We start from the raw sequence: 112,325 nt of genomic DNA, 5'->3' as shown, positions 1-112,325 counted from the left end.
ACTGGAAGAGACAGTGGGAGTCCTAACCTGAAAAGAGGGACCTCCAAATACTGTTTTCTCGCAACTGCGAAGCGCCGAAAAGAGATGAGAAAATGATCTATAGTTTCAACTTGCCCACATGTTGCACAAAGGTTTGTCGCAGCGAACCCACATCTGCATAAGTACAAATTCAAGTGAGGGATTCTGCATCGCAGAAGCGTCATTGACACCTCACAAAGCCTTGATTTACACCACCGGATATTCCATGGGGACTTTAAGTGGCTAAAATCCACGGTATTGAGCAATGGATCACTCAGGTTGGCTGAAATATGTTGGAAGCGCTGGAAACGTGAAGTTTTTAACAGAATGAGGTGAGGGACGGGATAGATTACAGGAGCGCTGAGAGTTGACCTTGTCAATAAATCAGCCACCTCGTTAAAATAGACGCCCGAATGTCCAGGTACCCAGACAAAGCGGATATCACGCACTGTGCGCGGAACAAAAAACCTAAGCGAACGATTCAATAAAGAGTTCCCCGAATTTTGTAGAGAGTCTAGAACTGAAAGGCAGTCTGCAAGAATAAGAACCCGTGCTTCATGCCTAGGAAGTTTGAGAAGAGTCAAACCAAAGGCCAGAAACTCTGCGAAGAATATAGGAGTATAATCTGGGATACGAACGGAATAGCTCCAAGCCAGCTCCTGAGAATATATCCCAACTACCGCCTTCTCATAGCTGCCGGAGGCATCAGTGGAGATAACAGTATGAAGATATAAATTCTGTAGGTGTTCAGAAAGGAGACCATTTAGGATATTTGCGTGCATATGTTTGGCATGGGACGGGACAACATGGTCATAATAGAAGACGGGGTCAGCCTGCGCATCTGCAACTTGTTGCAAGGAGATCAGATTAACCTGAAGTGGGGCTAACATATTCTGCATGAACCTAACTTGCGGAAGCTGATAGCGTGGCCAATGATTAGTGAAAAACAGGTGTGGTTGGGATAGAAAAATGGGACTACGAACGCCGGGGGCCGGGTCAAAGGACCTGAGGAAAGTACGCACTGTTAGAAGTTGGAAGCGAGAAAAGAGATCGGGGATACGGGCTTCCAGATAAAGGACAGCGTTTAATAATTGGTTTTTTGGGGGAAAGGAAATGGCGCAGTATCTGTCTCATATATCGTTAAACACCTGAACCGCGCCGTAAGGGAAGGGATAAAGGAGGGAGTGAAAGAAGAAACGAAGAGATAGATGCCGTAGTGGAGGGCTCCGGAATAATTTCGACCACCTGGGGATCTTTAACGTGCACTGACATCGCACAGCACACGGGCACCTTAGCGTTTTTCCTCCATAAAAACGCAGCCGCCGCGGTCGGGTTCGAACCCGGGAACTCCGGATCAGTAGTCGAGCGCCCTAACCACTCAGTCACCGCGGCGGGTCATAAAGGACCGCGTTTGAAGCTGATTTTGGGAGCCCGAGGCATAGCCGTAGGGTACGCCTTTCCAGTAAAGCTAATGGCTGTAGCTTGTAGTTTGCGCTACCAGAGAACAAGACACAACCAAATTCCAGAATCGGTCTCATATAAGCATTATGCAGCGACAGTAACGTGCCATGACGCATGCCAAACTTTTTATTGCGAACTCAGAATCTCAGCTGCACTTCGTCTACCTCTTCTTTGCGCTGCTTCAACTCCTGCCGGTCGGTCCCATTACAGTTACTTCTCCGCCGAAAAAGGAGCCATCCTGGCGACTTAGGAGAGGAAAGCATAGGCGGATAATAAGGCTTGAGGCGCTCGACGTGCACAGTTTCGCGCCCCCGGCGACGGTGGTCCGAAAGGGGAGCGAGCGGCTCAACGATGTAATTCACGGGATAAGTTTGTTCACAACGCGTTAAGGTCCGTGATATCGAGAAAGCAGTTTCGTGGCGAGGCCGGGATTGGAGGAAGGCATCCAGAGCCAAACGAGGGCGCCAGATGGGTATGACGTGGGAGGGTCCGAGGAATCCAGACGGTGGTTCTGATGCCATTGTAGCTGTGTAGTGAAAGAGCGGGCAAGTTGCCGGCACTCTTCGGCATACAGGTGAGCTTCGGAAAGTGATGTGGTCTCGGAAGGCTCAGGGCGATAGGGAAGGAAAGGAGTAAACCCTGCCGTTGTCTGCTTAGCCGCATCATACGCGTACGTGACGAAAGGGAGCGCTTGGTCCCAGTTGGAGTGGGCGGTGTCAACTTACATGGCTAGCATGTCACTGATGTTGGATTCCAGTGGCAGATCCGGATCAAGTTTTTCTGCTCTGTTGGGAGCAATCGTATTCCAAAGGCAAAATCGGAGCGCGAGTGGTCTGTTCCAATGGCAGATAGGGATCAGACATCGATCCCGGATTGCCCCGTGGAGCAGCGATATTTGCTCCGCCGAAATCAGCGGATTTGACCGGAACCCCGTGTGGCGTTTTACTTTCCCGCATCTGCTTCCGGTCATGGCCGGCTGCATCCTTCCTGTCGTTGCTATGATCCGGGCAACATACAAGCAGTATTTTTGAACTTTTTTTGGATTGAATTCTCCCAAATGCAATTATTTTTCGTTTTGTTCGTGTGCGCAAAAATAAAAAAATTGTCTTAACAGGATGTAAATTCCACCGTGGTCAGTTCTTTATGACCGCTTTTGAGACCAGGGATTTCCAGGCATACCTTCGCATCACCTCACAAACGACAGAGTTCATGTGGCAGCAAGCGTTGCAGTATCTTCGGAACACAGCCCCGGAGAAGCCTCGCACGGTTCGAAGGGACGTCACTACTATTGGAGATGTCCATCTACCTGAGAACGTGAAGAATGTCCTGGCATTGGGCCCCAAGTTCGCCGTAGAACCTCGGAAGACGGCACCGGAGTTGCTTGCCATGGTCCATCAGGTCGCGAGGAAGGCACCAGACAGTGAACGGAGCAGATGCGTTTCGGAAGGAGTGGACGTGCTTCTTCGTCGGGATTCGACAAGAAAACATCTACCTGTGCGGCAGGTGACATCCTTCTTATGTGAGAACCAGCTGCGTGTTCTTCCGGAGGATAAAGAAGGAGGCCTTGTTGTGTGCTCCAGGGAAATGTTCGGACTGAAAGCCCTTGACGCCATCAGAGGAGTGTTCCGTGAAGATTCTAAGGTACGCTTACCAAAATTGAAACAAACAGCCAAAACATTGTGTGAGAGGTTGAACCTGACCCGTTTAGGCCGAAGTATTGACAGCTCCGAAATCAATAGCCTTCATTTCATGTTTTCCGCTAAGACGCACAAGCTCGGTTGCCCTTTCAGAGTAATCGTGTCAGAAACAGGTTCATGGCAGAAAGCAATTTCCCAATTCCTGCAAGACAAGCTGAAGACCATCCCTTTTGATGATCCTTTCCAGATTAAGAGCTCGGTAGATGTCATAGGGTTTCTGGAAGGCCAGAATCACAAGAACTTGCAAGCATGTTCTATAGATATTAAGGACTTGTATTACTCTCTTCCGCAGGAGTTACTTTCATACCTTAAAAATAGCATCGACAAATTTGGCTCTGTAGCTTTCCAGAATGCAGTTGGGATGAGTGTCAAGTCGTTTTTGGAAATGCTTACTTTCTACCTTAGATCCACTTACGTAACTTGGAATAACGAAATATATTTGCAAAAAAAAGGTGTATGCTTAGGTTCTTGCTTGGCACCCATCCTCAGTGACATTTTTTTAGGCCATTTAGACAACATGTTGATGTGTCACCTGGCAGAGTTCAGCGCCGTAAAAGTGTTTAGATATGTAGATGATTATTTAATTCTTTTTGATGATAGCAATGATTCTTTCCAGGCAGATGTAACGCAAGCATTGTTAGTCTTTCAGAGATTGTTCGAACCACTCGTGTTAACGCATGAGCTGCCGACTAACGACACCATCCGGTTCCTAGATTTAAGTATCACGTGTACGAGAGATCATATCTGCTGGACATACGATCCACGAGGCAAAAAAAGTGTCCTACCGTTCAACTCGGCACATTCTAAACTAGTAAAACGTTCCATTATTAACCTGTGTTTGACAAATGCTTTGCAAAAATCCTGTCCACATACCATGGAGCGCAGTTTTTATCAACAGACTGCAAGGTTGAAAGAAAGTGGTTATCCGGAGCAGATCATCATCTCGGTGGCTGAAAGAATCTATAGGGAAGTGAAGAGTAAAAGCAAAGGATAAGTATGAAAGCTTCGGCTGAGAGTCAACAAAAACGAAACCTGGTTGTAGTACCCTATTTGCACAGCATCTCCCACAATTTGAAACGAATAGGCAAAAAAGTGAAGTTGAGAGTATTGTTTTCAGCCCCGGAAAAGCTGTCAAAGCTTTGTAAGCTTACTCAGACGTGTGGTACACCACGTGTGCAGTGCTCCAAAAAACACCGGTCTCCGTTTGTACCTTGTACCAAGGGTGTGGTATATCAGATTCCGTTAAGCTGCGGGAAAGTCTATATAGGACAATCGGGCCGATGCCTTAACGACCGACTCCGAGAACACAACAATAATTATGACAATCTGCGCAAGAGAAACATACGAGAAGGAAATCTCGCTGTACACTGCAGCGAATGCAATAAGTGCATACCACGGTTCCAGGACACTACGATTTTAGGTAGAAGCAGCGATCAGACCACGCATCCCCAGGATTCTGGACCATGCGCCTCGAAAAACCGGTCGCGTCATCTCGCGACAGCCGGCGGCGCGGCGGCGCGTAACTCAATGGCGACGAAAAATAAAAATTGATATTTCGTCGCGCATAACAGTTAGAAATTAGCTCTCTCGCCTAGATGTTAAATGCATCTTAAAGTTTCATTTAGTCGAGTTTCATCGATGTAGCTTACATATTGCGTTTGCCATGAGCAATGATCTATGACAGCATGGAGCCTATGGCGAGGTCCTGAAAAATACCCCACTTGACTTCAATTTATCGCTCACTACAGCCCTATTTTAAAATATATCGACAAGCTCTAGCAGGTTCACGTAGGGTAATGTCCTACCTTTAAGGAAGTATAAGGTATTTTACATTTCAATGGCGTAAAAGTCTTCCTGCGCTATTTCACTATAGATCATGCATCATCAGCTTTTTCATGAAACGTGTGGCGCCCTCTCTCGGTGCGTTGGAAAGGCACACGTCCCTGCTCGCGGCCGGGCTCGAGTAGCGGAGGCGGCTCGATTCCGGCCGTGCCCTGCTACAGTGTCCCTGCTTTGGTAGGTTGCTTTGGGAGGTTGAGCCTGCCGTACGAATGCGCAGTTTTATCAAAAGTGCCCCCATCGGAGGGAGGCTATGGCCATGGGCTGCTACATAAAATGCTACAAGAAAGCGTGTGCCTTCTATGAGGTATATAGAGGAAATTATAAGAAGACTCTTTTGCTTGACAGGTACATTTTTCATTAAGCGCGTACAGTGACCACACCGGCATAGGTGATAGTGGAATTGCGTACGCAATAACAGTGCAAAGCAATGAAGCTTCTAGGTACTTTCGTTCAAGCAGTGAAATTTGTAATTCCCGGACGCTCATACTTAGAGCTCACTCACCGATACTTGTATATGGTTCTTGCACTGTGCTTTCGAAATTGTAAAATCGTGTCTTAATGTCTACATTTCAACACTCATGTTATTAGCCTCAATAGCAGAAAGCTCTTCCAATCTTTTGTCGATGTGGTGCAAGTGCAGCAAGGATGCGTTGAAGTGAATGTTGCATGTGTTGCACATAAGAGGCGGCAAACCTGATGCTGCGTTTTATGCCAGTAGGTTATTTGTCCAATGTAACAATTAGTAGTGTGGTAGTTCGCATTTTTGTCTAGGTTGGTAAAGTGCTTCTCACGATTCGATCGTTCGCCGTCGAGAAGGGGTTTACCATTGCTGTAATCGATGCTAGTTTCGGCAATTCTGTCAAAGATGTACGTGAAGGATGAACCGCTAACGAAGACTTCATAGAGTGGCATGCTGGGAACTATTCTGAAGAGTGTGCCATCAGTTCGGCAAGCCAGTAACTACGCCGTTACCCAGAGCAGCAATCAAGAGTCAAACTCTAGTTAAATGTTCTTGATTATAATTTAAATCTGCTAAGAAATGAACAGAAGTTATTGTCGGATAACACGATGTTTAAAAGATTACTGGTTTTCTCCAGTACGGTGACTCGGCGCTCCACCCAACCCGTTTGTGCAATGCGCCGCCAGCGCGATTCATTAGCGACAGGACGCTACATGCTCGCGGCCCTGAATATGCAGTGAATTTACCGTGTTGCGAATATGTGCAACAATACCCATAAGCACTTTCGCACGAGTGGCGCGAACATATTTTTTTTTGCATAAGTTCCAACCTACCCTCGTTTTTTTTCTGCTGCTCTCCTATCTACTTTTCGCTATCCTCTCTCTTTGATTTTAATTCCACCGGTTGCAGTTCCAGTGCTTGAGGGATTAGATAGCAATCGCTGGGCCGGCAACATTTTTAGCTTCCTTTTTGTATTCTCGTCAGTTGTTGTTGCCTCTGAAGCTGTTGGCAAGCTACTACTTCTTGGATGTGTGACTCCCGGGGAGTTAGCGCGGCTTTTTAAGCGCACAAACCGCGGGAGTCAGAAGAGGGAGCCGTTTCCACGGAACGATCCAGCGACTTTTAAATGTGCCATGCATCTCCATGTTCCTGGTGCTGGCTCCCTTCCCCTGTCGAGCGGACGGAGAGAATTTCAAGCCGTGGAGAGAAGGGGTTGGGGGCGATGAAAGAACAACTTAAACCGCGAAGAAAAGTTCGGGGAACCTGAAATAGCTTCAAGCCATGAAGAAAAGAGCCACCGAGAGCCCGGCGATCCTTCCATTGTTATAAACCGGACCCCCCTTCCAACACGTACACGAGCGCCCGCGCGCTGATGCCGACATCTAGCACGGACGCCTCACCTAGGCTTGCTGGCGTCTCCTGCAGTGCGCATGCGCAGACCGGTTTCGGCTTACGCTAAGAGCGCGGACGCTGAGCGCGTACGCCCAGGAAGGGCCATTCGAGTTGGCGCCTCTAGGCCTTTTTTGGGGTGGGATGACTGTCTTTGAAGTGGCACAGGAGGCCTCCGATAATGATGTCCGGCTTGTGTGTAGTTTGCATCCCTTCCTTCCTGAGAACACTGGCCAAGGTTTCGCAGACACCCTTTACGTACTAACTGCATACGCGTTTTTGCCACCAGCGTGTCCTTAGCATAAGCATATCGAGTTGTTTTCGTTGCATCCTTTTCAGTTTTAGATGATACATCGAGTGAAGGATCTTGGGTATCCATTGCCTAGAAGTGTTTTCTTTTGCTGATGATGAGTTTTAATGGCGCACTGGCAACCTCGCACCAAGCGCAATGGGTTGAAGTGTTTTCTTCAACACAATGTTAGGTGGAAGACCATTTTCCGAGCACTTCAACTCAAAGAAACCAAGCGCCAGGCTTCGAGAAAACTTCTACCCATTGGAAATCAGTGGGTACACGGCGACACTGCGGAACGAATCACACACCGTCCTCGAGCCGCATGCTCCAAGCGATGTGTCATTGCTGTTGTCGCTGATTTTAAAACAAATATGCAAGAATTGGGAATCGTCTTAACCAAAACTTGCTTGAATTCCACCCTACCCTTAGGGCACAGTTTTCAGCACTGTTCCTCCCAAAGAGGCTACGGGAACAAGACGCACAACACGCAGCATCAAACGGATCAAGAACGTGGAGAGGCGGTAACGGAAAGGGCCAAGGATGATTTGAGCAGGTGCATAGGTACGGAGAAATTCTTTTTCAAGAGCTACACGGGCAGCCGGTAGCAGGGTGGTAAGAGGGAGGAAGAAAAAGACAGTGGGGAGGGGTCTCCTGCTGTGCCTTTGCCTGCCTTTCTTGTTTTTTCTCCTTTTACTTTTCCTCGAATCGTGGAGCGCAGTCCATGGTTGCTTTTTGGATGCGCTATGTTTCTGTTCCCTATGGTGCGAAGCACGAGCTGCACGACATAGTCGGCGCCTCTGCGAAAACGGCCCGGAAAGGTCATGGACGCACTCTTGCCTCCAGGCTGTCACAAAAAAAACTTACAACCGCTAATGTGTCAGTCCTGGCAAAGGGTTTCTCCACACGCAGACAAAAATCTCCCAAAAAAGACATCAGAATTTCTGCAGAAGATTCTTTACTGCCTTCCGCCAAACTAAGGAATTCCACTAGCCTTGTTAAAAGCACAGCGCATGGCACAGGTAGACAGTGCCACCAAAATCAATTTCGGACGAGTTAGCGTGGACAATTTTCAATTCTCAGAAAATAAGAATGGTTTAGCCGGGGCGAACACATGTGCATGTGTATGGAAGAAACACACGCCAGAAGTGGAAACGTTTTGCATTCCATACGTGAAAGGCGTGAGCGAGACGCTGGCACGCATTCTCGGTAAAGAAGGGTGCTAACAACGCACAGTCTATTGAGTGGCTTTACGACTACCACCATCGGACGCCTTCTCCCCCCCCCCCCCCAAACGGCCGTCACCCAAAAGAAAGGGCCCAAGAGGTTGTATACCAAATGTCCTGCTCGGTCTTCCCGGAATCGTACATAGGGGAAACGAAGAACTTCGCCGAAGTAATGAGGCAACACAAAGCGGACGTCCGACAAATGAACCGTGACCGCAGCGCTGCGGCCGAACACTGCGAGGCATGCGACCACCGAATGGACGTTGACGGCACTAATGTACTGGAAACCGAAGCTAACCCGCACAGGAGGCTTCTACTTGAGTCGTGGCACATCCAACAGACAGGGAAGAATGTTAATCGCTCCCTGGGGACACTTCCCGCTTCTTACATCCATGGTTTGCAGCCACTGACCCGGATGTCTTCAACACGAGGGCTTAAAAAGCCGAGGTTCGAACCATCCGAGGGTTTGTCGACAGCCCGGCGCCGAGATGCGGCGATTTCCCTGTTAATCCCCGTCAGCAGGAAGCGTGCATGGCGAGGCAAGCGGGCGTAGACCGGCGAAGGCAAAGACCGAGCCAGAGGAAAGGAGCCAAGACGTTTTCCCGAAACCGCCCGCCCCCCTTCGCCCGTCTAAGGAAACCACCGCAGTGATAGCGTAGCATAGCGCATGGTCAGCGCGGACGCGGCAAGCAGACGCCGCGTCTAAGCCGCGACGGCGTCGAAGTCAGAGGATGGGGCATACCAACGGGTCCCGAGAAGCGGGCCTGCTTAACGAAACGCTGAAGCGTGTTCAGAGGCAGCAACGACAGGCTGGCGCCTCTTTCCAGATTTTGCGGGGACGCCTGTCAACAGTCGTCCCGAAGACGAGTAGTCTACTACTCGCAGCGGTAGCGATCGGTTGAATATCGGTAATTGGCGTAAAGCTGGGAGCCGCATGGGAATGTTTTGATGTATTTTCATATGTTTCTCTTTTTACTTGGTTGATGGATTGATTGTCGAAGCAATGGACAAAGACAACCGCGATAAAGTTACGAACTTAAACGCCAAGAGCACTGACGTGGAAACAATTGTGCAGGCAATTAATAGCTGTGGTGTAAAATTTGAACTGTGGCAGGACGAAAGAAAAGGAAAAAATTTCACCTGTATTCAAGGAGACTCCTGCGAGCGCCTGCTCGAAATGCTGCCAGAGAGGCTCACTGGAAAACTCAGCCCGGAAACAGAAAAAAAAATTATCTAACTTTGGAAAAGGCTTAGTCGCATTTTTGATCATTTTGAACATAACACGACCGGCGAAAGCATCGAGAAAGAAATAGCCAAATTCCATAAAACGTACTTAGAACTTGGAGAACGAGGGCATAAGGGTTACGGGGCTGAAAGAATGACGCCATATATGCATATTCTTGTCTGTCATGCCTCAAATAAGCATAAAGAATTCAAGTGTTTGGGGTGGTTTTCGAGCGAAGGCATTGAGAAAAAGAATGATATTCTGAAGCATTTGCATCATGCAAGATCCAATAAATGGAATGCGGCCGCCGATGCGCTGAAGCTGGCAAAACGCCTTGAGAATAGCGCGCACGTAACAACAAGTCGAGCGTACAAAAAACACGATCGTTCATACTGGGTTGGGGGTATGATTGAAGAGAGTCGCACAAATAGGGCTCGAAGCGCTCCTGAAATGGAGCGCGAGGATACACCTCCCGCTTGCATCGAGGATATGGACGCGGTTGAACTGCGGACCGAATTGAAAGCTGCTGGCATTTCAACGAAAGTAAAATCAGTTCCCAAACTGCGTGAAATGCTTCGCGAAGAAAGGGAAAAACGATGTTTTCAGCAGTCGACTTGACTTCTATTAGCAAAAATTGCCTGCAATTAGCAATTGCCTGCTCGCGATGTTCCACAAGTCTGTATGCCTCAGTTTTTATCATTTCTTACTTTTTTAATGAAATATCAAAAATTTTTGTAGTGCAGTATGTGCACACTTGCAGCTTGAACAGTTTACTATGTCTCTTCACTCAATGCTAAAACTCGCATTCTTGCTGGTACGACTAAACGAGAGTGAAATGCTTTGTTTGTGCTTGTGGCGACTTATATGTGCAGTAAATGTTCTTCGTTCTTCGCCATATTTGTGATAATCTTCCTTGATGTGCAATATTTACACGCTGTATCTGTATTCATGTATGATATGTTTATATTTTTGTATCGCGCCACGCTGTGTTATTTTGTGTTTTTTGGGTTTCATCAAGATTAGGTAAATTGTGTTTTATAATTACCGCAGTGCACGCTTGAAATGCCTTCGCAGTGCACCTCTGGCTGCCTATGTTCCCTGCGAAACGGCGCGGTTCATGTGGCTGACCTCATTGTAGCGCGAATGTTGCACCTCTCCTTTCCTCACAACCAGCCTAGTGATGTGTGGCGGTTGCAAGTGGTACACGTCTATATAGAAAGTGTAAAGTTTTGCCATACTTAATATTTACTACCGACACTTTCTCAAGCTGGTTCTGTGCATAAGTGCATTGTGTATTTCTAGCAAACTGTCGAAATGTATCGTTTAGACTTTTTCTGCGCCATGATGTGATGCGATAATAAATGTATTCTGTCCAGTCAAGTAAACTGCAGCTTTGATTTTTTGTACGAGTTTTTGTAGCGATTATTACGGCAGCATTTCGAGCCTTCAACGTGGCGGCGCCGTGGTGGTGGCGGCCCCGCCACCCTGTGGCTGCGTTGACACCCTGTAGAAGCGCCGCCACCCTGTCACGTGGTTGGCACGTGGTGCGGCTGATCACGTTGTTGGTCACGTGTTTGGTCACGTGACCAAGTTCCACTCGGGCAGCTGTAGCTATCACGTCACTCCAGGTTTAACCAAAGCTAAACCACCGTTATTTTTTTTCGCAACTTGCACAAAAGGACAGGAACAAAGAATTGAGCAAAACACTCAACAGGTTAGGAAATTCGGTAGGCTGAAGAAGTTAAACTGAATGTACGCATTGCTACATTTAATTTTCACTATTTTCAACTTCACTCCTGAACCTAATATGGCCTCCTTTTGGAGATTCTCATTTGCGATGGCATGTTCTATCTGCGGCCGCCTCAGCATTCACAGTTGACGGCGAGGGGACCTAATTCCCGGGGGTATTCAGCGTCGGTCGTAATCGAGTCACGTCACCATGCTGGTGAGTAACGTCATGTAGATTCGGGCGCCAGGGTACGTTAGTAAATTTCAGCTTTAACATAAGTGATGTGTCTCCACTTGGATCCCAATTTAGATCAGTTACGAAAAACAACAGAAGGAACGAAGAGGACCGGGTGGGACGCATTGCTGCCGTTATATGATCTCTAATCGTCTTTGAAACATTTGTCAGGCAGTGCTTTCAAATACGTGAAAAGGTATGTTTGGCGCATCACAGCTCCAGCTGCCGCTGAGCGAGTTCTTACAACGTGAAAAAGCAATGCTTGCTTTCCGATCCCTCATAGTTATGTCACACCCAAAAATAATTGTGGAATCTCCTTCATCACGCTTTTCCATAAGCCGTATAATATTTCCATGCGTTTTGGTTTATGGTTTATCGTCCCAAAGCGACTCAGGCTATGAGGAACGCCGTAGTGAAAGACTCCAGAAATTTCGACCAGCTGAGGTTCTTTAACATGCACTGAAATTGAACAGTACACGGACCACTAGCATTTTGCCTACATCAAAATCCAAGCGCTCCATAACGATCGCAAAGTACAACATTGATGACTTGACTACACAACTCCTCATTGCGGCAGCACTATGAGCAGTACTTTTGAACAAAGAAAAGAAATCGCGCTGAAATTAAGAAATTTGGGGAACACTTAGCTCCGCCTTGTTGGTATGATGCTATAGCATTAACAGGTCTTTTCTGCGGCTTGGTGTCCTCTGCATATTTTGTATTCGAAATTTCAGGCTATTTCGCATGGTCTCATGACGTAACATTTAGCCCGGCGAGCAATGAGCACTCGACCGTATAACCAGCCAACAGCCACCCGCTAGTGCACCTCCCATCTCGGACATGTGACGGCGCTTGGTCATGTCACCAGGTATCGTAATCTAGTATCTTAACCCCGCTCAGCCACAGCGTTTAATGCCGGGATGCATGAGGCGTTTTTACGGCGTGAGGCCGGCGATTTTCACCCGATGGTGAGCGCCGCCACCAATGTGGACCTACCAGATAATTTTCGCACGTCGTCCGGCGACGGTTGATGAGGCGGCGGCTGACGCGAGCGAATAGGTGCGCAGAAAGCCCGCTCTTTTCCGATATGACTGCTTGCGCACGTCGCCGTCGACGAGGCCGCCATGGCCGACGAGCACGTGGCGACTTGGGGGGCGGGCATGGAAACGTGACTGTCTTGAAGATAAACGATTCATCAAGCATAGCATGTCTTTTTTTTATGGGGACATGAATTACTGTCGTATGAAAATGGGCGCGCGCGTTTCCTCAAGGTCGGTGGAAGAAAACCACGCGCGCAAAAAGCCTGTGTTGTCTCGAGCGTGTGGTTCTCGATATCTGGACATGTTCATGCGGAGTAATGTGATGAAAAAAAAAATCCGAGGGATCTGGTTGCATGTTACATTCTCGAATTTCCTGTTTACATTATCCCTACGTCATAAGACAGGCCGGTGATCAGCCATGGAACTTAAAAGCTTCACATCCTGAGCCGGCCCTCCCCTCCTAACCAAGCCAAACTTGCGACAAGCCAAGTGGGAGCTCCGCGTTTTTGCGCCACTGCATGCAATGGACTCTACCGTGGCGCGAGCGCGCACACCCACACACTCAGCCCAACACGCACACACACACACATGCAGAAAAAGGCAGTGAACTAGGGCGCCAGAAAGTCACGTGCATGCAGGTACAATTCCTATACAAGCGTATCCCGAAAATGGTTACACGTTTAAATGGTATTATTCAATAATTTGTACGCTGAGCAACCTGTCACCATACTTGTGTATAAATGCAGGAAACACATGTTGTGTGCAAGCAGCCTAGGTAAAATGATCAGCGCCGTTCGTAAGTAGAAGGCAGCATATTTTCATTTTTGCGAAAGCATAGCAGCTCATAAGGAGGAAAATCAGGCGTTGTCCTCCCCAGAGGTTTGGAAAAACCACGTGACCTAATCAGAAAAAGAAAAATTAAGTTTCGTAAATAAAATACTTTCCGAAGTGGATTCCGCACCCACGAAGGGAACCCGCCGCATTGGCTCAGTGGATAGGGCGCGATGTCAGTGCACGCTAAACATCCCCAGGTGGTCTAAATTATTCCAGAACCCTCCACTACGGCACCTTTTCCTTCTTTTTTTTCACTCCCTCCATTTTCCCTTTACGGCGCGGTTCAGGTGTCAGCCGATATGAAAGACAGATACTGCGCCATTTCCTTTCTCAAAAAACCAATTTTCAATTTTTACTTTCAAGGTTAGTTTCTAAAATTGGTTTTGAGGAAAGGAAATGGCGCACTAACTGTCTCACATATATCGGTGGACGCTCGAACCAAGCCGTGAGAGGACTGACCTCTGGCCCACTTGAAGGTCAAAACCGTAAGCACCGCGAAATCGTTACGAGGTAGCATAGTGAAGCTTTCGCATCAAAAGTGAAGGAAAATAATGTTGCCGGCCGTGGCAATTGCTATCTAATATCTTAACCACCCGAGCTGCAGCCGGCGGAGGAGAAAGGGAAATGATATCGAGGAGAAATATAAAGGGGAGCGATAGCAAGGAAGCACAGGATCGAGTATTCGGGTGTGGCTCAATCCCCGCTCCGCTTTCGAAGGGGGATGCCATTCACATACCTGGCTTAATATCTCATGTGGGCCCTTGAGGCTTGGGTGTTACGCATATTTTTGAAAGTATGGCGGAGTGCTTGGCGTAACGCACTCTGGCGCAGGTCAGCCCGGTATTGCACTGCCTCCGGGATTGGCCCGTGGCCTACGGGCTATTGCGCGCGCTTTTCTTCTGTCTCTTTACTCCCATCTTTCACCTCTTACTATCAGCACGCAGGCAGCTGGGCGTGGCTCCGCATTGAGCCAGTAAGCAAGCCCGTGCTTTTCCTTTCGTCCTTCTGTCGACAACTCAACTCAACTCGAAAAAAGGAAGCACAGGGGCTCGAGCTGGGTTTGGGTATCATCGCCTTCATCAACTACCATTCGGGCGGCGTGAACTGATCAGCTTGGCTGGCCATTGCATTAGAGCAGCACGCCATCGCCGCAGCCGAACACCACGCTGCAAGCTTTCTCCTTCACAGCTCGTCAGTAGACTTAATTGTTGTCCGTAATTTTTTTCCCCGTTGCGAAAAAACTTGACAATTATGGTGAGTCAGGTTATAACTGCAACCTCTTTCGAAAAAATAAAAACACTGACGTGTAAACAAATGCGCAACACAAGGTTCTTACTGATGCTTATACGGCCGCTAGTTCTGTTCTGTCACCAGTCATCAGATTTTCTGTACAGCAAAACACCATTTACCATAAAGACACAGACCGTCCCACGGGGAGAAGTTGGGTGCAGCGCTAAAAAAATTCTATTCCACGCATTATGCTCTGGACTCACTGAGTGATAGCTGGGCCTTGGCACAATTCTGGAACGTTTAGCCATACCTTGTGTGATGTGCATATATACTGCCAGTAGTTTTTGACAAATGGCCCCTCAAAGTCGGACAAAGACGGGGCGTGTACGCCGCTTCAACCCCAACCCGACTTCTTTCTTTTCTTGCACCGCAGTAAAGGAACAGACTAGGGGAGCCGCACAGTCAGCCCGTTTCGGACACGCTGGGTGGAAAAAAAAAACAGAAACGCGAAGGGTGCCCCCCTCCCGAGGAGCTTGGCTTGAGGGGAGGACACACAAAGCGGACAATGGGCGAAGCTTACTAGCATCTCTCTCTCAAACCGGGAGGAAGAATGTAAGAGAAGGAGGAGGAGCTCAACTTCATGCGGCCCGTGGTGGCGGCGTTGTGAACTAGGAGCGGATGAACCAGAATCCTGGCCATGAGGGAGATTATCGAGGCAAAAGCCATCCAACAGAAAGGGGACATGTGCGTCAGCGCTGTGTCCTTAGTACTCCTGGATAAAGAACTTGGATTCTTGCAGGCCGCAGGCGCGCACCTGTAAATTTCAACACTCTTTAAATAATGGGTCTTATGCTGTTTTAGTTAATGTGGTTTATACCGTTTCAGCCCTGTTTTTGTCAATGTATTTTCTTTTATCTTTTATTTTTTTGTGACAACGGGAGCCCATATACAGCTTCACCCTGCTTTTGCATTTTGGTATCATAGTTTTTTCGTAGTTTTTCGAATGTTGTTCCTTCACCGTTATTGATCATGACACCCTTTAGGTGGTTTAGGCGGCACGTGTCTTTCAGTGTTTTTCATTCGTGTTTTTTCAGGGTTTTTATCTAGAGTATCAGTGATTTTAGATGGCACATGTAGTAGGACGTTTTGACATCTTCTGAGTCACATGTTAAAAATTTTTGTATAAAAGTCGCTTATTTTTCCAATAAAGCTCAGTTGAAAGTCGGCGCTGTGTTTCGTTCCCTTTTCTGTCCGTCCGTGTTTCGTGTGCGCTGCAAACACCTACAGCATGAAAAACCAACTAGCCCAAGAAAGGACGATTCTGACTCAGGTTGGGCCACCATCCCGTACGTTCCTTGGCCCGCGATGTCTGATCCATCTACCTAGCACAGGCGGCTCCCTGATTTGTTCCTGGGTCAGATGCGTAGACTCATGTAGTGTGGATTCAAAGGTGCAACTCCCAGTATGCAATTCGGGAAGACCTTTTTAATCCCCAAACTCTCCGTCAGACTCAAAAATTACGCCTACGTAGTTCACTCTGGCGTTATACTTTCTCAGTCTACTGGCGTGCACCCACCGCTCAGAATCATCTCTGAACTTGACAACATAGCTATCGGGTCGTCTATGCTCTGTAATCGTTGCTGGGCCCACCCATTTAGGTCGCATCTTGTTTTGCTGGTTCGTATCTAAAACGAGAACTTCCTCACCCTCACAGAACCCTTTGGCCCGTGCCATTAGATTGTATTTCTCCGCATACGCTTTCTTCAGCTGCTTGATTTGGTGATCTACCCTCACTGCTACTTCAGCCATTTGCTGCCGCAGCATGATCAGAAACTCTGACGTAGCCTTATTTAGGCCCATAGGTGGTGTCCATTTCCCTGTCGATGTCTTTTGAAGGATTCTTAATGGGCCTTGAAGGACGCGCCCATACATACCCTAAGCTCGCGTTACGGATTCGACCGCGGCTCTCACTGTCATCTTTGCGTCCTGCTGGTGACGACCTAGCTCATCACCAGACATTACATTGGGCCTCTTCTGTGGGCAGTTCCACTGCACGTGACCGAATTTACCGCAGCCATAGCATTTTGGCGGTTCCCTGTGTTCGTCCTTGGATCGATTTCCTTGGTTCCGTGGCTCGCGCGGCTTTGCCTCATACTTTTTCGGCTCCTCTGCAGCCCCTTGACGGCGCCCACGCCTACTAACTTCATATTGTTCGGCAAGTTGCGCAAGCTCCTTGGGTTTCAACCACTTATCTGTCTCCGGTTGGAGAATATACTCGCGCATTTTGTCCGGCATAGTCTGCTTAGCGCGGTCTGCCACCATTAAGGCCCGAACGTCCTCTAATGTTCTCACTTTCCTACTTTGCAAGTAGTACCCAAGCGTTACGTCCAATTGGGTGACAAACTGACCCTAGCTTTCGGCATCTTTCCAACAAGTGTAGAACCTGCGCTTGTATTCTTCAGCAGTTAATCTGAGCTCCGCGAGTACTAGCTCCCGAACTTCCTCGAAACTCATTACCGTGTCGACCGACCGGTTAGCCACGAGTGCCCGTGTTTTTTCATTCAGGAAGGGCATTATAATTGGCCCCGCGATGTCATTCGGGATCTCGCAGGCCCTTATCATATTTTCGGCGCTTTTGAACCATGCAGGAATGAGGTCTTCCGACTGTGGCATTGGCGCGAGGACTGCCCTTAGATCATCCGCGTGCCGACCCAATTTTTCCCTTCTGCTGCCATTTCCCGAGGTGCTCTGACCTCTCTGAATCAGCGTCTGGAGCTGAATTTTTAGCTCAAGAGCTTCAATCTCGAGCTCCTGCTCCCTCAAGCGCGTGCTACCCTGGCTGTTGTCACACGCCGGGGTGTTAGCACTCTGCCCATCCATAATCGTCACGTTCTCCGTGTCTTCCCCGTCAGAGTCCGTGTCACTAGCGTTTTGACTTCACATGCGCAACCTCTGTGCTCGAGTAGTGACTGACATCGCGTTCCCGGAGAAAACGGGAAAGGGCCCACCTGTGTTCTGCAGACTTCTTGTTCGTGCTGCGCTGGGTCGGTGTCTTTCCGCTGTTCACGTTGAGCTGGTGGCAGAAGGGGTGGGAGTCCCACCGGTGCTCACTGCGGTGCCCGTCACGTCCTCCAGGCCGATGAAGTCGCCAGCCACAGATGCCGCCGAAGTCGCCGCGCTTCGCTTCGTCGGTCCGCTTCTCTCGCTGTCAGCGCGGACGTGGAGCCTTGACTCCGAGGCCTTGCACCAGGGTATCGCCTCACTTGGACCTTGGTCCCCGGGGCTTCTCACCAAGATGTTGCGGCGTCAATCTTCCGGAAGGTACTGCCTCCAACCGCTCTGCAGGAAGCCGCTGAGACGATCCTGGTCACGCACCAGTTAAGCTTCTCTGCCCTCCTAATGATGGGAACGGCGGTTAGCATTACGAAGGGCACTTCAGGTCTTCGTCCGGCGACACGTTGCCGGTTGGGGCAGCAATTCCAACTTCTTACGACAAAACTTATTTATTAAAGACGGGATTGAAATACAAGGTAGTGATGACAAGGCATAAGAGCAAAAGGCAGTTTAAAAAGGGCAGTTTAAAAAAAAGGCTGATAAAAAAAGGCTGTTAAAAACGGCCGACCTTGAGACTCGGCGCGCTCGTCCAAAGTCATTCTTTACAGCGGGTATTAACCCCCTCGATAATTGGGCGGAGCTTTAGTAAACCGGCTTTCGTCCAATTTGAACCAATAGCAAAGCAATAGCATCGTATGTGCAAGTGGGCGGAGCCCAGGGCTCGCCGGTCCGAGCCTAGTGGAATGCGCAGCTCGCTGCATGCGCATTCGATCCACCGATTGCCACGCGTCGGGACAGAAAGGATTAGTGCCGCAGCTCACCCTAAGCGCGGGCGTCACGCCTCGACGTACATTCCTCGATTCCCCCCGGGCATGACCGCTCCTGGTAACAGGTGCGGGGGGGGGGGTCCCATCGGCCCTGTGGGCTTCCACTTAACAGGGTCCCTGAATAAGGGACTCCACCTTGTTCTGTAAGGGGAGCGGACCACTAAGGATTGCTCCCCACGCAACCTCTCTGCAATATTGAAATAAATGCTTTCACCACCACCCACAGTCACCGGAGAAGACATCTAAATTTAGAGCTGAATAAAGTTTTTCTATCTGCCCTCTTCATATCCCTTAATGTTACACCTACCATTTTCCTTTCCATAGCTCGCTGCGTTGACCTCAACATAAGATGAACCCTTTTCGTTAGCCTCCATGTTTGTCCCATAGGTGAGTACCGGTAAGATAAAGCTGTTGTACACTTTCCGGGCGGAGCTAGTAGCCACCAACTTTCGAGAGTATCGTCGCCAATACCGCCATGGCGTTCAAGTTACCTTTTCTCAAGCAGACACATTTTTTCACATAAATCACCACTCATTGCGTGAACAAAAAACATATATAAATTTTTTGTCTTTTGATGCTCAGGTACGCGACGCTAAGGCAATTCTAATTGCAGACGAACTCGGGAACGCGTTGAAGAGTGGGCAACTCCAACTGACTTCAACGCCGTCGCTTCGTTCACCGGTGCCGTGGAGAGACACTCAACTGCTAAGTACCTGCACCAGTCGCTTTACAATCACCGAAGGGAAAATAAAAGGCCATTTCTGACCCAGTTGTGATATTTGATTTTGTTCGATTGTCTGGATTAGGCGTACCTAGTGAGAGAACGATGATAGGGCTCATGATTGGATTTATTGCGCTAAGCTGTCATATGGGTGTCATTGTAGTTAACAGGACGTCTGGCCCTGGCTACAAAAGGAGGACTAAACCTGCACACATTGCGCGTGCCATGCCTGCCTGTTTCGTTTCCTGGTGGTGCCGGGCGTTTCTTTTGGTGAGGCCGTAACAGCGGTCGTGGGGTTTTTTGCCAGGGTTCAGGGCAGCTCTGCTGACGCGCGTGATGTAAGGTTGCCGGCGCGCTGTGTGTAGGCATCTCTTTCACGTCCCCGGGAGGAGGCTGGGCAGTCTGGTTCGCCAGCCTGCCGGCCGAAAGCTTGCCCTTTAATTCATTTCTAAAAAATGGTGTTGATTCAATTGCCGTGGCGCTTGCACCGATTGGAGATGGAATTTTCAAAATGAAGAATCCTCAAACAATAAAGGAACAACTGAAAAGTCTAACCAGTCACTATCTCGATATCTCTGAAGTGCGACCTTTTGGAAGGCGTGGCATTGTAAGTCGGCAAGCAGAGAGTGTGTCGGATCTGCTCCGGTGTAATACCTTAGCTTCTCTTCCGGTTAAAGCCTTCATTCCTGAGCAGCTTGCGTGCACTAAGGGCATTGTCTGTTGAGTGGACCCGTCATCTTCAATTCAAGAAATTTTGGAGGAGTTGCAGAAGCCATGGCGGGAATTATTTCTGTATACCGCTGCTCTCGCGATATGGCTGGAGTACGTGTTGCAACGGAGTCAGTCATAACAACTTTTGCTGGTCGCACATGCACCTCGGAGTTGAAAATTTGGCCAATTGTCTACAGCGTGGAACCGCTGCATCCTCGACCCCTGCAATATGTACCAACTGTTGGAGATTTAGACATAGTGGTAGAGCCTGTAAGTCGGCGACCAGATGCAAGGTGTGTGGCGAAGGTAACGCTTCCGACAGCAGCACCGCTGAACAACCAAGCTGTTGTCTATGCAACAACAGTCACCGCGCCGATCATGCCACTTGTGAAATTCGGTCACAGGAGCAAAGTTTATTGGAATTGAGCAGAATCGCTCCTCACGGGCAGACGCTTATGCGCTCCTTAACCGCAGAAAACATTCATATGCCAGCCTTGTGCGTTCCTCTACTCCTGACCTCGAGGCCACATTGTCTGCCTCCATAGTTTCAACCGTCGAAAAAGCACTCTCAGTTCTGGTCGAGCGCATGCTGAGCGGCTTCACGCAGGCGTTGTCTGATATTGTTGCAAATCAGGCTATTTCTAAACCTCAGCTCGTACTTCCACCAGCATCAACATCACAGCAAACCTGTGCTCAAAGTTTCGTTGCCATGTCATCACCCAAGGTGCAGTCTCACGTGCCGCCTCTGGACAGCGTCCCTGTAAGTGTTTCTCGCAACACTGTTTGCACTAATGATGTAGAAATGGTTTGGCCTATACAGAAGAGTAGTGCTTCAACCTCTCCTTCTAAATACTCCATTCCCCAGCTCAAGACCAAAAAAGGGCCTTCTAGAGTGTCTTCCAAGTCACATATGCTACAAAAGGCTGTTTCAGTCTCAATTCTCGAATAGTCATCATGGCGAGTGTAAAGGTTCTCCAATGGAATTGCCGCTTTTTTGCATCTTCTCTTCCTGATTTATAACTTCTTCTATGAAAACCCAGATATTGTGTTCTTGTGCGAAACTTGGCTCTCCCCTGTTAACTCATTTTCTTTAAACAGTTTTCGTGTTTTCCGTGCGGACCGCAAAAGTGGTCGGGGCGGCGTGTTGGTGACCTTGATTTCATCAAAATTTTGTCGCCGGGTTTTAATGACTAAAAAGTAATGGATTGTGATTGCGAGCTTCTACCTATAGAGCTCACTTTGCCGCACTGCTCTACTGTCACAGTCGCAAACGTTTTTTTTCCAAATGGAGTATGCAGAACAGACCACCTAGACAGCTTACTTGCAAACTCTAGAGGGGTAATTATTGCTGGGGACTTCAACTCGCATCACGTCGTCTGGGGTTTCTAAGATACTGATTCACATGGAAATATGTTATGAGCATGGATGTCTGCAAATGATGTGCGGTGTTGCAATTCTCGGGCCATAACCTTCATCCGCAGACACTCGCGCTCAGTTCTCGATTTGTCCCTGGCAGTAAGAGGAGTAGGTATAGGGGCATGGTGCACAATTGACTGTGGCACATCTAGTGACCACCTGCCAATTACTTTCACCATATTGGTGAGCCCCCTCCGAAATCATGGTTCTGCCCGAAAATTAGTTAATCTTGCAGCCTACAAATCATCTTTGCGCGCCTCCTTTACATCTGATCTTTGTTCATGTAGGACCGGCAGGGTTCAGCGAGCGTTTTCTTCAGTTTTGAAGGCTACGGAGAGCTCCCAGTTCACTGTGCGTTCTGCTATTTGCAATAAACCACTATTCCCACGGTGGAACGACGCGTGTGAGTCAGCTTTCCGTCGTAGGAAAGCAGCATGGAGGACCCGTTCGCATAATCAGAGCCCGGTAAATTGGGTCAACTAGAAATTTTTCTTGCGCTCGTTTAAAATAACCATAGCAAAGGCAAAGGATGACTACAATCAAAATTTGAACACATACTTGTCAAACCCAAAAAAAGGAAGGCTTTGTAACGTTTTATGAAACGGAATGTGAACTCCTCAGCAGAGGTGGGCATTTGACCTCAAGAATCTGGACCTCACCTCAACCTCAAAAAGAATCTGTCGACTCACTCAACCTAAACCTCATCAGTTGAGGTTGAAATCTCCTTAGGCGCCCTCACCTCACTTTTCCTGGGATAACTGCTGCCCTCACTCAACCTCACCTCAAACTCAAATTGTGAGGTTGAGGCCGGCTGCTCGTCCTCAGAAAACAAACGAAAAACAAAACTAAAAGCGAGTAAGAAGTTTTTCAGTTCAAAACAATTCTGAGAATCCTGTGAGACAGCAAATGGTATAATCTAATAATGATGGTATAATTTAATAAGGTGTGTACAGACACTATTGATGTGCACGCAATAGGAGAAGCTTATAATCTGGGTTGATCCCTCAGAGAGTATATGGCCTGCGGGCAGGGGTTTCGCACACACAAGTACCACTAGTACGTCGGTGAGTCCTTTATATGTGCCAATATTTGACAACCTGCTTAGGGTATATCTGTTCATATTGGAAGCCTCTCGCTCATTCATGCACGAACCGGCAATTGACAAACACAGCCCTTCTGCGCCATATACCAGAAATTGGGAGGAGGGGGAGGTATTGACCATACTCTTTTCAGGCTTGAGAATAGTTACCGAAGAAACTGGTCCTCGATGAACTTTCCAATGCGACGGTTATGCAGACGCATATCAGTATATTTTAATTTTCTAGCTCCATCCGGCACAGCGAGAATGCCCTTTTCAGTCCTCTGTATGTTGCCTTCGAAAACACTTAAAAAGCTGCGACTGTAGTACACCAACAGAGGCACGTTGCATTTATGTCTGTGTAGAAGTGAGTGGCTTCTTTTGTTAATGCGAAAGCATTAGATGGCTCACTTTCAAGGTCATATCCGCTAAAAAGTGTCCGCAAGAAACGGCGCCATGCGACGCCACGAGCCGATGAGTCACGCGACGAAGATGATGACGTCACACAACGAAGTAATGCTAATTAATATAATTAGGTAATTCTAAGGCTAATTAGTATTATTAGTGATAACACCATGTGAGTGTGACGTCATACCAGGTCACGTGACAGCGATGTATTGTGCCATCAAACCTAGTCACGTGACGACGCTGTAATATGACATCACACCTACTCACGTGACAACGATGTAATTTCTCGTCATACTAGGCCCCCATCCACCCCCTTCCACCCCCATATCAAGATCCACATGGATCCCACATTAGAACACATGCGTGCATGACGAATTTCAAAGAGTGCCCACAACTCGGTCCACATTAACTACATTCGGATTGTTCAGCAGGTAAACGCGCCAGTTCTCATGTATATCATACTGCAAATATCATGCAAGAACACATGCCTTGACTCTCGAGAAGATGGTGAGGATGATGATGATGATGATGATGCTAACAGTGTATCCTTATGAGCCCGTAAAATTCTGACATACCGCTGCCAAATTAAAAGTTGCCAGAATATTGATTAAATATTGTACATTTCCCAGCAACCGAAGACAATTATTGTGCGGGAAAATAGGAATACCTGAAGCTAATAATTAACGATGATGATGTTGATGTTCCTGGAGGGTCAAGACCCTCCCCCATTTCCGCTACTTCCCTCCAGGTGGCGATGGTAATGGTTTCGAAATCCTGGGAATTCTCCGATCACTCGTTGAGCCCGAGGCAATTTGAAAGGGCTAGATTACGTCTACGAACACTGTGCCAACTATTAAGATCACATGGGTCAAAATAACTGCCATAGAATGGGCAGCGTGAACCGCTCTCTGTCAAGAGCACCATGGCTCTCCGCTCAAATTTCCCCGCAGCGGAATAATTTTCCGAGCCTCCCCCCCCCCCCCCCCTCTTACCAACCCACCCCGGGGAAAAAAACCACTTAAGTACTCATACACCTCAACACAATTCTGGGTACCATTTTGTCAACCAGTATGAGACAAGCTGCTTTAAGTCAATCACTTGTTTTGCTTCAAAACTGAACTAACCAATGGTACAGAAGCATACTCGACGTTTTTTACCCACCCCGTCGCGGTGGCTCAGTGGTTAGGGCGCTCGACTACTGATCCGGAGTTCCCGCGTTCGAACCCGGCCGCGGCGGCTGCGTTTTTATGGAGGAAAAACGCTAAGGCGCCCGTGTGCTGTGCGATGTCAGTGCACGTTAAAGATCCCCAGGTGGTCGAAATTATTCCGGAGCCCTCCACTACGGCACCTCTTCTTCCTTTCTTCTTTCACTCCCTCCTTTATCCCTTCCCTTACGGCGCGGTTCCGGTGTCCAACGATATATGAGACAGATACTGCGCCATTTTCCTTTCCCCCAAAACCAATTATATTATTATTATTTTATCCACGAGCACCGCGCGAGCATTCTGCGAAGCCGTTTAAGGTGAAATATGTGTCTCTGCAATATAGGTAAAATAAAGATATCGTGTAGTGCCTGGCTGTCAGCAAGGCAGGCCGCCAACCTAACTGATCCCTTACGAGAAAAGAAAAAAAAACGAGTGATTAGAAACATACAAACAAATATGGGACACTAATAACAGAAGCGAACAACAGTGTGCCAAATTAAGCGTCATATTAGAAGCTTTCAAACGATGATTCAGCAGCGCATCGAGAGTATGTAATCAGTTCCATTCACACATCTTCTTTAAGAAAAAGGAAAAGGAATCAGCTACCACATCACCATAGACTTTTCCGCCACTGCAACACCGCGATGCTGGTGCGTTCGCCCCGTATCGCGGTGTTTCGGCATAATAAGCGAATTTGCGAGAAGGAGCAAGGAACAGGAGACCGAAGAGAGGTTATTCCGAAAGATACAAAAAAAGCGAGGTTATATTTCCATCTGCTTGCATTACACAACGGGAAAATACAGAATTAGTGTGAGATTCGAAAGGGGAAGTCACCGATCAAAAGCTTCGACGGTGTTATACAGCTTTTTCTTGCTTCGTGCTTTTTTAAATCAAATCAACAGGTGTCCTTGTCAGGAACCACCTGAATCACATTCTCTTGCCTGTGCCGACTACTCCAGTTTCTGTTAAGTCAGCTTGTAGTGTACAGCAGGATCCCCTTTATTCGACTGCAAGGCAGGAGCCATGACGTTAGCGCCGGCAACGAGCATGAAGACGAAGCAGTCTTGCTTTGGGCCATCCGCGCTGCGACGAATTTATTGCATGCTTGTTGGACTGAACTTATTTGTTTGCGGCATCAAACAAAGCTACCGCGGGTCAACGTGAGCTACGTGCTTTGCGCGCTCCCGGGCGGTTGAGCCGACCGGCAGGCAGCCAGGTGCTACGCCAGCGGTGCAAGGAGGAGGGAGAGTGACGTGCTGTGACAGCAACACCCCTTCCGGGAAGACCAGAGAGGTGCGTCTTCCTGTATGCTCGGACTGAACGGACATTACGGTGCAGCACCAGCAGCTAAGAGGGAACTGTGGCATCCGGTTGTCCGAACAGGGGAACCCTAACACCAAGCGTCATTGCATGAACACTGCATTGATGCGCTGAAACTCCGCTTCGGAAGCGGCACTCGTCGGCGTAATGTGTGGCAACTGCAAAAAGTCTCGACCTCAAAATTTCTACCTCACTGAATCACGACATCACTCATCCTCAAACTCACTCGCGAGGTTGAGGTCTGATTTGCTGACCTCACTCACAATATTTCAAGCCGTCTCCGACCTCACCTCAAGACGTGAGGTTGAGGTCATTTTGAGGTTGAGGTCGACCTCATGAGGTCGAAACCTCAGAGGTTGCCCACCTCTGCTCCTCAGCCATGCAGTTAACCAGCCCGGTGGTGCTCTCTCCACATGAGGCGAAAGATGAGTTAGAGCGAGTTGCTCAAGGGCTTGCTTCACGTTTTCAGGAGCAGAGTAGAGTCCCTCTGTTCGCTCCCTACCTCTGCTCAGACTATGTTGTGGTTGACAAATCAGAGTTAACAACTGCAGTTTCTTTTATGCAATCCACAGCTCCTGGTTGGGATGGTGTTACGGTCGATATGTTGAAAATATTAGCGCAAGACTTCACTCAGGACCTCCTCGACATGGTCAATACGTCTTAGGAAACTGCATGGTTGCCGCACTCCTGGAAGGTGGCGAAAATAATATTGCTCTTAAAAGATTCAAAGAAAGGCTTCCATATTGTTAACATTCGGCCGATAGCTCTAACATCCAATTTTGTAAAGCTCATAGAAAGAATTGTGCGCAGCCGCCTATCCGCGCATGTTTCAGTAGTGATCGCATTAAGCTCTGCCCAGATTGGCTTTCGCCGGGGATGCTCCATTTGTTCTGCCCATGTCGATTTAGAGAGCAGAGTCCAACTTGCTATGCGCAAGAAAGAAGTGTCAGCATTAGTGACGCTTGGCATTGCTAAAGCGTAAGACAGTTTTGAGTATTCGATCCTTCTCTCTAAACGGCCATTATTATACCCGCCGTACGTACTACATTTATGCATGGATCCGTGAATTTTTAACAGGACGGCAGTTCTTTTGCTCTGACGGTTCCTTCACCTCAGACACCTATGTCCAAACCAGAGGCGTGCCACAAGGTTCTGCACTTTCGCCACTTCTATTCAATTTGCTGATGTGCGACATTCCTGTGCACCCTGATGTTATAGTATATGTTTATGCAGACGACATCGCCTTCTTTGCTTCTGCAGCAGACATTCATGACCTATATCGTTCTCTCAAAGGTTACCTCAATGCGCTCGAGTTTTGGCTAGATACATTAAATTTGGTATAAAATGCGCACAAAAGCAGCTTGCTGGTTTTTAAAACCAACATGCCTCTGTATATATCGCTACACTATCGCTCGGACAGCATACCTCAGGTATAATCGTGGAGGTATCTAGGCGTCATTTGTGATGCCAATTTGAATTGGCGGCCCCACATCAAGACTAACGTTGAGAGAGGAGAGCACGCACTAGGTAGGCAACTACGGATAAGTAATAGGAAATTCGCCATGCGCCGGGACACGCTTGTGTTTCTCTACAAAGCATATGTCAGACCCATTTTGGAGTTTGGCTGCATACTTTTTTCTCTCTCCCCTAAATATAAGCTTCACCCGTTGCTGCTCTTAGAAAGGCGCGCACTGCGCCTCTGCCTTGGTCTCCCTCAGTCAGTTTCTACCGCAGTTCTGTACCTGGAGGCTCTTATTCCCGACCTTAACTCCCGTTTTCACCTTTTAACTGTCAGGACTTTTTTGCGGCCATTTGAGTCGGCTCCTGGTGTGGCGACACCTATTTTCGTCTCGCACCCAGCACTTTTTCTCACTCCTCATTGGTCAAGGTTCCGCCTCCCTCAAGTTGTATATACTCAGAACCTTTTATCCAACATTGGTGTGGATCTCAATTTTGTATGCAGCGTTGGTTGGGCAGCGTTTCCTGTGGATATTCCTTTTGGTTATATTTTCCCACATAATACGAAGCATCTGCCTGCAAGGACATTAACTGGAATCCTCTTTGATCACCTTGCCCAGTACCCGCAACATACTGTAATTGCTATAGATGCGTCTGGGGCTGACCGGAAGGCAGGGGATGGTATCTTTTCAGTCTCTCTCGTGGCGCTTTTTCGTTAGAGTCCCGGATTACACAACCATATTTCTAGTAGAGTTTATGGATCTGGGGCTGGCCGGTTTGAAAATTCCCACAACTGTTTCTTAGGTGGTATTCCTCTCAGATTGTCTCTCTGTTTTTCTGGCGCTGGAGTCCACACGAGACGCATTTTTGAGGCGCTCATTAAAGTTTTTTTTTATTCCTGGATGGGTGAAAGAGGTAAAATCAGCTCTAAATGCACCAGTTGCCTGTAGCATCTCTAATCTTGTTTCTTTCGGTATGACTTTATTTCAGCGTTTTCAGTTTAAAACCGCCGCGTGAAACGGTCCCTTACTCACTACTGCTGACTACCAACATCTCATGTACCCATGGAAGACTCGTGCGTCTAAAACCCGGCAGTGTGAGGTAGCGATGACACACATGCGGTGCAGGATTCCCCGTTTAAATCTTCGCTTATGTAGATGCGGGTTCAGTCCCACAAACCTTTCTGCGGCTTGTGGTGAAGTAGAGACATTGGAGCATTTCTAACTCTCTTGATGGAGATTTGCACATCAGAGGAGAGCACACCTAGAAATTCCCATTACGAAGTTGGGTCTCACATTGTCGGTTCCCCTCCTCCTCTCTTTCGGCGCGAGCGCCAGGGGTTTTGCACTGCATCAAGTTTACGAATACCTCCATATTTATATAACAGCTACCGACAGATTCCCTTGCTAATTGTTTCCAAATTTCCACATTCGAAAGAGCGTTTGGGTATTTTCGTACATTTAATTATTTAATTCTCAGATATTCTCCCGATATTTTGTTTCTTCTTTTTCTTTTAAATTACTGTGAAATTTCACCCAAGGCGCAATCATTAGCTTGACACCAGTTTACCCTATTCTATGGGGTCTCCCCACTGAACCCTGGCCAATCCCCCGCCGTGGGTATGTGCCATGTGACCAAGGCAACAACAACAACAACAAGGTACGTAGGCTTGTTATGGTTGAAGTCGTTCTGCTTTAAGGGCCGATCGCGAACGGTTGCTTTTCATACATGATATGATATCCTACCAGTGATCGTAGAGGTCGCTATCAACAGTGGCGCTTTCCAGTAGCGGTACATCCCGCTGCCATGGACGCTGATCGAACTGTCGAGGACACTGCGCAGGATGGCCAGCAGAGATTTCTGCTTTGTCCTCATTGTTTCTTAACATTCCCGATCAGCTGTTCCCTGCTCAAGCTGCGCTGGTTGTTATCGACGGGCACACAACCCGACAAGGCTCAGAAGCGTGTCCCTCCATAAGAGATCCTCGCCAGCAGGGCGTAGAGAGCGTGGATCCCGTGGGATACTCGCACACTGCCTCCGCTGTTCCGGAGCCTGACTACGTGTCACATCCTCCCGCGTCCGAAGCCACTGTTCGATCGGCGCGGACCAAGACGGTGAGTCCTACCTGGAGTCCGCACTTAAGCGGGGGGGGGGGGGGGGGGACGATATGGACGATACCACTGTGTCCCAGAAGGAAGGGTGGTAAAATGCGGTGAAGACGCTTTGTAATTAACCCCTGCGATACTTGCTCGAAACGAGGTTCAACAAGCGTGTAATTTCAGTGACGGCGCCAAGGGGACGCACCTGCAGCGGTGGCTCAGTGGCTTAGGGGCTCGGCTTCTGATCCGGAGTTCCTGGGTTCGAACCCGACCGCGGCGGCTGCGTTTCGATGGAGGCGAAATACTAAAGCGTCCGTGTGCTGCGCGATGTCAGTGCACGTTAAAGATCTCCAAGTGGTCGAAATTATTCCGGAGCCCTCCACTACGACACCTGTTTCTCTCTTTCTTCTTTCAATCCCTGCTTTATCATTTCCCTTACGGCGCGGTTCAGATGTCCGCCGGTATGTGAGACAGACACTGTGCATTTCCTTTCCCCAAAAACAAATTTTCAGTTCTTCAAGGGGACGCGACGGGCAACAGCAAAAATAGTCCCTCAGGCATCACGCCTGTACAAAAAATAAAATCTCCGCATATTACTTTTCCCCCTATCCTCTCTTCCTGTCCCCTCACCTCTCTCATTTCATTTCTCCATTCTTCCTGCTATCCTTTATTTCCGCTGCCCCAGTTCAGGTGCTTCAGTATCGATGGCAGTTGCCGGGGCTAGCAAAAATCTTTTCCTTCCATTTTGCTATTATTTTTAATAAAACCACTACCACCACCACCGCCTTGTCAGTAAATATTTCCTGGCGCCGTTCCCACTTAAGGATTATTAAAGAGAACATTTTTTTGCCCATTTGAGCACCATAGAATCATAAAGGGTTTCAATGCTGCTATGAAGGTACTAGTTATAACCATGTGATCACATGATTGGAGACGTAGGACGCCGGCGAGCACGCGCTGTATTTTGTCTGCAGAAAATATTCGGTCGTAGTGCTTTGAATATGTACACCTGTGCGCTATTATTAGCAGAATTACCTGTATTAAGTACGCCCTGTATTTAGTCTGCATTTTAATATTTGGCCGTTGTGCCGCGAATATATAGGCACTATAATTTTGCTACTGATGCTTTGCCATAATGGCTGCCAATACTGTTGCAAGAATGTGGAGCTCTTGCTCTACAGTCAGCATATTTACTCTATGCAGGAGGACTCTGTCGTGAGGAACCTTACGCCGGCAGCTGCCAGGATCGACCGTCCTGAGCCTAATCCGGAGGCAGACATGGTTAACCACGAGGAACTGAATTGGGAGCAAGTGCAAAACCTGCTGGAGCATCAGCGTTGCTGGCTGCCGAGAACCCGCGTGGTTGGACGGTTGCGAGTGCTATTGCCTATATCGCGACAATTCCAAGCTGCACACACAGTGTCGAAGAATGCAGTGCCCAGATAACCGACAGGAGAGCTTTGCGTCTGCTTACTGAGGACTACCTGATAAATACCATGGGCATGACCTTTGGGATAGCTCTCAGGGTATGCGACGTGATCAGGTCCCTGATACCCGTCATGGATCACGCGACAACATGAGCTGTATCAGGACTTGGTCGCCGTCTAGATGGATCAGGACACCAGCATGCCTTCACGTCTAACCATCGGTGAATGGAGGGCTACAAAATCCTGGTGAATTGCACTAGCTGTGTCAACGTTGCGTCTAGAGTGACTATTCCCCTTGCAGTAGTTAAAGAGCATGTTTTGCATTGTAAGCCTTGGTGTCTTTCTGGCACTGCTCGTTGATATTGGTCAGTATACCGCTATTCACAAACCAAGAGCAAATGGGACGAAGTCACCACGTGCAATATCTGGTAAACGAAGCAGTGTTGGCATGAACGCAGGCTCACTGGCAATGGACGCTTGGTACTAGGACGCTGGATGCGGGGAGATAAGTGCAGCTTTAATGGAACATCGATGTCTGTACCCGTTAAAGGGACTGGCGTATTAACGCGACAGCGCTAAGGAACTCGTGTCGCCGAAAAGCCGGTGTCGTCGGCGTCTTTGGCCGTGAGCTAAAAATGGCACATCTCGGTGCACACCTGAACCCGCCGTAAGGGAATAGAATTTTGAGACAGGGCGTCATTTCCTTTAAACCAATTTTCATTTCAATTTTCTTCTCTAAAGGCCCGGTTCGGGTGTCCACCGAGATACGTGAGACAGGCGTCGTTTCCTTAAATTTTCCAACGGGCCACGCGTCGCGCCGAACGGGCGTTGGTATTCCGTGGGTTCCTTGGCAGCGTTGCAACACGCTGTCGCGTCTCACTCTTAAAGACGAAGCTTAAGCGTCATCCAGATTTTAACGCGACCGCGTTAAGCAGCTCGTGTCGCAGAAAAGCCGGTGTCGTCGGCGTCGGCGTCTTTGGCAGTGAGCGAAAAATGGAGCATCTCGGTGGGCCCCTGAACCGCGCCGTAAGAGAAGGGATGTTAACGCGGCAGCGTTAAGGATTGGTTGATTGATCGATTTTTCTTTCCCTTACGGCGCTAGGCGGGTGATAGCAGCGAGAAATGTGAGGCAAGCGTCATTTCATTTCATTAAAAGTGATTCATTTCATTTTCCTTTCCTCACGGCCTGGCTCGGGTGTCCGCCGAGGTATGTGAGACAGGCGTCCAACGGGTCACGCGTCGCGCCCAACGGGCGATGGCGCTCCGTGTACCCCTCGACAACGCTGCGACACGCTCTCGCGTCTCTCTTAAAGACGAAGCTTAAGTGGTTAGAGCGCTCGGCTACTGATCCGGAGTTCCCGGGTTCGGACCCGACCGCGGCGGCTGCGTTCTTATGGAGGCAAAACGCGAAGGCGCCCGTGTGCTGTGCGATGTCAATGCACGTTAAAGATCCCCAGGTGGTCGAAATTATTCCGGATCTCTCCACTACGGCCCCTCTTTCTTCCTTTCTTTTTGAACCCACTCCTTTTTTCCTTCCCCTACGGCGCGGTTCAGGCGTCAAACGATATGTGAGACAGATACTGCGCCATTTCCTTTCCTCAAAAACGAAATATTATCCTCCAATTTTTTAGTGTTGATTAAGGTTTCCGTCATTAGAGGGCACACGTCGAGGACGCTGATTGGCCGAGGCGCTTACTGGCGCCACTGGCGTTTGCTTGCTTTCCGCCGGCTGCCCGTCAGTAGACTCGAAGACTCCGTGCTGTGAGGCCGCATCTGCGCTGAGCCGCTGCAACGCGAACGCCTAGTCTTGTACAGGTATGTGAGGCTTAAATGTTCGATTCCTTTTGGGACGCGTTCATAGCTAATTTTCAGAAATGTTGCCTTAGTATAATTATCATTCCTGCTTTAGTCAACTATTGTTCATTTAGATGGGTTTTTGGCATTTTAGCGGGACTTTTTTTCAGTTGGGTGCTTTCGTCCTCGGGAAGACCGTTGATAGTTTTACGCCTTGGCTTTTTGAAGCTAGACTGCCGTTCCGAAGTATTTTCAGAAAATTCCGCGTAGTGGACTACTGTTCTCGTATCAGTGAGGTATTTTTTTAGTTCTACGACACTTTCCTGACAACTGCGTTCGTGCGGGGCGTTGAATGACGCTCCTCGCCGTGACCGTACCTTGGGTACATGCCGAGTTTTTCCGCGTTCCTGGCGTCCTTCGGGGGTAAGGGCAGCGTTTTCAAGTTCCATACCAACTTTGAGGGCCATTCTAAAATATTTGAGGTGTAGTTGGTCAAGCTCTGTCTAATGGCGGCGAGACGCCGTGCCTCGCCCGTTGCTAGGCCTCGCTGTAGAGCCTTAGTTCTGGGGAGAAGCGTCGGCCATATTCGACCGTATTTGCGCGGGCGGGAGCTTCGCGGTTCCGTTTTAGGGAGTGCCAGCCTATTAAAATTGCATTCCTGATTAATTTCAGTTTTCTGCCATTAATAGCATGTATACGCGTTTTCTGCACATAATTGTTAGCGCTCTTCTGACAGTTCAAAAATTCTGCTTACGGATATTCGTTTTTTTTTTCTTGGAGGCTCGGGTGACCGTTTTGGAATATTCAAAGAAATTTGGCCTAGTCGCGTTCGACTCGTTAATTTGCAGCATTCCATCTTTTTAATCAGTTCGGTGCCCTTCGCCGCGTCTGGCTTGCGGAGTTTCGCGTTTGATAATTGGTTTTTTGTGGAAAGGAAATGGCGCAGTATCTGTCTCATATATCGTTGGACACCTGAACCGCGCCGTATAGTCCTGTTCCAAAATTTTGGGAATATCTAGAATGGTGGGGTTCATTGTTTCAGCTTTTTAGGCGCGACTTTTGCGGCTATAATTACTCTATTTATAGATCTATAATAAGAGCGCAAATTCATCATAACTACACAAAGTGTCACCGTCAAGATTGTTGTTCGCTGACGTCGCGTTTGGTCGCCTTTTTTTAGTGTTTATTGAGGTTTCCGCCATTAGAGGGCTGCACGTCGAGGCGCTTATTGGCCGATGCGCTTACTGGCGCCACTGGTGTTTGCTTACTAGCCGCCGGCGGGCAGCCCTTGCGTCATGAGTAGACCCGAAGGCGCCGTGCTATGAGGCCGCATCTGCGGTGAGCCGCTGCAACGCGAACGCCTAGTCCTGTATAGGTATGTTAGGCTTAAATGTTCAATTCCTCTTGGGAAGTGTTCGTAGCTAACTTCAACGAATTTTACCTTTGTACAATTATCATTCTTGCTTCAGTCAAGTATTTGTCCATTTTTGATGGGTTTTTGTGGCATTTTTGCAGGATTCTTTTTCAGTCGTGCGCTTTGTTCCTCGGGAAGACCGTTGATAGTTCTACGTCATGGCTTTTTTTTTTTGAAGCTAGACTGCCGTTCCGAAGTATTTTTAACAATTCCGCGAAGTGGAATAGCGTTTTCGTCTCAATGAGGTATATTTTTTTTATTTTTACGACACTTTAACGACAACTGCGTTCGTGCCGTCCTTTGACGGACGCTCCTCGCCGCAACTGTTCCGTGCGGTAAATGCCGACTTTTCAGCTTTCCTGAGCGGCCGTTTTGGAATATTCAAAGAAATTTGGCCTAGTCGCGTTCGACTCCTTAATTTACAACATTCCAACTTTTTAATCAGTTCCGTGCACTTCGGCGCGTCTAGATTGCGGAGTTCGCGTTTCATAGGCCAGTGACAAGATTCTGGGCAATATCTAGAATCGCGGGGTTCATTGTTTCGGGTCTTTAGGCGCGAGTTTTGCGGCTAAGTAAAATTTTGTACGTTAACTTGCCCGGTGGAAATATTTTCTGCGGAAGACAATATGGCCATTCGAGTGCACATTTGCATGAGGGAGGCGGGGAGGCCAGCTTAATGACGGAAGACAGGCGTGGCGTCTTGTCAACCTGGCGTTCGCCATTCTTAATTATCCCCAGGCCGCACTGACTTGCGACGAAAGTATTAGGCCCATTTTTTTTACGATTGGGTTTGTAATTTTTGACGCCCACACTGACCTTTGGGTTGGCTTCTTTTGCAATTTTGACGTGAATTTGAGGATTATGTTCTTTCAGCCAGTTTTACAGCTTGCTCCGCGTCGTGGCAGATTTGAGTGCCGCATGGCTGTTCTACGGGTGGGTGTAGCAATTTTTTTTCTTTGCAGCCACGCAACCACTTCGGACGAAGATGGGATCCCAACAGTTCTGCCTGAAGTGGAACAACCACCAGTCGAACATGCTGGCCGTGTTCTATCAAATGCTGTCTAACGAAGCGCTGGTGGACGTTACGCTGGCGTGCGAAGGTCTCTCGCTGAAGGCGCATAAGATGGTCCTCTCCGCCTGCAGCCCCTGTTTTCAAGCGCTTTTTGCCGAGAATCCCTGCAAGCACCCTATTGTGATACTGAAGGACATGCGCTACGTGGACTTGAGGGCGATAGTCGAGTTCATGTACCGCGGTGAGGTAGTCGTGTCGCAGGAAGATCTCATGGCGCTCCTCAAGACTGCCGAGACTCTGAAGGTCAAGGGTCTCGTGACCAGTGTGGACGGTGCTGCGGACTCTGGACCCGTGGGTTCACCGCGTGCCGAATCTCCGCCGCTCAGTAAACGAAAGAGGGCCTCGGCGGCGCTCACCTAGCGACTCCAACAAGAGCGACTCTGAAGACGCTCCGCCGGCGACGCGTATCAAGGTGCCCGATAGTCCCGAAATTATTGAGGACGGTAGTATGTCTAGTGATCACATGACCGACCCTCACACCGCGTCCCCTGCGAGTCGGGCTTCCAATGTGGCGTCGTCTACTGCCGTGCCTTCAGGCGCTCGTCACGGTTCAAGTGTTCAGGCCAGCATCTCTCAGCATACTCAGGACTCGATTGGTGACGACGTGGGGGAGGGCGACGATGCAGACTTCGATGTGGAGCCTTTCGACGTTATGGAAGAATTTGCGGCGACCGAGAGCGTAGGTGACCTCTTGCCGCTGTGCTCCCCATTTAAGAGTCTGTGCCCGTAACGATTGCCAAACATGCCCTTAGTTCTTACGATACGCCTTTTTTATTTCTTCTCAGGTTCCAGTGTTCCCGGACGTTCCCTCGTCGTCACAAGCACTAGGGGACGAGTCACAGCAGTCTCATCACACAGGGTCCACATCCGGCAACTCTGCACTTGTTCCTGCTCAACCTTCATTGCCTTCAGACATTCCTATCACGAGTCAAGGTAAACAAAGTTTTGCTCAAGTTTCTCGGCCCTGTTACTGACACCGCCTCGTAACTTGTCATTTGCAGTAGACATCGAGCCGTCGCCAACTAGTTTAACACCATACGATGACAAGACCATAGCACCTGTGGTCGCCGCCTCCCCTGCCGCCGCGTCATCCGGCGACGGCGCGTCCACCTCCATGGCGGCCACGGACGCGTATGGCGTTCCTGCTATCGCCGGCCGGTCCGGTTATCAGCAGTCGACACCATCTCATGGTACGTATCCCGTCCCTGACCACCCAAGCCACCTTCACCTTTCTTTCTGCGTCACGTTTGCCCCACGGTGATCCTAGCCTCTGTGGGGATTCGGGGTTCAGCTTTGCTTGCAACGCCGGGGGCTGTGCACATGCCACGATTGCATCGGGCCCCACTGAAACCCGGTCTCTGGTTAAGCTACCCTGTCTTTGGGCTGTAATTTCACTCTGAAACGCTTTGTTCTCATTTTGTTCCGAGACCACCGTTTATTTTGTAACTCTGCTAGGGAGCTGTTAGACTCAATGTTTTGCATTTTTCTGTATCGCCATATTCTGTACAAATTACACAGCAGTAAAGTTATTTTCGCCTGCTGCTTCCCGCACGGAGGCTTCCCAGAAGACGTCCAGTCATTTGTCGGGTGTCATGTGTCGTTCAATCATCGGCGCTTAGTCCCGATGCGCTTTCGGTTTTCTGGATCCTGGAGCCGCCCTCAACAAGGTGCGTTCGCGTCCTGGTTTTCTGAGGGTGCCTGGCCACGTCACTTCTAGCCTGCGGTATTCACTCGTTCGGTTTTCGCCTCGCGCGCAATTTTTGCATCGTGCGATTGGTTCAAGCATCAGTGAAGACTCCTGTTCGATTGCAAGTTTCGCTCAGTGCCCTTTGACGTTCAAAGCTTTTTTTAATTTTTGTAGGTTAACTGCTAGGGTCTTCGGGTTTTAATCTTAACTGTGTGTTCTAAATGTGCTTGTATTGCTCTGTATTTGCCATGTACAACATGAAATAAATGGGGAATTGGTGGGGTTTCTAGTGTTCTTACACGATTTTGACACGGGGCGAACAAATGTGAATGGATGCTTGTGTGCGCGTATGTGTGTGTGTGTGTGTGAGAGAGAGAGAGAGAGAGCGCATGGCTGCAAGATTCCCAACACGAATAGTTTCATTGCTCGTCTCTGTACACTTCACTACACAGGGAATAGCGGTTGTCAGTCTAGTGCCACTAGAGCAGCCAGCTTCACTAGTCATTAGTTCGGTTCGATGGCCAGGCTTGCGCTTCGTGTCAATGACTGGTGGATTTGGCCGTAGAGCACATTGCACGCAAACCCACTACACACGTAGCATCAGTGTGGGATGGGTGGGTGTCTCTTGTTGGGGGTGGCAGGTGTGCAGGTGCTGTGGCCCGTGCAGGCGGACCTTGGTTTCCACGAGCAAGCTGCCAAGCGTCGTTATGTTCAAAATAAAACATTTCTTTGCGTTCTGTGTACTCCTCCCTGGCATTTGCGTGAACCCTTTCGGGTTTGCTGTTGTGCGAGGACTTAGTCGCACATTGCAGGAGCTCGGAGTTAGAGACTTTAGACTCCAGTACCCTTTTCAGAGAAACAGCAGCTTCTGAGAAGGAAAGCCGTGCCTTGTATACCCTGCCTCGAAGTTTTTAACTCTCCGAAACACGTGTCATGAGTTCATATTCGAAAAGAACATGCCATATTGTAAGAATGGAGAAGTGTGCGATATCGGAGGAAAGAAAAGATCTATAATTCTAATTTGTCACTGAAAATCGCCTAAAATCGTGCGGTGAAACCTTGCCATTATTCGTGTACCCACCAAGAGGCCGTACCTCGGTGGGGTGTCTTGTCTGAGCATCTCGTTTGGAGCGGTAACCACGGTCTACTAGACCGGAGCGCGGACGAAAAGGTCACGTGAGTGATGTGCCGTGCGCGACAACAGACCAAGCAGATGGACAGGAAAGTTCCAGGATCCCCCAGGTGGTCGAATTCATTCCTGAGCCCTCCAATACTGCGTCTCTTTCTTTTTTCACTCGCGGCTTTATCTCTACCGTTACGGCGCGGTTCAGGTGTCCGCCGATGTGAGACACATACTGCGCAATTTCCTTTCCCCAAAAACCAATTTTCAATTTTCGCACTTTCGTCTTGAGGAATAATGGTAAACTGCCATTCGTGATCTGAGAGAACCTGCCATATGCCCTCCACCCTATTCTTATCCTTCTAGTATGATCCGGATTATACTCCGTTTCATACATCAGGTGCGACGCTTTGAAAGGTACGGAAGTAGTCCGGACGGGAAAATAAAAATCTCGATTACCTGAGCTAATCCAGGATATACAAAGCGAAAGATATTGGCGTTCACTGTGTTCGTTGGCGTTGACAATGTTCTAGACGGCGATGGCTTTGAGCAAAGGAAGAGCGCATAACTGGCTCCCTGGATATGTGGACGCCTCATTCGTGCTTTGATTCGTGGTGTGAGAGAGAGATGTGGAATGAATGAATTAGCGCTGACAGCGTTGTGGCTGACATGCGGCACCTAGGCAGCAGCGTTCATTTGGTGATTAATCTCTCGCGATCAACCATTAACTGCACGCGACCTCCCAGGGTGGCAGGGAGGGCGCGCTGCCTATCCAGTGTGCGGAAAGCAATCAAAGCAGGCATTTGACGCCAACGCCATGTACATGAAAGCGAGATTGAGGTCTCCATTGACCATGAAGCCGGTTGTGCGCCTTTCCTTTCGTGAAAATGAACAGCCTTTGCAAAGTTGTCAAAGCAAATGAATTCTATGAACGCCGTCGGCTCACCCGAACCGTGCCGTAAAGGAAGGAATAGAGGAGGGAGGGGTAGAGAAAACTGATTAGTGATTATTTATTTAAAATAACGAAAAGGAAGGTAAAAGATGTTTGCTCACCCCGGCATCTGCCATCACTAATCGGCGGCACCTGAGCTAGGGTAGCGGAAATATAGGATAGCAGGCAGTTTGAAGAAGTGAAACAAAAGAGGTGAGGGGATAGCAGGAAAGAGATAGGGGTGAGGGCATATATACACTATTTACAAGTCAAATGTTCAGGCCGCGCGCGTTCAGCCGCCGCGGCCGCCGGGCGGGAGAGGGGGAGAAAACTGAAAGTTGCATTTTGAGGAAAGGCGCGGCACTGCGCAGTGGCAAAACACCTGTGGCTCGGTGCGACTAGGGAGAGAGAGAGAAAAGGCGACGGAGTCGGCGGCGGCCACCTGCGCCGTGCGTGACGTCACTCGTGCTCCGACATACGCCGGCTCGCGCGAAGCGCGGTGTTGACTAGCGTAGTGAAGCTTTTCGCTTCAAAAGAAAGGCGTTTTACTCCGCGCTTGTTCTGTGCCCGAGTGGTCTATGGCACGAGAAAGCGAACGCGTTTTATCAGCAATAACAGTGCATTTAATCAAGATCACAATAATTGTGTCATGTGGTAAGCCTACAGGCAAAGTATTTACTATGTTTAGCTCACCACAAATAACGACTACTTTTTGGTCGTGGATGTAGGCAGCGTAAACAAGAGCGCTAGCTCTGACAGCGTTGCACATGGTGTTTGAAACGGAGTATAGCTGTCACTTTACCTGCCCTAAGCAGATCTATTCCCTTACCACTTCCAGTAGCTCGCTTCCAATTGTGAACTGCTGTTCTCTTGCTAGACTATTGAACATTGCTAGACTATTGAAGTATTGAACATTACTTTGGTTTTCTGCATGTTAATTTTTAGATCCACCGTTCTGATTTGCCTAACTAATTGATAATGCTTTGCAGTTCATCTCCTGAGCGACTTAGCAAGGCAATGTCATCAGTAAATCGCAGATTACATAGGTATTCTCAATTAAAGGGGCCATATCATGCGCATGTCGCGGGAGGATATGAGGAGATCACGGACAATGATCAGCGTTCCTTAGCAGGTACAGAATCTCCTAGACCGGTCAGAGGTTGCCCAAGAAAGCTGATGGCTCCTTTTGATGACAAAGCTGAGTTGATCTGGACGCATACCTGCAACGATTCGAGCGGATAGCTTTGGGGCAAGGCCGGGAGTGTAGTGTATGGGCCACGGCATTGAGCATGACCTGCATTGAGATAGCCTTCACATTGATATTCTTACGACACTAGAGTTTTTATGTGTGCAGATCACGACTTAATATATCAAAAACTTGTATTGTGACCATGCTACCGTTCGCCCTCTACTGGGATTGGTTTTTGCAGCAACCTTCATGACGCGCTAATCGCTGTGTGTGCCAGATTTCCAAATCTTCCTGTTTTCTATTTGGTGATCTTAATTTTCCTAATATTACCTGGCCTAGCGTTTCGAATACCACTATCAACTCTTCGTCAGAATCCTCTAATTTTGTAAATCATTGTTCCGACTTTTGTTTAACTCCGGTAATGCAGCCTACGAGGGTCACATCTTTAACATCTAGTGTATTAGACTTGTTGCTAACAACAGCCCCTGATACTGTTTGCAATATTACCTATCTACCAGGTATAAGCGATCATTCTTTATTACATGTCATGTTGAACTTCCCTGCTCGAACGTCACATAACAATATAAAAGTAATATATGATTATGCTAAAGGAAATTACACAGCAATCAATAAAGCACTTGAAGTCGTCCTCGACCAATTTCTGGCAAAATTCAACGAAAGATCCGTAAATACCAACTGGCAGCTTTTCAGAAATAAGCTTTGCAAGTTGGTTGACTTGTATATTTCTCGAAAAAAGCTTTTAACTAACTGAAACTATCTATGGTACAACCGCTCATTAAAACGTCTGGCAAACAAAAAAACGAGGCTTTTCCGCAAGGCTAAGTCTTCTGGAAAGCGTGAGCACTGGTCAGCGCTCCAAAAAACTGTTAACAGTTACAAGAAGTCTTTGAAGGAATCGAAGCACTACTTCTTTAATGTGACGTTGCCAACGCTTCTAACGAGCAATCCAAAGAAATTTTGGAGTAGTGTCAATAAACAAGACCAGTCACTTATATCCCTCGTTGACCCTCAGTCAAACCCTATTTCAAGCGCTAACGTCGCTGACATCCTTAACGAGACCTTTAGTGCAGCTTTGTCAAGTACCGTAACTGACATTACTGATGTTAGAGACTATGCATGTAACATAAGCTTTCCAATGAACCCTGTCAGGTTTGGTTATGACGGAATTATTAACATAATTAACAATTTGAAAATCTCCTCTTCTTGCGGGCCTGATAATATTAACTCCAAAGTCCTGAAGAATACTAAAGTGTACTCCGCAAATTTTTTACTGAAGATATGTGAGCAATCGCTTGAAGCAGGATATATACCACACGAATGGAAACTGGCTAAAGTGATTCCACTCTATAAATATGGTGACAGGCATTCACACTTCAATTATCGTCCTATATCATTAACTTCCATTTGCTGTAAAATCATGGAGCATATAATATTTTCTCAATTATCTGGTTTTCTTGAATCATTTTCGTTTTTCACGCCTACACAACATGGTTTCAGGAAACAGTTTTCCTGTGAAACGCAGCTATTATCTTTCAGCAACGAAATTTATTCCATTCTTGATGAAGGTTCAGAGGTCGACGTCATCTTCTTAGATTTTTGCAGGGCTTTTGATAAAGTGTCCCATAGTCTGTTGTTGTATAAGCTTGCTCATCTTCATATCGACCAGAATGTTCTAGCATGGATTCGTTGTTTTTTTATCTTATCGCTCGCAGTTTTTCCACGTTAACAGTCTTCAATCATCTTCAGTGCCGGTTACGTCTGGGGTACCACAAGGATCGGTACTAGAACCGTTTTTATTCCTTGTGTACATTAATGATCTGCCTAACAACTTAAAATCTTCTATCAAACTATATGCAGATGATTGCATACTATACCGTGAAATTAAAAACCCTAATGATGTCCACTTATTGCATGCAGATCTTAACTGTGTTACTGACTGGTGTACTAAATGGAAAATGACTTTAAACGCATCAAAATGCTAATCCATGCGCTTCTCACGTAAAGGCGTCTCGCCACCAGCCTCTTACAGCATCAAAAAAGCTTTGTTAGCCCCGGTTACCTCGTATAAATACCTCGGTGTACATCTGACATCAACTTTATCCTGGAACCAGCATATTACATATATTACTGGAAACGCTAACCGTATGCTTGGTTACATAAAAAGAAACTTTTCGAGTGCACCCATTTCAGTCAAACTCCTTCTTTATAAAACACTGGTCCGTTCAAAGCTTGAATACGCCGCGTCGATATGAGACCCTCAAGCTAAGTCCCTTATATCTGTTTTGGAAGCTGTTCAGAACTGTGCCGCTCGTTTTATCCTCCACAACTATGACCGCACATCAAGTGTCGCACTAATGAAAAACACTGAAAAACAATGAAAAATTTCACGACTCTGTCTTTTTTTTAAGATCTACAATCTGAATCCTGTTTTGAAAAACGCTTTGCTCCTTCCGCCCATCTATGTTTCATCGTGCATTGACCATTCACGCAAAGTGCGCGTTCCACCTTGTCACACTACCGCTCGCTTAAATTCTTTCATCCCAACTACATCATCCGAGTGGAATTACTTGCCAGCAGCTGTGGCACTCACCAACGGTCTCGAGAATTTCAAGAAATAGTTAAGCGCCTGCATTTCTTGTTCATGATATGTGTGCCCTTCGGTTCGCAGTCCCACATGAACTCTGTTTTGTTGATTTGTAGCTTTGTGATTAGTTAGTTCTTGTTTTCTTTCTTCGTTTTTTTTTTCTGCAGCTTTCCATGGATGTGCACAATTCCTGAAATATGTACAACTCAGTGCAGTGCAGTGCAGTATATATGCTGTAACCCATGAACGTATTTTAATTTGCTGTTATCTGTGTTTCTTGTTCCACTCCCCTCAATAATGCCCGCTGGGCGATGAGGGTAATTCAAATAAATTTGAAATAAATGTGTTTAGTCGGGGTGGCACTGAGTGTGTTTCGGAGGATGCCTGCTGCTGATTCCATAGACTACGAGAGAGTCAAGAAGGCACTCCTCCAAAGATTCAGGCTTATGCAGAGGGTTTTCGTGAGAGATTTCGCACCGCGAAACCTGAGGATACCGAAACCGCTAAGCAGTTTTCCTGCAGGCTGACCAACTATTTCTATAGGTGGCTTGATATGTCAAACACGAAAAGAGTTTTGAAGAGGTGCGTGACAAGCTGGTCACAGAGCAATTTTTATCATGTTGCAGTTCAAAGCTATACCGCTATTCCTGAAAGAAAGAAAGTTGTGTTCATTGGAAGAGTTCGCCGACACTGCAGACCAATTCCTCGAGGCTCAAGGGCTGAGAAATATGAGCAAGGCAAAGGAGGAAACACAAAAGGACCTAGAGACCGATGCGACAAAACCAACAGCATATGGCGGTGCATCCAAGGCGCCAGTAAGGTGTTTCCTGTGTGGCAAGGCGGGACACGTGCAGTGACTGTCGGACCAGTATGCCCAAAAGACACATTTTGTGTGTCAAGGATGCAAGAGGAGAGGACACACTGTGGATGAGTGCCGATATAGAACGCCGGACCGAGCTGCATGCGTTGTCGACTCTAGGGTAGAACTTGTCACACCACCTGAAGTTCCCCAGCTAATTAAAAGGAGAGCAAATGCCGCTAGAAAATGAGGTGGTGAGCGGAACACCCAAGTCGAAAGCAGCAATTCCTGTGGTGGTTGGGCAAATAGGGGACCGTCCTATATTGGTGCTTAGAGACAGCGGAGCCAACACAGTTTTGGTTCAGAGAAGCCTGGTGAAGGACGAGGATCTTGCAGGGGAAGCGTCGACCGTCACTATTGCAGATAGCACGTAAGGTACCTTCCTGAAGCCAGGATTCTAATGTCCACGTCGTATTATACTGGACAGGTAGTGGCAAAATGCGTAGCGCAACCCATCTACGATCTCATATTGGGAAACATTACGGGTGCAAGAAATGTCGAAGACCCCGATCCCGAGTGCAAGATGCTCGACGTTGAAGAACACTCAAAGGAGGAAAGGCCCACGACAGCTCAGACGTGTGAGGGGACAGTCAGTTTCTCGTCGGCAGTGGAGACAACAGCTCAAGTGACAGCCCGAGCAATGCAGTGTCCGCTCTCTACTCCCGTTACGATGTGTCTGAGCACAACACCGGGCGAAATTGCAAATAAGCAAAAAGAAGGCTCCAGCTTGAAAGCCTGCTTGGAAAGAGTCGGGGAAAAATTGAGAAGAAAGAGGAGTCGTACGTCATTCGAGTATCAATTGGTAAATGGTCTTCTGCACAGGGAATGCATATTTAGTTCAGAAAGCGGGTCCAACAGCTGGTGCTACCAAGAGATATGCGAGAGACAGTGTTACGCTTAGGACATGACGCCATTATGGTCGGACACCAGGGTGTTCAAAAAACGGGCGTCTAGAATCACCAAGGAGTTCTTCTGGCCAGGTGTCCAGATCGAGTGACGATAAACGGTTTGTTCTCTCATGTGACGTGTGCCAGCGCACAGTTCCGAAAGGAAGAGTTGGTCCCGTACCTCTGGGCAAGATGCCAGCCATCGACCTACCGTTACAAAGTGGCTATTGACATTGTGGGACCAATCTCTCCAGTTTCCGCCAGAGTCAATGAATATGTGCTTACTCTGGTTAACGTGGCCACTCGTTATCCTGACGCTATTTTCCATTGAAGACTATTGACAGTATCCTAGTGGTGGAGGGTCTTGTGGAGATCTCGCGTTACGGGTTCCCGAGAGAAATTTTGAGTGACCGGGGCTCGAACTTCACGTCGGAACTAATGAAGAAGGTTAACCGCCTTTCATCAGGAAGGCAGTTACTAACAACACCATACCATCTCATGTGTATGATGGACTTGTAGAGCGGTTCAACGGCACCCTCTAAAATATGATCAAGAAAGGGTGCCGGGAGAGATCTACTGATTGGGATAGATATCTCCCAGCGCTTTGTTCGCTTACCGCGAAGCACCGCAGATGAGTATTGGTTTCTGGCCCTTCGAGATGTTGTATGGGAGAGCCGTTAGAGGTCCAATTAAAATACTCAAGGAGCTCTGGGCCAATAAAGAGTTTCGGGACAAGTTGGAGGAAACATGCAGGCTTGCACATATGACCTGGAAAGGGTGCGCGAACGCTACAAGGGCTACAATGAGAAGAAAGCCACTCACTGAAGTCTGAATCCGGGCGACAGGGTTCTCATCTTGCTACCCATGGATCATAATAAGTTACTGATGCAGTGGAGGGGCCCTTACCTTGTGGCGCAGAGGGAAAATGACAAGGGGTATGAAGTATTGTAAATAACACAAAGAAGGTTTTCCATGTAAATATGTTGAAAAAATCGAGGAAAGTGGTCCGGTACGGTACGCCCACAGGGTGGCATGCTCGGTAGTGGCCGAAGAGACAGATTATGCTGCCGAGGTGCCTACGTGCAGTGGGAGGCAAAGTGTAGGATGAGATAAGAAACTAATAAACCCCAATTTGAATGCAGACAGACAATCACAGCTATACTACAAATCAAGGGGGATGGGTTTTCGGATGTGCCAGACTAAACGGAGGTCGCATGTTGCAAATTAGATCCCTGTACAGATGGAGCCAACTAAACGGCTCTAGCTATCTCTGGGATGTATCTTTTTGGAGTTGTTGTGGGGTTTGTTGTGGTTGTTGTTGTTGTGTGCTTATACACAGGAGTGTGTTGTGGACGCTGACATGTGTATTATGGCCACTGTACGGACAACGACTGTAGTGTGTCAATGTTCCGTAAGTGCAATTTGGTGTGCTGTGTCAGTGGTGTGCTTTTGGTGTGTGCTTGACATCTGCGGTGTGTTGTGTGCTGGGTCCAGAATTGCCAAAGCGGATAGGTTTGGTTTATGGGGTTTTAACCTCCCAAAGCGATTCAGGCTATGATTCCGTCACTTCACTGCTCTGGAGTGGAAAGCTGGGCACACGTCTGCAACCAAATGGTCATATATTTCTGAACTGCTGAACGCCCTTAGTGGCTCGTGCCGCAACAAAATAATTGAGATGGTTGCGTTTCCCTTTGGATGGTGTTGCCAACACGTAGAGTGATGATGCGATGCAACGAATTCCTAATTCGTAATGACTAAGTCGCTTTATTCGAGGACAAATTTAAATAATTTCAAAACATGAAGAAAAATCAAAAGCGATAGATTCACAGAGACCTCACAAAATTAGCCCCTAATAACTACATTTTGAATCCCATTGTCCCTGCCAGGCTAAACTAAAACAGAGGAGCCGGAGCAACGCAGGCCGCCTTACTCCCTCCGCGGAACCCTCTGCTTCACACTGGCTTGCTGTCCCACTCGGCAGTCGTCGGGAAGGCAATTGATCTCTCAATAAGGATGGAGTCTGGGCTAGTTGGAAAACGCCGTTTCAGGTAAAGCGCGCAGGAAGACGCGGGCTAGTGAACACGGCCGACAAGCTTTCATCCGTGCTGCTGCATCCCTGCTGCTGCTGGTGTCATCGAAAAAGTAAAAAAAAAGTTATCTGTAGGATATGGTTGCCCAGGAACACGCGTGACAAATTTTACTGATGTGGCTGCGTGACGGCAAAGAAAAGCGCCTTTTTTTCTCCGGTTGCGGTTTCTTTAAAAGCGATACGAAGAGGGAGGAAAAATGAACGATTACTGGGGAAAAAAGCCGCCTTTCGTTCGCATCACGCAGCCACAGCTTCTTTCTTTCTGATGTGGCAGTGCGTTGCACGTTCTAGGAGGGCCGCTGTCTTCGGCGACATCTTCCATTTGCGGGACCCCAGACACTCTTGAACTGTATGAGTGCAGTGCGCGTTCTCGGAAGGCCGCTCTCCCATGCAACACGTTCCGTCTGTGGGAAGTCTGGATGCGCTGGAACTGTGATAGTCACACAGTCACTCACTGCACTGCGCGTTCTGCGAAGAAACGCAACGGGAGGGGGACCCGCGAATGCTGCAGTCACCGGCGCTAAGAGGAGGGCGGAGGAGAAACTACTTCCTGGAAAAAGGGATTGCCCGAATCGACGGGAAGAGAAATTAGGTCTGGATCAACTACTGCTGAACCTGGTTAGAGAGCGAAAGCTGTAATGTATTGGGTAAGTAGACGAGACCTAGCCTCTCACGTTGAGTGCGTTCCGCACACTGGGTAGGCAACGCGTCCACCCTGCCAGGTGGCGGTTAAATTAATATAGGGCAACTGAAGAGGTTTTACAATTCGATGAGTTTAAACGAGCCGAATGTGTGAAACTTGGAGACAAAGCATGCAAAATATTTTTCCGCTGTCATTTGAAATGGTGACGTAATCGCCGACGAAATTTGCGTCGGCGTTCAGGCTTCTGTGCAGTGCACAGCTACAGGCAGAAGCCGCAATGATGACGTCACGTACGGCGATGCTAAACACGGAATTCCTATGCACATGGAGCTAATCAGGGAAACGTTGGACTGTGACGCGAACTCGCCGATATAGGGACCCCAACCTAAAGTTTTGCGCGCGACGACAGCGCCATGCTCCTCCCGTAGCGGCGGAATTCTGAAGCGTCGATAGGGCACGACGGCGCCGGAGCGCTCTGACTGGCCGTGTTCGCGTGCTGCGCGCTCTTTCTCCTTCCGCGTGCTCCTCGTGCCCGTCTCCTCGCGGGCGCGGCGGATGCGAGCACAGCCTGACGACTGCACAGTGCGCCGTTTATGTCCATCGCTGGGCAGTTTTTACGCGGTGATCGAAGTGGCACGTGGTTGCATAAAGGTGGGGAGGCGTGTTGCTTGGCTTCTATGGAATGACGCATTTGCTTACTGACGTGTGTGCTGTCAACAGAAATTACCCAGGCGGCAGGAATCGTTCAATGCGAAGTACCGGTGCATTATCGCGCGCTGCACTATTGATTAAAAATAGTACTACTTATCCATCACCGGCGGCAACAGGAAAGAGCGCCGGCGGGCACTTAATATATGCGCACTTACTCGGCCGACACCATGTAAAGTGGCAGCGCATACAACTGCGCAGGCGAAGATGGCAGACACGATTCTACATGTGAACTAACCTTGTGTCTCTGTCGTACACACGAGTAGCAGTGTGGCTCTGCAAATTACACTGTAGCTAGACCATTGTTGTCCGTAACGCGTTACAAGTAACGGCGTTACCGGTAACGCATTACTTTTTTCGGTAAATTAGTAACGTAGTCTTTACCAATTGGGAGCTTTAACGGGTAACTTATAATAAGCTGCACATATGCAAGGTGTTCAAGACACGTACACCTGGAATTCGCCAAGATATGCAAGGAAAACAAGGTTGTACCCCAAAGCCTACGACTACGACGCCTGGTCCCCACACCGGAAGGACGAAACATCATCAACAAGGCAGAACAGCACCTAGTGACGGCACGGATACATGAGTGCCGTAGCGTGATTAGGAAGAAAGAAATAGACGCCTTCTTCGCCCGCCGACAACTCGAGCACAAGATGCCCAACCTAGTGATGTCTATCGAGGCATTTGCCAAAGAAACCGCATAATCGGAAGCCGACAAACACCGCACCAAGCAGACAGAGAAGTTGTCGAAACTTCAACGCCGGCCCGAACAACCCCCACCGGACCATCCTGACCTGGTCGCCAACTTCTCCTCCAGGAAGCTCACAACCGCCGAAACGTCAATCCTAGCCAAGGGACACAAATTCAACCTCCAGGTTAACAGACCCTCTGTTCCAGCAATCGTATCTGCGCTTGAAGTCGGTATCCGGCAACTGGAACCTGGTGTAGGAGAAGAGGTCAGGCTCAAAACAATAGGTGTACTCAATTCAGTGCAAGCACACTGAAAAGAATCAAACCTAAATCCGGACGAAAGGCAAGCCCTGCAAGACCTCAAGACAGACACCAACATATAGTGATCCTCCCAGCGGACAAGGGCAACACAACAGTCGTTGTGGACAGACGGGACTACGAAGAGAAAATATCCACCTTACTCAGCAGTCAAGAATATGCAAAATTGAAGAAGGACCCCACAACCACTACCCAAGCAAGGCTAAACAAAACATTGAAAGAAGTATTCGAAAAACACCCCACCTTCCGAAACCTCTACCTTCAGTTATTGAGCACCAACGGATCGGCTCCAGCATTCTACGGCCTGCCCAAAGTCCACAAACCGGGGATCCCTTTGCGTCCGATTGTCGACTTCCGGTGTTCCCCTCTTCGCTCGTTGTCAGAATACCTTTACAAACTAATATCCCCAATCGCAGGAAAAACAGCGACCCATATCCGTCATTTCAGTCACTTCATCGAACTGGTGTCCCAAGCCACCCTTGAGGCTGACGAATGCCTTGTCTCCTTCGACGTGGTGTCCCTTTTCATAAAAATCCCCGTGAAGCTTGTGGTGGCCGCTACCCGTGACGCCCTACAACGCGACGACACACTCAGCGCACGAACCCCGCTGAGTGTAAATGATGTGTGCCGCCTCCTGGAGTTGTGCCTATCAAACACATACTTCTCGTCAAACGGGGAATTTTACCGACAAATGAAATGAACACCAATGGGAGCATCCATCTCTGTCGTCATGGCCAATTTAACAATGGAACACGTTGAGCAGCGAGCCCTCAACTCATTGCACTCGAAACCAAAGATTTTCCTCAGGTATGTCGACGACTGCTTCGCCGTCATCAAAAAATCTGACTCTCAAAATTTTATTCGTCATTTAAACTCCGTGGAACCTGACATTCAGTTCACGCTAGAGGTGGAACAAGAAAACTCCCTGCCGTTTTTGGACGTCCTCGTGTCCCGAAACGACAATACCCTTCAATTCTCCGTATACCGCAAACCAACCCACTCAGGCCGGTATCTCCACTTCTCTTCGAACCACCCGACAGTCCATAAAGCATCAGTGGTGACGACGCTGTTCAGAAGAATTGAGACACACTGCAGCACAGAACTTGACAGAAAAAAAGAACAACGCACGATATTCAAAGAACTGATCATGAACGGCTACCCAAAAGACTTTATTCAAAAAACCATTCGACGTCAAAACACAACATTCTTCAAGAAATAACGCACAGAGACCAAAGCCACCATCGAAATACGTCACTTTACCTTATGTCGGAGGTGTCAGCGAAACCATCGCCCGAATCCTGAAAAAATCGGGTCTCCAGGTTGCGCACAAGCCCACAAACACTGTTGCGCTTTGCATACCTGTTCCCAAAGACCGGCCGCCGAGAGAAAGAGCCCAAGGCATTGTCTACCAAATTCCATGCGCCGACTGCGACACAAGCTACATCGCCGAAACCAAAAATTTCAAAGAAAGAATTCGGCAACATAAGAACGACGTCCGCAAATTCGCAAGAGAGCGCAATCCAGTAGCCGAACATTCCGAGGACTCCGACCATAGACTCAACTTTGAAGAGACCCGCATCCTCGGAACCGAAACAAATTACCACAAGAGGCTCCTTCTGGAATCCTGGCATATCCAAACCACCCCGAACAATATCAACCGCACAAAAGGAAACCTGCCCCCAGTATACGCCCATGGACTTCGCACTTCAACGCAACGAAAAAAAGTCGCCATTCAGCACCTCCCTGCAGTGCGCCAGCGTGACTAACAGCCAAAAACCCCTCCCCCGCGTCTTGCGCGACACAGCTGTCGTTCTTTTCACCCCAGATGATCGTCGACCTCCGTAGGGAGAAAACGTGTTTTTCGTGCCCTCTCCTGTTTACCCGAGCGCTCATTTCGCGGCATCGAGTCCGCCTGTTCTCGTGTCCCAGAGTTTCCTTTTTTTTCTTTTAGTTTTTCCTTTTTTCCATTACGCCATAGCCTAGCTCAGGCCCACTCCCCGTGGCCTGTGTGCCATGGCCCCTCCAGCCCCCTGACCATCGGCACCCCTACCATCTGAACCATGGCGGACGAAGAAGATGCCCTCCACATGCTCGATGAGGATGGCATCCGAAACGCCCTCCATCGTCACAGGCGACTAAACAGCTTCGGGTGCTCCCGCAGCCTGCGGAAACTGATCACTGAAACGAACGCCACCCTTCAGCGCCAAGGAGAAGCGGCCCGCCTGGTCACTGCGATACAGAGGACATGTGCGTCAGCGCTGTGTCCTTAGTACTCCTGGATAAAGAACTTGGATTCTTGCAGGCCGCAGGCGCGCACCTGTAAATTTCAACACTCTTTAAATAATGGGTCTTATGCTGTTTTAGTTAATGTGTTTTATACCGTTTCAGCCCTGTTTTTGTCAATGTATTTTCTTTTTTCTTCTATTTTTTGTGACAACGGGAGCCCATATACAGCTTCACCCTGCTTTTGCATTTTGGTATCATAGTTTTTTGGTAGTTTTTTCGAATGTTGTTCCTTCACCGTTATTGATCATGACACCCTTTAGGTGGTTTAGGCGGCACGTGTCTTTCAGTGTTTTCCATTCGTGTTTTTTCAGGGTTTTGTAACTAGAGTATCAGTGATTTTAGATGGCACATGTAGTAGGACGTTTTGACATCTTCTGAGTCACATGTTAAAAATTTTTGTATAAAAGTCGCTTATTTTTCCAATAAAGCTCAGTTGAAAGTCAGCGCTGTGTTTCGTTCCCTTTTCTGTCCGTCCGTGTTTCGTGTGCGCTGCAAACACCTACAATATAAAAGGCCCCCAATTTGTCCCCCTCATTAGTTGCCTCAGTTGGAAGTTCTTTGGGAATGTTGCCTTTATCAGAGACATATATATGCTGCTCTACAGGCTTCACAATGCAGTTGTCAAAACACGCTTCCTAGCCACATAGGCTGCAATGTAATGAATCAGCCGACCATCGCTGTGTCGTTCAACATAGCTGTGATGGTTTACAGCCATTTCCACTATTTCCACAGCCACTTTTGCTGTTGAAGGCACCTCGCCCTCGCTTGAGAAAACGCTGCTACAAACGAAACGACCTGAACTGCTACGGCGTGTGCAAGGCTGACGCGGCTGAGCTTACCGCGCCGCTAGAAGCAGCGCTACATTCCCCCTAGCGGCATCGATGAGCAGAGGGGTCACGCGCGGCCGAGAGAAAGCGCCGCGGTCATCACACCTTTTCATTCTAGCCGCCCTAGCAGAAGTCCGCTCCACTTCGCGATGCGACAGTGGCGGCAGCAGCGGCAATTCCGGGTTTTCAAATTTTGCCAGTAACAAGAAAGAAACAAGTATCTTTTGTGACTTGCGGAAAAAAAGAGTAATATTTTTATGTTGCCACTTTATCTAACAAAATGTCCGTAGCTGAACTTATAACTTTTAATTTTCAAATTATAACGGCGATCGTCTGCAAGGCGTCTGGTATGCCCAGTACACAGTTGGTTCGCTGCATATTTCATTGGCTGCGTTTGTGGCGCCAGCGCGTTGAACGAGAGTGAAAATAAGGTGAAAACATCGCCGGACATCGCAGAGTTTCGTAAGTCGCGACATCCTCGCCGCATTAACGACGGCAAGTCCTCGGTATCGCGTTATTATTCATGTAGTAATTAGCTGTAAACGATGTGTAGAACCGTGTGTGCAGTTTCGCTCCGTTAGTATAGTTCGTAAACTTTGTAGCCTTTTTCATTTCGGTCTCAGTGTAGACGACAAAGGTGCAGAATATATATGCGATAGTCGTGTATATAACAGCTCGTGACTGAAAAGCATTTTTTTTTTATCGAGTGTGCGTTGGAGCGCCAGCGTATATTGCCCGTGCCAGACAGGTCAGTTTGTAGAGCATCTCGATGTTGCGTTATATTTCCGATTTTCATATGCTAGTGCGCCGTATTTATTATTGATCGAGCTTTTTGCTCCCCCAGCAATATATTAAATTGCTTTTTTTATGTGGTAATGACAAGTTGGATGTTCCATGTACTTACATACAGCATTGTGCGTTTTTATCGCTGACACTTTCAAAAATTTCCCCGCCTCAACCGCTGGCTCATTCGCGGTGAAACTGCACACAGAGCTTGCGTATTATGGTAACTTTTGTATCGTAGCAAGTTTGACAATGGTACTTACTTAGTTCAGGCGCACATGATGCGAAAACGTAAGCGTCTACGAGAGATCGGCGAGCCAAAACCCGCAGACGACGCTTTTTCGCTAAAAACCGGCAGTGGCGTCATCTGTTTTCGGCAGCGGAAAGCGTCACAACTAGGTTGACTAGGCTTTCGACTGCCAAAAACAGATGGCGCTACTGGCGCCATTTAGCGAAAAAACGTCGTCTGCGGGGTTTGGTTCGCCGATCTCTACGTAGACGATTACGTTTTCGCATCATGCACGGCTCAACTAAGTAAGTACCGTTGTCAAACTTGCTTCATTCCTCATTGCTCATTCCTCGCCGTCTGGACACTGCACATATGGCAGCCTCACTCATGTTGTTGCTCAATGAAGTGACTAACTGCTGTTCATACTCTCTCACTCGTACAGCTCAGTGCCGCCTGAATATGCAGCGCCTTGTTGAAGAGCATTCAAATGTGCTTGCGTACAACGAAAGTCTGGTACTCCGGCATAGAACTGAAAAGTTTTGTTCATCATGATTTCAGCTGAGTAATTAAACCTATAGAGACTGTATTCGTTCTCAGGTTGTCAACTCTGTGTACTTGCAGGCACACCGCTAGCAAGTTTTGAACAAAAAAAATTGTCAGTTTCAACTTGGTTAAGGCATGTCAACACATTTGAAAAGGCGTTTTTTTTTTGTAAAAATAACATTTTTTCTTTTTTAGATTTAGAGAGTTCCCTAACATTCAAAAATATTTTGCAGCAAGAATCATGTTCGTATCTTATTTAGTTCAAAAGTTATAGCTAACTTTCGAACAGGTGATGAACAGTTCCGAAACCGAAACAGATGTGGTTTGGTAACAGAAACTGATAACTCAGCAATAATCAACGACGTATATTAAAATTTTTTTATTATGTTTTAGTTTGATGTGTAAAAGATTATTAAAGGCAGTTTGTAAGGCTTCGTTTTTTTTAAACATTTCTTTAAATTTCCGCAAGGGGGATGCATGACGCTACAAGCGTCTCTGTTGTTTACATTGCGTCGCGCTTTGTGCTGGCGCTTTGAATGCTGCCGGATTCATCCTTTTTATAGGCATTATTTTTAGTAGCAACAGTAATAACATAGACTGGACGTTTTTATAAGAAAGCATGGCCAAGTTTAGGGTAAAAAGGCGATTGAAACGGAAGTTTCTTGGCAATCGACATACAAGGAATGCTCCGACCGAAGACCATGCGGGCGTGAATGTATCGGCGAGTGCTGCAAAGCTTGGGAACTTAGAGAACAATTGTGAAGTGCCGCTGCAAGAACTTCTACTGCAAGGTAATAGGATTATTGATATGGAGATCCTCTCATCTGTTTTTGCAAAACTGGCCTGCCCGGAATGCAAGAAGACGTCGCTCAGATTGGAAGAATGCTCGCAGCTTATAATATCATGTGCATATGCTGTTCTGTGTGATGCGTGCGCATATGCATATTCATTTCAATCGTCGAAAAAGGTTGGAATTGCTATTGAGAACAACCTGCGTCTTGTCTACGCAATGCGTCAGCTGGGCAAGGGATATTCTGGAGCTGTAACGCTGACGAAAGTGATGAACATGCCACCGCCGCCTTGGCATTCTGCCTACCAAAAGATATCTGCTAAGCTCTATAAAGCGGCAGAGACTGTTGCGTTTAAGTAAATGATGAATGCCGCTGCTGAATTGCGTTGTGTTGTGCAAAGTACTGAGTGTGGTGTGTCAGGTGATGGCACATGGCAAAGGCGTGGACATTCATCATTGAATGGATGTGTGACCTTGATATCCATTGATACTGGGAAAGTTATTGACGTAGAAGGCATGTCAAGTAAATGTAGGGCATGCCATTCGAAAAGCAAGTTGAATCCCTCAAGCACTCAATATCTGGAGTGGAAGGCAAATCATACCCAGTGCCAAGCAAACTACACCGGTAGTGCTGGTGGTATGGAGGCAGTAGGTTTCTATCGTATGTTCGAGCGAGCAGAAAGAAGTCGTGGTTTAAAATATGTAGACTTCTATGGAGATGGCGACTCCAAGAGCCACGCGGCTATAAAGGACATATATGGCACAAATAGTGTGCGCAAACTGGAGTGCATTGGGCACGTACAGAAGCGTGTAGGATGCCGACTACGAAAGTTGAAAAAAAGTGTTCCTGGGCTTGGAGGCAAAGGAAAGTTAACGGATGTCCTCATCGACCGGCTGCAGAAATATTATGGTATTGCCATCAGAGCGAACGTGGGAGACCTGCGAGCCATGAAGCAAGCTGCATTAGCGAGCCTCTTTCACTGTAGTTCAACAGATGAAACACCAAGGCATGGTCTGTGCCCTCTTGGCACTGAGAGTTGGTGCGGGTTTAACCGAAGGAGTGCACTCGGTGGTGGATGCTACAAGCACAAGGGAGGCCTTTCCAAAGAGGTACTCAGCAAAGTGAAGCCGGTATATACTGACCTCTGTACGGACGAGCTCTTAAAGAAGTGCCTGCATGGAAAAACCCAAAATGCCAACGAGAGTTTCAACGGTATGATTTGGCAACGGGTTCCCAAAGACGTCCACGTGAGCCTGCCCATCCTACTTTTTGGTTTATATGATGCTGTGTGCCACTTCAATGATGGTAACAGAAGTACAGCAGATATTTTGAGGGAAGCAGGCATCAAACCTGGCCACCACACTCTCGTAGCATGTTGCACCAGTGACCAGAACCGTGTGAAGAAGGCCCAGCGTCAATCAACGGGTGAGGTAAAACATCTCCGCAAGAAAAGACGGGCAGCAACAAAAGCCAAAAGAGAGCTCGTGGCAGCTAAGGAGGGCCCTAGCTATGAACCTGGTGGATTTTAACTTCCTTGGGCATGGTGATCTTGTTTCTACAAGGATTGAAAAACTTTAATAGTGTTTTTCTCAAAACTTGATTTCTTGCACTTTCTTGTTGCGCAAACAGTTGTAACTTCGAACTGAATAAATATTTTTCAATGAAACTTTGCACGCTCATTTCTTTATTACTAACCTGTGCGAACTAGGATGAATGAAATCGAATGGTAAGTTTTGATGTAATCATGTTTTTATGCCAAGGAATGCAAACAAAAATGACACATTTGTTTGTTTTCTTTGGAATTTTTTGTATAACTTTATTCCCAATTATCGGATGGCAAAGATCCTAGTTGGTTGCACAGCCTGGTTAGTTGGCTAACTCTGTGCCAAAAAAAGTTTAGAATTTCTGCACTCCATTGTCTAGTTATGAATGTTTGCATAACAGTCAAGTTTGGGCCATTTTTTGTCAATAACAAATTCTAGCATGATATTTTAAACTCTTATTTGCTTTTGAATATCATATAAAACGATGCTTTATAAGGTCAGTGTGAAATAAAAATTTAATGGTCAAAATTTAAAAAAAATTTCAAAAAGGTGGTGACATACCTTAAATCTACTGTAGTGCAAAAGCATTCCCAAATTGCCAAGGTCAAATTTTTGCAATGGCGTGGCCCAAATTTGGAGGTCCTCATCGTGTCAGGCTTGCTCAGTTATGTTTGGACATCAATTTTCGTCCAAATCGACCAAGGTAAAATTTTGGTGGTGGCCCAGGCCAAATTTGGAGGTCACCGTTGTGTTTGGCACGGTCAGTTATGGCTAGAAATCGATTTTTGTCCGAATATGCTAAGGCCAAATTTTGGGGGTGGGTGGACCGCATTTTTGAGGTAGCCCAGGCCAAATTTGGAGGTCACCATAGTGTTGTGTGCGGTCAGTTATAGCTAGGCATCGATTTTGGTTCAAATTTGCCAACGTCAAATTTCGGGGGTGGGTGGGCCAATTTTTTGGGGTGGACAGAGGTCAAGATCAAAGACCATGTCACCATAGTGGACCAGAGTGGTCATGGTGAACCCTGCAGACATGGTACACCTTATGCAGCTTACAAACTTTTCCTATGGTAGGCATCACAAGGTTATTTCAAGGTCATCTGGAGACACTGAATCTGAGATCAAATTTTACATGGAGTAGAGTGTTCTCTCTAAAAGCTCCAACATAGAACCCAGTATTTGAGCAGCAGGAGCAGGTTTTCTGCTTTTGCGCAGCAGTGCTGTAATATGCTTGCAGCCTACAGGGAGGTGGGCCTCCTGATCAGATTATTCCAAAAATTGTGACACTCTTGAGGCTGCCATGCGATGATATGAGCTGCGACTGGCTATGTGTTCAAATGCCATGTTTTACAGTCATAGTTACCTGCATATAGGTTCTCCGTGCTATGAACATCATATGCATGAGTAATCTCTATACTGTTGTTTGCTCGGATGTGGTTGCAATTGAAATACCTTTTGTTTTTGTTATGCCTGACCCCAGGAGGAGAAGGAGCAGCTCATTGCACAACTGCGAACGCTGGCCAGCAAGCTGTGCGACCCGTCTGACTTGGACGATGGGTCGGCCCTGAAACTTTTTGAGGCCTTAAGCAGTGCCGTGCAGCAGCTCAGTGATGAGCGCAGCTCCTTGAATGATAGGTAAAAGTTGGTCAGGGTTCAGTGCAGCCACGAGCTTGTCATCCCACCCCTGATATGTTGTTGTTTTCACCTTCAGTGAGGACTCCAGTGCAGGATATTGTTACCAATAACCTTCAACATTTCTTGTTTTGCTGTGTGTGGCTGCCATTAGGGAAAATGAAGTGATGTACTACCAATATTCTGAGTTCTATTTTGCTTGCTGGCGATATGTTTAAGCTCATTAATTTGTGAGGACAGGCATTATTTAAGGCACTTGCAAGTTTTCAGCATGGGAGTTCAGTATGTAGTGTGGCCAAGATATACACCCAAAGTATATTTGTTTATCTGTCTTAGCAGTTGTCTCCTGTATCCCTTTCTTCAGCCGTGATGTGGATGTGGGCCGAGTCTACTGATTCAACAAAAGTTAATCCCCACTTATAAGGTTGTGATAGAAACCTACATTATGCTTACTTTTAATGGCCGTAACATATAAATGAGAGAGGGTTTTACCAAATTAGGATAAAGGCACTAGGTCAAGCACGACTGTCAGAGTAAAATGAGCAGAAAAAAAAATAAAGATCACCTGAGAACAACAGGCCAGCACCACTGAAAGTAGGAAGCATATATGCTGGCTGCCATTTGCTCTGCTCTGCTGTTTGAAGGGGCAACTTCTGTTTAGCCTTTTTTTTTTTTGGACTCTGATGACAAGTGCCTCTACAAATAATTTCAGATGATGTTTGTTCCCATGCATGAAAATTTCTGAATACCTACCTTAAAATTCCGAGCAAGCGCCCCCACCCTGCAAGTCAAAATTACTGGCAAAGTGGGGAGAGGGCGCTATCCCGGAATGGTGCCAAAATTCAAGTAGGCGGCGACATTTTCCTGACAGAAAAAAAAAGCAAAGTACACATGTACTTAAAACGTCCTGCCTTTCTTCCCCGGTCGAGGAGCGCATCTTCCACGTAATCACTAAACAGCAACACGTCTTAACTCAAGTTTCTTCGAAGTTTTGGTTTCCCGTAGCAACTTCTCGAAATTTTTGTCCCAGTCCCATATCCATTTCTGGTTGTGCTCGAAGTCTCGAGCCATTTGGGGCACGTTCCTTCCGTATTCCCGATGCCATTGTATGACTTCAATTTTCTTTGCCACTTTTACGAATGCATTGCCAACCTGGCAACGCCAAAACAAGTCAACAAGTGGCGCGTGGCAAACGAGCTTGTGAAATTGCGAATGGCTTGAAAAGCAGGATTGGATTGGATAGGGCAAACCACTGTTGCCTGGGGGCGGTATATTCAGGTGGCTGGCTGTATCAATGTTGAAGATCTATTCTTCTAATTACAGCTTTCATCTTTTCCCAACAAATTTATCGGCGCATCTGACAGCCTTGCTTCTGTTTTGCAGAGAAAGAGCGGCAAAGACCACTATAGAAGCTCTGATGGGAGAGAGAGGTATACTTACAAATTTATCCTCATTTTTTTTTTTAACATCTAATGTCGAAGTTTTGATTTCTCGGTTTCTGTCAATATGTTTTGAATTGTATGATATCCACATTCACATGGATATATTGACTCATGCAAACCGTACTAAGAACAGTGCACTCCGAAACAAGGGTGCTCTTGGGAAGCATACAACTAGAGATTTTTCATAAATATTTGCGTGGTGTTTAATGCCATGAAGTTATTTTGACTTGTGGATAGACTGGAATTGCTATTGGAGGGTATAGTCTTTAATACCATTGCAATGGAGCTGCAATGTGCTGCCATGCCATTTCCTTTTGCAGTGTCGCTGCATGACCTTTGGTTTTGTTTGGTTTCATTCACTTTAGAAACCAGGAATTAGTCATTGCACTAAATTTGCTCTCTGTATAAGCATGTGCTAAGTATTCTTTTCAGGCAAGGTACCACCCGCCACGGTGGTTCAGTGGTTAGGGTGCTCGGTTACTGATCCGGAGCACCTGGGTTTGAACCCGACTGCGGCGGCTGCGTTTCGATGGAGGCGAAACTCTAAGGTGCCCCGTGTGCTGTGCAATGTGTAGTGCACGTTAAAGATACCCAGGTGGTCGAAGCCCTCCACTATGGCACCTCTTTCTTCCTTTCTCTTAGTCCCTTCTTTCAGGGTTTGCTGATATATGAGACAGATACTGTACCATTTCCTTTCTCCAAAAACCAATTTTCAATTTCTAGGCAAGGTGCACTGACTTTCTTCACTGCAGGAAGATGCCTGCACTTTTGAAAACACATGTGCTACACTTTGTTTTTAGTGCTATTTGGACTGCTGTTGGAGTTATAGGAAATGCATACCTAAAAACTTATTTTGTACATGGAGGTAGCTATGATGCTGGTGCTATGTGGGGCAGCTGAGAATAGCCCATTGTGATATTTTTTTGCAGTTTGGCTCTCAGCGCTACCAGGTTTTGGAAACATCACCACTTCTTGCTGGATGGCAGTTTTAAATGCACCTGTCAACAGGTTCTCGTATTCCATAATGGAAAATTTAAGTCAGCCGCATCAGGTTAGCTAAACTGATGCCGGAAGTCGAGGCTGTGTTTTTATTGGTAGTTGTAACACTTTTCAGAACTTTCTTCTTTGTCTTAGCCCCCCCCCCAAAGATGACTCACATAATTAGGTTCTAGAAGCTTCCTGCCTGGACGATTGGAGCGACTGAAAATGACCAAGAGACATGAGCCACATGCTAGAATGCTCGGGCTTCGAGATGGCACTTGGGCAATGACAAGGGATTAAAAGAAAAAACTTGTTCTTGAGTCTGCAGCCGACTGGTTCGGGTCGTTCCTCCCAACGGCGCTCTCAGCGTTATTGTTTAGACAAATGTATTCTAATAGCCTTTTCTTGTGTCAAGTACAGTGACAAATAATGGATGTGTGCAACCTCCGAATGTGCATGGTGGGCCTCATTGTACTAATATCTTTGCATTTGCTGTGTGACAAATCAGAATGCAAGTTGTGAATAGTCGGAAAACAAAGCAGCTGCATAGGAAAAGAAGTGAAAAATACACCAATCTTCTCTCGGGAAGATGACATCAAGGTGATGTAGACGAGCTCTGAGCTGAATATTATTTTCTTTGTCATTCAAATGGAACGTCTCCAAAAGGAGAGAGATGCTGTTGCTGTTATTGTGCAGGGGGCTTGTTGATTTTAAGTCTGGAGCGTTTTTGTGCGGAAATATCCATTTGCAGTGCAAGGTGGGGCATTTTTTGTTCCCAAACAGTCTATGATCACTGGAGCCGCTCCCAGGGAGTGACCTCTGACATGAGTGACGAATTGGCCAGGAAGAAAGAAGAAGTTAAGAGACTCTCTGCGGAGTCCGCAAGAATGGACTCTGTCATCAGGGAGCAGATGGTAGGCTGTTTCCCATGCTTCCTTTGGGCATGAGAGCTTAGGATTGACGGTTGTGTATGGTAAGTGAAATTTCAACATCCCGATGCTGCATGTGAGCTGTGAGAGATGCCGTAGTGCATGAACAGAAAATTATTTCCAGTCACATGGAATTCTTTTATGTGCTCTGATATCGCACAGCAAACCGGAGCCAATGTCACCACACCGCTTCTTAGAGGCGGGACGTCCACATGATGTGTGAGTTCCACTGAATGTCTGGTTTCTACCTGCAGGCTGAAATTGAAGGCCTCTGCAGTGGTATCACCAACTTTGAGCAGCTTGCTGCAGATAGTGCTGATGAGCTAGCACGAGTGCAGGCTGAAGCCGAGTCCCTCAAGTGAGATTTTATTTGTGATCTTAATTGCAACTTGCACTTAGCTGCACATAACTGAGAGCCGCACAGTTGAAGCTTTTTGTTGTGTTTGGATCTCGCATAGCCTGGCTGTAGGACCTTTTGCAAATATATCTCAGTCTCCCAACTTTGATGATCCTTGGCCATAACCACAGGTACTCACTGCGGTGTGCTCGCATGTTAATTAGTGGAAGGCATAACTTCACGGGGAGCCTGAAGCGTTTACTGCAACTCACTGCTCTGTGACTGAATGCTGTAGTTCTGCTGCAGTGTGAATGATTTTTGAGTACATTGCACTGTGCTCATGCCACCAGGGAGTCCCTGGCTGCAGCCCAGATGGAGGCTGAAGAACGAGAGGAGGCTGCCCTGCTGCTTCTCGAAAAGGACACACAGATAGCCCAGCTGGAAGGAGAGCTGCAGGTAGTCCAGGGGCTGGCTGAATTGCTTGCACGCATTTGATGGCATGCAGTTGTGTAACAATGAGGCGCAGAACCTGCAGACTTGGCTTGCTATCTGTGCCTATCAAGCAGGACTGGGTGCAGTTTTAACTCAAATAATTTAGTAACCTTTAATAGCTCAATAACCGAGCATATTGTGTGGGCACAGATCGCACACGCTTCTGTGGCAGAAAGTTTTTTTTTTTGGCTTGCTTGCTGGCATATCAAGCATTCTGAATCATTCTCTGGAACAGCATGCTTACAACAGCCACCTTCTTGTCTATCTTTGCTAGAAGTGCAAGCCTGCAGTCGTTGCATTTTCTAAACATGCTAAACACGTTGCTAGGAAAGAGATTGTAACTGTGCTTGGCATATCCTTTTGCAGTGAAAGATTGACTACTTGAATGCATTAATTCACTTCAAGCATGTACTTGCATAACTTTGAGAAGGCACACTTTGTGCATTTTGGTCGTCCATTGTTTGACAAGATATTTATTACCTCCAAACATCAACCAACATTCTGAATTGGTCAGCAAACAATGCACTTTCTATTTGCCACTTTGGCTGACATAATTCCTGTGGAACAATTGGTCAATAAGTTTGATCGTGGTGAAGCCTTACTCATTTGGGCAGTTAATTGATCAGTATCTCAACCCTGATTTTAAACGATCGGCTCAATGTGTAGCCTTACTGGGGGAGTGGGCGGGTGTGTCATTGTGAGCATCAGTGGGTGGACTTCAGGCTTCATGTGGATTAAAAATTCAGCAAGTTTGTGCTGTATACTTTGCTCAGCATTTTGCTTGGTAAGAAAGTAAACAGTGCGTTTTGACCACTTCTTCTGTAGACTGTCTTGCAAAGCAGTTTGCTGCTAGTTCAGTGGTTGTTCCTGTTTGGTCTTATCAGTGCAATTACAGTAATTTCCACTAACTTCAACTCACATATCTTTAAATATATCTGTGATCGTAGTTGAGCAACTTTTTCCATGTCATGCAGTGGAGAGCATTATGTACTGTATATATTAGTATCTTGGAAGCTTTTTATGACGAAATTTGGATATCTTGGAATATGATTTGTGAGTACTTGGTAAAGGAAAGGAGAGTTGTTGGCCAGTGATTCTTGCAGCCTACAAGTCGTGCTACTGACGAACAGGTGGGTCTGCACCAGTGGGCTGGAGTGTGCGCCCATTACTGCCACTCTGTTTCCCTGCATGATTTTGTGCGATTTTGACTTCACACGAGGCATGTACAGAGTCTGCTTCCTAGGACAATGACGGTGGGGCAGGCAGGAAGAGGGTACATGCGGGTGAATCTCTGAATCTTCTTTCCCATGAGCAGCAGTATCATTTGTGACATGGCAGAGATGGTGGTGGCCCTTACTGCCTCCACATTATGAGCACGATAACAGGTTCAAGCTAGCGCACTGGTCTTTGTCGGCTGGTTTTCTTGCACTGCTGTGCCACTCACGAGACTCTTCTATTAAATGGTCAACTGCTTATTCTTTAGAAGGGAATTAGCACTGCTAGATATAGATAGATCCAGGCTTACATTTATAAAATGCATGATCAGTACATTTGAAAGTTTTGTGCTTTGTTGACCTCAAGGCTCTGTTTATTTCAATTATTTTTTGGTTTTGTGACTTCAAGATATTGAGGTTTTAGTGTATGTGCACTGAACCTTCTGTCAGGCTACAATTATTTAACTGTGACCACCTTTGCATTTGCAGTTTTCACTGCTGAGTGGAGAGTCAAATCTTTTGCACCTGGGTTGTCACTTGTTGCATCACTGAAGTGTGTAAAATGTGTGAGCATAATTGACAGCTGCACACGGGAAACCGATGTCGGTGTTGGATATTGCGATATACCTCAACCATTACTTTTCTTTAGCCTAGAAATCACCAAAAGCGGCTTTCATAACAGTAATGCTTTCAGTTACCCTGAAGAATAATCTTGCAGGGCATCCTTCTCAATGTTTACCATTCACATATATGTACAGTGGCAGGGTACTGTTTTCACGTCTCTACAGGGTGTTTGCACCTTAGCATGGTTGTGGCTAGCTTACAGTAGCTCACTTTGTGTTAGCCCTTGAAGTATAAAAGGTTAACTCTTTAAGCTTTGTTTATGAAACCAGTTATCACTTTTGTGCATGCTTCACTTGCGATGTTTTCCAGAGACCTGTATTGCTGCCTTGTGAGTGTTTAGATTGCCATTGCTATATTGAGGAGTTGGTTCACTCTGAACTACTTTGTTTTTGTGAAGTTGAATGTTTTTGTTTATTTCACTGATGCTCAAAATTGTTGATTGTGATTGTGCACAGCACTAAATGCTTCCTTGTCTTTTCTTGAAAAACTATCAGGAAAAGAGAGAGGAGCTTGCCAGTCTTGTCCAGGAAAAGGCAGCAGTGGATGAGTCAGAGAGGTTGAGGTGTGTGGCAGCAGTTGTTTTTTGCATCTTTTGTTTATTCAGCCCTTTGTAGGTCACTTGGCTTCTTTGCAAATCTGTTTGCTCTACGAAGTTTGCAGACACTGAAACTGAACAGGATTGCATGTTTATACATTTATATTGGTTGCTGCAATATTATGTGGCATTCTTTACTGCTGAATACATTGTGCTGTGCAAGTTTTGTTAGAACAGCCTCTGGCCGTTAGTAGAAAAGAAGGAGGAGACACTCTCTAATGGTAACCCAGTATGCTTGCCTAATATCATAGTTTGTAGGCTACTCCAAAGGAAGTGGTGAAACATGAAGCGATGCGTACCATCATACGCATGCTGTTCACAGAAAGCATGTGATACAGTATAATATTAGATCTGAATTTAGCGGGTAAAAGTTAGCGGACAAAAAATATCTTCTGCTTATGCACAACTCATAAATCACAATGATACGGTGATGATAGGCAGTGCTGTGCACTTTGCTTGAAAAGGATTCGTAGTACGCTTTTTAATGTGATAGTGTTAAGGAGCTCGTGTTCCAGAAAATCCAGCGTCGGCAGCGATGGTGTTGTTGACCGTGACCAAAAAATCCCCAGAGAAGCTAACTAGGATGCAAACAGGCCACCTAGGAAATGTGATATTGCAGCGCCATCACTACCTACCCACCGGATTGTGAGAAAACTGCTCACAATAGCAGGTGGTCGTTAATGATTGGCTGCTCAGGAAGAGCAGTCTGTGATGCACAAGGTCCACCAGTAGAAGCACCTGCTTTACAGAGCAGTGCCGCATCACTTAACCGCTACACCACTGTGCCAGGAGTGGTATGAAGACTTCTAGGGATTTATGAATACAAAGTAGAGAATGACTAATTCGGCATATATGAACGTAAACCCCTTGAGCTATCACGTCAAACCCCTAACGCGGAGTTTGGGTGTTCTCTTAATTTTCTTTTTTAGCGATAGCTACCTTACGCTAGCATTTCGAGCCATCAGCGTGGCACCCTTGAGCTCTGTGGCGGCGCCGTGGCTGGTCATGTGGTGCAGAGCAGCTGCAGGCGGCATGACCAGCGAAACCGAGTTAGAGGGGGGTGGGGAGTGAATCCACATCCATGGACAAAGATGAAGAAGGAACGCCCAGCGAAACGGAGTGGCGAAAAACTGAATTTGCAATTCGACTGAACGAGTTACAGTCGGCCAGCTGTAGCCATCGCGTCACTCCAGGTTTAACCAGAGCTAAACCACAGCCAATTTTTTTCCCAGTGAAATTGCCACAAATGAGTGACCATCTATGTCCTGCCCATAGATACTACTGCAACTCTGATGGTGCAATTTTGGTTCTTGGTCGCTGCAAAATGCACTAAGAGGCAAAGACTGATGAAAGACACAGACATGGCTCTGGTACACAACAAAAATGGCACCACTCGTTTAACATCTGACACTGTGGAGTTGCCATTTCAACTTAAGGATTGAAAATGAATCTATGAAGGCAGTGTGGCCTTCAAAAAGTATCATGGGAAGCAGTAACCTTTTTTTAAGTTATTGTGATTTCTGTTTTTAAGCGTGGTCAATGCAAGTCTGCTCTCATAGTATGTGGTCCTTAAGATTGTAATAATCATTTTGCAAACCCAATATGTGGCACCAGCTTATTCAAATTGAGGCAGTGAGTCAATAGGCACTGAGATATTTTCCATGTGATAGGAGCCTATGAGAAACTCTGCAGATAGCAGAGACTACTGCAGACTTTTCTTTTAGAGCATTGTACACAGGTGCATGAAAGGGTGAATGGAGTATTGACATATGCCGCTGGAGGGTGCTTAGATGGTGAAAACATAGAAGTAAGAGTTTGCTGAATAAATCACGAGCATGTAGTGACCATGACAGATGCTTTTTCTACTGCAATTTTGAATTTGTGGGTTTTCACTTGTGGTATGAGTCTGTTGGCAACTTTCAGTATGTAATACAAAAGATTGCGCTTGGTGAATGTGATTGCAGCATGCATACTGGAAGGCATCACAAAGCCTTATTTGCAGTCAAATGCCTCTGACAGATTGATTGCCCTCCATAGTTGCACATGAGCACGTAATGTGCGTTGTATTTCCAGAGCACTGAAGTAAATGTCATTGGCATATAGAGAAATCCCAAGTGAGGGTGGCATGCAAAAGATAAAAGAATAGACAAAGTTCTGCTGTTGGGACATGACTGGTTTAAGTCATTGTCCACTGGCAGCATGGTGTCTTTTCTTCTACTTTGTGAAATCGTCTGCTATATAAAATGACTGCTCAGTTACATTCTCTATTTAACAGAAAAAAAAGGTCTACAGTAGAACCCTACAGTTACGTTTTTCATGGGACCGCATAAAAAAGTGTACCAGCTGGGACAATAACCGAGAAACATCTGGGAAGAAAATGATATGTTGTTTTCTGCCGTGACTTTCTTGTTTAGTTCTAGTAAAAAAAGGCCAGTGGCGCATCACTTTACCGCTGCGCCACTCCCAGTGATCTATGAATGTAAAGTAGAGAATGACCAATTCTGCATACACCCTTAAGGTAGAGCTTAGTGCACTAGCACTAAGGACCCCACTCACCGATTTTGCCAATCTTTAAAACCTGCTTGAGCTTGAAAACTGAGCCTCAGCTTGAGACTGAAGTGCTAGCACACCCAATTGGGATTTGGCCTAACCACACTAAATCATCCGTCATTTTTTGTATAGCAAGCGTAGGTCAGTTTTGTTGCCTGTACACAACTGCTAAAGGTGACACCGAGGCTATGTCTGCGCATTGGTTATGACCTCAGTAATGTGTGCCAGCAGTGTACTGCACTATTTGGATAAAAGTCATCTATGCTCACAGTAGCCTGCTCATAGCAAAAGCCATGATGGGTGTCATCACAGGAAATCCCAAATGAGGGAAATAGACATTGTAATTTCATTGTCTGTGTGATATGAACTGCAACACATGTTGAATACGCTGCAGGATGGTCTTTTTGCCAGGTCATTTGTTAAAACTAAAGAGAAGTCTGATTGACGCTATGCAACTATTTCTAAACCCTCAAGGAAAGATTGCAGCATTAAAATTAAACATCATCACATTGCAGGGAGTGTAATCAAAACTGGAAAGAAATTGTATCGAGCATTTCCAAAAAGCTTGAGCAAGAAAAGAACTGGCGGGAGAGCATGGTAAGTTGCATTTTTATCTGTGCATGCCTTCTGTAGTGGTGGTTCTTAGAAGTGAGATCTTTGTGGTCCTGTGCAGGATGTATACCTCTGCGTTCTTGAAATCAAATAAAAACTGAAAAACATTCAGAGGAAAAATAATTGCAAATTTGTAATAATAAAGAAGTCTGAATGCAAAGGACATCTTGGTCTTCAGCTCAAAATGTTTGGTCATGAAAAGGGCAACATTCGCTAATGTAAGCAAGAGCTCGTTAATTCAAACTGATGGTTAATTCGAACTGATGCCCGTGTCCCGGCATAGCCCTCTGTATTTCAATGGGGGGAAAACTGTTGATAATTCGAACAAGTCGACGTCCGCTACGGTTAATTCGAATAGGAGCCACTGGCTGACACCGCTCCTCGTAGATAGAAGTTGACCCAGAGCGAGTACAATGTGGTGCAAGTTTACTAGAGATGTAAAAAATGGAAAAAAAAGCCGAGTGCACAAGGCTGGCGGAGCCCATGCCACCGATGCTTTGGCACAAGCCGTTCCTGGTGTTCGTTCTGCCGCGGTGACTGGGTCGTGATCATATGGTGCACACAACACAGTACGGCGGTTCGAGCGCAGGCGACATGCTTTTTGTTGGTGCCACGAGCTATGTTGACAGCAGTGTGGAGATGTTGGAGCCTTCGAGTGGCGCCAATATAATTGAGGCAGCATGTTATCAGCAGACTCCACAGTGCTCACGGGCGGTGAGCACAGCCGACAGGGATGAGTCCGACAGTGGCGATGAGCCTATGCCATAACCAAGTGCATGTGAAGTAGCATCGGCGCTCGATGTTGCCGCACGCTAGTTCTCTGCCAGTGAGAACCCGGACGTTGCGCTGGAGCTCTTGGGCAAGCTGCAAATGATGCTGATGGAATCTCGGCAGAAGAAACGCAAGCAAATGGACATCACTGATTCCTTCTAATTTTGACAACCCTTCCCCATAAATAGACATGTTTTGAAGCATAAAGAGCATCCTGTATTCCAGCACTAAAGCTCACTGCTCATGCGAATGCATTCCAGTACTTGTTTCTGGCGCATAACTGGCCAATCAATTTATTTAATTTGCCACTAGGACTGCATGAATTTAATTCTCAGAATCTCCTGCCACTAACTTGTAGTAGCGCTTAGCTCGCAGTAACGAGTCTAGATGTGACTGCTTTGGATTCTGTAATGCTACTCATTCCAGTGCCCGTTCGATAATTCAAACTTCACTTAATTCAAACAATTTTCCGGTCCCCATCGAGTCCGAATTAACAAGCTTTTACTGCATCAGGTTATCAGGTTTACCTGATGCAAAGCTTATTCACCCATGGGACCAGCTCATCTTTGTCTGATGTACTACATTTACTACAATTTTCTATGTGCAGCACAGGCGGCAAAAGGAACTACAGCATTTTATGTCACTAGTTGGATGAGATGCACTGTAACAAGTAACTGCAACACAGAGGCATGCATACGAGCGATGATGAATCCACACAACTTTATGAATGCCAGCTACTATGGTTTCTTCAATCCAGATCTGAAGTAATGCTTTATGAAAGTCCGATAGCTATATTGGGTTCCTGTACACTGTAAATCAAGTATTCTAAGAAACGAGAAGCTGAATTTTCTGTAAAAAAAAAATGCTGCCTGAAAATGCTGAGCTTTAACTGCATCCTAAGGCACAGTTACAGTTAAGCCCACATATATCGAAGTTGCAAGAAAGCCTAAAAGTTCGATATAATGTGTAATTCGATGTAAAACTTGAAGTAAATTTAACACACAAACTCATTGAGATGGAAAAAGATGTATCTCTATGGTAGCCATTTACTGTGTGCAGATTACCAAGTGAAATAGTTGTGAATTTATTATGTTTTTCATCATTGCCTAGGAGAAAACTCATTTTTCATTGTTACCAATGGACTTTAAACAGCTGAGACCTCAGCCTGCTATTGATGTGCAATATGTCGACGAACCATGTTGAGCGCACAGAGCATGCGGGCACATGTTCTCTCAATTCTACATCACAATTCGCATTAGTGCTGTTCTGGTTACCTTAACATCGGCAATGATGTGTTCGCCTGCAAGCTCTTCCACAGTCTTAACATCACCATCCGCAGAGACGAATTCATCTACGGCTGCCCGATCATAAATAGCACCAGAAAATTTGGACAACTGGTTACACAAATCATCATAACCCACGAGCTCCGGCAAAGCAGAGACCAGAATGTTGGAAGCAGTTTTGTATAGTTTTGGTTTTGGAATCATTCCACAATTCAACCAGTATAGGCAGGGTGCCTATGAGGTCGATTTTAGGTCTCTTCCCGTCCTCAGGTTCTGCAGGAGCCATTCAGTCAGTTGTTTCCTACAACTAACTTTCACTACGCAGATTACCCCCTGGTCCAAGGGTTTTAGCACCAGTGTAGCTTTCGGTGGCAGGAAACCAGGTGCGATGTTGCTGAAACTTGCACTGAAGCGCTAGGCACAGCCGTTGTCTATAGCGAGGCAGCCATCGAGGAACCATTTGTACGCAGCTGCCTAATCATGTTCATATGGTGCTGTATGTACACATCTGCCGCAAGTGCCAGGCCTCTTCTCCACTTTGGCCCTAACGTCATCCTTGTTCTTTAGAATGTTGCTCAGCATGCCTCTCGGAATCCTGTGCGCTGCGGCGACTTAGGATTTCTCATCTTGTGCAACTCGCGTGATAATTTCCAGCTTCGTGGAAAAGGGGAGGTTCTGCCGTTTGTTTCGCGGCTGTCATCGTGTGCACATGGAGACTAACGAAAACCATGCAAAACTGCCAGCGCCAGCACGATGCACCATGCGAACTGTGGGACAACGTGGGCACAACTGGCGCAATGCACGATTTGTACGCATCCGCTGCTTGTCATGGAAAATCCGCTTCATCATTGGTCGGAGCATGCCAGTGGGAAAGTGAATCCCCAGTGTGTTGAGGAAAACCCAGCTCCTTGAGTCGCCTGGTGTTTCCCAAAGTTCGATCTATCAGATGTGGCTAATTTTTGTATGATGTAGCCGTTTATTTTCCTATACATTCAGGTGACAGCTTTATAGTGCACAGAAATTATTCTATATAAATGATAATTCGATCGAATCGACTTCGATATAATTGGGTTCGAGTTAATCGGTTTCAACTGTAGCCATTTAAAAGTAATGAATGCCAAATGTGCTTCAATTTTGAAGCATCGAGTTTAGTATATTCTTTCTTAGTGCTGGAGACACCATTGTTTTAAAGAAACAAAATTTGCTTACTGGAGCTGATTGTGATACGTACAGACTCTCTGTGGAGCTTTATGCCATTGTTTTTCTTTTACTTTGAAATTTGAAGAACGTGTACAGATTTGCTTTTTATGTGTGTGTTTGCACACAGGTGGATTCAGATGCTACTCTTGACGTGCAGACAAATGATTTTTTGTTATTTTTCCCTTTATTTTACTTTTCTGTATTGAATTCTTTGGTTATGTCAGCATTCTTTATCAAGATTTGTGATTTGCTTTTCTGGATCTTTATGGTAAGATATACCGTATTTACACGATTGTAATCGACCTATTTTAAATTTTGAAAGTCCCAAGCATTGTGGTCAACTTACAATCGAAACGAAAACATCACACGATAAGTAAATGCGAGGGAAACGAGATATCAGGCTTGCTACAGTGTGGTTGCATTTTTGCTGCATGGCTCCATCGCATCGCTCTTGGTGCTGGCCTTGAGCAGCTGCTATGTCAACGCGCAAAACTGGCATCCCCTCCCGATGTGCGCGGGCGGCGGCCGATGGCTGCTATCGATAAGAAGCAAACTGGCACCCCATACGTGGCTGCTGACTGCGGTTGCCGATATGCGGCGGCGGCTCGATAACACAACTACGGGAAGCTCAAGCATCCAACAAGTTTTCTTTTTGCTTTCAAATGCGCGCTTGGCACTGAAGGGAGCGTTAAGAGTTGATGGAAGGGCCACTGTTGCAATTGAGGTGGCACCCCCGCTTGGAACGGCAGCGGTGCCGGGGAGTGTTGGTAGCTGACGGAAGAGCCGACGCCATTCACGAATAGTTTCTCTTTGGCTCTGATGCATTTGACTACTGCCGGCCATGTTTCACAAGTTTTTAATGTAGTGCTTTGTCAGTCATCATTTGCCAGGTCTGGCATGCGACCGGCACTTGTTCATGGCTACATTCAAGATGGCTGCCATTTTTTGTGCTGAAGAAACGAACAGCCGCGCGTCGGGCCGCAAGTTCGACATTCGCAACGGGTGATACAGGTGTGGCAGCTGCAGCGAGGAAAATTTTCAGCTGTTCCACGCAATGTCATGATGTGGCTGTTTGCGGAGTGCGGGATTTCGCTGGAGGATGACGATAGAACGACGTGCTATGGGACAGCAGAGAAAGTTCATATTTAAAACAAGAAACAACAAAAATGAAACATTTTCATACTTTTTTTCCAATTTTTGAAAAATATTTATGCCCTATAGGCCTCCTTTACCCCACGTCGTGAAGGTGCCGTGGCGCTGATTTCAGCAGCGACTTTCGCACGGTAGGCAAAACAGGTTCTGCCTGCCCGTGCCTATCGCAGCTGCCGCAGTTACCGGCGGATGCATGATGCCTGCACGCTGCAGAGGCAGTGTGTATTGACTAGCTGCATCACAATTGGATCCGCGTAGTAGCATAAAAAAAATTTAAATTAGCCTTGATATGTTTCTCACAGATAAATACCGCATTAGGAAACTGGTTAACAGACAATGGACTGCGGTACTAAAGCGCGAAGTCTGGGCGTCGATCGGCACTGCCACTCAATGTACTTAATAGCATGTGAGTTACTGCATCCATTCACCAGAACATCGCTATAGTATGCTTATAATTCTGCAAGGAAAAAAAGCACATATGTAACTGCACACATATCTATCACCTTAAGCGGTGTGCACGGAGGTGCCGGCAGGTTCACTGGCCCCCAAGGAATGCATTCTTTTGTTAATAGCACAGCGTGTTTTAATGGTGCATTTTATGACATTTGTTATCTACTTGAAACTGTTTCTTAATATGACTGATGTAACTATTTAATTCGAGTAGAAAGAAGTCTCGTAAGTTCTATAAAACTTGCATGTCATGTGTCATGTTTCATGAGGTAGTACGTGATCGTGAAGCTTGTTTGGAAAAAAGCAGGCATGCTACTAACAGACTATGCGGCGAGATTGAGAGGGGACACGGCAGTGAAAGGTGTTTTCGTTATTTATACATGTGATATGTAACGAAATTTGGTGCAGCTATGAAATTGCTGCACTAGTTTCAGTAATGCGTTTTATTTTTAGCTATGTCTGGTGCAGTTCTTGGGTAATTATAATTAACACCCTCATCAAGTCACCCTAAGGTCTTAAATAATTGAGTAGAAAGTGCGGAAATTTTTTTATGCCAGCATGTTCACAAAGCTCTCTTCTATAGGATGACGCTATTATTTCTTTTTTTAGATGATCAGTACTTGGGCATGGATGCATTTATATGAAACATTTCTTACAAAAATAACTAGCACAGTACTGCACATGTAGAAAAAAAAAACAAGAGATTTATTACACTCCTCAGTGTCTCAGGAATCGTTTGCCACAAATAGAAACATTCTATTTTTATCTGTTATGAAATTACGAAGGGGTGAGTGATGAAAATCGCAGAAAATGTGAAAGGTCAGAAAACGGACCTTAAAGTTTATTCCCTCGTTTATGGCATTTTCACTTTCGCTTTGATCAAAGAAATGCAGCACTGAAATCTAACAAAACCTCAAAGAAATTACCTCAAATTTTCGATGACCACGCATCTGAAAAGCGTAATTTTTAAATTTCTCTGAATATTTTGCTATAATATTTCATCACAAACCCCAGGGCTAGCAAAGAAAATAATTCCACCAAAAAATTTTCACCAAAGCTACCAGTTTAACAAGGGGAGAAGTCGGCCTGGCTGGTGCATGATCTTGCGGCTAAAAACAGCGCTCAAGCGAGACAGAGGAGATCGGGGACACGACGCTGTCTCTGCTTTTTGCATAGCACGACATGTGTGTCAACAGATGGTGAGCGCACGTCTGCTCCGCCGAAGCAATGCCAACTTTTCCCCTCTGTACTGTCCTAAAGTAAAATCATTCCATCAAGTGCAGAGTGTCAAAAACTTATCTTATTCAATACCTAGCATAGAAATCAATGTCAGAAATGCTTTCTGTTTGCTACTAGCCATACTAACCACATATATAAACAATACACAGTGGCGAACTATTTCTCTGAATACGCGGCATGTGGCCAATGCGAGTTCGTGTACTTTGAGAAATTAGTAAGTTCAAAGCATCAACCATTGCTGTGATTCTCAGAAACTGATAACGCGCCTACAAGTCTTGAAAACCAGCACTCAACACCTCTCCGTGACGCTACTCCCTGTCTTGTGCCTACCGCGAGCCCGCTAGCAACTGCCGCACCACCTCGTTTGCTTGCAAACATGCAGGTCTCTAAAGCTGCATGCCCCGAGTTATATCAAAAGCCATAATCTGCAAATATGAATGAAAAAAAATTGTGAAGGGTTTTCTAAAAATTTGAATTTTTATTAATTATTGAGCAGTGCCTGGTTTCTTGCCTTTTTTAAATATTCAAACTGTCATCACGTCACGAACAAATTTTTTTCGGAAAAAATATTTCAGGGCTTTGATTATGCACATTAGGATAAGTTTCCATGAATTTTTTGAAAAATCTGGAGATAGTCGAGCGCAACGTCTGAGACGTTTGGTGTGAAATGACCCCTACATTATCTGTTTTTCAATAAAATAATCGGTTGTCAGTAGTATGTAGTCCCGTCTTTTGCATTTGCGAGCCTCTTTATGTCGCATTAATATTTTACCTAAGAAAATGACTTCCAAACAAGGGGCACACACTGAAAAGGAGTGGAAGGGCTAGCGACGAGTAAAGCAGAAGAGTCCACATCATGTCTGCTTTGTTGGATAACTCAGTGACCCCACACAAAGGGCAAGCATCGTCTAGTGAATTGAACACCTGTAAATGAGAATTCCACAATACATCATATTCACACTATCAATCAGGTGATAGAGAAATGCGCAGAATATAACCAACCTCTACATATAGCCTTCATAGATTACAAGAAAGCATTCGACTCAGTGGAAACTTCAGCAGTCATACAGGCATTGCGTAATCAGGGTGTAGAATAGCCTTGTTAAAATACTGGAAGATATCTATAGCAACTGCACAGCTACTATTGTCCTCCATAGTGTCAGCAATAAAATTCCAATAAGGAAGAGCGTCAGGCAAGGAGACATGATCTCTGCCAATGCTATTCACCGCCTGTTTACAGGAGGTATTCCGAGGCCTAAATTGGGAACAGTTGGGAATAAGAGTAAATGGAGAATGCCTAAATAATCTGCGATACGCTGATGATATTGCCTTGCTTAGTCACTCAGGAGGTGACCTGCACATCATGACCAATGAGTTAGAGCAGAACGGTGGGTCTAAAAATGAATATGCAGAAAACCAAAGTAATGTTCAACAGTCTAGCAGGGGAACAGCAGTTCACAATTGGCAGCGATAAAGGAATACGTAGGTGTCACATATTAAGGAGCCTAAATTAAATTTTAAAGGAAAGAGGTGTGAGGAAGACGACGTGGATTGACCGAAGAATAAAGAAGAGGAAGAAGAAGCATTCGGTGAGGTGGAAAGAGATGATTGGGGGAGAAGCATTCGGTGAGGTGGAGAGAGATGATTGGTGGAGAAGAGAAGACAACGACAAGGCTTACAAGGCTTACGTGGACTAACACCGAGGCTATAAAAGGGCGAGTGAGAGCGAGGCACGGGGGAACAGCAGAGAAGCAGAGGCTCCGGTGGGTCAGGGACACATCGGCTGGAAGAGAGTGACGCCGGCTACTGCTCCGGTGAGCTCGCCTTCTACGGCATCGCATCGTGGACTTCCTGCCATGCCTGAGCCCGTTCCGGGGAGTCAACGGAGGACGCTACCACCTGCTACGGCCAGGGGTGTCTCCAGCGCTGTTGCCACCCATCCGGGTGGTGCCCCCAACGCCAACAACACCGGCATCACCTCCACGGGTGCTTGTACGGGGAGCTTGTACTACGCAGCCAGTGACGCCAGCCCAAGCACGTCGAAAGCCACCAGCGACGCCAGCCCAAGCGCGTCGAACGCCGCCTTGATGCCGCCTACTGGATCCATACAACGCCGCCACACCGAACCAACCGTGAGCACGAACGCCGACCGCTAATAGTAGAACGCTAGTAGTAGACGCTGGTAGCAGTGTGCCCGGGCCGTGTGTATTTATAGTATTTGTTTTGTGTTAGTTTTATTAGTTTTGTGTTCTAGTGTGTGTCACATAGGGTGTATTAAATGTGCGTTTGTGTGGGTACACCTGTCGCCTAGTCCATTCTTTCGGTCCGAGTGTTCTCAGGAGTGATCTGTGACAAAGATAATTGGCGAGCCTGTGCCAGGATTCATTTTCTTTTTTGCTTCTTTGTCTCGGATCTTTCCGATCTCTCGACGGCAGAAAGTATGGATTTGGCAAAAACGTTCGAATTGGCGCTCAAGCTAGGTTTAAGCAAGGAAGAGGCGATGCATCTCTATGACGAGGAGGGAAAGAGGCAGAAAGAGGAGGCAGATAGAGGAAAGGGCGCAAGCACGCGCAGACGCTCGCGAAGCAGATAAAAGAGCTCGCAAGGCAGAAGAGCGGGAAGCTAGAAGAGCTCGCGAGGCAAAAGAACAGGATAAAAGAAGGATAGAACGGGAGAAGGAGTTTCTTTTGTGGAAACAGGCGCATGTCGCTGGAGGATATGAGGAGATCACGGACAGTGATCAGCGTTCCTTAGCGGGTAGAGAATCTCCTAGACCGGCCAGAGTTTGTCCAAGGAAGCCGACGGCTCGTTTCGATGACAAAAGAGATGATCTGGACGCATATCTGCAACGATTCGAGCGGATAGCTTTGGGGCAAGGCTGGGAGCGCAATGAATGGGCCACGGCATTGAGCATGTGTTTAGTTGGAGAGGCGCTGAATGTGTTTGGAAGGATGCCTGCTGCTGATTCCATGGACTACGAGAAAGTCAAAAAGGCGCTCCTCCAAAGATTCAGGCTTACTTACGGCAGAAGGTTTTCGTGAGAAATTTCGCACCGCGAAACCTGAGGATTCGGAAACCGCTAAGCAGTTTTCCTGCAGGCTGGCCAACTATTTTGATAGGTGGCTTGATATGTCAAACACAGAAAAGAGTTTTGAAGGGGTGCGTGACAAGCTGGTCACAGAAAAGTTTTTAACGTGTTGCAGCTCAGAGCTAGCGCTATTCCTGAAAGAAAGAAAGTTGTGTTCATTGGAAGAGTTTGCCGACACTGCAGACCAATTCCTCGAGGCTCAAGGGCTAAGAAATTTGAGTAAGGCAAGGGAGGAAACCCAAAAGATCCTAGAGACAGATGCGGCAAAACCAAGAGCATATGGCGGTGCATCTAAGGCGCCAGTAAGGTGTTTTCTCTGCGGCAAGGTGGGACACCGTGCAGCTGACTGTCGAACTAGCAGCACTGCCCAAAAAACACAGGTTGTGTGTCAAGGTTTTAAGAGGAGGGGTCATACTCTGGATGAGTGCCGACACAGAATGCAGGACCGAGCTGCATGCGTTGTCGACTCTAGGGTAGAACTTGTCACGCCACCCGAAGTTCCACAACTGAAAGGAGAGCAAACGCCGCTGGAAAATGAGGCAGTGAGTGGAACACCCAAGTCGAAAGCAGCAATGCCAGTGGTGGTTGGGCAAATAGGGGACCGTCCTATATTGGTGCTTAGAGACAGCGGAGCCAACACAGTCTTGGTTCGGAGAAGCCTGGTGAAGGACGAGGATCTTACAGGGGAAGCGTCGGCCGTCACTCTTGTAGATAGCACAGTAAGGTACCTTCCTGAAGCCAGGACTCTAGTGTCCACGCCATATTATACTGGGCAGGTAGTGGCAAAATGCGTAGACCAACCCATCTACGATCTCATCTTGGGAAACATTACGGGTGCAAGAAGTGTCGAAGAACCCGATCCCGAGTGGAGGATGCTCGACGTTGAAGAACATCCAAAGGAGGAAAGGCCTGCGACAGTTCAGACGGGTGCAGTCAGTTTCTCGTCGGCAGTGGAGACAAGAGCTCAAGCGACAGCCCAAGCAACGCAGCGTCCGCTCTCTACTCCTTTTATGATGTGCTTGAGCGTAACACCGGGCGAAATTGCAATTAGGCAAAAAGAAGACCTGAGCTTGAAAGCCTGCTTCGAAAGAGTCGGGGGGAAAAAGTGAAAAGAAAGAAAAGTCGTACGTCCTTCGAATATCAATTGGTAAATGGTCTTCTGCACAGGGAATGCGTATTTAGTTCAGGAAGGCGGGTCCAACAGCTGGTGTTACCGAGAGATATGCGAGAGACCGTGCGATGCTTAGGACATGACGCCACTATGGCCGGACACCAGGTTGTTCTAAAAACGGTGTCTAGGATCACCGAGGAGTTCTTTTGGCCGGGTGTTCAGAGTGACGTTAAGCGCTTTGTTCGCTCATGTGACGTGTGCCAGCGCACAGTTCCGAAGGGAAGAGTTCGTCCTGTACCCCTGGGCAAGATGCCAGCCATCGACCTATCATTTCAGCGAGTGGCAATTGACATTGTGGGGTCAATCTCTCCAGTATCCGCCAAAGGCAATAGATATGTGCTTACTCTGGTTGACATGGCCACTCGTTATCCTGACGCAATTCCATTGACAACTATTGACAGTATCCAGGTGGCGGAGGGTCTCGTGGAAATGTTTTCGCGTTATGGGTTCTCGAGGGAAGTTTTGAGTGACCGGGGCTCGAACTTCACATCTGAACTAATGAAGAAGGTTAACCGCCTTTTGTCAGGAAGGCAGGTACTGACGATGCCTTACCATCCCATGTGTAATGGGCTTGTAGAGCGGTTCAGCGGTACCCTCAAAAATATGATCAAGAAAATGAGCCAGGAGTGGCCTACTGGTTGGGATAGATATCTCCCAGCTCTTTTGTTCGCATACCGCTAAGTACCACAAACAAGTCTTGGTTTCTCGCCCTTCGAGATGTTGTGTAGGAGAACCGTTAGAAGTCCACTTGCATTACTCAAGGAGCTGTGGGCTAATGAAGAGATTGAATCAGATCTCAAAACAACATACACGTACGTTCTTGAGTTGTGGGACAGGTTGAAAGAAACATGCAGGCTTGCACATCAAGGCCTGGAAAAGGAGCGTGGACGCCATAAGAGATATTATGAAAAGAAAGCCATTCACAGGAATCTGAATGCGGGCGACAGGGTTCTCGTTCTGCTACCCACGGATCATAATAAGTTAGTGATGCAATGGAAGGGCCCGTACCTTGTGACGCGGAAGAAAAAGGACATGGATTATGAGTTATTCATAGATGATACTAAGAACGTTTTCCATGTAAATATGTTGAAGAAATACGAAGAAAGGGGTCCCGTACGGTACGCCCCCAAGGTAGCATGTGCGGTAGTGGCCCAGGAGACAGGTGATGCTGCCGAGGTGCCCACGTTCAGTGGGAAGAAAAACGCAGGAGGGGATGAGGTACTGAAGAAGCCCAATTTGAATGCAGACAGAGGATTACAGCTGTACTCCAAATCAAGGGGGAGAAGTTTTCGGATGGGCCAGGCAAAACGGAGGTCATATGTTGCAAATTAGACTTGTATACAGATAGAGCTAACTGAACAGCTCTAGGTATTTCTGGGATGTATCTTGTTGTTATTGTTGTTGTGTTAATGCATCTCTGGGATTTATCTTGTTGTTGTTGTTGCTATTGTTAGTGTTATGTGATTATACAAGGGAGTGTGTTGTGGACACGAACATGTTTATTAAGGACTCTGTGCGGACATCTGCGGTGTGGTGGGTGCTGGGTCCAGAATCGCCACAGAAGATAGTCGGTTGGCTGGGTGGCTTGGAGATGAGGATGACATGAGAAGTTTTTCATGGAAAAACTCTTGAGAGAGGGGGCCCTTGTCACATATATTAAGGAGCCTAAATTAAATTTTAAAGGAAAGAGGTGTGAGGAAGACGACGTGGATTAACCGAAGAATAAAGAAGAGGAAGAAGAAGCATTCGGTGGTGGAGAAGAGAAGAAGACGATGACAAGGCTTACGTGGACTAACACGGAGGCTATAAAAGTGCGAGTGAGAGCGAGGCACGGGGGGAACAGCAGAGAAGCGCAGGGTCTGGCGGGTCAGGGACACATCGGCTGGAAGAGAGCGACGCCGGCTACTGCTCCGGTGAGCTCACGTTCTACGGCATCGCATCGTGGACTTCCTGCCGTGCCTGAGCCCGTTCCGGGGAGTCAACGGAGGACTCTACCACCTGCTACGGCCAGGGCTGTCTCCAGCGCTGTTGCTATCCATCCGGGTGGTGCCCCCAACGCCAACAACACCGGCATCACCTCCACGGGCGCTTGGACGGGGAGCTTGTACTACGCAGCCAGCGACGCCAGGCCAAGCGCGTCGAACGCCGTCAGTGACGCCAGCCCAAGCACGTCGAACGCCGCCTCGACGTAGCAACAGCACAGCTACTATTGTCCTCCATCGTGTCAGCAATAAAATTCTAATAAGGAAGAGCGTCAGGCAAGGAGACACGATCTCTGCCAATGCTATTCACCGCCTGTTTACAGGAGGTATTCTGTGGCCTAAATTGGGAACAGTTGGGAATAAGAGTAAATGGAGAATACCTGAATAATCTGAGATACGCTGATGACATTGCCTTGTTTAGTCACTCATGAGGTGACCTGCAAATCATGACCAATGAGTTAGAGCAGAATGGTTGGTCTAAAAATTAATATGCAGAAAACCAAAGTAATGTTCAACAGTCTAGCAGGGGAACAGCAGTTCACAATCGGCAGCGATTAAGAAATACGTAGGGCAGGTAGTGACAGCTGACCCGTGTCATGAGAGGGAAGTAACTAGAAGGATAAGAATGGGGTGGAACGCATATGGCAAGTTCTCTCAGATCATGAATGGCAGTTTACCAATATCCGTCAAGGGAAAAGTGTACAATAGCTGTATCTTACCGGTACTCACCTACGGGGCAGAAACGTGGAGGCTGACGAAAAGAGTCCAGCTTAAGTTAGGGACTACGCAGCGAGCCATGGAACGAAAAATGATAGATGTAACGTTAAGAGACCGGAATCGGGCAGAGTAAGTGAGGGAACAAACGCGGGTTAATGGCATCCTAGTTGAAATCAAGAGGAAGAAATGGGCTTGGGCAGGGCATGTAAGATAACCGCTGGTCCTTAAGGGTAACGGAGTGGATTCCAAGAGAAAGTAAGCGTAGCAGGGGGCGGCAGAAGGTTAGGTGGGCGGATGAGATCAAGAAGTTTGCAGGCAAAGGCTGGATGCAGCTGGCAAAGGACAGAGTTAATTGGAGAGACATGGGAGAGGCCTCTGCCCTGCAGTGGGCTTAGTAAGGCTGATGATGATGAAATGAGAAACACACGTCTGACAACTATGTCATTTTGTTTTATTTCTTTTCATGTGTTCTACAAAGCTGCAGCCAGATTAGATTGTTTAAAATTTAATTCAAGTAGGCCTCTAAACTGAAAGTGCATTGCATTGTGTTGGGCAGGGCTTTCCTGTACAATTTGTGCACATTTTACTCGATACAGTTCTTTCAGCGTACATCAAGGTTTTCCTAGTTCAAGCATGATGCTAAGTGTATCGATCCTCTTTGTGCAGGAAATCCAGTTTCTCAAAACCTCAAAGGGAGAAATAGCCCAGAAGGTAGGTGCCATTATTATGTCACATTTGTCAGCTTAACAGTAGAACTGCATATAATCAGGTTCAATCATTGTCTGATCTGTTGCATAGCCTTCCGAGCACAGTAGACAGGCACTGGCTAAACTCGAGACTGAGGTAAGCAAGCATGTGCATGCTGTGCACTTAACCTGACAGTCTAAGGTGCTGTCACTAGATAAATTCGTCCACACTCTGAAAAATTCTTTGAGGGATGTGCAAGCTTGGGCGAAAGGGGTGCACCCACGGAGGTGAGTGGGTTGTGCTGTGCAGCCATTAATGTTGCGAGGATGGAAAAGTGCAGGAGGGGGGTGGTTGCAGGAAAAGCCAGACTGTTAGTGTCCTTTTAGAGTTCAGTCCTTGTGCATCCTCCCTGTATTCTGTGTCGTCTTCGGCTTTGGCAATATTGGCGTAGCCAGTTGTCCAAGTAGCAAAGCGAAATGCCACTTGGAAGGTGGCTAGCAGCGTAACATGCCACCTGCCAGTGGTGGTAGGTGAAGGCAGGTGAAGAGGTGCACTCAAATCTCGCATTACCAACTATCGTAGTCATCAGTCAATTTTTTTGCCTCTCCTCCTCTCTTCCACGTCTCTGAAAACCCTCACCTGCCCCAGTTGTACCTATGAGTGCCTGTAGCAGCTTTGTCTGGTCGATTAGAGTCAGAATCTATTCATAGAACGAACTCTAGACCTGAACAGAGGTGGAAGACTTGCACTGCCCTAGCCGGTCTCTGACACTAAGAGTCTTTTTGCATGTGGCAGCCCTTGCCTGCTTTGAAGCAGGAAGCAGCCCACATTGCTTTAATAGTGCCTATGCACAAAGCCTCTGGTATGGCCATTTCGCTTCCTTCTCTCTGAAATGTAGAACAAGCACCTCAAGGCAAAAGTGTCGAAGCTACAGGAGAAGGTTTGCCGCCTAACCAACGAGATAGCTGAAACAAGGGACGCTGAAGCACGGAAACGTGAGCGCATTGAGCATCTGTACCGGGAAGCCAAAGAAGAGCACCAGTTCATGAGGAGAGCCAGCACTGCTGCCAGGGCAGGGGTGACCCCAGGCCGCCAGGTAGGTTCTGCAGCAGTGATTGCGAGAAAGAAAATAGTAGTTCCCTAATTGGATCAGGGCTCCTTAAACTGCATGCAATCATTTTACCAACTGTAAGTGTGAGAGGTGGGTGCCAGTGTTGGCTAATATGAATTTGTTTTACAAGGTTGTGTGGGCTGAAATTTATATAGGCAGCTAGAAGTTGCATAATCCATTTCTGTGGTGGTCGTGAATGGTTGATTACATGTGGTGGCAAAATTACTCACACTGCAATTTACGCAAATTGATCTGATACTTTGGCTACAGTTCAAAAGCTGCTTTGCATGAAAGCTTGTTGAAGTAACGAAGAGTTGCACTCAGTTTACGCTGGTGGCCTGTTGCAGCTAAATGAGATCATTTTGTTTTGACCAGGCTTCAACCGCTGTTCAACGGGGAAGCAGACCTGTGCCTGCAGCACCACAAGATGTACCCAAGTGCATGCCGACACAGGAATGCCCTTTCACATCGTCGTTTCTGCACACTCCACACAAGCCTAGCACTTCCGTGGCCCAAGCCCCATCACTGATTGCACCTGCTTTTGCAGAAGCGCCAGCAAGCAGCACCTTTAGAGGCAGAGTGGTGAGGGCTGCAGCATACATTTAGCCGCCCACTCGAACTGCTTCCTCAGGGCGTGTAGCTTTGGTCAAAGTGAAGCCCCACAGGCCACTGGTAGAGCATCTCTATAGTTGCACCCTGGTTGCCATAACAAATGCTGAAACAGCATAGCTACCAATACAGCCCCTTTTTGGATTGTTTTCTTAATGGGCAAAAGTTTTATCCCTTGCTACCCTGCTTCCCATTAATAGTGTACATGACACTGCGCACTGTACTTGCTTTAATAATGTTTTTTCAAGGATATAGATCAACAACATGTTTACAGACATAGGGGGTGCTCGCAGGCGCCGGAGTCTAGGTTGCTTCGATAGTTTCCTTTGGTAGGGTGGCGACATCTCCAGTTTTTGGAGCTAAATCTCATTTAGCCACAATAAAATATTTCTCCGGAACTCAGCATTTCCTCGTCTTTGTCACATGAGAGCATTTAATACTGCTTCATTACACTGAAAATTTATTTCAGAATAAATTTTAGCATCTTTTTGTTCATTATAGGGTTCGGCGCAACCCCTGTGATTCAAAACGTCACCTTTTAATCAGATAATGAGTGTCTCCACCCTACCAAAGGAAGCTCTATCAAGGCGCTCTACCAAAGTCGGCTGAAGGTATCCTGTGTGCTGTCATCTGCTATTGTGCGCAGTTCGCTTATTATGCTGTTTGAGAGATGCCTTCTATGTAGAGCTGTCTAAACTATCTAGTTTGAATGATTTTATATTTCTGAGTAATTTTATCACCCACAGAAAGCACGTCTGAATGCACAAGAAGCTTATGCAATTCGGAGAAACTTGTCAGCAGTGAATAAACGGCCGCCATTATTAGTGCATTGTGAAAATAGAAAATAATTTTGAAAAGCTTTCTTTACATCTGCTATGTTCGCACACTGTATACCCCCAAGTCAAGGTAACTCCAACTTGCACAGACTATGTGTATTGTTGGGTTTTTATTTCGGTTTTGTTATTGAATAGGCAAGCTCATAGGTGCCCTGTGAAATCAAAGAGCTACTTCGAAAATTTTTGTTTACATGCATTCATACAGGCCGTACGCCCACAGTTACCACCACCCAGTTACAGAAGCACTATCGCTGTTTGCACCACAGGCTGCTGTAGGTCTTTAATTTTCTTGAAAATGTGAACAATTGAAGAAGTGCCATGCACCTGCTTCCACAGAGCACTGTTAAGGAGCCTTCACTAAATTGGCTCCCACTCCTGAGAGAAAGTATCGGGTAACTTTGATCAAGATATGTACTAAGAAGTGTTGCAGATGGGGCCTACTGTATGACTTAGGGCATTGATCAGCAGCAGAGTAATACCTGGCAGCAAAACATTATTTTCTAAGTAAATAGGGTGCTGGCCACTGGTGTGGTGGTGCTGGCAAGTATAGGCAGGTGCATATGAGAGTCCTGGGCCTGGTAATGTGAACTCCTGGGCATCAGTTTTGGCATTTGAAAGTTTGAGTGAAGGATTTTGAAAAGAGTAAGAATTTTTTCGCGCTTAGGATAGGAAACCAGGCAAGACTGCAGACAAGAATGCATGGTTCTGTCCTGTGTGTTTTGCTTATCTCTGTTTGTCTGCCTGGATAATGGATTGATCATAATTAAATGCATGCCGGCATATATTTGGATAGAAACATGTCAATCATGCTATTGAAGTCTGCACTGTGTAGGTCCGTTGCATTAGTTTAGGCTGGGTATTGATATACAATAAATGTAGAAGTGAAAGTACACTGAATGATGTTGCAGACAAGCCAAGCAATTCATGGCCTTAAACAGCACTGGCAATGCTACCGATACAAAGGAAGTCATACATATGGCTGGCAGTTCATGTTGTTTTCCAGCATACAGGCAACAGGCATTTCATAGGCTGAATGAAACATTGCGGTTTGCACTCTGTACTATTTCAGAAAATCTCGGCAAAGTAGGGAATCGCATTTATATGTCAGGCAGTACTCAGTTTCTTCGGAAGGCTTTTCAGTGATGTGCCTTGCCTAACGTACCCTGCACATTTGTGAGGTCAACTGAAAAGCATTCTGCGGGGTACATTCAGTATTAAAACATCAGTTTATGTCATGTGCCACCCAACATGTTAGCCAATTGGTTTGCATGAAAACTCATACATAGAACTAGATGCCACACTCTTAAACTAGCATTCCGAGCTGCCACTGAGTTCAGTTTTTGCTAGAGCCGCCGTGGTGGCTGAGTGATTATGGCGCTCGGCTGGCCCGAAAGACGCGGGTTCGATCCCGGCCGCGGTGGTTGAATTTCGATGGAGGCAAAATTCTACCGGCCCGTGTACTGTGCGATGTCAGTGCATGTAAAGAACCCCAGGTGGTCGAAATTTCTCGAGCCCTTCACTATGGCGTCCCTCATAGCCAGAGTCGCTTTGAGACGTTAAACCCCCATAAACCAAACCAAACCAGTTTTAGCCAGGTTTTAGCATTGTCACAAGCTGAGGAGGATTCTGTGCTTGATCCAATGCCCATGACTGACACTGCAGGTTGTGCATGAGCCTGAGTCATCTTCAAGCACTTCACCCGGACTTGAGGTTGCGGTGATGCCTGCTGAACCATCACAGGAAAGCACATCGAGTGAAATGTCGGTGAGGGCTTGAAGGTTGCGCGCAAGGTTGTTTGAGAGGAGCATTTTGGATTGTTTCTGAGATAGTATGCCTTATGATGATTGGAGTGATGCTGTGGCAGCTGTGGGGGTTTATCCCAGAGTGACATTTTACTTCAAGATAAGAACCTTAAACTGTAATGCAGATTTCATCTCGTTTATCCAACCCGTGTACAGCATAAGTTGTTTCGACTTGTGAGCTCTTTCTTTAAGTAAAAGAGCATTGTTTTCTGATAGATGTCGAAGTTTGGTTGTTTTCTGTGAGCATTGCGTGTTTTTCTAGAGAAAGCATCCTGATGGTGAGATGATATGATTAAGTACATTTGTTCATGAATCTTTCCACTTACCCTTTATATTAATTTTTTTCTCAGCTCTCTGAGTTGGCTAGCATCATTGAAGCAATTCCAGTCAAGCCAAAGCCTCCGACTGGTAATGCTGGAGGGAAATCCTGCTCAACCAAATCCCATGCAGTCGCTGCAACAAAGGCATCAAAGCATCTGCAAAAGGCAGTGAGTGCCTTACTTTTGTGTGGGGTTCATTCATTGTTACAAAGTCCTTATTCACACATGAGAAGACAGACATTCCGCAGTTTAACAAGGGCTGTCATCAGGCTTTCTTTGCTGCTGTGTTTCTTATCAAGTTTCGTCGAGCTGTACTTGTGCCTATAATTGTTATCTCAGTCCCTTGTTTCTGCTTGTCTATCGTAGAAGCTGAAAAATGCTAATACTTATTATTTTCCTCATGGGAGCTGTAACTGCCACAGTGGCTGTCTGGTTTATAGTGCCTGGCTACTGATGCAGAAGATGTGGGCTGGGATCCATAAACCAATTATGGGAGCTGTGGCTTGCATGCATTAGTGCACATAGAATCAAATAAAGGGTTTCCTTTTATTGTGTGCCAACCACAGCCACATAGTAGTTGTGCACTTGACTACTGACCGCTAGGCCATATGGGCTCGACCTTGTTGTGCTCAATCACTTAGTATCTAGGTTGAGGGATGGCTTTGTTTTTTTCAAACGATTGCATGACTTCTCTGCAAATGCCTTAAAGCATGAACAAGACTCCTCGTTGCCCTTTTTAGTCTTGAAACCAGCAGCAGCGATATGTGTGTCACTGTGAGGTTTCATGCCTCCCTGGTCGAACAAATGTTTCAGTGGAGTGAAAGGAGTTCAGTGAGAAATATTACGCATGTTTTGCATGAGCATTGTGCAGTATGTTGAGCACTTCATTAAAAAATAAGAATACAAACTCAATTTTGTACGTGGTAGTGGCTGGCCAGGGGACAGGGTAGCTGTGCTTAATACAAAGTTATCCTGTCAATTATTGTTACTACAATTGTTTGCATGCCATGCCACAGGAAAGTCTGGCAAGGTGCTAAACCTAAAGCAATCTGTGAGCACAATTTCTGGGTCCTCATCATGTTGCCACATTACTGCCTATTCGTTTCTCTTGCACCCTCACTTTTAAGCGGTAACCGCATGAGGCGATATTCCTTCGCGATACGTCGCGCGGTGACGCCGCCGTCGCCTATCGCTGCCGCTGGCGCAAACCGCACGAAGCGACGGGACTCGGCGTCGGAGCGGCGCGTTTTCAGTGTTGCTCGATTGCGGCTGCTTCAGCGTTCAGTCATTTTGCGTTAATTAATGCGTAGAACAATGCTCTTAAGGCTTCATACAAGATAAAACACAATAAAAACATTGAAAAATATATTTAGGTAATAATTTTATTTTTAGTCTACAGAAAGTGACGTGACGCAGAAACGTGCGCCCGAGGGACGCTGCGATGAGGCGCCAGGCGACATTCCTGCGCTGTTGCGACTTATAGTGCGTGTAGGACATACCCACAACACCCTTTACTTTATAACTTCATTAATGAGCATTTCATTAAATTCTTGCATAGCTGCCATGGTGAGGGATGCGTCGGCTGTTGCTCCACGCGGAAAGCCCGCTGAAAAAAAAAAATCGACTTTCGCGCGCAAGACGGATCGGAAGTTACTCACCCGCAAGGCCTACCGTCATTGGCTAGTCTCGCATGGCATTTCCGGGCGATGAGCGAAATTTTTTGCAAACCCAGAACCTGGGCGACGCGATGAGCGACAGTGCTTCGGCGGCCCTCAGCCCATCGCGCGGCGTGTCGCCACGAATTTTCGCCTCATGCGGTTACTGCTTTAGAGTAACTGGGAGAGTGTGCTTCCAGTTGAAACTTATTTCTTTTCGTGACATAAAGGCATATTTTGTGCATATATCGCTAGACACACTATCACTGATCTGACAGTAAGCTTTCTTGCAGAAAACACCAGTAAAGGCTTCACCATGCAAGCGAAAGCATCCTTGCACTGTAAGTGGCTCTTTTTAGCAGTTGAAAACTATTGTATTTTCTTATTTCTTAGTCTGTGAAGTGACGTGAAGCATACCAGTGCTACCCAGCATGAAGCGTCGGAAAGGGGCACGCATCTCCATGTGTCTCACATTAGCTTGCCTTGCTGCTCGTATGGTCCATTAGATTATAAATGCCATGCGGAGAAGAATGGCTGCAGCAGCTGCAGTCAGCTCAGACTCATCCCAGGAAAGTCATGGGAGCTGTGTGTCTTTCAGCTGTGTATGCCGCCATACTGGTTTTGGCACATGTGCATTGCGGATAACACGGGCGCAGACACCCTACAGGTGCAGTATGGGGATCTGCCGCCATGGGAATGCTGCCTTAGACCAAGTGGCACCACGTGCTCGTTGTGTGCGCCTCGCTTAAAGGGGCTGCGAAACACTGCTTGCTGGTTACACTTTAAAGGGATTCTTTATGTCACACAGATGCTGACTCAAAAGGAATTACGAGAATCGATGCATAGGAACGGGAGTTATTCAATGAAGAAATTTCAAAATACAAGCAAACAAAATGCTGCCCTCAACTCGATTTTTGCGCAGCTTCCCATTCCCATTTCACTCTCCCAATGAAGACACTCAGGGCGACCAATCAGAACAGCCTATCTTAGCACGTGGCGTAAGTTTGCACTCCATGGTTGCCTGTTCTCTGTAACTCGTTCATGCCAAGGCTGGCAGCACCGTTTGCATGGTTACGACAACCATGGGAACGCCCAGCTGACCCAGCGATGCTTCACTGTCATGTCGGCGGCGCAGAAGGGAACACTGAGCAGTGACGTTCCCTTACTTATGGATGTGAACTCGAGTGCGAGATACTGCGACGGTGTGGCAGCCTGCGCAAGATATCAGACACGTTTACCATAGTGCGTACCGCTACTGCTTACCGCCAACCATCGCCCGTCGCTCCTAGCGCGCTGGTTGGCTACGGCTACGGCGAGCAAGGAGCGCGTGCTGTTGACGGGAACATGGCGCCATCTGGTGCCACCGCCCGGTGATCCTCCACAAGCTGATGATGCGCACTGCCTGCTAAATGTGAAACGAATGCATCCTTCCTTGGGACCGAAATGAACGCTTATAGAGTGCAATGGCTTGATCGGATCGATTCCGCAAAGCCGCTCTCAGACACATAGAGAGTAGCCATAAGTATTTAGTGCTAGGCCGTAGGATGTTTACAGAAAGGCGCAAAGTCCTTTGATACAATATGTAGCCAGTGCCTCTGGTGGCGTGTTTTTGTTTTACTTGATTTTGAGTGCTTTTATCTAGGGCAAACAAGTTGGTTTTGTTATTGTAATATAAAACACAAAAACTTGACAAAACGTATCTCTAATTATTAACGCAATTTGCAGTATATTTACTCTTTGTCCAATCATCAAGCTCGCACAAAGCGATGTTATATCCGCTGCTAAAAACCGCCACTGTATGGTGACACTGTCAGCGGCACGAATTTGTTTTTGCAAGCTAATTAAAATATTAAAAACCACAGTATACGTGGTACGACCGATGCTAATAGCATCAATATAACTAATTCAATGCAACCAACAGGCAAAACAATGCTCTGAAAATGTGTTTCGGGGCCCCTTTAACAAAACCAGGAGTCTTTGGCCGTCACAGTGGTGCTGTCAAGCGGCGAATGACTCCTGTGCCTTTGCCGCTGTTTGTGGGAGGGGGCACGTGGGTAGGGGGTAGCTTGGAGCTTCACTGAGAGCTCTCCACGCAGACTAGAGGCCCGCAGTGACCTCAAGCTAAGGGGGAAAAAAAATGTACACGTTGATGAAGTGCAACTTTACATGCACCAAACGTCTTGAGACTTCAAACTCGACCGGAAACGGATACGGGAATGGGACAAGAATGCTGGGAAGTTGCTACAGCAAACCTACGGGAAAGCAAAACCTCAAAGAAAGTTGAGTAACGGCGCGCGGATGTTTAGTGAATACGTGGACGATGCGCTCTTAGAGTTCTTCAAGCGGGAAAGAGTGGCAGGATGTTTTAAATCCATGTGCAGTGCACCTTTTTTTTTTTTCTGGCAGGAAAGTGTCGCCACGATCTTGAATTTCGGCCCTGTTACGGGATAGCGCCGCCCCCTACTTCGCCAGTAATTTCGACTTGCGGGGATGGGGGCGCTTGCTCGGAATTTTACAGTATGTAGAATAAATTCTATTGAGCATTCATGCCGCATACAAGTTGTCAAAATCTTGCAATGCAATGACATGTGGCCCGCATGACATCAGTTATGAGGAGGCTGTAATTGGCTTGCCAAAAACCCCAAGGATATTTGTAAATGATGGAGGCGGGGGCATGAACAGCTGAAGAAGATCCAGTCTATAGTGCTGTGGCAGGGGAGTGAGCAGCCAAAAATAAAAGTAAACTGAGCCAAGACGGTGGAGTACCGGCCTATAATTTTTGTTGTGGCTCACTCTGGTGTACGAGTGGAAAAGAAAAGGAAGGGGTTCATTTTTAATTGCTGATATCTGTGGTGCTACATAAGCTAGATCTAAAATTTTTGCAGAAGGATGATGGGCAATTCAGTATCTATCAGTACTGATGGATGTTGAATTGCCCATCTCCTGCAGGAATCCTAAGCCGTCAAACTGGTTTAAAGAACTAGTTGCGACCTAATTCCAACAAAACCAGTTGATATCTGGCTCGTTTTTGACTTGTTCCATTTGGAATCTACTGGGAATTTGTTCCTTAAACCAGGATTGATACAGATTGATGAAGAGTCAGCGCATAGTCAGCGCTCTTTACTCTTGTGTCCTATGCTGTCCCTTCTTTCTACCTGCGCTTCCACTGAAGTCCTTAAACCAGTTTGACCAGCTAAGATTTTCACCTGGCTTTCACTTTTCTTAGCCTTGATGCAAACTATTTCAGGTACCCTTTAAGTGTTGGATTTAAATGTATGCATTATACTTTCATATTGCTGTAAGGCATCTGCAGTTCCAGCTTCGTCCAAAAAATCAAAGCTGGAGAAAAAAGAGGACTCAAGTTGAACTGGAATGCCGGCAGGTGCATCGTCCCCAAAGAAGCACAGATCGGTCAACTCAAGCTTGAGTGTCTATGACTCCTAGTAGTCCCGATTTATCTTTTCATGGTTTTCAAGTTGTGCCTCAATAAAGAATTCTGAGTGCACCAAATGTCCGTGAGAGCATCGCTTATTTGAATCCTTTTTTATGTCGACAAAATGCATTAGGATGTGCGTCATTCTTTTCCTTGAAAAAAAAATTTCGATGAATACATTATGCAAAGTATGCTGCCATGAGATGTGGGCTGCTTGTAATTTTATTCATTTCGCATTCAAGATCATGTTTCAGCATCTTGTGCATGAACGTCCAAGTTAAAGTGATATCGAGCCATTTGTACTTTTTCCAATTTCCTTTAGTTACGGTGTCATGAGATGCTCAAAAATGCTTGGCATGCTTCTTCTCTTTAGAGAATTGTGTGTGAGTAGTTTGGGAAGGGGAGGTAGGCAAAGGCAAGTGTGTGAATGCGTGTTTGTGCACGTGTTTCGTGCTTTATGGCCCTTCTGTTTCTTTTAGTTTGGTGCGTCGTCAAGAACAGGTGTTTCCTAGCATGCATGTGAGCCCTCAATGAGGGTCTTCGAGACCACCTGTACATTTTGAACGTCAATTTAGGTCTTCTGCGTTTTTTTTTGTCGGAGACAAGGGGGAGACAACTGGAATTTAAAGTAACTAGTAACGGCAGCGCAGTGTCAAATGTAGTTATGTGGGTCATCTCCAAAGCTTTTGTTTTTTAGGTCCGCTTTTTTTCCTCTTCCGTGCAGCTTAAAAGGCAGAATTTGTAGACTCCAATACAGGAGGATTGTGTAGGACCCAAGAGGCCGCCGCTGCGAAAACAGTGCAGAAACGCACGCGTGCCGCAACTTGCCCCCTCCTCGTTGCTCCCTCCCTTCTGCCAACAAATGCGAATAACCCATCGCGGCCGTTCAGGATGAGGTTCTGCGCATTCAGAGCTATCACAGGGCCACAAAACCTTGGCAAATTCCAGCAAAGCATGTTGCGCTTAGCTTAGTCAGTTTAGTGTATGGTGGTGTGTGTAGTTAGGCAGAGTTCTGCTTGTGCTGAAAGCAGTTAATATTTTTAAGCTTCATGCTATATCTTGTGTCATTCGATGCAAGTTTTAGGTATGTTCACACCTGCTTCCAGATCAGATCAGCTTAACCTCGATCAGACCTTAACCCGAGTAATATCGTCGCCAGACATGCCAATCACCCAGCAAAGCAAAACAGTGAGCCATTAAGACTAAACACATGCTTTCGCACGTCTACTCGGTTTAACTGCGTTAAAACCCTACCACTTTTTTACATTTCCCTTCACTATGGCGTACCTCATAACCTGAGCTGCTAAGGGACGTTAAACCCCCATATACTAAACTGACTAAGCTAAGCGCAACATGCTTTGCTGGGACTTGCCAAGGTTTTGTGGCCCTGTGATAGCTCTGAATGCGCGGACCCTCATCCTGAACTGCCGCGATGGGTTATTCGCATTTGTTGGCAGAAGGGAGGGAGCAACGAGGAGGGGGCAAGTTGCGGCACGCGTGCGTTTCTGCACTGTTTTCGCAGCGGCGGCCTCTTGGGTCCTACACAATCCTCCTGTATTGGAGTCTACAAATTCTGCCTTTTAAGCTGCACGGAAGAGGAAAAAAGTGGATCTCAAAAAACAAAAGCTTTGTAGATGACCCACGTAACTACATTTCACACTGCGCTGCCGTTACTAGTTACTTTTAATTCCAGTTGTCTCCCCCTTGTCTCCCACAAAAAAAAATGCAGAGCACCTAAAGTGACGTTGCAAATAAACAAAATGTACAGGTGGTCTCGAAGACCCTCGTTGAGGGCTCGCATGCATGCCAGGAAACACCTGTTCTTGTCGACGCACCAAACTAAAAGAAACAGAAGGGCCATAAAGCACGAAACACGTGCACGAAAACGCATTCACACACTTGCCTTTACCTACCTCCCCTTCCCAAACTACTCGCACACAATTCTCTAAAGAGAAGAAGCATCCCGAGGATTTTTGAGCATCTCATTTTTCAGAATTGTAAATTTGTTGAGAGTTCAGTGATGCTTTCTTTGCGAAGTGAAAATTGATGATGAAGTGTCATTTTGTGTTTAATGTCACATTCAGAAAGAGGCTTCACCATGTGCCAGAGTTAGAAGCCATCGCATGTAACTCTACAGGCAACTTTAGGCCAATATAACATTGCTAAGCTCCTGCACATTTGTGCTAATTATTCTTGTTAAATCAGGATTTCGGCTAAAATCATTGTTTGGGGTAGAAGTTTTATGCGAAATATGAGCTTTATAAAATCTTTATGGTGAGTTTTTGCAGTGAAGATGCACTGATTAAAATTTATAGCCATGGAGTAACCGCAATTAATGTATGCCACTTTTATTCTGTAACGGTAACACATTACCTTTTTTTTTTGTAGCTAACGTAGGGCGGTAACGCGTTCCTTTTTTATCGTAACGAGTAACGTATTTAGTTACTTTTTCTTTCGGTAACGCCTACAACACTGATCCCTCAAGACAAAAGTATGCAACAGCTTTATCTTGCCGGTTCACCCACAGGGCATAAACGTGGAGGCTAACGAAAGGGGTAGCTTAAGTGAAAGACAACGCATCGAGCTATGGAAGGAAAAATGATAGGTGTAAGTTTAAGAGACCGGAACCGGGCAGAGTGGGTGAGGGAACAAACGCGGGTTAATGACATCCTAGTCGAAATCAAGAGGAAGAAATGGGCTTGGGCAGGGCATGTGATGTGAAGGCAAGATAACTGCTCTGGCCCTTAAGAGGAATGGAGTGGATTCTAAGAGAAGGCAAGCGTAGCAGGGGTGGCATAAAGTTAGGTGGGCGGACTAGATTAAGCAGTTTTCGGGCATACGGTGGGTGCAGCAGCTGGCAAAGGAAAGGTAATTAGAGAGACGTGGGAGAGCCCTTTGCCCTGCAGTAGGCGTAGTCAGGCTGATGATGATGAAACTCATCGCCAGCTGCATCGCATTCATGCGTCAGAATATATACACGAGACATCGCGGCTGGCGTACCCGTGACTGCTGGAGGAACTTATCAAGTAACGTTGCCGCCGAACCAGTGGCTGTGCCGCGGCGATACAGTTAAGTGCTGTAAGTGAAGTGTTCACACCTGAATTAAATTTGCTGACGCCATCACAGCTTGAACGGAATGAAGATCCGCGCAGAGCGCAAGCGTGCGCAAAGCTTAACTGCCATCCTGGGCACGCTCTAGTGTCATGATCGACGCGGGAAGGAAACGAATTTCAATTGGGGTTTGAAGCACTTCAAGGCATACTTAAACACCGGTTTATTCCTGACCAAACCAATGCGTGGCTGGTTGCTCGCTGGCGTTCTCCTTGTCGCAGCAACAGGGAACGTAGCGACGGAGCAGAGCAGGCGCTATGCTCGGACGTACTACAACAAAAACGGGCGCTAACACCTGAGCGCGGCGAAAAACACTGAGGCGTGAATGGGATATGAAACTGCACAGATAAAAGGGTTCTCGAAGCGGTGCAAGAAACCAGCCTGCTCGCGTGCAGCCACTGCTGCCGCTGCTGTTCCTGGGAGGAAGAAAGGAAAGGAAAGTGCACGGGCCTGCCTCTTTAATCTGCCTTCGGGTAAGGTGTCGCTACATCCCACCGGCTCGTGCTGGCCGCCGATAGCGTGACCGCGCCCCAGCAATGCTCCCGCCGGAATCCCGCGCGCGCTGCTTTCGCCGCCCTCGTCAAATCATATCGCCCAGCGGCCACATGCCACATCTCGCAAGCAGCAGTTGGATCATGCACAGTTGCGTTGCGCCAGTACGCGCATATATGCGCCTAGAAGCCGAGCACCATAACCAGCTGTGTCACCACGGCTGCTCTGAACATACACTACAGATTTACGTATACAGCTTTAGGGAGGAAGCGATGCAACGATAATCAGGAATTTATAAGGGGAATCGTATGACTGAAACCAGACAGATGAGGTAGGGAACCAAACGTACTCTTGTAAAGAAGGTCATTGCCTTGAGCTTGCCGTCGCGAATGCGGACATGTTTTACTTCAGAAGCCTCGATCATTAGCGAAGCCTCGGCACTTCCACTGAACCACCAGATGATGCGCTATCCATGGTGTGGTCGAAGAGCAGCAAAGAGGGTGGCCACCTCCTCCATGAGCACTAATATATTTTGTCCATTGTCATGGTGGTCGCAGTTAATGAGAGGTATAGGTACCGGCATGTGACCCAGTGATTATTGGAGATATGGTTCGTGTGATGATGTAGCTCCTCTGTTTGAATTCTTCGAGAGGAGTGCGAACGACGCTGTTCCATGGTGCTGAGTTAGTTCTAGACGGCGATGAGTCTTTTCGATGGCATTGTCTAGAGCAGTGTTGTCACTAGTGTGATATGCATGCGATGGATGCAGTGCATATGTTGCTGTGGTTTTGGTCCACGGAGGTTAGCCTATTGTATGCATGAAGGCAGCCCTGACAACAACAGATGTACTGAGAACGTCCTGAAATGGTCAGAATGTCCTCCTCCAGTAAATGACATTCTGGGTGCTTTTTGAGTGCATCATGCATGCATGGCTAAATGTCCTAACTTTCTACTTTGCTGGATGACTTCAGGATGAAAATTCCTCAAATGTCCTACAGTCGCTCTGTCGCAGGACAGCATGGTGGAACTGAACTGAGAGCATCAACGTACTTAATCTGTCGAACTAGCCGCCGCGGTGGTTGAGTGGTTACGGCGCTCGGCTGCCGGCCCTAAAGACGCGGGCTCGATCCCGGCCGCGGCGGTCGAATTTTGATGCAAATGAAATTCTAGAGGCCCGTGTACTGTGCGATGTCAGTGCACGTTAAATAACTGCAGGTTGTCGAAATTTCCGTAGCCCTTCACTATACGGCGTCTCTCATAGCCTGATCCGCTTTGGGACGTTCAACCCCATAAACCAAACCAATCATCTGTCGCACTCTGCTCTCACTACCGGAAACCTCTGTGACTCAAAAAGATAGTTTAATTTGCTTTTAAACCTGGCCTTATGTACCACATGTTTGGGATGGTGTTGGACTGTGTAGATAAAATTTTGCGCCACTCGTCTTTGCCATTTAGGCAGCAGAATTCAACTCCAGATAGAGCTATAGTTTTCTGCAGTCCTGGGCATGGTAAGCCAGTGTTGTGCCTCTTTTCGCTTGTTCAGGTCGGCTTCTCTTACATTAGCCATGCATACAGCACTGCTATGAAAAAAAAAGGCTCAAAACATCCTGTAGTAGCATCGAAAATGTTCCCATATATGATCCTCAAGACATCCGAGTATGCGCGACGGGCGGACAAATGGATCCCAGTTCGACTGCTTGAGGACCAGTTCGGGACAACCTGAGTACGTCTGAACATCCTGATGTGGGCATCCTGAGGTCATACTTAGGACGTCTCTGCGTTGTCTGGGAGCTGAGTGAAGACACGGTGAGCAGGGTGGTCAGCTAAACTAGTAGTGGTAGCAGATTATTCAAAAGTAAAAAAAAAAAAATTGGAGGACGCTTAAAGGGGTTGGGGCATCAAATTTTGAGGCTATAGCTTAAGCTTGTTATGGGCTTCCTCTGTATGTAAGGTCACCCACGGCAATGTATTGGATGCAACAAGCGCTTAAAATATATTTGAATTGAGCTCCAAACAGTCCCTAAGTGCTCCTTCTGACGATCGATGCCCATCGCTAGCGCTATGGGTGGTGACGTAGAGCCCTGGACGATATCGGTGAATAGCAGTGACATCACAACACAGTAACGTGACGTCCTATGAGCGGCGACATCGGCGAGGCGCTGCTCCGCGGCGACTAAGCGATCGGTGTGTTGATCGGCATATACGTCTGCCGTCGCTGACGCACCAGCCGGCATCTCATATCGGCGGCCAAGCGAAACCTTCCCGTCGATGAGAGGATGACTCTCTGGTTTGGACCTTCGAGATCTGCAATACGAATAAGTGAAACGAGCGACTACGTTTCATATGTTCACCCTTCGGCTCACCTGCAGGGCTATGAAGCATTCCCCAGGCTGGCGCCCGCATTAGTCGGCGATCCTTGCAAAGTTATCGCACTGCGCAAACAAGTAAACCCGAAACCGGTGCAAAAGAGATGAGCTTGATTAACCTAAGTGGAACGCAGTTTGCAATTCTTGTCGAACTAACGCGCAATTAGAGCATGTATACAGATGCAGATATGTGAACAAAAGTAGCGCCGAGGTGCAGTCGTCATGGGCGCATTCCAGGAGGAGTTACGTCTCCTTGCGGTTAATTCTGAACCCTGTACAATTGTCTGGAAGCATTCATTTAGCGAATACATGCACTGTATGCTAAACTAGCAGCAGAAATCGTAATCAGCAGCCACGGGACCCTGAACATGTCTCGCAGCGCGGCTGCGCGAAGTGAATACAGGGACGGGTATTGGTCGGTAGGAAAAGTGAGGCATCGTGTCGCTGTAATGTGTCAGCTACGGGCCACCGACACAGACGTCCGTCGAGCGTCGGCGTGGCAAAGCGAAATACAACACAAAAACTGCGTTGGCATACGCGGTATGGCGACTGAGATGGGCCGAAGCGAGCCGCATGGTTTCAGGACTCGGCTCCTCGCTCGCTTGGCTTTTCTCAGCACATCGCAGTACCGATCGACCAAGTCTGTCGGCCTATGATTTCGAAAGGCGCTGCAATGCACAGCATGTGTACGAGAGCAGACGACACATGCGTCACAACTTTTGGGGCCCATGTGACCAGGGTTGCTGCTCTTCCCTGATCGTGACGTCGCAGCGCACCCGGCGCTCAGAAACCGAAATCGCTCAGTATAAATAATGCGATAATAAATTATTTACTGCACTTATATGAACTGCGCAGCGTGTATCACGCGTCCTGGGGTAATACGAAACGTTTGAAACAAAGAACACGCCAACCAAAAATTTGGTGTCTCCACCCCTTTAAGCTTCGTCTTTAAGATTGAGACGCGACAGCGTGTTGCAGCGTTGCCAAGGAGTGCACGGAACGCCATCGTCCGTTCGGCGCGACGCGTGGCCCGTTGGACAATTTGAGGAACGGACACACGAACCGGGCCGTGAGGGAAGGAAAATGAAATGAAAATTGGTTTTAAGGAAAGTAGATGACGCCTGTCTCACAATTCTCGCAGGACACCCGTACTGCGCCGTAAGGGAAGAAACATTGCGAGGAGGAGGATTTTTCGTGGACGGCCAACGCCGCCTATGCCGACACCGACTTTTCTGTGACACGAGCTCCTTAACGCTGTCGCGTTAGCAATATAAAAATCAAAAGGAAGGAAAAAAATTTTGCTAGCCTAGTTGGCATCCGCCATCATTACGGAGGCACCTGAGCTGAGGCAGCGGAAAGAAAGGATAGCAGGCAGAATTGAGAAATGAAATAAGAGACGGGGGCCAGTAAGAAAGGATAGGGGGAGAGGGGACATATACAAATACACTTACACAATAATAGATATATACAGGTTGCACGCGTTTCGAGTCCATAAAAGAAGAGAAAGCACACGCGCACAACACTATGTACACTGCAGCTGGAATGGGGCGTGCGAGTTCGTTCAGGAAAGTCGATAACGCCTCTTGCAAGAGCAGCAAAGCGACTGCTTGTGGGAATATCCATGTTTGAAAACTGCTTGTTCAACTTCTTAGCCCACTTTCTTGGGTCAAGCGGGAGGGCGATTGCCCTGGTCCATCGTATTTTCAGAGGACACAAAGGGCTGCTGACTTATCCATGACGGCCAAAGCTGCTGGGATTGTGGCAAGTATTTGCATATGGACTTCTTTATAGCAATAAGAAAGAATATACGACGAGGACTAAATGGTTGTGGTTCGAGTATCGCATCTTAGCAGGTAAGGTAGTCCTGCAGAATCAACGGGACTTTCAGGGTTGTGAGCTAAGTGCCCCGGCAGACCATGGGCAGAGTTAGGAATACTACATATACGTTGAACACCGGATGTTTGCACGTACCTACTCAGGTGCTGTCTACATGACAGACGACGCACAGGAGGTTTTCAGGGCCAGACGCAAAATATACTTCATCGGGACATGTATACTCGGGTCCACAACGTCTTCCTTCGAAACGTGTAGGCCATCTTGACCTCGGCATTACTCCACCCACTCCACTGAACGCTGTCATCTTTCAGGCTACAAGTAGTAATCTTGGCAAGATGTCCAACCCGTCTTGAAGATGCCCTGAGTGAATCTTCGAACAGTTTGTGAACGTTTGAAAATTGTGTTGGGAAGACATCGAATTAATGGCTTTCAAGAAATTTCCAGATACCTTTCAGACATTCTGTAATTGTCTTCTAGCTCAGCTAATACTCCACCTATTTGAGTTACAAGATGTTTTTAGAGGATGTTTCGTAGCTGACCCAAAGATAACTTATAGACACCCAAAAAAGTTTGTCAGGCTTCTTGTAATCTTCAAGATGAACCGTCTTGTAAACATGTCAACTGGCCTCTGATACTCTTATTAAACGTTTATAGATGTGTTGATTGCTTGTCGGCTGCTTGCAAGAAATTTTTAGACATCTTGATAGATCTTGTAGCTATCTTCTAGCTCAGCTAGTGCTCCCACAAGATATGTCGTCACAACTAGGCAAGATTCATATGTACTGCTTAATAAAGGCCTCCACAGTTATGCATGCAAGCACACGAAACATTAGAAAATACAAACTCTCCACTCACCTTATACTGCCAGGAAACCTTTGCTCATCCTTACATGCCCCACTCCAGTGCCCTCTGCAATATCCATGAGAAGAATTGCCGATCTACAAAGATACTGAAGGTATTTTCGTGTCTGTTAATTTTTCTTGATGCATTAGAATTAGTATGATTTAAATGCTACGTTCTGTAAGTTCTGGTTAATACCAGAGAAGAAAAATAAACTCTGATGGAAGCTCGTATTTTCGAGACCGTTCACCAAAGTCTAAATTCAACCAGTCATGTTCAACCTTCTGGGCCACTTGAGCAAGCTTTTCAAGTTGCGCACGGTGCACATCGATGGCAAAGTCTTCCGTCCGCACAGGGGTATCACAGTGGCCTTCCTGATGGCATTTTGCATGCTCCTCACTGCCATTGAATACGTTGGCACCCCCATTGAGTGCTACTGCCCGACGCTGCCCGAGAGCGTAGTGAACTTCTGCTGGGTCGAGTCTACGTTCAGCCTGCGCAGTCTGTTCAACGTCTCGTACAACGGCAGCGTCGCCTATCTTGGAGCGGGACCCGGCAGGGGCGGCCGCAAGTACCGCACCTACTACCAGTGGGTCTGCTTTCTGATGTTCGCCCAGGCGCTCTGCTTCTACGCGCAGCGCTGGCTTTGGAAGGTCTGGGAAGGCGGCAAGGTGCCCGCCATTTTGGACGCCCTCAACATCCGCTAGGCGATCACGCACGACCGAGCAGACCTTCGGTCGCAGATGGTCGACTTCCTGGTGGTCAACATGAATCACAATTAACCGTTTCTGCCTGGTGTAGTACCCCATCTGCAAGGCGCTTAGCATCTTCAACGTCGTAGCTCAGGTCGGCTTCACGGACTACGTGCTGGGAGGATCGCTCCTTACCTACGGCTGGGACCTTTTCCGCTGGCAACGCCGTGAGGGCCGTGAGTTCGTTAACCCAGCGGTGATTGCCTTCCCGCGGATCGCTATGTGCTCGTTCCTCAAGTACGGCGACTCTGGCGCGCTCGAGAACCGCGAGACCATCTGCGTCCTGCCGCTGAACATCTTCAACAAGAAGCTGGTCGCCTTCCTATGGTTCTGGTACGCGCTCCTGCTGGTCGCCGGCGCACTGGCGGTGATCTACGGTGTACTGCTACTGCTGAGCGCGCCCCTCGGGCGTCGGCTGCTGGGCTGGCTTTACCCGGACAACGCGCGCATCTCGGCCGTCGTGTCAGCCATATGTCGGCTGGCGACGTCTTCCTCCTCGGCCTTGTAGGCCAACGTGGACTCGATAGTCTTCAGCCAGGTAGTGAACGAACTTTCGCGAAGGCTGATGAAGGCGCCGCTGGCTGTGCATTCAGCCCCACCGCCAACCTGAAAAAAATAATGCTTTTGTAAAGGTGCTTATTCGAAGCGCAGGTCGGTTGGCGTTGGTCGAACGGCGACACGACGGACACACGCACAGGCATCACTCGAAATTCTTCTTCTTCTCCTTAGTAAGCATGGCACATACCCACGCAGGGGGATTGGCCAAGGTTCAGTAGATAATCCCAATGAGGTACTTCATCATCATCATCAGCCTTACTACACCCACCGCAGGGCAAAGGCCTCTCCCACGTCTCTCCAATTAACCCTGTCCTTTGCCAGCTGCATCCACCCTTTGCCTGCAAACTTCCTAATCTCATCCGCCCACCTAACCTTCTGCCGCCCCCTGCTACGCTTACTTTCTCTTGGAATCCACTCCGTTACCCTTAAGGACCAGCGGTTATCTTGCCTTCGCATTACATGCCCTGCCCGAGCCCATTTCTTTCTCTTGATTTCGACTAGGATGTCATTAACCCGTGTTTGTTCCCTCACCCACTCTGCCCGCTTCCGGATTCTTAACGTTACACCTATCATTTTTCTTTCCATGGCTCGCTGCGTGGTCCTTAACTTAAGCTGAACTCTTTTCGTTAGCCTCCACGTTTCTGCCTCGTAGGTGAGTACCGGTAAGATAAAGCTGTTGTACACTTTCCTCTTGAGGGAAATTGGTAAACTGCCACTCATGATCTGCAAGAATTTGCCATATGCGCTCCACCCCATTCTTATCCTTCTAGTTATCTCCCTCTCATGATCCGGATCAGCTGTCACTACCTGCCCTAAGTAGACTCGTTCCTTCACAACTTCCAGGCTCTCGCTGCCAATTGTGAACTGCTGTTTCCTTGCTAAGCTGTTGAACATTACCTTGGTTTTCTGCATGTTAATTTTTAGACCCCTCGATCTGCTCTGCCCGTCTAACTCATTGATCATGATTTGCAGTTCACCTCCTGAGTGACTCAGCAAGGCAATGTCATCAGCGAATCGCAGATTATTTAGGTATTCTCCATTTATTCTTATTCCCAACTGTTCCCAATTCAGGCCGCGAAATCCCTACTGTAAACATGCGGTGAACAGCATTGGCGATATCGTGTCTCCTTGCCTGACGCCCTTCCTTATTGGAACTTTATTGCTGACTTTATGGAGGACTATAGTAGCTGTGAAGTTGCTATATATATATCTTCCAGTATTTTGACATAAGGCTCTTCTACCCCCTGATTACGCTATGCCTGTATGACTGCTGAGGTTTCCACTGAGTCGAATGCCTTCTCGTAATCAATGAAAGCTATATATAGAGGTTGGTTATATTCTGCGCATTTCTCTATCACATGATTGATAGTGTGAATGTGATCTATTGTGGAATATCCTTTACGAAAGCCTGCCTGATCATTTGGTTGATTAAAGTGTAACGTTGCCCTGACTCTATTAGCGATTACCTTAGTAAATACTTTGTGGGCAACGGATAGTAAGCTGATCGGCCTGTAATTTTTCAAGTCCTTGGCGTCTCCCTTCTTATGAATTAAGGTAATGTTTGCATTCTTCCAAGCTTCTGGTACAGTCCAGGTCATAAGGCATTGCGTATACAGGGTGGCTAGTTTTTCTAGCACGATGTCCCCTCCATCCTTCAACAGATCGGCTGTTACCTGACCCTCCCCAGCTGTTATTCCCCTTTTCATTGCTTCTAAGGCTTTCTTTACTACATCTTTCGTTACTGGCGGGATGACGCATTGCTGTGCACTGCTGTCTTTCTCATTAACGCTCTGATTACATTGGCTACTGTACAGGTCTGTGTAGAACTCTTCGGCTACGTTAACTATCTTATCCATATTGCTAATGACATTGCCCTGCTTGTCTCTTAATGCATACATCTGGTTTTTACCTATGCCTAGTTCCCTCTTCACTGCTTTTAGGCTACCTCCGTTCTTTAGAGCATGCTCAATTCTCTCCGTATTAAACTTCCTTATGTCGCCTACCTTGCGCTATTTATTAACTTTGATAGCTCTGTTAGTTCTATTCTGTCGGTAGGGTTAGATGCCCTCATGCTTTGGCGCTTCTTAATCAGATCTTTCGTCACCTGGGATAGCTTCCCGGTATCCTGTCGCACTGTCCTACCGCCTACTTTTACTGCGCACTCCGTAATTATTGATGTCAGATTATCGTGCATTGTATGAACATCAAGAGCGTCTTCTTCAGTTAAAGCCGAATATCTGTTTTGCAGCGCTATCCTAAACTCCTGAGCTTTCCCTCTTACGGCTAACTCGTTAATGGTCTTCTTCACTAGCTTCTTCCGTTCCCTCTTCAAGTCTAAGCTAATTCTAGACTTTACCATTCTGTGGTCGCTACAGCGCACCTTTCCGAGGACGCCCACATCCTGAATGATGCCAGGTTTAGTGCATGGTATGAAGTCGATTTCATTTTTAGTTTCACCATTGGGGCTCTTCCAGGCCCACTTCCTGTTTTTTGTTTGCGGAAGAAGGTATTCATGATCCGTATTTGCGCGGGGAAAATAGCGTGAGAAGGCTAAATCAATAGAAAAATTGGAACAGTCAAATGAATTAAAGAAATATGAATTACTGGCAATTGAATCAAGCATTTTTGGACAAGCGACAAAATTTTGTATACAGCTAACAAGGTAATCGATCAGTTGCACTTATGTAATCATGAAGGTAGCCGCAGACACTGCTTAACGGGAATCCCTTTGCGCTCGCACAGAACGAAAGAATAACTGGAAGAGACAGTGGGAGTCCTAACCTCAAAAGAGGGACCTCCAAATACTGTTTTCTCGCAACTGCGAAGCGCCGAAAAGAGATGAGAAAATGATCTATAGTTTCAACTTGCCCACATGTTGCACAAAGGTTTGTCGCAGCGAACCCACATCTGCATAAGTACAAATTCAAGTGAGGGATTCTGCATCGCAGAAGCGTCATTGACACCTCACAAAGCCTTGATTTACACCACCGGATATTCCATGGGGACTTTAAGTGGCTAAAATCCACGGTATTGAGCAATGGATCACTCAGGTTGGCTGAAATATGTTGGAAGCGCTGGAAACGTGAAGTTTCTAACAGAATGAGGTGAGGGACGGGATAGATTACAGGAGCGCTGAGAGTTGACCTTGTCAATAAATCAGCCACCTCGTTAAAATAGACGCCCGAATGTCCAGGTACCCAGACAAAGCGGATATCACGCACTGTGCGCGGAACAAAAAACCTAAGCGAACGATTCAATAAAGAGTTCCCCGAATTTTGTAGAGAGACTAGAACTGAAAGGCAGTCTGCAAGAATAAGAACCCGTGCTTCATGCCTAGGAAGTTTGAGAAGAGTCAAACCAAAGGCCAGAAACTCTGCGAAGAATATAGGAGCATAATCTGGGATACGAACGGAATAGCTCCAAGCCAGCTCCTGCGAATATATCCCAACTACCGCCTTCTCATAGCTGCCGGAGGCATCAGTGGAGATAACAGTATGAAGATATAAATTCTGTAGGTGTTCAGAAAGGAGACCATTTAGGATATTTGCGTGCATATGTTTGGCATGGGACGGGACAACATGGTCATAATAGAAGACGGGGTCAGCCTGCGCATCTGCAACTTGTTGCAAGGAGATCAGATTAACCTGAAGTGGGGCTAACATATTCTGCATGAACCTAACTTGCGGAAGCTGATAGCGTGGCCAATGATTAGTGAAAAACAGGTGTGGTTGGGATAGAAAAATGGGACTACGAACGCCGGGGGCCGGGTCAAAGGACCTGAGGAAAGTACGCACTGTTAGAAGTTGGAAGCGAGAAAAGAGATCGGGGATACGGGCTTCCAGATAAAGGACAGCGTTTAATAATTGGTTTTTTGGGGGAAAGGAAATGGCGCAGTATCTGTCTCATATATCGTTAAACACCTGAACCGCGCCGTAAGGGAAGGGATAAAGGAGGGAGTGAAAGAAGAAACGAAGAGATAGATGCCGTAGTGGAGGGCTCCGGAATAATTTCGACCACCTGGGGATCTTTAACGTGCACTGACATCGCACAGCACACGGGCACCTTAGCGTTTTTCCTCCATAAAAACGCAGCCGCCGCGGTCGGGTTCGAACCCGGGAACTCCGGATCAGTAGTCGAGCGCCCTAACCACTGAGTCACCGCGGCGGGTCATAAAGGACCGCGGTTGAAGCTGATTTTGGGAGCCCGAGGCATAGCCGTAGGGTACGCCTTTCCAGTAAAGCTAATGGCTGTAGCTTGTAGTTTGCGCTACCAGAGAACAAGACACAACCAAATTCCAGAATCGGTCTCATATAAGCCTTATGCAGCGACAGTAACGTGCCATGACGCATGCCAAACTTTTTATTGCGAACTCAGAATCTCAGCTGCACTTCGTCTACCTCTTCTTTGCGCTGCTTCAACTCCTGCCGGTCGGTCCCATTACAGTTACTTCTCCGCCGAAAAAGGAGCCATCCTGGCGACTTAGGAGAGGAAAGCATAGGCGGATAATAAGGCTTGAGGCGCTCGACGTGCACAGTTTCGCGCCCCCGGCGACGGTGGTCCGAAAGGGGAGCGAGCGGCTCAACGATGTAATTCACGGGATAAGTTTGTTCACAACGCGTTAAGGTCCGTGATATCGAGAAAGCAGTTTCGTGGCGAGGCCGGGATTGGAGGAAGGCATCCAGAGCCAAACGAGGGCGCCAGATGGGTATGACGTGGGAGGGTCCGAGGAATCCAGACGGTGGTTCTGATGCCATTGTAGCTGTGTAGTGAAAGAGCGGGCAAGTTGCCGGCACTCTTCGGCATACAGGTGAGCTTCGGAAAGTGATGTGGTCTCGGAAGGCTCAGGGCGATAGGGAAGGAAAGGAGTAAACCCTGCCGTTGTCTGCTTAGCCGCATCATACGCGTACGTGACGAAAGGGAGCGTTTGGTCCCAGTTGGAGTGGGCGGTGTCAACTTACATGGCTAGCATGTCACTGATGTTGGATTCCAGTGGCAGATCCGGATCAAGTTTTTCTGCTCTGTTGGGAGCAATCGTATTCCAAAGGCAAAATCGGAGCGCGAGTGGTCTGTTCCAATGGCAGATAGGGATCAGACATCGATCCCGGATTGCCCCGTGGAGCAGCGATATTTGCTCCGCCGAAATCAGCGGATTTGACCGGAACCCCGTGTGGCGTTTTACTTTCCCGCATCTGCTTCCGGTCATGGCCGGCTGCATCCTTCCTGTCGTTGCTATGATCCGGGCAACATACAAGCAGTATTTTTGAACTTTTTTTGGATTGAATTCTCCCAAATGCAATTATTTTTCGTTTTGTTCGTGTGCGCAAAAATAAAAAAATTGTCTTAACAGGATGTAAATTCCACCGTGGTCAGTTCTTTATGACCGCTTTTGAGACCAGGGATTTCCAGGCATACCTTCGCATCACCTCACAAACGACAGAGTTCATGTGGCAGCAAGCGTTGCAGTATCTTCGGAACACAGCCCCGGAGAAGCCTCGCACGGTTCGAAGGGACGTCACTACTATTGGAGATGTCCATCTAGCTGAGAACGTGAAGAATGTCCTGGCATTGGGCCCCAAGTTCGCCGTAGAACCTCGGAAGACGGCACCGGAGTTGCTTGCCATGGTCCATCAGGTCGCGAGGAAGGCACCAGACAGTGAACGGAGCAGATGCGTTTCGGAAGGAGTGGACGTGCTTCTTCGTCGGGATTCGACAAGAAAACATCTACCTGTGCGGCAGGTGACATCCTTCTTATGTGAGAACCAGCTGCGTGTTCTTCCGGAGGATAAAGAAGGAGGCCTTGTTGTGTGCTCCAGGGAAATGTTCGGACTGAAAGCCCTTGACGCCATCAGAGGAGTGTTCCGTGAAGATTCTAAGGTACGCTTACCAAAATTGAAACAAACAGCCAAAACATTGTGTGAGAGGTTGAACCTGACCCGTTTAGGCCGAAGTATTGACAGCTCCGAAATCAATAGCCTTCATTTCATGTTTTCCGCTAAGACGCACAAGCTCGGTTGCCCTTTCAGAGTAATCGTGTCAGAAACAGGTTCATGGCAGAAAGCAATTTCCCAATTCCTGCAAGACAAGCTGAAGACCATCCCTTTTGATGATCCTTTCCAGATTAAGAGCTCGGTAGATGTCATAGGGTTTCTGGAAGGCCAGAATCACAAGAACTTGCAAGCATGTTCTATAGATATTAAGGACTTGTATTACTCTCTTCCGCAGGAGTTACTTTCATACCTTGAAAATAGCATCGACAAATTTGGCTCTGTAGCTTTCCAGAATGCAGTTGGGATGAGTGTCAAGTCGTTTTTGGAAATGCTTACTTTCTACCTTAGATCCACTTACGTAACTTGGAATAACGAAATATATTTGCAAAAAAAAGGTGTATGCTTAGGTTCTTGCTTGGCACCCATCCTCAGTGACATTTTTTTAGGCCATTTAGACAACATGTTGATGTGTCACCTGGCAGAGTTCAACGCCGTAAAAGTGTTTAGATATGTAGATGATTATTTAATTCTTTTTGATGATAGCAATGATTCTTTCCAGGCAGATGTAACGCAAGCATTGTTAGTCTTTCAGAGATTGTTTGAACCACTCGTGTTAACGCATGAGCTGCCGACTAACGACACCATCCGGTTCCTAGATTTAAGTATCACGTGTACGAGAGATCATATCTGCTGGACATACGATCCACGAGGCAAAAAAAGTGTCCTACCGTTCAACTCGGCACATTCTAAACTAGTAAAACGTTCCATTATTAACCTGTGTTTGACAAATGCTTTGCAAAAATCCTGTCCACATACCATGGAGCGCAGTTTTTATCAACAGACTGCAAGGTTGAAAGAAAGTGGTTATCCGGAGCAGATCATCATCTCGGTGGCTGAAAGAATCTATAGGGAAGTGAAGAGTAAAAGCAAAGGATACTTATGAAAGCTTCGGCTGAGAGTCAACAAAAACGAAACCTGGTTGTAGTACCCTATTTGCACAGCATCTCCCACAATTTGAAACGAATAGGCAAAAAAGTGAAGTTGAGAGTATTGTTTTCAGCCCCGGAAAAGCTGTCAAAGCTTTGTAAGCTTACTCAGACGTGTGGTACACCACGTGTGCAGTGCTCCAAAAAACACCGGTCTCCGTTTGTACCTTGTACCAAGGGTGTGGTGTATCAGATTCCGTTAAGCTGCGGGAAAGTCTATATAGGACAATCGGGCCGATGCCTTAACGACCGACTTCGAGAACACAACAATAATTATGACAATCTGCGCAAGAGAAACATACGAGAAGGAAATCTCGCTGTACACTGCAGCGAATGCAATAAGTGCATACCACGGTTCCAGGACACTACGATTTTAGGTAGAAGCAGCGATCAGACCACGCATCCCCAGGATTCTGGACCATGCGCCTCGAAAAACCGGTCGCGCCATCTCGCGACAGCCGGCGGCGCGGCGGCGCGTAACTCAATGGCGACGAAAAATAAAAATTGATATTTCGTCGCGCATAACAGTTAGAAATTAGCTCTCTCGCCTAGATGTTAAATGCATCTTAAAGTTTCATTTAGTCGAGTTTCATCGATGTAGCTTACATATTGCGTTTGCCATGAGCAATGATCTATGACAGCATGGAGCCTATGGCGAGGTCCTGAAAAATACCCCACTTGACTTCAATTTATCGCTCACTACAGCCCTATTTTAAAATATATCGACAAGCTCTAGCAGGTTCACGTAGGGTAATGTCCTACCTTTAAGGAAGTATAAGGTATTTTACATTTCAATGGCGTAAAAGTCTTCCTGCGCTATTTCACTATAGATCATGCATCATCAGCTTTTTCATGAAACGTGTGGCGCCCTCTCTCGGTGCGTTGGAAAGGCACACGTCCCTGCTCGCGGCCGGGCTCGAGTAGCGGAGGCGGCTCGATTCCGGCCGTGCCCTGCTACAGTGTCCCTGCTTTGGTAGGTTGCTTTGGGAGGTTGAGCCTGCCGTACGAATGCGCAGTTTTATCAAAAGTGCCCCCATCGGAGGGAGGCTATGGCCATGGGCTGCTACATAAAATGCTACAAGAAAGCGTGTGCCTTCTATGAGGTATATAGAGGAAATTATAAGAAGACTCTTTTGCTTGACAGGTACATTTTTCATTAAGCGCGTACAGTGACCACACCGGCATAGGTGATAGTGGAATTGCGTACGCAATAACAGTGCAAAGCAATGAAGCTTCTAGGTACTTTCGTTCAAGCAGTGAAATTTGTAATTCCCGGACGCTCATACTTAGAGCTCACTCACCGATACTTGTATATGGTTCTTGCACTGTGCTTTCGAAATTGTAAAATCGTGTCTTAATGTCTACATTTCAACACTCATGTTATTAGCCTCAATAGCAGAAAGCTCTTCCAATCTTTTGTCGATGTGGTGCAAGTGCAGCAAGGATGCGTTGAAGTGAATGTTGCATGTGTTGCACATAAGAGGCGGCAAACCTGATGCTGCGTTTTATGCCAGTAGGTTATTTGTCCAATGTAACAATTAGTAGTGTGGTAGTTCGCATTTTTGTCTAGGTTGGTAAAGTGCTTCTCACGATTCGATCGTTCGCCGTCGAGAAGGGGTTTACCATTGCTGTAATCGATGCTAGTTTCGGCAATTCTGTCAAAGATGTACGTGAAGGATGAACCGCTAACGAAGACTTCATAGAGTGGCATGCTGGGAACTATTCTGAAGAGTGTGCCATCAGTTCGGCAAGCCAGTAACTACGCCGTTACCCAGAGCAGCAATCAAGAGTCAAACTCTAGTTAAATGTTCTTGATTATAATTTAAATCTGCTAAGAAATGAACAGAAGTTATTGTCGGATAACACGATGTTTAAAAGATTACTGGTTTTCTCCAGTACGGTGACTCGGCGCTCCACCCAACCCGTTTGTGCAATGCGCCGCCAGCGCGATTCATTAGCGACAGGACGCTACATGCTCGCGGCCCTGAATATGCAGTGAATTTACCGTGTTGCGAATATGTGCAACAATACCCATAAGCACTTTCGCACGAGTGGCGCGAACATATTTTTTTTTGCATAAGTTCCAACCTACCCTCGTTTTTTTTTCTGCTGCTCTCCTATCTACTTTTCGCTATCCTCTCTCTTTGATTTTAATTCCACCGGTTGCAGTTCCAGTGCTTGAGGGATTAGATAGCAATCGCTGGGCCGGCAACATTTTTAGCTTCCTTTTTGTATTCTCGTCAGTTGTTGTTGCCTCTGAAGCTGTTGGCAAGCTACTACTTCTTGGATGTGTGACTCCCGGGGAGTTAGCGCGGCTTTTTAAGCGCACAAACCGCGGGAGTCAGAAGAGGGAGCCGTTTCCACGGAACGATCCAGCGACTTTTAAATGTGCCATGCATCTCCATGTTCCTGGTGCTGGCTCCCTTCCCCTGTCGAGCGGACGGAGAGAATTTCAAGCCGTGGAGAGAAGGGGTTGGGGGCGATGAAAGAACAACTTAAACCGCGAAGAAAAGTTCGGGGAACCTGAAATAGCTTCAAGCCATGAAGAAAAGAGCCACCGAGAGCCCGGCGATCCTTCCATTGTTATAAACCGGACCCCCCTTCCAACACGTACACGAGCGCCCGCGCGCTGATGCCGACATCTAGCACGGACGCCTCACCTAGGCTTGCTGGCGTCTCCTGCAGTGCGCATGCGCAGACCGGTTTCGGCTTACGCTAAGAGCGCGGACGCTGAGCGCGTACGCCCAGGAAGGGCCATTCGAGTTGGCGCCTCTAGGCCTTTTTTGGGGTGGGATGACTGTCTTTGAAGTGGCACAGGAGGCCTCCGATAATGATGTCCGGCTTGTGTGTAGTTTGCATCCCTTCCTTCCTGAGAACACTGGCCAAGGTTTCGCAGACACCCTTTACGTACTAACTGCATACGCGTTTTTGCCACCAGCGTGTCCTTAGCATAAGCATATCGAGTTGTTTTCGTTGCATCCTTTTCAGTTTTAGATGATACATCGAGTGAAGGATCTTGGGTATCCATTGCCTAGAAGTGTTTTCTTTTGCTGATGATGAGTTTTAATGGCGCACTGGCAACCTCGCACCAAGCGCAATGGGTTGAAGTGTTTTCTTCAACACAATGTTAGGTGGAAGACCATTTTCCGAGCACTTCAACTCAAAGAAACCAAGCGCCAGGCTTCGAGAAAACTTCTACCCATTGGAAATCAGTGGGTACACGGCGACACTGCGGAACGAATCACACACCGTCCTCGAGCCGCATGCTCAAAGCGATGTGTCATTGCTGTTGTCGCTGATTTTAAAACAAATATGCAAGAATTGGGAATCGTCTTAACCAAAACTTGCTTGAATTCCACCCTACCCTTAGGGCACAATTTTCAGCACTGTTCCTCCCAAAAAGGCTACGGGAACAAGACGCACAACACGCAGCATCAAACGGATCAAGAACGTGGAGAGGCGGTAACGGAAAGGGCCAAGGATGATTTGAGCAGGTGCATAGGTACGGAGAAATTCTTTTTCAAGAGCTACACGGGCAGCCGGTAGCAGGGTGGTAAGAGGGAGGAAGAAAAAGACAGTGGGGAGGGGTCTCCTGCTGTGCCTTTGCCTGCTTTCTTGTTTTTTCTCCTTTTACTTTTCCTCGAATCGTGGAGCGCAGTCCATGGTTGCTTTTTGGATGCGCTATGTTTCTGTTCCCTATGGTGCGAAGCACGAGCTGCACGACATAGTCGGCGCCTCTGCGAAAACGGCCCGGAAAGGTCATGGACGCACTCTTGCCTCCAGGCTGTCACAAAAAAAACTTACAACCGCTAATGTGTCAGTCCTGGCAAAGGGTTTCTCCACACGCAGACAAAAATCTCCCAAAAAAGACATCAGAATTTCTGCAGAAGATTCTTTACTGCCTTCCGCCAAACTAAGGAATTCCACTAGCCTTGTTAAAAGCACAGCGCATGGCACAGGTAGACAGTGCCACCAAAATCAATTTCGGACGAGTTAGCGTGGACAATTTTCAATTCTCAGAAAATAAGAATGGTTTAGCCGGGGCGAACACATGTGCATGTGTATGGAAGAAACACACGCCAGAAGTGGAAACGTTTTGCATTCCATACGTGAAAGGCGTGAGCGAGACGCTGGCACGCATTCTCGGTAAAGAAGGGTGCTAACAACGCACAGTCTATTGAGTGGCTTTACGACTACCACCATCGGACGCCTTCTCCCCCCCCCCCCCCCCAAACGGCCGTCACCCAAAAGAAAGGGCCCAAGAGGTTGTATACCAAATGTCCTGCTCGGTCTTCCCGGAATCGTACATAGGGGAAACGAAGAACTTCGCGAAGTAATGAGGCAACACAAAGCGGACGTCCGACAAATGAACCGTGACCGCAGCGCTGCGGCCGAACACTGCGAGGCATGCGACCACCGAATGGACGTTGACGGCACTAATGTACTGGAAACCGAAGCTAACCCGCACAGGAGGCTTCTACTTGAGTCGTGGCACATCCAACAGACAGGGAAGAATGTTAATCGCTCCCTGGGGACACTTCCCGCTTCTTACATCCATGGTTTGCAGCCACTGACCCGGATGTCTTCAACACGAGGGCTTAAAAAGCCGAGGTTCGAACCATCCGAGGGTTTGTCAACAGCCCGGCGCCGAGATGCGGCGATTTCCCTGTTAATCCCCGTCAGCAGGAAGCGTGCATGGCGAGGCAAGCGGGCGTAGACCGGCGAAGGCAAAGACCGAGCCAGAGGAAAGGAGCCAAGACGTTTTCCCCGAAACCGCCCCGCCCCCCTTCGCTCGTCTAAGGAAACCACCGCAGTGATAGCGTAGCATAGCGCATGGTCAGCGCGGACGCGGCAAGCAGACGCCGCGTCTAAGCCGCGACGGCGTCGAAGTCAGAGGATGGGGCATACCAACGGGTCCCGAGAAGCGGGCCTGCTTAACGAAACGCTGAAGCGTGTTCAGAGGCAGCAACGACAGGCTGGCGCCTCTTTCCAGATTTTGCGGGGACGCCTGTCAACAGTCGTCCCGAAGACGAGTAGTCTACTACTCGCAGCGGTAGCGATCGGTTGAATATCG

The 112,325-nt window shown here is 47.2% G+C and overlaps 1 protein-coding gene and 3 pseudogenes across 5 annotated transcripts; all 4 read left to right on the top strand.

Annotated features, from left to right (window-relative positions):
- The first annotated feature begins 32,154 nt into the window (after positions 1 to 32,154).
- On the top strand, positions 32,155 to 36,544 carry LOC144112667 (uncharacterized; annotated as a pseudogene).
- Positions 36,545 to 51,859: 15,315 nt separating this feature from the next.
- LOC144113271 (uncharacterized) lies at positions 51,860 to 90,392 on the top strand. Of its 5 annotated transcripts, none has more exons than XM_077646254.1 (16): positions 51,860 to 51,982; positions 56,890 to 57,044; positions 58,425 to 58,471; positions 60,248 to 60,378; positions 60,648 to 60,751; positions 61,081 to 61,186; positions 63,555 to 63,622; positions 66,721 to 66,802; positions 80,537 to 80,581; positions 80,669 to 80,713; positions 81,456 to 81,653; positions 82,044 to 82,250; positions 84,776 to 84,877; positions 85,266 to 85,403; positions 87,184 to 87,231; positions 90,194 to 90,392. In XM_077646254.1, the coding sequence occupies exons 3-16, from the start codon at positions 58,459 to 58,461 to the stop codon at positions 90,254 to 90,256; spliced, it is 1,350 nt and encodes a 449-aa protein (XP_077502380.1). In that variant the 5' UTR covers positions 51,860 to 51,982; positions 56,890 to 57,044; positions 58,425 to 58,458; the 3' UTR covers positions 90,257 to 90,392. The 5 variants fall into 5 exon arrangements, with proteins under 5 accessions (XP_077502380.1, XP_077502381.1, XP_077502379.1 ...); XM_077646255.1 differs by lacking the exon at positions 51,860 to 51,982 and adding an exon at positions 52,819 to 52,837; XM_077646253.1 differs by lacking the exon at positions 51,860 to 51,982 and adding an exon at positions 53,729 to 53,866.
- Positions 53,695 to 55,532, top strand: LOC144113268 (uncharacterized; annotated as a pseudogene).
- An 8,621-nt stretch (positions 90,393 to 99,013) lies between the features above and the next one.
- LOC144112657 (innexin shaking-B-like) lies at positions 99,014 to 100,330 on the top strand (annotated as a pseudogene).
- The last annotated feature ends 11,995 nt before the right edge of the window (positions 100,331 to 112,325 follow it).

Source organism: Amblyomma americanum, chromosome 1, assembly GCF_052857255.1.
Source record: "Amblyomma americanum isolate KBUSLIRL-KWMA chromosome 1, ASM5285725v1, whole genome shotgun sequence".
NCBI classification, from domain to species: Eukaryota; Metazoa; Arthropoda; class Arachnida; order Ixodida; family Ixodidae; genus Amblyomma; species Amblyomma americanum.
The sequence above is the reverse complement of the archived record's forward strand: the minus strand, read 5'-3'. Positions and strand labels throughout refer to the sequence as shown.

Coding starts and splice junctions, on each gene's coding strand:
- LOC144113271 (XM_077646254.1), top strand. Junction 60,379..60,647: donor CTGTCATCAGGGAGCAGATG/GTAGGCTGTTTC, acceptor TTCTACCTGCAG/GCTGAAATTGAAGGCCTCTG. Junction 61,187..63,554: donor AGCTGGAAGGAGAGCTGCAG/GTAGTCCAGGGG, acceptor AAAAACTATCAG/GAAAAGAGAGAGGAGCTTGC.